This window comes from Lepisma saccharinum, chromosome 18, assembly GCF_977018435.1.
Source record: "Lepisma saccharinum chromosome 18, izLepSacc3.1, whole genome shotgun sequence".
NCBI classification, from domain to species: domain Eukaryota; kingdom Metazoa; phylum Arthropoda; class Insecta; order Zygentoma; family Lepismatidae; genus Lepisma; species Lepisma saccharinum.
The window spans coordinates 18,749,733-18,893,911 of NC_139246.1; the positions used below are offsets into that span (position 1 = coordinate 18,749,733).

Genomic DNA, 144,179 nt, shown 5'->3' on the forward strand with positions numbered 1-144,179 from the left:
GGCAAGAACGAGAATCGATTACGTAATGCCTTCGGCAATCCAAGGGAAGTCCATGCTTCTCAGTGAATATTAGCGAATCTAAACACCCCCTCCTCTTGTTGGTTGTGTTGATCGTGATCATTCAAGGTCTTGTTTAAATCGTGTTCAAGCGATAAGCAGGTGGCCAGTGTGGGTGGAAATGAGGCCTCGGACATGTTTTCTTACTAGAGTCGTTTTCACGTTCAGAAGAGACAACGGGGCTTATGGAGAAACCGCACAGTGTTGCCAATACAGCGCTAGCTCATGTCGCCGGGAACTGATGACCTTCCTTCACAATGAAGGTGTTACATATTTTGTATATATAATGATAATTATATGTAATTATTAACATTAATATTATACTGTAAACGTTACAGTTACCCTTTTTACTATGATCCATTGCGATCACTACACACGCGAGTGTAATGCACGAATATGACACTTCAGAAATCACTTAAAAAAGTAAAAATCACTGAGAGCTCACACAACTGAAAACACTTTTTCGGGAGAGGGAAAAAGTCTAAACAGACCAAAGCAGATCTCTCACTCAAGTAAGGGGACCCTGGCACATGGGTTAGATTCAAGTTGCAACCCAAACAAACAAATGAGTTATGGCCCACGTGAACTGATAAGACGTGAATGACTCAAGCAAGGCATGTCATATTTCTATCTTGAAGCCCCATATTTTGTCACGTGTTGGAAAGCCTTTCAAAGGTTAATATGGTGTCTATTAATTTATGTGAAAGGTGATCTTCATTTCAGCATTAATGTCGACAGTAATGTAAACGAAAACAACATGTATTTGCGACAGCACTAATGTTGCTCACAACAGCAGCATTAGAAATAATTGTCAATTATTAAATTTAAGTAATTTCAATTCTATTATAACAAACTGCATGAAGTTCATATTTTTACTGAATGGAAATAAAATAACAACTGGAAAACTTGGTGGTGATTCGCCGGAATGCTGCGGTGAGTCAGCTCAAGATGGCCAGACAACGTCTCCTTACTTCGCGCGCGGTTCGGGTTAAAAAGAAACTCCAAATGCATGGAAGTAATATTTCTGGGAAACTTTGAGTGGTTATAAAAAATAATTTCATTATTTTCTCCACAACTTTGTCGCTGGAAGTTTTTACTTGGAATTACAGAACAAAAAATGGCCAGCGACGACATTTTCTACTGCACGAATATAAAAAATCTCCACATACTTTATTTGAATATTTTTTAATGCAAATATGCTTTAAAGTATTGATAAATTCTGAGTACCACCGTCACCTATGACAATTAAAAAAGTGTCAATTTTTTTTAATAATGAATGCTTCAATTTTACGGCATGTTTCAACGTTAGGAATGAAAACAATGTAAAAATTGTGTTTTCACAGAAAATTTGCGTTTTTAATTTATCTAAAATTATGTAAGCAAGTTACCAGTTTTTTATGTTCACCATCGTATTCTCTACAAAATTTCCTGCAAAACTGCAGGTACCGATTTTACTTAAGCTAAATTTGTAAATCCAGAAATTTGACAACAGCGCGCTCGTATTTCCCATAAGAAAATCATTGCCCATAAGAGCCCATTGTGTCTTCTGAACGTGAAAACGACTCTAGCCAGGACCGCATTGCGTTGCACGGCATTATCAGATTAGATACAGGACTTCTTTCTGAGGTGACTGTACATTTATTTCAATATCGTCGGAATGGGCTTTTTCCGTTCGTACTGGATGTTTCATATTCCCGAGAGAACAAATAAAAATAATGCTTCCGTAAGCGCAATGAATTTCTCCGGCGCACAACTCCGTTCCGCAGCAGCGTTGCCAAACCTGATACGCATAAAAGAGCTAAATTTCACCTTAAATGGAGTTAAAACTGATTTTCAAGGAGCTAGATTTTCGAAGGCTCGATAAAGTGCCTCCTAAGTTAATGTTAGGTGTGAAAGGGGGTGGGGCTGCTATTGATTGATTGATTTAGTTTATTTTACTTCGTTATTGTGCCACTTTTGATTGATTTGCGAATATGTAGATGAGTGATGATATCGTGAAAATTGATGAATGGACACTCACAAACATCCATGCCCAGGCCGGGATTCGAACCCTGGACCCCTGGCGTCGTAGCGTGATGTGCTAGGGGGCTGCTATTACCGGTAACTTTGAAGTGATGACAATTTATTTCTTATTTTCACCGTCTATAGAGCGTCTCAACCTTAAAAGTCAGTATGGGTTAAATGGAGTGCGGCGTTGCCAGATCAACAAACGGAGGAGCATCGAGTCGCTGTTAATCGCTAATGATTGTGACAAATTTACTTCCTTAATATCTTATAGGAAATCTTCAAAATCTATGTATTTGATGCATTTTGGAAAAGAAAAAAAAAATATAGTTACCTCAAGATTTGCATGTAAATCTTTATATTTCAACGTAACAATTTACTATTTTACATTTGCATTACATGTGTAATACAGGCAACTATTGTTACTTCTTTCGTTGAATGTTGTATCTTTTACATAAACAGGATTAAATAAATACAAAAACAAACATTAAGATATATTTTTTTTACCGGAAAATAAAGCACACTGCACTTTCTACGAACCGGGCCACCTGCCTGCAACTGAATTGTAACCTTGGTGGCGCGCAATGAATTTGACAGCCCGCATAAACAAACTACGATTGCGGAATAAATAACGGTGCTGTGGAGTAACAATGCATTCTAAAAATAACTTCAAACAATTGTCAACACTTTTCTAACTTGGTCTGCACGTGTATCGCGACAAACCAAAAAGTTTCTCGCTAACCAACTTTTTCGTGTTACGGTCTGATGATTTATACAAAATATCCAATGTGTATATATATTATACTGTATATAACTCTCCTCGTAAGCAAATTATTTTACTCTGGCGAAGAATATCATATCTACAAACACCATAGATCCCGTAGAAAAAAAACTGGCGAAGTTGTTTAAGCGGTTTCATATTTATGGCTTTTGAAGTATTTACTAGAAAAAAATTAAGCGTTTTGCAAAATTGCATAATTATGGAAATATCAGATCACATGAATTTATGACAGGTTATATAATGTCGTCTGTAAATAGAGCATAAAAAACTCTACAGGATAATGATTTCACTGTTTGAAATTTATGACTTTTACATATTATAAATTTTGTAACATCTGGCGACGCAGCGGTGGTAGAGAAGGACAGAGCTATTGGCAAAACGCATGTATTAGAGAGAGAGGGAAGTACTCCATTTACTTCCATATTGACTTTTAAGGTTGAGACACTCAATAGAAGTGTCCACTGCGACGCCAAGGGTCCCGGGTTCGAATCCCGGTCGGGCTTGGTTGTTTGTGAATGTCCATTCATCAATTTCGTCATTTCATCACTCATCCCCATCTTCGCAAATTAGCCAAGAGGCACAAAACGCGAAGTAAAATAAACTAAATCAAATCAAATAGAACTATAAAAAAAAGTAGCTTGGGAGGTAAGAAGGGGTTAGGCGACGCAGTCAATATAACAATATCACGGCAAAATTTAATGGCAAAACTTGGTCTATGTGGGCCGGACCCAGTGATGGCACCGTAGTGTGGCAGGTGGCGGGCGCCTCAGTACATAGCCAAACGAGTGCACGAAAAAGCCAGATCTGGCTCCAAAAAAGCTTAGTTGGCAACAGTGCTCGCAGCTGCCGCAGAGGGAAGGACTCGCGGAAACCCTCTCCCATACCTTGTCTACTAAAAAAATCAAACTGTCCTTGCCGCAGCAGTTTTCGAAACCAATAGCCTCTTCTGCTTGTATAGTTTGTAATACAAGCGAGTAAAATGTTTCAAATTATATGGAATTTGAAATTTTTAACCCCGACATGGCTTGGCGAAAAATTTAAAGAAAATTCTGAAGAAGAAGTGACCTTCATTTTCTATTTGCTTTTGAATTTCCTCTCCGGAAATTTCGATGTAGCCTAACGTCTATTTGCATATTCATGGTGACGTAGCTTGAAGGGGCTTAAGGTCAAGGAAGACAAATCGGAGGCGAGAGGATATGATGAACTGACCTTGGTGTAGCTCTTGCGTCATAATCTACACACCTCGTTCTTACCAGTTGGCTTCTGACATATTTAATGGTATTCGTGCTGGAAGATCTTTGAACTTCACGATTTGGAAACACTGCAAGTTATCTGCAACGTGAAGAGATAGCAAGAGGGTTTTGAAATATTGTGTTGACCGTTTGGTCATCTTAGCTCGATTCTTATACCCTGTGAAAGGAGGTAATATACAACAAGCATGTGAGTATATTTCTATTTAGCATGACACTTGATGGGTAGTTTAATTACAAACATGATCATAGCCAGAAATTTTGTAGGGCGGTTAGGCTATTGATAAAACTTGAATGGTAGAAATAATAATAATTACTACCATCGTTATGGTTACTATTAAATAACTATTTTAAGCCAATTATATTGCAAACTTATTATTATTATTATATGAATGCGAGATTTGTATATTCGGTCCATCAGATGAGTGAACATCCAGCAACACAATTGACTTTCATATTCTTCTTCCTCCTCTTGTAGGTTTGTGTAACCAAAGCTCGTTCTGCAACTACAAAAAATGATAATTCCATCGGCGATATGGTCTTTCTAATATTCTTTTCCCTTTTGGTCTGTAATTTTCAAGGCGAACAGCATCCTCAAAACATGCTGATTCCACTTTAACGGATTTTTAAAAAATATCTTCCACCATTGCTTCGACCTTCCATTTATTTGGGATTTCTTCCCTTCTAATTTTGTCTTGTAAGGTTACTCCACTTAAAGACCGAAAACATCTAATTTCTGAACAACTTATTCTATGTAGTTTCTATCATGTTGACGAAGAGTCCAACATAGAAGAGGTGGTTTTGAATGTACGTATCTAATTTGATTTTTTGTCATTTGTTTTCCAAAATCTATTTTAAAATTCCAGTTAATCTATTATATTTTATTATTTTTTTCTCAACATCTTTTTTGTATTCGAACATACTGTTCAATTATTTTATCGTTTGTCACTATTTTCAGTTTTCTTTTTTAACTTGAAATCAACAGCTGGCCGCCTGATAGAGTGGTTAGAACATCGCGCTACGACGCCAGGGGTCCCGGGTTCGAATCCCAGTCTGGGCATGGATGTTTTTGAGTGTCCATTCATAAATTTCATCATATCATCACTCATCCCCATCTTCTCAAATTAGCCAAAAGTGGCAGAAAAAAGAGAAGGGGTGGGTCGACGGACCAGTTCGATCCCACCCCCACTCCCTTTCCCGACGCCAGTGGTTACAAACAATTAGCAATCAGGCAGTGTCCTGCAAAGGTTTTCCTATTTCAAGTTCAGTTCTTTCAGTCGCATCTCTAAATTTCTAGACCATTCGACGTAGGCTGGTACCGAGACAATTGTCAATCTCGTATCCGCTTTGTTTTGAAATTCCAGGAGCGGCCACCACTAAAAATGAACGAAACGAGTACGAACAAACAGACGACTCTAAAATCGAGACACGACTGTTATGGATAGTATCGATAATCTTGTCAAGTCTTTTTGGCTCGTCTCGTTGATTCATCGATCGATCGATTTGGCTTATTTTACCTCGTTTTTCTTCCACTTTTGGCTAATAGTGAAGATTGTTGTTTTAAGTCCACTTTATGCACAGAAAGGCTAATCGGGACTGGTCCTACAGTTTAAAGTGGGATCCGAACCACTGTGCCATCTCCACCGGGTACCGAATCCGGGACCCCTTGATTACAGGGCGGAAGCGTTACCACTACGCCATCGGGGAGGTCAAATTGTGAAGATGAGAATTAGTGATAACATGATGAAATTGATGAAAAGACATTCACAAAGAACCCAGGTTTCAAACCCGGGACTCTTGGTGTCGCAGCGGTGTGTGCTAAACATCCTTCTCTCATCCGAAGCTGTTGTTCTTTGGATTAATTTGTACTATTCAACTTCTCATTTTTATTGACGTTATTCTGTTATTTATTCTAATCAACATTTCTAGATGGTGGCCGACCTGTTAGACCATCTCTTCCCTTGCGGCCGTCTTGGTCCATTATATTACCTAAAATTTTACAATAATTCATTTGATATATTTAGAAATGTGCAAGGTACTTGTACTGGTGAAGGATCCATCTGTACCCTATTTACAATGTTCGTGTTCATCCGGTATACGCAAGATAGATTCCTTATCAAGTGATATGTTTAAGATCACTATATGTGGTAGTTATTCACGTTTATCTTTCTGTGTGCAAATTCAGTGTTGCCATCCGTACTGTGTTCCTTAAGATAACAAAATCGGCCTCCCCAATGGCGTAGTGATAATATCGTAATCAAGGGGTCCCGAGTTAGAAACCCGGTGGTGGAAAATTGTCCAGTCCCGATTAGCCTTTCTGTGCATAAACTCAACCAACCAAGTACATATCATTTGATTGTAGAGTGCACATTTTCAAATTATAACTCGAATATTACTAAGTAAAGAACAGAAAATACACAAATTTCTAAGTCCTACAAAACCTGTTTAGGGAATATACTGAAAAATGAGGGGTTCGGAGCACTAGTGGCACAACTCTATTCACAGTTGGAGAAAATGGTACATTTAAATTCTTTAGTACTATGTTTAGCTGCTGAGGAAGAATTTGAAACTTAGAAGATACTTCATTCTGTATAGGTGTAATTTATGTTTTTAGAGCGATTCTCAGCAACATACATTACATTACATTCTTTAATCCTTGTCCCTAGGTTCAAAACTTGCAGTACCTGAAGTTCTGTGAATGGTAGTTTAGGCAATAGGCAGGTACTTCTTCAAATTATAACTTCACAAATGGCCGCGGTGGCTCAGTCAGTAACGCGCCTGACTACCATGCTAAAGGTCCCGGGTTAGATCACCGGCCGGTTCAAATCCGGGAACTTTTCTAACGTTGGAAGCGGCCCCAGCGTCGAATAACATAGGTACCTGGGGGAAACCCTGGGGGGGGGGGGTAAAGGAGGTCAGGGGCGTGATGCTGATCACATCACCCCAACTCACGACCACACCCCCATTCGTCTTCATGGCCTGGTGCTAAGCACAGTGGAGCACTTTACCTTTTTTATTCATATCTGATTTACATAAGTTAAATCTTGGCCGTTATTCGCAAAATCCGCATTTCAGTGTGCCCTGTCCCCCCCTTGTGTGTTAATGAAAGAATATTATTTTCAGTAATTTTTCTTCCAGTACAAATAAAACATTCTGGATGTAGGGGAAAGTGGGGCACTTTGCAACAAAGGCACGTTGCAACAGTGCTTTTTCTGTTATGTAGGATGGCTCTACTGCGTTGCGCTTACTGTTGTTCCAACACACGTTGGTAGGTGTCTCTGATGAACCGTTCGTTACGCCAGTTTTTCAGATGTTGTCAGAGTGGAGGAAGAAAGACGAATTTTGAGGACGGTGAGTAATTTTTAAGAATCTCTTACAATTTTTAATACGCAATTCCTATAAATGACCACAGCATGCGACATGTGGTCAATTGAAAGCATGTTTATTGAAGGTGTGGAAAGTGATATTGCTATTTATGTTATGCAATTTTTGTGGAGGCAAGAATAGCTTTCTTAATCAAACATGTCGGTGAGGCAAGTTGCAACTGATGTTGCAACTTACCCCACAATGTTGCAAACTGACCCATGACAGACCAGAGGTTTAATAAGATATTGAATGTAATTGTTCACTGTCCCGAATATGATAAATCGAAATACGGTTTATTGTTTACTAATTTTAAAATCTTTTCAAGTAAAAGAAAAATATGATCGCATATATTTAGTCCTATATTCAGTAATCAACACACATTTTGAATTTTCACTTATTTATTCTTATACAAAATTACACGTACGTCAGTACGGCAAGAAAACACTATATTTCACTTAGTAGTGCTAGATAAATACGTAAATTGTGAATTAATTTTAGTTTATAATCATGTGCATGTAATTTCTACTAGCAGCACGAAACATTAATATTGTTATGCTTTCTGATATGGTCTCTTTCGTCTTGCAGATTTATTTTTTAAAAAATGTTCCTTCTTATTATTGTCGAATTGCTGTATAATTGTTGCCGTATTATTATTATTATTATTTCTATTGTTTCAGGTAGCCTGCAAGATGAGGAACTACAAGAGGAAGACCCAAAAGGGGACTACACCGCCTGATGTGATGGATAGAGCAGCAAATTTAGTCCTGGAACACGAAGATGATAAAAATGTCAGGTTAAGACAAGTGGCTGCAGAATTCAACATTCATTATTCAGCCCTCTCAAGATACATACAAAAGAAGAAATTACAAGAAAGTGGTCCTCGTGAGGGACAGAACATAAGTTGTGGTTATGCGAAACCGTGAAAAGTGTTTTCAGAGGAAGAAGAGAATATCTTCTAAATGTACTTGCAGCGTTCCAGTGAGATTATGTTTGAATTAACACCACAGGAAGTGCGAAAATTGGCTCATCTCTGTGCAGTTAAGTTTGATATAAGTGCTCCTTCATCGTGGTCGGTAAATGAATGGTTGGTATTGAATGGTTCAGGGGATTCCTGCAGAGAAACAAAGATCTTTCGGTGCGCTTGCCTGAATCAACTTCTTTAGCACGAATGTCCAGTTTCAACAAAGAAAATGTGCGCATGTTTTTTGACAAAGTTTCCGAAGTTCTGTCCAGAAACAATTATTCATCCTCAAGAATTTGGAACATGGATGAAACTGGTGTCACAACTGTCATGAAACAAAATAAGGTTGTAGCTCGAAAAAGGAACAAAACAGGTTGGCATAGTGAGCAGTGCAGAAAGAGGTGAACTTGTGACAGTTGCAGTGGCAGTTAGTGCTCAAGGGACTTTTATACCTCCAATGCTAATATTTCCACGTAAGAACTTTCGGGACCATTTCATTCGAGATGGCCCAACAGACTGCATTGGAGCAGCTACTGGTTCCGGTTGGATGATTGAGGAAACGTTTGTCCAATTCATTCGACACTTCATTTCTCAGGTGAATCCTAACGAAAACTCCCCTGTGCTTCTTTTCATCGAAAATCACTCTTCCCATCTCAGCTGTGAAGCTTTAGATGAATGCAAAAATAATAATATTACCCTTTTGTCATTTCCTCCACACTGTTCGCATCGACTACAACCGTTAGATGTCAGTCTTTTTGGTCCATTTAAGAAAGTGTGTGGGCGAGCAATTGATTCTTGGCATAAGAATCATGCAGGAAAACTCTTACAATATACGGCATACCACAGATAATTAAAACAGCATTTTTGAATACAGTTACCCCTACCAACATAACATCAGGTTTTGTTCAAACAGGAATATTTCCCTTCAATTCTGAGGTATTCCAAGAAAGGGACTTGCGTCGTGTTTCGTTTCAGATCGACCAAATCCAGCAGGACAGGTAGATAGTAGGCCTCCCGTATCTGATAGTGATGACATAGTCCAAACTGCCAGGTGCGATGCACTGCCAACTAAACCATCTTCAGGTGATGTTCAAAATGAACATTTGCTTTCGCAAATTGAAATGCCGGGTCCAAGTGGCACGCAAATGTCTTCAGTAGTGAGTAGACCTAAAGTTTCCTTCTCTCCTGAAAATGTTCGTCCATACCCAAAGGCTGAACCCAGGAAAACGACGAATCGTAAACGTAAACGAAGTGCCATTCTAACAGACACACCTGAAAAAAAGGCTTTGGAAGATGCAAAAAAGAGTAGTGCAAAGGAAAAGGGCAAGAAGAAAATTGTGTGCAAGAAAACATTATTCCAAAGTTCTTGCAAAGAATATCACTGTTTAGTGTGTGGAGAATCCTACAAAGAATAAGAAGACTGGGTGCAGTGCAACCAATGCAAAATGTGGTCCCATTGGCTGTGCGCGGAGAGAAATCCTTATTATGTGTGCATTGATTGCAAATAGTGTCTTCAGACAACGCATAATCCCTGTTGCAACGTACCCCAAACACTGTTGCAACTTACCCCATGCATGGGGCACATAGCAACACTCGGACCTGCTTTAAATTAACAGACTTTTCTCACTTGAGGTTCAAAATTAAAATTTCATATTTGTTTCTTAACTAGCCAAAAGATGTACCATTTCATAGCATATTTGTAACTTGTTCGAACTGTAACAGTTTTTGAATAAAAAAATTAAACTGAAAAGTGTTGCAAAGTCCTCCACCTTCCCCTACTGTATGATTAAAATATTTTTTACATTTTCTGTAGCTGAATTTTGGTGATTGTTTTAATGATAGTTTGCAAAATATCAGCCGCCATGTTTGTTTATAGTTTAATGATAATAACACTATTTACGGTTTAACACGATTAATATTTTGTATATTATTCTACACCAAATGTTTGTTATTTTTGCCTATAAAATTATTGAATTTTAAATCAAGAGAAATTTAAGTGTGTTTCAAGTAAACATATTACATTTCCTTTCGTATGAGCTTCACTCCACCAGTATGTATATTTTGTTTCCTTTATTTTCCTTTCTTAGAGCCTAATAAATACCATTAAATGATTAAGAGGTTAATGAACTTTCAGCAAAAGTGATTCTGTTATTTATAAAATCCATATGCACATTATTCTATAAATTATTTATTTAAAGTGATTTAAATTAGTGATTTTTTTAAAAAAAATCTTTAAATCAATCTACCTTGCTTCACAGTATAAGTTACACATATACATGCAACTCAATTTTTACGAAAAGTATCTCCTGCTGTGAGATTTTGAACGAAATATCTTCCATCTTAAAATCTCCGTATTTTTCAGATACTATAACCGAAGTTTGAAAATGGCATATCCGAGTTTAAAAGACAAAGTGGTAATAATTACAGGTAAGGAACAACAATACAACTTAATTGTTATATTTATTTCTTCTCTATAGTAGTTTGTGCCAATAGCATCAGTCATGTACATGTACTCAAGGTGTGCGCACTTATGGTGCCATTGCATTTGTCGGTACTTTATTTTTATATTTTGTATTTTTCTTGTATTGCGCCACTTTTCTGCTACTTTATGCTAATCATGACGATGAGCATTATATAATGATGATTGGATGAGATTAATGAAGCGACACTAAGAAACAACAATGGCCACTAGTGGCAATCACCACCAGACCATTATTGCATATAGACGTGTTTAAAATCAGCTATTGGCTTCGTCAGTTTTACTTTGAGCTCAAATTAAGCTTTGTCACTAATATTTACTTTATTTACATTTTTTTACTCTCATAAGTCAACGTTAAGTTCCTGGACTTTAAAGTAATTTTTTAGATTTTTTGAAGATGAGAAATTATTTTCAAACAAGTGACAATATCACCATTTTCTTCATATTTTTTAACCGTTCTTTCCAGTCTGTCATCTAAAGTCATGTAAGCAATCTTTCTTCGTTTACCTTCCATGTTGAGCTTGGCCCTTATTAGCGCACATGCTTCTATATCACTTCCATATCAAGCAACTTCCTACAACCGAAAATAATGAACGACTTCCACACAGACGAAGCACAACTAGAATGCACTAAATAACTATGACCTGAACACTCTGACACTCGGAGCAATACTGAAAGAAAGCGGGGCTAGCGAGCGGCAGTGTTGCCAACCTCCCGATAAGAAAATGCGCTGTTGAACATGTGAAATTACGCTATATGCTTATAAATTGTGCTATGATCCATATAATAACAATAATGAATTATTACTATTATTGATAATTAGTAATTTGTCGTATGAATGTAATTTTAAGTTATGCATCTGCTTTCCGAGATGATTTCAACATTGAACTAAAGAAAGTCTGAGATGATTCGTCGACTACAAAGCGGAACATTTTTTCTTATTTTGTGCTCCACGATTTTCTGTAGATTCCTTGCCATGAAATGTTCCTCGTGAGGTAAACTGGGGAGAATAAAGAAAAGATGAAGAGAAGAGAGAGTGGTTGGGAAAGCATGTCCCTGGACTGAAAATAATAAATGTAATTTCTCAAAATATCGTTCTTTGAAGTGATATTTGGCATGGAAGAGATTTCTTCCTCTTTCTTTGAATTATTTGCTGTTGTTGGTTTTAAGGGATTTATTATATCATTATATATTTAATTGCATAATAATTAGAATGTAAAGACCAATTTCTCTCTCCCAGAGAAGCAAGCTTGCAAATTATGCTAGATTTTCCCATTATGCAAACATGTGCCAACGAAGCTCAAATTGTGCTAGGTTTAGCATTATTATGCTAGGGTTGGTATGGCTGGCGGGCGGAGGGGAAGGTTCTGCGGTCATTGCCTCAGGGGAGGAGACAGTGGATCACGCGCAGCTAATGGACTGGTGGTGATTGTCGCTGGTGGCGAATGACATGTATTGTAGACGACAACCAGAACTCAGAAACCCTATAAGTAGGGACGAAGTTTTCGTTTCAACGATAGCACCGAAAAGTTGAGGAAAGCATAATGAAGTGTTGGAAATGAATTTGGGTAGCTTAAGGAGACAAATTTACTGTGTTTTAGAATTGCAAAATAATGCGAATTATGCCATTCCTCAGAATACCACTGAATTTTGCACTTCAACGCGAAAAATGCTGCGATATATGAAATATAAACTGGGATAACGCTTCTTCTTTCAAGGAGAGTTATCTGAGGCACTATGAGTTCTGTTAATTTTTGCCTAGCTGGTGAAAGTTCGATTTAAAAGGACCACGCTTAAATTATTGCAGTTTAGTTTTCATTCTACATTGTATATCATTTGATGATTATGTACATATTTCAATATTAAATATTAATAATTATAATACAGCGCGTCATATCGAATCCTGATTATAATCATCACATTTTGTCTTTCTTAGGAGCAAGTTCTGGCATAGGTGAAGGAGCAGCAGTGCTCTTTGCAAAATTGGGATCCAGATTAGTTCTCAGTGGACGAAATGTGGATAACTTGAAGAAGGTAGCACAGCAGTGCCAGCAAGCCGGATTAACGCAAGACAAGGTTAGTTTTAGGACGCTTTAGAATTGAATGAGGGGAGGAAATCCAAAGCTAAACATTCTATTTCCAACCGAGAAGATTTGCTCTATCACATAATGACAAGCCGCGATCTTCTCCTCACTGGGCACCTGCGTATAGCTTAGAGTGAGCGTTCATTGCCTTAAGGTATGCTTGGTGTCAAACTAAGGCTATATCTGAAAGATACAAAAGGCGGGTTTGAAGTGACGTCAGCTATTGCAGTTCGAAAGCGCCAATTAATCGAGCAAAGAGCCCTCCGCAAACGAACAGTTTTCGAGATAATTGCGAATGTGTGGTTAGAAGCCGTCACTGATTGCATTTTGTAAACACTGAGTGCTTTACTCCTTGCACGTTCCAAGGTTTGCTCTTTGTTTACAAAACAGAACATTTCCGAGAGGTGGCGTTGTAATCAAACAGGATGGATACAATCAGTACAGAGAATTGTACATGCTTGTGACCAATTCCGAAATGAACCGGGGGTGTTCGAAAGAATTCGAAACTCAATGCGGAATAGTGTACAGTATTGCATCGAGATGCAAGGATGATACTATGAACACCTCCTTTAACAGGTACGAGTGTACAGTAATTGTAATATGTAACATACTAACGTTTATTAAAGTAGGTGGAATGTTCAATAAAAGCAATGGCATCTCCAATGACTTTTCTTACTGTATTATCAGCATTTTACCAACTAGGACGACGTTTACAAACAATGGAAGTCAGTGGCGGCTTGTAACCACACATTCGCAATTATCTCGAAAACGGCTCGTTTGCAGACCCATGTTTAATGAGACTTTTTTTGCTTCTATTATCGTGTACTTTCAACTGTGTCAGTTTGCGCTATTAATTATGATGCACCCTGTGTGTGTGTGTGTGTGTATATATATATATATATATATATATATATATATATATATATATATTTTATGGTTCACTGTTATTACACACGTGTGGTCATTATTAAAATTCCGTGGTGTAAGGGATGAACCTTTTGGAAGGCACCTAATTGTCAACCCCCCTTCCACGCAGTACACTATGGATGCATTTTGCAGACTAACGAGGCTCTGGCGTCTGGATTCACGGCCGATATAATCCTCAATGGGGCTCGGGTTGCGTGCTGTCCTTATGCTTGTGATCGTCCATTCATCCATTTCTTATTATCACCATTCATCGCCATATTCGCCTTTAGCAAATGTGGCATAAAAGTAAAGTAAAATATACCAATGAATCAACTGTTATAATTCCAACCCACGTAGCGAAATTCAGTCGTGTTAGTAATGGCTACAAACTGATTAATTCATTAACATATAAAAAGGAAACTATTGACCTAATCCTTCCTTTAATGGAGTTGTTCACTGTTGAAGAAGCCAATTGTGTATTAACTTTCGTGATAAATACGTAGTGTATAAAATATGGGCGCCTTCTACAAAGAGAAAAGTTAAACAGAGCATCAACAATTACAAGCATCGTCAATGCTAGACAACAGTCATCAATTAATTAAAATGGTGGCCTTTCTAATATATTATTTCAAAAACAAGCCATCGATTTACCCAATCAGACACGCCCACAATCTAGACTTCTAAACCTAACAAAATAATCAATTAACGTTAGAGTAAACAAAGAACCATTTCTCCCACTCCGTCCCGCTCATAGAAAGCAATAAAACCAATAAAAAGCAGTAAATTTTCAATTATAACAAAAGTGAACTGCCAAATAATCTCTTGACCTCTCGATCTAATGCAGAGCCATAAAAGTGTTCCCCTGTGCTTAGCACCACGCCATGAAGGCGTATAGGGGGTGTGGGGGTAACGCCCCACACTTTTTTGATCCGGTCGTGAGTGGGGGTGATGTGATCAGCACCACGCCCCTGGCCGCCTTTACCCCCCAGGGTTTCACCCAGGTACCCATGTTATTCGACGCTGGGTGATCGCCGGGGCCGCTTCCAACGTTAGAAAAGTTCCCGGATTTGAACCGGCCGGGGATCGAACCCGAGAGCCATTCCATGTGAAAATGGACAAACGAGGTTATTTTTTTTTATTGAAAGTACTATTACTTATTACATGTGAAATTAAAGGGAAATCTATATAGAATTTGTAATTATCAATACAAACATTTAGTTTCATGGCTTTAAAATAGCATATTGTTTCAAACCTATTACTTTATATAGTAGAAGTGAGATTTTATGCCTGGTGTTTCCACTTAATTTAGTTTCATTATGATACAATATTATACCATAAGAAAACTAAATTAATTCTAATTTCGTTCTAATTGCCTCGTTTATTGTTTCTATATCTTAAGCTCTGAGGTATCCTATTTCATTTTTGAAACAAACCTTAGTTTGAAGAATCTATTTATGATAATTTTCATAGCCTTTGCATTGTTCCATAATCCTACATGTGCATGATGTCACACCCATCACAGGAAAAAAATGTATATAAAAAAAGCATGTAGTAATATTTTAGAAACTGAAAACAGCTAAATGTCAGTGAGAATAAAATAAAATTGATTCAGTAAATCCATATATTTCAAAGAGTTTTCTGAAAGACTGAGGAAGGTCCTAAAGTAAAGTCTCAGAAGTGTCACAATTACAAAAAATTTATTTTCTGTAGCTGAAAATTGAGATGGGGAGGAAAATTACATGAATTGATAGTTACATATTTGAAGGTGGGAAGATTTTTTTAAAATTAATATAAATTTGTCTGAATGACACACCCGTCACAATGGAATTGTCCTGTAGCAATCTCAAATAACATAAGAGAAAAATGAGACATAAAAAAAAATACATCTATATCTATACACGTCAATTTATGTCAATAACCCGCAGTCCCCGTCGGAGAAAGGTTTAAATCATAACATGTAACTTCAATTAACCATAAGTACTTCAACCTCAGTGAACCTCAGATGCAGGGACGGCGACAGGGGTGGGCACGGGTGGGCAACCGCCCACCCAAAAATTCCTGTGCCCACCCGATTGCCCACCCAATCAAATTCACAAAGTACATATACTTGGGGATATGTGAATGTTTCAATAAATAAGTGTATTCTGGTGTTCATTACATGTATATTTTACTAATGAATATTATCTATACTAGAAAATGTTCACATATCATCATCCCATAAAAAGCTGATTTAACTTTGTTATTAGAAAGCAATAAGGAATTACTGGAGATCTTGAAACAAGATAACTGTGACCAATTGAATACTTCTATGATTAGAAGCAGCTAGTGGGCTTAGGAGGCGCAAAATTATGCAGGGTTTAGGGTGAGCTTGAGGGCTGCAGCTCCGGGCCTTCACTGGGGAAGAAACTCCTTTGAAAAGTACCATATAAAGAAAAAAATTAGGTACTTCGGATGTGATAAAATAAAACGTAGGAATACGTATAACGAACTACCTCGTATAGCTTTGAAACTGTGGAGCGGATTGGGGTGGGGTCTTGGTGTTGTAAGCTCCGGGTCTTCACATATATCAATCCCGGCCTACGTATGATGGAAATAATCTCTAATTAAACAAATAAAAACCTCAGCGTTGCTTCCTCCAGCAACACAGAAAATTATTTCGACTCTTTAATTAGGTCTACATTGAAATTCCAGAAGTATATCTTTCTTCATTTAATTACAATGTTTATATTTATATTTTACATACCTGTCATTTTCAAATAACTACGTACATGGTATACAAAATAAGAACTTTGTATTTGTTGTACTAATAAATACTAATAAGCATCAATCTCAATAGGCACTACAATACCGAGGTAATATTAATTTCGATGTAATAGTTATGTGGGTTTGGAAAAAGCAACGCAATTATTGAATTGATAATGGGTGGCTAATTCTATTTAGAAATCCTAGTTCCACACATAAATTTTGCCTATCAGTTACGTAATCATGCGATTTTTCTTGTGATTAACTTACGTAGAATTAAAAGAAGAAGGGGTTGGAAGGAAAGCTTTGTTTTGAGGGCATCAGAGACCTAATAAATCATGATGAGAATGGTTTAAACTTTAGAAGCATCAGAGGTTTGGCCGAAAAGGTTAACAGAATCTGTAGATGCAGATGAATTAAAGAAAAAAAGGTATGTGACGAAGTATCCATAAGAAAGTTTTGTTTATTTGTTTTTAAGTCGAATTTTATGCTCAGATAGGCTAATCAGAACTAAACCTACAGTTTAAAGTGGAGTCCAAACCAGTGTGCATTGTGCTTCCACCATAGAAACCAACCAATAGAAACCAGAACCTGTTCATTATAAAACGACAACGTTATGCCATTGGAGAAAAAAATATACAGAAAGAACTCACAGGGAACGTGTTATGGTATTTTCACCATAAATGATGCGTTCATTTAAGAGGGTGTATTGCCAGAGACAAATATTTGAGATGCACTTGCAAATTTTCAAACCCGATCCATTGATCAATACAGCCTTCACTACCACCAGCTTTATCAGATTTCGTTCATTTTGAAGGCAGATTCCTGATATAGCAGAGTCTGGAACTCGTAATGCTCACTTTTTCCACTAACATTCTAGCTTCACAAATAAATCTAACTCATTATAAAAAAGCACACTGTTCTTTAAGAAATGATTTCGTAAAGGGCTATCGCGCTTGGGTAAAAAATTCCACGTAAGCTATCTTCGTGTACTATTGTTCCACTCATACAAATAGAGACGTTCTGAGGTGACAAGTTCGAGTCACGTGACAACCAAATTGTGACTTTCACATGTATTTTCCTGCCAAATTCCGTGGACAAAGAAAAGAAAAGAGGGGAGGTGATCTTCAACCCTGGCCACTTGTTTGACAGTTCCAGGAATAGAGCAGCGCTTGAGGCCACATCTGTGTTCGCCAAATGGAGCTTCCAGTTGTCTGACAGAAAATGTTGCAATTGAATGGCAAAGTAGGAAAAAGTAACTAAATTGCCAATAATTTCTTGTTTCCCCCCCAAACACCATTCCCCTCAGGGATAAAATTTATCAAGCAGAAAGGGGGACACAAGTATCCAGAGGGGGGAATGCCCCCTCATCCCCCCTACAAATACCACACTGCATGAAAGTGACGAAGGGGGGGATCAAATACACGGAGACATTGAAAATACAATACCCCCACAAATTATTATTTTGACTGTGGTTCCAGGCGCCAGAGACTCGTTCGCCTCCAAGATTAAAGTTTCCAGGGTATACTGCGCAGGATAGAGGTTGACATTTCAGCGCTTTCGAAAAGATCAAGCAATACACATCAAGTCGTCTGTGAAAAAGAGATGAATTACCGGGTATAGTGATAAATTTCGATGAATTCCTTGTGTGCAAAATCACATTCTACAAAATGTAAACTATTTGTTACCTCAGTGCATGTGTTCATCTAATCATACATGTGTTACTTCTCCCGCATGTGTAACGAAGAATTACTTCAGAAAACGATTAACAACTTAGCTAACAAATTTTTCAATGTTACTTGATTATTTTTTGGGTGATATTTTGTCAAAATAGCCTTTCATAAGCCTGGAGATACTTTATGCAGAATGAACAAAGAATTGGTTTTTCCTTGTGTGTGTGTTTACATTCCCAATAAGATATTAATTTTAATCCAACTATCCAGTGCCACTTGTTGCATCCCCACTGTGGCCTCTTAATGCTAAGACTTTTCTACCAAAAAAGTAAACTCTCCTTGCCCCCAATTTTTGGCCCCCGATAGCCATTACTGGAAACATTCAGATAAATTTGTCAGTTGTAATAACCTTGTAAGCCAATAAAAGTGATCATTAACCCCAAAGTTTCAGTGAAAAACTCATATGATAATAATATCAGGAACATGCATTTAAATTATGAAAAAAATAATTTAATCCTTCACTATTGTCTACCATCACAATTTCTATCAATGTCGCCTGTGGAGTAGGTATGTGCCTTGTATTTTTGCACTTGAAGGACAAAATGTGATCGAACCAATTCACATTTATTTCACTACATTAACATGAAGGAAAGAATTTGATTAGAATGTATGGCTGCGCACACACAAACACTTACCTTGAAATAATTGTGTCTATCGGAGACAAAGAACAAGCTGCGAGAATAGATTAGAAAATGAAGAGGATAGACACCAAAAACACACATACGTACATGTGATGTGTGTGTGCATGGCAGTTAAGAGAAACATTTGAAGAATGGAACGAGAGAAAGCAAAAGGGAGAAAGAGGTGACAAGCTGATAAAGAAAGATTTAAGAGGCATTAGGGAGTAAAGAAGAGAAGATGAAAAAAGAAAGGTAAAATTAAGTGAAGGGAACTCGGGAGTGTAAGAGAGAAGGGGATACATATGTATGTATGTCGTACATATATCTGTCTTACATCCATCTATATATTGTGGACAGAGAGGGAGATCTTGAAGTAGGAATGCAGGTGCGACTTCTGATCGGGCAATGTCATTGCTGAGTAATGGAAACTGGGAGAGACTGGCCGGGAGGAAGTCGTGACTGTTTGGGAGAGTAGCGAGTCCGCATGGTCAAGGTGTTTTAATAAATATTTAAAAAGGAACAAAAGCGAGAGTCTCTACAGTTATGTCCCCGGGCTGCCAATAGGCAGTTCAACAATATATATATATATATATCGCCTTACCTGCCCACCCTAATCTATCAATATACAGCTTCTGCCCACCCGTAGAAAATTTCTGGCGCCGCCCCTGCTCAGATGGCAGTTAAAAAATACATCCGCCCCCTTCCACCCCATTAGCCAACCGCTATAACAAACGTCCTGCGCCGACGTTAGAACTAACAATAAGTTTGAAAAGAAAAGGGTAAAGAAAAAGAGGTAATGCAGCTTACATAAAGAATAATAGAGGTCACACATATCTACAATATCTCTTGCGCCTTAGTTTTCTGTTTCCTCTCGATGCTGAATGCTTTTTAAAAAAGAATATATTCTTCAGATATGATACTACCAAACCAAAGCATCAGCACATGTATAGATATTAGCATACGTCAATACTACCACAGTTGGCAGTAATTCATCACTGTTGTTCTGTTAAAAAAATAGAACTTTCAATATTGATAAGGTAATAAATGTATGTCCTAACATATACCCCTGCTTTGCATTCATTTTGCTCCCATGGTCGTTGTTGATTTCCCCCCCAAGTTTTGATTGTTTAATTTCGACTTTATCACGGTGCACAGACTTTTTTACTTGGTTCGATTTCTAATTGTGTCTCTTAAAACATACCTCAGTGTCTTATTAATGGTTACTGGTGAACAACTTTTCCTTTCCGTATATTCCTGTATGATTCTTTGATTGCGAGCAGCCATTCGTTTTGGATACGGACTGCTGATGCCATCTACTTTACGTGCGTGGGGTGCGAAGGGCTAATTTGTCGCTAAATGCTTTAATTGTTAGGTTAGTTTCCCCCATGGGAAACGAGTCAACCAAAAATTACATATTTCACACATATAATTTAATTTCAGCCACAATAATGTGTGTTAATTATTGCACGAACATGATAAATTCAAATGTAAGCAATGTTTTTTGAGGGATGAACATTATTATTGGGGAAAATATGACATATTGCCCCCCCCCCCGGAAAAAATACCTTCCTTGCCCCTCCCTGGAAAAAATCCTGCGGACGTCCATGATCATAGCTGTTATTTCGCCAAGAGCGGTAGTGTCCCGTTTAGGATTGGAATATGGAAGAGGATTCGAGTATCTGTAAGGAGAAGTTTCAAACCTTGGTGCCTATTAATAAAACCAAGGTGTGTATTATATATGTTTGTGTTTTCTAAAATTATTGTACTTGAGGAATAAATATAATAAAATAAAAGTATATACAGAATATGAATATAAAATATAACAAACAAATCATATGTTTGACCAGTGTTTCGAAAATTTCTAAATTGACTTGTATATGTTAAGGATTTGTTTGGTGCTGATATTCAGCTTTAAAATCATACGGAAATTTATAATGATAAATATAATAAAATACTAACTTGGAATATATGATATTTTCTAGTAAATTTATTGAGTAATATAGGTCCTTAGACCTTAAGCCTCCCAAAGGAACAGGAGTTGCAAGGATCTGGTCTTCCAGAAGTAGGACGTTCCAAAGGCTTCTTCTTATTTTGCTTTCAAGGAATTTAGGCTACCTTCTTCATTAAGAATAAATAATGGATAAGTAATGAAAGAGAAATCTTATATATATTGAATAATTAGAACATAGGCCTACCAAATTATAAGTCTTTAGACCTTCAGCCTCATAAAAGAATCAAATGAAATGGACTTCCATAAGGTTGTGGTCATCTTCTTCATTCTTCTTAATGATTCTTATCATATCAAAATTCACACTATATCAGTTCCCAAATTTCCATTTTTCACTTCGCTTCCATACATAGTCAAATCTTGATAGAACCACACTTAATTCCACACTATCAATCCGTTTTACAGGAACGTCAATGTCCTCACAATCGCTAATTAGTTTCCACCAATTACCCATACGACTTTGCAAGTCACTAGCAAATACTTCAAACATCTGATCGCGTAATATGTGGTTTCGAGCAAAAACATTTGCAAAATCACGTGTCCGAGTCGACCGGAAACTAAGAACGCCTGCTCGAATAAGCTACATTTCAAATCATAATTTCTCCGGTAAATAATACTTAGTAAAAGTTCAAACTGCGGTAATTAGTTTCTTTAAGCTTTGGAACTTACTCTCACAATCGTTTCCAGTATTCTTAAGCACTTCCTAGTACTCCTATAAAACTTGCAAAAAATCATTAAACATTCGGAACAGTTACCAACTGGGATAATGCCGAGACCAGTTTATAGAAATATCATAAAGGCATACTCGATACGTTTTCGCGAACTCTAATAACAAGGCAAAGAAAGCAAGACAACAAATACACACAGAGAGATAGAAAGAATCAGAGTACTCCGCGTGTCCGGTCCACGTCCGTCCAGAAAGGTACTGTGGTGCATCTTCTAGTGGTTCGGTTTTCGGTGCCGACCGCCTGGTCGTTAGGTGAAGCGCACGCAGAGCACCGAAGCCAGTCACTTCCAGCGAATAGATTTAGATTTAGATTTATTTTCTTTTTGTGCGAATCATAGGCTGTACGCACTACATAGTTTTGATTTTTCTACAATATTTTGTTACATTTAGTTTTATTTTAAGCTGTCTCTTACTTTGTCCCCTATATATACATTCTTCCCCTCCCTCGACAGTTCTTCTTCCAGTCTTTCTTCCTTCCTCCTCTCCCCACTTCTCTTTTCCTGCACTCTCACCAAAAACGCCTACATTTTACTTTACACACACTTACACTATAAAGATGGTTCGTCTGGAGCATGATCACTCATTTCGTTGCCTTCTCTAATAGCTTTCCCCCGCCGTTCTCTTACTTCCCCCAGGTATTTCCCCACTTGCTGCCCCGCTTCCTTTATCTTTATTCTGTCGTCTACCGTTTCTATCACCTCCCTCCCTGTTAAGTTTTTCATCCATTTGTCCCTTAGGTCACGTGTAGAAGAGCAGTTCAGTAGGATATGCTTGTCCGTCTCCTCCCCATCGCACAAAGGACATATCGTTTCCCCTGCTTCGTTTATCTTTCTTAGTTGTTTCCATCCCCCTAATTCGAACCATACCAGCGCGCCTCTATTATTTTTTCCCACCACCTGGATATATTTCGCTTTCCCCCATTCTCTTACTCTTAGCTGTTCCCTGATTGAGGTCTTTCTTTGCAGTCTGCTATTATTTCTTGTCTGTCTATGTCCAGTAACCTGTCTCTGATTTGATTTTCTGTTGAGATGCCCCCCTTCCTCCCTCTTCCCATGCCCAACCCATTCCGCAATTATATAAGATATTTTTCACTTCCAGACCCCAGCTGTAAACGTTTTCCTCCCTTGTCTGTATTTCTAAACACGTAATACAACTCTTCAGCTGAAAGGCAAAATCGAGTACATGGGAAGGTTTTGAGGCATTGTACCTACCTTTGCCACTTACCTTACAATCACGATATTCCGACATATTCGTCAAACGGTCCTGGTCCCAGGAGTATACTTCAGAGCTGCTACAATGGACTCATTAGAACGTCAATTTCGAATGAAGATTTCATTTCATTTCCGACTTCTGTGGTTGTTTACCCACTCACTGCCTTTATTTTACCCAATCAACAACAAGCTGTCATGTCACATTAGTTATGTAGCACTTTCAACGAGAAGACACGCTTAAATGGCAGTGTAATAACAAAATGATGAAAACAATATACTTGCATTTAATTTCACAGCATCATGACATTAGAAGCAAGTACAGGATGCATATGGGCCTCCTAACCTAACAACGTAGGCATTATTAGAACTGTAATTGTGAAAATGGTGCATGTTAGTTGATTAGGAGGGTTAAATTTGGTGCTGTCAGCATTTTATGATCACGTGATGCCTCGATCGCGGTGCTGTTCAACGTATGCTGTGCCCCTATGCTAACAGGCATCGCATTAGACAGCACTAACGCTTCACAAACATTGCACACTGAATGTAGAATCCACAAACCTTGCAAACTGGTAGATACTTGCAGAAGCAGACAGACCTCAACATCCAGATTGGAGCAAAATGTCCAAGTGGTGCAGAAGATTTTTGTTCAATGTCCCGTAGTCATCAGCTTACAATGGTAGATCCTGAAGGTCTTAGCTCCCATTGAAGCATGAACACGCACCACCATTTCTGTGCCTGTACCCAAGACCATCTTGGAAACAGTTTTTTAAGAAGTAATACAATTGTAGTTCATATTAACATAGCTAGGTAACAAAATGCTTTCCGTGTAAAAACATTTGCATTTTGTATCTGGATAGATTTACACACTAATATTTCATCGAAGTTCTTGTTACACATCGCACCCTTGTATTTGAATGCACAACATATCTTTCTTTAGCCTCCGATTAGCATAAAGAAGCATAAAGTGGGATAAAATAAGAATGTAAATGTATACATGTATCAACTTTGCCCTGTTGTATAGCTTTCTTTCATTAAGCATATTTTGAAACTGAAAATTTGTGTAAATAATATGAATATTTTATGGAATGCTTGCATAAAATGTGCAACAACAAACTGCCTTGGTAGACACAAACGTAATATTTTAAACGTTCACTAAATCTTGAAAGAAATTAATTTGCAATCACAAGCAATAATCTTAACGTTAACCAATGTTTGTAATTCAGGGTAAATTATTTGATATTTCTAAAAAAATTGTTGACAAAAGATAAAACATGACCACATTTAAGAGTAGGTATATTAGATGCCTATTCCAGACACATGAAATGTTTACATCATGAACTATTACTCTTATTTATTTATGAGTATAAAACCTTTGTTACTTAACTTGTATTTTTTCGTAGGAACCAAATCACATGGAATTGCCCTAAAGATTTCTCATTTTCAGCAACTTCTTGAAGAAATGTGAACGTTACTCTCTTACCTTTTTCATCATAATAGCCTCTGCAATTGTGCACACAACACTTATACACTATACCTCTTGCACATTTAAGCATATTTATACGTCATGTAAACTCGATTACAGTTCTTAAATTTGCATTACAATTCCATATTCACAAAAAAGGTCCAACATTGATTCCGAAGAAGCAAATCAAACATGGCGGCTATCTCGCCTCCAGTTGATGACGCTTAGTCACGTGCACGGAGCAAGCCATGAGGCTTTCAGATAGAGAAGGTAATGCTGTACCACGGACTGTCGCACCTAGTATCGGGATGCTAGATGGGCATGATCCCGCAGTGTCAGACATCGGTTCATTAATGGGCTGCTCTTGTCACTGTAAGGAGAAAGCAGAAATTAGCAATTCAGGGACCACAATGCATTTTATTTCATGTAAATGCGGTGATATTTTCAAAAGTTATAATTATTTTTCAATAGGGAGTTACTTTCTACGGTAGAATCCGTAGAGGATTGTAAACAAATGCATCACCAATTTTCCATCAGACATTATACTTTAGATGCATGGAACATTACATTCGTAATTATTTTTATTATCTTTTAGATTCTCATCACGTACTGAATTTCCTAACACCTCGTATGGTGGAAAATGAACACGTAAAACTCAGAAATGAATACTAATAATAAAAAGAAGGTAATAATGATTTGTATGTCTCGCATAATTACAATAGTCCAAACAAGACAGCTTGTTTTATGTGAACAGGACAGTGTATTTATCAATTTTCTTTGCAGATTCTTATTGTGGTGGCTGAACTGTGCAAGATAGAAGACTGTCAAAAAATTATTGATGACTCTCTGAAAAGGTTTGGTCAGATTGATGTATTGGTAAGTTTCAACAGAATTGTATGTACAGTGGGATCCATGAGTATTACCGTGCAAATTGTCCAGCACCATGTTCGTGCACTTTTTTTGACCCAATTAGAGCTGCAAGGATTAAAAGAAAACTAAAAAAAGCTGTTGACAACTTCTCCACCAGCACACATAAACATCCATAGCTTAAAAACACATAGGATGTAAGAGAAAAATTAATGAAAATAGTCCTGGATAATTTGCACGATAATACTCATGGATCCCACTGTACCTAGTGTATACATAGGATACGTATGTATGTTCTATTCTGTGTGCATTATAAAAACATGTAGATGCTTAACACAGGATTTGATTAGGCGGGGTGAACCTAATACTTAATATCTCTTGTGCAAAAGTTACCGGCAATATTTTTCTTGTGATATGTAGGTCTATCTACTTTTATTTCTGTTCGGTTATTGTGATTTTTTAATTCTTTAGTGTTGAGATGTGTTGAGATGTATCGAGATGATATAAACACTCTTAAATCTATGTTGAGATAATACTAATAAACCCTTGTTCGTGTAGATAATTAATAATTTGAAGCAAAACATTTGCTCCATAAGACTAGTTTTAATGTCAATCCTGCACATTGGATGTTATGTTGTACCAACATATTTTTATACAGTTTACATTTTTTTTTCTTATTTGAGAGGAGCTACAGATCCATCACCCCTCTTGTATGTTCGCCATGGCATTACCTTCAAAACCATCTTGGAAACTGTATTATACTGAAGCAGACATCAGGTAGCTATCCAGGCAGCGATCGTCCACTCCTTGCCCCAATCCACCAGCACCTCAATACGTAGAAGATGGGAGAGGGCCTACATATCGACCATGAATGCAACCACACCTCCAGGCCTGAACAAGGCCACCCAGTAACGCCCCTCATCCCCTATCCTCACTCTCACCACCACCTCTCCCCAACCCCACCACTCACAGTTTTCGACAAGCCTGGCGAAAGAACCACCTATATATTTTTGTGGCACTGTCAACACTTTTTTTTTCGGGACCTGGCACACTGCAGGTCACGCTTACTCTTCCATCTTGTCACCAAGTTCTACAACGTCTCTCTACTCCTGAAGATGTGACATACCATCACGAAAATTTGAAGCTTTTCTGTGTCCGGTGAGTGTTCCTCTCTCCTCTTTCACTTTTTATTTAGCCCTTGTGGCCCTCCTTCCTTTTATCATATATGTATATACAGGGTGACTTTTAATTAGATGTATTCCCTGAAAGGGGTTAAAGTAGAGGCAATTTTCAATAAATTTTACCATATGATACCCCGTCCAAAAATTAGTAGTTTTGGAGATAATCGATTTTTTTAAAAATTACAATTTTCCACATAAATATACGAATTGAAAAAAAACAGCTCATTGTATGGCAATTACTTAGGCGTTTTCTGATAGCTAACAAATAAGCAGTGACGTGCGGTGACGTCGACACTTGGGGTAGCAGTCAGTGGCGTACTCAAGGAGGGGTGCGGTTGGTGGGAGTCACACCCCTCCCCCCTTTAGGACCCAGCATTGCTAAAAAAAAAAAAAAGAATGTCCATAACGGGAAAAGATTGCAAAATGATGTATGATTACAAAAAAAAGTACACGTAAAACCCACCCACATTCGAAAATAAAAAATGATTTGATTTGACTACTAAGCGAATCTCGGCTTGGCCATGGGTATTCCTTGTGTGTGTCACTTCATCAATTTTATCGTACCATCTTCGCGATTAGCCAAAAAGTGGCGGAAAAGCGAAGTAAAATAAACCAAATCAAGCAATCAATCAATGATTTGATTTCAATTTTGTTACTTAGCGTCGCTTTTTTGTCACATTTGGTTAATTGCGAAGATGATAAAAAAAATGAATGAATGAATGAATGAAGGGACAAACACAAAGAACACCATGCTCAGGTAGGGGTTCGAACCCGAAACTCCTGGTATCGTAGCGCGTAACCACTCCCCCACGGTTGGTTGATTTGAAGTACACTTTATGCACAGAAACAAAACAGGTAAGTAGTTGTATTTACGGGGGGATAAACCCGAGAAAGTACGAACCCCCCTCCAGCAGCTTTGCTATACTTAAAACAGGCTCAACATGCCTACATGAGTTTTTTGCTCAAGTGTGGAACTCTTGCCTAATTCAAGATTTTTGTAAAAATGCCCTCATGGATTCCATGAGAAAGTACGAACCCCCCTCAGATTGATTTGTCTACACTTAAAGAAGGCACTTCTGTGAGATTGTTGTCCATAATTCTGTCAAAAATATGTCTCTCCTCATATTTTTTTTGACCACACCTGAAACTACGCCAAACGTATTAACACACACCCACACCCACCCACGCATATCCACTTCCGGTCCACTTCCGGTCCACTTCCGGTCCACTTCCGGTCCACTTCCGGTTCACTTCCGGTTTACTTCCGGTTTGAGTTCAATTGGACACCAGGCTCAACTTGTATATCTAGTATTAAGATAATGTAATTCTTCTAGAATTGCTCCGTGACTCTCTCATTTCTTACATCATAAACATATGATTTTTCTCCTATGAGAATAACACTACATATGGTATCTAATACATATCAGTATTGCCAATTGTAGAAAACAGTAAACAAAATTTGCCTGTTTTAGAGATATTCCAAAAAAATAAGCAACAACAACAGGGGCCATCTATGTGCAAATGTCTGAACTCGGTGAATACTTGGGAACAAGTCAATTATTTTAATATGTCAATATTTTTAACTCTTTTTGCCAACAACAGAGCCATCTATGTGCAAATGCCTGAACTCGGTGAACACTTGGGAACAAGTCCATTTTTTTTCATTATGTCAATATTTTTAACTCTTTTTGCCAGTAATAGGGAATGGTAATAAGCAATAAACAAAGTACTTTGGAGCCGAATATGCCTTTCTTAGACGTCGTATATTACTAAAATATCTTTAATTCACATATTTCTCATACCGCTGTATCTTGTTCTATTAGGTTTGTTCAATAAAATTGCCTCTTCAAGAAAATTGCTCACCAGCAAAAGAGGTACCAATAGGACAAGCATACAATGATATGGGGATATGTGAATTGTTGGTTTCTTCGATTCAGATAAATGGATTGAATTGAAACTGGGATATTTTGCATTTGTTACATTCAGTTTATTTGTTGTAATCTGTTCATATATAAAATCAAGCACCGAGAGGGTATAAGATCAATACTTGAACAATATGTGCGCATGACGGCCCCAAAGCGGTGGGATCGATACTTTCCGCACGGTGCACAGTTCTATTGCACGGTGCACAGTCCTATTTGCCTGCATTGAGTCTTATTAGAGCTCCGGCAGTTTTATTCTGATCGATTAGTTCCAGACAATTCCGCTTCCCCGGCGGTGAGGCATGGCGCTGCGGTATGGATTGCATGTACGCTCAGCAGAAAAACGGGATACACTCAGAAGAAAGTACTTCGGCAAAAATGTTAGAGAATAGCTCATGTTTCTGAATGCACCCCCACAGTGTTTCTATTGGCTCTGTAAAACTATAAAAGCCAGGGCACAGTGCAGATTCTTCACCATTGCTGGATTGGCAATGGAACCCACAAGTGGGGGGGGGGCAGAACCTGAACAGGCTCCACCAAAATATAGGAGACTTGAAGCATATAATTTGGCGGAATAACCCAAATAAAATCATATATACATACACATACAAAGCACAGTGCTGAACCCAACTGATCCAGTATAGAGTTTTGATTTGAACCCCAAGAAATTGTATATAAATACCAAAGCCAAAAATATTAATACACATACACACATACACACACACAAAGCACAGTGCTGAACTCAACTGATATTTTTTATTCAGTATAAAGTTTTGAATTGAATCCCAGGAAATTGTATATAATAAACAACAACAAAAATGCCGAATCAAAAATATTGTAATCAATGCAATAAGAATATATCCAGCCCCAATTGGGCCAAGCATCAAAAAATTTGCAATCCAGACAAATACAGAACTCCCACAATAATTTGCCCCAAATGCCATAGAGAATATAACATGGAATATTTTACATATAAACATAAAGATACTTGCTCTGCATTGCCCCAGCAACCATCCACATCTGCTCTGAAAAGAAGGCACGAAGTACGTCTTAATGCCAGAGCAGCAAAGCAGCCACGCTATGAACCCATCCGTAGCAGTTTTAACGGCCAATTAAGGGATCAACGGTTTGTATCAGAGCCAAGATGCGGCATTGAGAATTTCTTGAACAGTGTAAATCCTAAAGTGCAGGCAATTCTAAATGCACAAAATGGCTCTTATAAGCTCTCCCTCAAATTGTTTGTACAATATAAGAAACCAAATGACACAAAATTTACACACCCTCATGTAACAGAAACTGTACCGGTATATTCAAATGCAAATTTAGACACAATAATAAGCAGTTTGATGGATCAATTGAATATTAAACACTCTGAATTTGCGGCAAAAGAGTCAGGATGGACCCTATGTGGCTCTCCGCACAAGTTATATGTTAATATTTCTGAATTCAGCCCATTAAAAGGTTCTACATATCTGCCATTACCTGCTAATATCAAAAACAAAAGAGCCGTGGTCAATATAAAAAATAATGACGCGAAATGCTTTTTGTGGTGTATATTAGCTGCTTTGTTTCCAGTTTCAAGGCATCCAGAGAGAGTAAGTTATTACAAACAGCATGAACATATTTTTGACGATGCAATGGAGGGTTTGGAATATCCAATGTCTGTTCAGAATATTGATAAATTTGAAAAAAGGGCCAGGCACATCGATGGCAAACAATTATCTATTAATGTATTTACTTGTTCCACTGGCAATTGCTTGATAGCACCTCTCAGAATCAGTACACTTGATGATGAATCTGCTATTCCGATTGATCTGCTCTTGATTGAAGGGGATGATACACACCCTTATACTCTGATACATAATCTTGAAGCTTTGGTGAGAACACAACTAGACAAATATAAAAAAATATTCAAGTTGTGCAGAAGATGTTTAACTGTATTTTATGGTCAAAAAATGGTGAAGGGGGTTCGGGAAGAGAGTGCGGAAATTGCTAAAAACAAGTTAATTGAGCATCTGAAATACTGTGGGAACCATAAACCTGTTCATATGGTGATGCCCAATCCAAGTGAAAATTGCAAATTCAAAAAGTATGAAGCCTTGTTGGAACACCCAGCATATATTGTCTGGGATTCTGAATCAAATCTCAAATCTCTTGCATTCTGCAATCCAGATCCCGAAGAATCTTCAATTACACCATACCAGCTGCATGAACCTTCCAGCTTTTGTTATGTGGTTGTACAGGATGGTGTTGTTAGTAAAGAATTTTCATACATGGGACCAGATGCCATCAAAATATTTGCACATAGAATAGAAAATGAGTGCCGTGACATAGCATATAACATCTTATTAATATCAAAGCCTATGTTGCCTTTAACAGAGGAACAGATTGAGGATTTCAACAATGCAGAAAAATGCCCGGTATGTGATTCTGAATTTTCAGATACAAATATCAAGGTTCATCACCATTCTCATACAGATGGTCGATATAAACAGGCCCTGTGTAATAGCTGTAATATTAAGATCAAGAGACCAAGATTTATCCCCATATTTTGCCATGGAGCATCCAATTATGATTTCCATCATCTGATCAGGTACGAGGGGTTTGAGAAGCAGAATTTAAATATTTTAGCTGAAAATGATGAAAAATATATATCTATTAGCAAGATAATTAAAGTTGATGGTGTTCCTATTCACATAAGATTTCTTGATTCTTACAGATTTTTATCTGCTAGCCTGGCTACACTGGCCACTCAATTATCTGATAATCAATTAAAAATCACACGTGCATTGTTTCCAAATCTGGACCTGAAATTAATTAGGCGGAAGGGTGTATATCCATATGACTATGTCACAGATTTTTCTAAATTTGATGAGTGTTCCCTGCCACCACAAGAAGAGTTTTACAGCAAAATCAGAGGATCTGGAATCACTGATGAAGATTATCACCATGCCCAGTTGATGTGGAACAATTTAAAATGCAAGACATTTGGTGATTATTACATGGCATATTTGAAACTTGATGTCACCCTCTTAGCTGATATACTTCAGGCATTCAGAAAATCTTCCATGCAAAATTATAGACTGGACCCAGTGTATTTTTACAGTGCGCCAGGCCTAGCATGGTCTGCAATGTTTTTAAACACTAAAATGCAATTGGATCTGATCCACGATCAAGACATGTATCTGTTTATGGAGCAATGTATAAGAGGAGGCATGGTGCAATGTTCCCAGAGATATGCCAGAGCAAATAACAAGCATATGCCTGATTATGATCCAGCACGGCCATCAAATTATATACTGTATGTAGATGCAAACAGCCTCTATGGTCATGCCATGATGCAAAAACTGCCATATGCAGGGCTTGAATGGGTCGAAGATGTCAATATTGAAGATCTTAAGAATTTTGATGACAGTGAGTATGGCCTCTTCTTAGAGGTTGATCTGACAATTCCTGATGATTTGCACAAAAAATTTTCTGATCTGCCCCCAATTCCCGAGGTTCAGTGCTCACCTGGTTCTAAACAGAAGAAGCTCATGATGACTCTAGAGCCGAAACAAGGCTATGTTACATATTACAAAAATCTTCAGTTCCTGATGAAACATGGTGTTCAAGTGACCAAAGTTGGCAAAGTTTTGAGGTTCAAGCACTCAGAATGGTTGAAACCATACATTGATACAAATACGGAGCTTCGAACATCTGCAAAGAGCCAATTTGATAAGGGCTTGTTTAAATTGATGGTGAATTCAGTGTATGGCAAAACAATTGAAAATGTCAGAAAACATACCGATGTTAAAATAATTACTGACCCCAGCCGGAGCAAAAAATTGGTTGCAAAGCCTAATTTCAATTACAGAAGAATTTATGATGAGCACATGGCACTTTTCAACATGATGAAAACAAAGATTAAGTTTGATAAACCTATTTATGTAGGGGCTGTGATATTGGAATTGTCCAAATTACATATGTTAACATTGTATTATGATGTGCTGAAACCTTTTTATGGTGATCGTGTAAAATTATTGTACATGGACACAGATAGTTTTATTCTTGATATTCAAACAGAAGATGTTTATCAAGATATGGCACAGCCTGAATTGTTTCAATACTTTGATACCAGTGAACATACAAGAATTCAACCCCACAACAAAAAGGTGCCTGGCAAGTTAAAAGATGAGACATGTGGTGATGTTATTGTAGAATTTGCTGGGTTAAGTGCCAAGGTGTACAGTTTTAAAACATGTAGTGCTGTTGTCAAAAAAGCCAAGGGTATTGGCAGAGTTACTGTGGAAAAAGATCTTGTATTTGAAGATTACAAAAATTGCCTCAAATCATGTAGCACAATCAGAACATCAGAATCCAGAATTCAGAGTGTGGATCACTTGTTGACTACAAATATTGTAAGAAAAGTGGCTCTGGACCCACATGATGATAAGAGATGCATTTTATCATGTGACATACATACTTTACCTTGGGGGCATTGTGATTTGAAAAATGGCAAACAATGCCCAATTACAGAGCATGATTTGAAATAAATAAACATGCCTATGAACTTATTTGGGTTCAAAAAACAGGCTATTATGGATCTGCCAACACCACAACCCTCTCCTGATATGCTGTCTAAACTGAGTGGCTTGTTAATTATTCATCTGAACAGCATACTTACAGATAATGATGATGAAACAGGCAAAACATTGTACATATTTAACAATAATTTAAATCATTACCAATTACCTGTAGGTGGGCAATTACAATTTATTACAACCCCTGAGGGTAATGTCAAGATTTCAGTAGGGAGAAATATTTATAGAATTAAGCACTCAAACATGATTTCTGGCACTGTATATACTGTTTCTGCTGGTGACTGCTTATATATTGAGGTCCCTGGATCCTATGACAAGCTTATACCTTTTTTTATAGAATTAAGAATTAGATATTCAATAATAAATAACCATTAAAACAAAAATGCCTAATGATATATTTGGCCATACAAGACATGAAGATCACAGTGATGAGATTCTGATGCTTGATGTCAGAGTCAAGAAATTGAGAAGTGATTTACAAGCTTTACAGACCACACTCAATGCCAGTCTTCAATTAGAAATTACAAATTTGCAATCACAATGCATGGACCCTCTTCTTAAAATTGATTCTGAACTCAAATTGTTGCTTCAGAAATATACTGACCTGGCCACATTGGATAATTTTCAAAGTTTAGAAGAAGCTGTAGCAGCTCTTCAAGCCAAATTTAAGACCCAGGCCAACAACTCCGAGCAATTGAAACAACAATTAGAAGAGCAGATAAATAATGTCCAGGCACAGCTCCAAACAATTCTCAAAAGCATAAAATCACAGGAAGATTTTGATCTAGTGATTTCCACTCTAAAAGAACAGATTCAGTCACTCCAGATACCTAATCTGGATCCTCTGAACAATGCCATAGCCGAGGTTAAAGAAAAAATTGAGACACTTGAAAATTTTATGAACAACTTGCCATCTTCTGATGCTTTGAATGCAATAACTCGGAGTGTTGCAAACATCAAGCTGCAACTTGAAACATATGAAGATTTTGGAAAAATTCAAAGTTCCATAACCCATCTTGAGGGTACAATAGCAGCAGTGCAAAGTGATTTGGCAAATGTACTAGAATCCAGATTGCCTGGAATTGTAGATACCCTTGTCAGTGTCCAGCAACAGATCACAAAGCTTGAAAACCTCAACACCGAATCTGAGCTATCTCATTTTCATCACTTGATCGATGATATCCAAACAAAACTTGAAATTTTACAACAATCAACACCCTCTCAGGCAGATATAGCCCTGCTCCAAAATGCCATGCAAAATGTGGCTGATGCATCTGAATTAAACAATGTAAAATTGGCACTTGAATTTTTGCAAAATACAGTATCAAATCTTCCCACATCACAGGAACTTAAAAATATTAAGAGGGCAGTGAATAGGATATTGAAATCAGAAGATATCAAGAATATCCAGGCAGAGATCAAACAACTCACACAGACAGTGGCCACTCTACCAACCAATCAACATATTAATGAACTGCATGCCCTGTTTGAGGATATCAGAAGACAGGTCCATGATCTTACTGCTCAAAATTCAAAATTGGCAGTTGTTGAAAATTTGCAACAAATTGTAGCTAATATCAAGCAACAGCTAGGGACCATGGAATCCAATCAAGCAAATGCTCTGTCTGTTTTTGCCACCCAGCTTCAAGAGATTGTGCAACAATACAAGAAACTTGTTGTGGACATAAAGATCAAGCCAGGCCATGATGATGTTGTTAGGACCATCAATGAGCACCTTGAATCTGTAACAAGCAGATTGCTTACAGCAGAAAAAGAAATAACAGGCATAATCGAGAATCCAAAACATACAGTAATTCTTGAATTGTACAGCATCCCCAACAAAGAATATGATTCACCATTTACACCAGGTGGCAAAATATATATGCTGTCCCCTGCACAATTTTATTACCAGTTTTTTGTTGGGGGCACACTGAGACCAATCAAAATCAAATATTGGCTACAACCACAGGCACACCACTACCCTACCTTATCAATAACAAATGCTGACAACAAACCAAAAATCACCAGTGTAGAGTTAGAGGATTTTACAGACCCCAATACATTAGAAACAGCCTATACTGAAGATGATGGATCTCTGGAATTTAAAATACATATTGGAGACAAATTATATTTAGAAAATCCTGTAGTATCAGCTGCTGAATACCCTATAGTTGCAATATTCTTGTTTACATATTATGTCTAGACAAATTATTGTTGATGAATTACACAGACAAGCCAGACATAATTTTAAGAGACTCCCAGTAGTCACAAAGGGCATAGATGATTTATGGCAGAGCGACTTGATTGAGTTGGCAAGTGGGCAGTTGAAAAACTTAGACAAAATCAACAAGGGCTACAAGTATCTACTCACTGTCATAGACACATTTTCAAAATTTGCCTGGGCTGTGCCACTCAAATCCAAGACTGGAAAATGTGTTACAGAAGCCATCAGGACAATCATCAATCATTCAGGAAGATCACCGCGCTATTTGCAAACAGATAATGGCAAAGAATTTTATAATTCTGTGTTCCAACAATTTATTAAAAGCCAGGCAATAAAACATTACTCGAGTTACAGTGACCTCAAGGCCTCAATTGTAGAGAGATTCAACAGAACCTTAAAAAATCTTATGTATAAACAATTTACCCTTCAAGGTAATTATAAATGGCTTAATATTCTTCCAGAACTTCTACATAAATATAACAACTCGGTCCATTCCACAATCAACATGAAACCCTCTGAAGTAACTTCATCTGATGAGCAAAAATTGATCAGGACTGTTTATTATCCTAGATACCAGCCAACAACAAGAAAGGCCAAATACAAGGTGGGTGATCAAGTAAGAATCAGCAAATATAAGCACTTATTCAAAAGAGGCTTTACTAGAAACTGGAGCACCGAATTATTTACAGTGGTTCAAGTTAAACCCGGGACTCTTAACACATATATAATAAAAGACCACCGAGGAGAAATTCTCAAAGGCCGATTCTATGAACAATAGCTCAGCAAAACTAAACAGCCTGACACATATCTCATAGAAAAAATCATCCGCAGAAAAGGCAACAAGTTACTTGTCAAATGGCTGGGTCATCCGGAAAACAGCTGGATCGATGCAGACAAAATTATAATATGAGCACCTGGGATGTTATAAAAAGGCTGCCAGAACCTGAACAACAGAATAAGAGAAATGGCAAATTGCTGCCTGATAATATTAGGTGTCTTATTGTTGGGCCATCTGCTTGTGGTAAAACTACACTAATGGTTGATAATTTTTTATTGGCACCCAACTGGTTAGACTGGAAAAACAGGCACTTGTATGTCTTCTCTAAGAGCTTGGAACAATTAAAATATCAGCAGCTGATGAAGCTATATGATGGATTGGATATTGCCACTTTTGAATTAGATGTTAAGCCACTTCATGAATGTCTCGATAATTCTGTTGTTGTGTTTGATGACATTATACTGGATAATCAAAACAAGGTTAGAAATTTCTTTACACAGGGCCGGCACAAAAACATCGATTGCTTCTACCTGGCACAGACTTTTTCAAAAATACCGAAGCAACTGATCCGAGACAACAGCAATTTTATATGTGTGTTTCATCAAGATCATACCAACCTCAAACACATACATGATGAATATGTAGGTGGGGACCTGAGCTACAATGATTTTTCCAAGTTTTGCAGCAAGTGCTGGAGCCAGGACAGTTATGGGTTTGTTACAATTGATATGACAAGAACACCTAATACTGGAAAATACAGAAATAAAATCAACGATTTTCTAGACGTTGAAACATATATAAATAACCATGAAACGACCAGTCATTGATGATCTTAAGTTAAGAGATTATCTTGTAAAAAGATTTAAGGGGTGGAAATCAGAGAACAGGGGAATTTATGAAAAACACAAACAAACAGAACAGCCTGTAATTGATGCTATTAATAATTTAGGTAAGAATATCAAAACTGTTACAGAGCAAAATCAAGATTTGATCACAGAGCTTGTACCTGTAGCTGCAAGGAACATATTAGATTATCCATTCACCCCACTTTCCAGCATTCATACACCTAGTCCTGTTGCTCCTAGAAGAATTGAAGCTACTCAGGATCCTATTGAATTGGGTCTTCTTGCTCAAAAATATTTAACCACACCTAAAGACAACAAAGATGAGGTGTTTGGCTTATATGCTGACACAGAGCTTGATGGGAGCATCATACATAGAATTGGCAATTTCAGAGTAACTTTTATGGGGGATGATATAATTGTATATTCAGAATCTCGTCTCGGAGAAAAAGGTGCTTTTGTTAAGTACCCCGGAACACCTGGATTGTGGGAACTGATGACTAGGAAGAGACCTGGCAGCTATACAGATCAAGATTATGAACATTACAAAGAAATATTAATAAAATCAGATGCTCTATACCAGAACAATGATCCCACACAAAAAAGAGTCAAGTCTAGCAGTGGGGCAAAATACAATAATTTAATCAAGCCCATATGGTCACAGATCAAGACTGGCAGTGGAATCAAACAATACAACACCCTGCCTAAAGAATTTGTCTGGGTTGATGATGTCAGGAAACTTGTAGATAGGTTATTGGTGATAGCTGGGGAGGAAAATGCTGGCAACCACAATTTTTACAATGAAAAGGTTGGAATTATGGACATGATAAGCACCAAATTGTCTAATTTTATAGTGAATGACCCTAAGGGCATTGGATATCTTATAAAAATTATTAATACTCTACCACCTAAATTTTGGAATGTCTCTGAGGGTCGGGGGCTTGTTAATGACATTATAAACAAGCTGCCATTTGAACTACACATTCCAGGCTATCAGTATTGTGGTCCAGGCACAAAATTGGATCATAGATTAAACAGAGGGGACCCTGGTGTTAATCCCCTAGATGCTGCTTGTAGAGACCATGACATAGCATACAACACACATTCTGATCTTGACAAGAGACATGTTGCAGACAAGAAATTAGAAGAGGCTGCATTTGGTAGATTTGTAAGCAAAAATGCTTCTTTGAGTGAAAAAATAGCAGCATTGGGAACCACCATAGCTATGAGCACCAAACAAAAACTGGGGTGGGGGTTGTGAACATGTATATAATAAACCTACAATGAAGGCCAAGGGTGTTATGTATCAAATACCTTATGCAGGTCTCAAATCTCTTAAAACTATTGATAGTCTCTTGACCAAAAAGCAGCGCAAGAAAAAAAGCTCTTGTATTGCAAAGGGCCATGGTATGAAATTGTTGCTTAGTACCCCCCAATTAAAAAAATTACAGCAATCTAGAAAAAAATCACATGTGGGGGGATTCATATTTACCATCCCTGCCACCTTAGCAGCACTCGGGGCTGTTGGGAGCTTGGCTGGGGGATCAGCTGCCATAGCAAAAACAGTAATAGATGCCAAGAAGAATAGGGCAGAATTAGATGAGCAGAAGCGCCATAACCTGGCCATGGAGAAACAAGGCAAAGGTGTTAAGAGAGCCATGAATAAGTTTAAAAAAAACAAGAGCCGCTTACAAACCAAGATATTGAAGCTTTAATCAAGCCACTGGGCATCAAACATTTTAGAGGTGTGTACATGTCTGATTCTTTACCGGAACAACCACTCAACAAAGAGTGTGGCATTGTTAATTTGGATGAGTACAAAAATCAGGGCACTCACTGGATCTGTTATCTTAAATATTTAAACAATGAGGCATTTGTGTTTGATTCATTTGGAGGTGTTCCACCTGAAAATTTAGTAAAATATCTAAATTCAGCTAATCTTTATTACAATAATGCCCGTGTTCAAAACTTCAAAGATGTTAATTTCGGACATTTGTGTTTATCTGTTCTCAGATATATGTCTCAAATAAATAAACCATCAATTGAAGATTTTCAAAAAGCCTTGTGGTATCTGAAACATCATGGGGGTATTCCATCTCACCAGCCAAAATTCAATATTGAAACTCAAATTGCATGATGACATAGTGTATCCCAAAACAATAGCTCTCAGAGCATTTTACGGCATGTACCTAATCCCTAATATTACACACCACAACAACAAAATTGCAGTAGGGGATCAAAAAATTGTCATCACTCCAGGGCAGTATAATCTGTCCACTCTAAATGCTCAATTACCCAGAGGTATAGTGCTAAGTCAAAATTCTGTCACTCACAGAGTAGAGATTGTATCTGCTACAGAAACAGTGGATCTGGGTACTATAGGAGAGCTGCTAGGCTTTGAGAACAACACAAAACTTGAAGCAGGCATCAAACACACTGCTATGAATATACCTAAATTCTTAGCCATAGAGACTCTGAATATTCACTGTAATGTGGCTGAGGGTATGATCACCAAATCAAATGGCATAGGCACTCACAAACAAACTGGCATCATTGCGACATTCAAACCTAATTCCGAATTCATGGAGCCCATCATCTACAATCCATCCCCAACATTATATTTTCCTGTGTGTCATAATAGAATAGATTATATTGAATTGATGGTCACTAATGAAAAAGAAGAATTAGTTGATTTTGCTGGAGCCACAACAACCGCAATCATAGAAATTAACATTTAAATAAAAATACATACAATGGAAAATATTGAGAGTTATGAGCTACAATCATTCCCTCCAAACAGGAGGACCTTTGCAAATTTAAATCAACCCAACACAGAAATTGAGGTTGATCTTGATGTAGGGGATGGCTTTATACACCCTCACAGAGCAGATCTATACATCAAATTTGATGTTGTAAAGCTCGATGGAACAGATTATCCGGCAAATTCAAACATAAGATTGGTGGACAATTTTGTGCCGCATCTGTTCTCTGAAATTGAGATCAGAAAGCATGGTGTTGTTATAAACAGAATAGATTATCCCGGCATTACCTCCACAGCTTTGGCCACTCTAAAATTATCCAAAACCGAAGCTTCTTACTACAAAATAGGTGGATTTGAAGCTGGTGATAAGATATTATCTAAAAATCACACAGTGCTGTTCCCTATGCGCCTGTTGCCAGGATTCTTCTCGGATTACAAAGAAATCATGTGGAAGGGTGGGTTAAGAATTACATTTAGAAGAGCTGCAAATGATAACAATGCTTTGATGAGGTACAGCACATTAAACTCTACAGGGGAAGCTCTGCCTAATACCTTACCAGATGCAGGCAGATGCATTATTCAGACTATGGAGTTAAGAATCCCGGTTGTTGAATATGAGGCCAGCTATGCTCTTAAATACAAAGCTGATATCCTAAAAAATCCACACATTCCTCTGCAATTTTATACATATCAATGCGTACAGAAGGTTGCCACTGGTACTTATTATGAGTTTGATGCTACAAATTCATTCTCCAGCATACAATATGACATGCCGGATTTTGTAGTGGTATTGTTTCAGACTGGGAGACACAATAATCAGGAAAAAAATTCAAGCAAATTTGATAGCTGCAACATCAAGAACATATATCTTAAAAATGGCAGAAATGAGGTATTCCCTAGAGAAAATTACAATTTAGACATTTCCAAGGATGATTTCCTCAAATTATATGAGGCTTTTTCGGCTTTCAAAAGGGTCACTACTGGCAGTACTGACATGTATTACACACCAGATGAATTCAAAACACAGAGACCCATGTTTGTCATCAACACTTCAAAAAGAAAACAGGTTGTGGTAAATGACAGGACAAACATTAAAATTATCTGTGAATTCCACGAGGCTTTACCCGATGACACCATATGTAGTGTTATTCTCATAGGTGAAAAATCATATGTTTATGATGTAAGAAATGAGAGAGTCACGGAGCAATTCTAGAAGAATTACATTATCTTAATACTAGATATACAAGTTGAGCCTGGTGTCCAATTGAACTCAAACCGGAAGTAAACCGGAAGTGGACCGGAAGTAGACCGGAAGTAAACCGGAAGTGGACCGGAAGTGGACCGGAAGTGGACCGGAAGTGGATATGCGTGGGTGGGTGTGGGTGTGTGTTAATACGTTTGGCGTAGTTTCAGGTGTGGTCAAAAAAAATATGAGGAGAGACATATTTTTGACAGAATTATGGACAACAATCTCACAGAAGTGCCTTCTGTAAGTGTAGACAAATCAATCTGAGGGGGGTTCGTACTTTCTCATGGAATCCATGAGGGCATTTTTACAAAAATCTTGAATTAGGCAAGAGTTCCACACTTGAGCAAAAAACTCATGTAGGCATGTTGAGCCTGTTTTAAGTATAGCAAAGCTGCTGGAGGGGGGTTCGTACTTTCTCGGGTTTATAATAGCATCAATTACACTACTCAGGTAACAAAACACACTTTCTTGTAGTTTCTTCAATAATATTCATTTGGCTTTTTGAGTTCTCAGATACATTTTTCATTCCAAATTATTTCATTATTCACTGCAGAGGACAACACATAGGACAAGAATGCGCGCTCATCACAGGTTCGAATCCTGGCCTGGATTGTTCATATGAGGTCCCTTCATCAATTTCATCATATCATCACTCATCCTCATTTTCGCGATAACCAAATGTGGCAGAAAAGAGAAGTAAAATATGGTAAAATAAACCAAACCAACAACAATATGAACGCGCGTTCTCTTGCCCAAAAAAGTACATCCGTATTTATGACTGTTAGAGGCCAAGAGTAGTATATTTAAATAAAACACTACTAAAACGAGAGTGAGAGAGAGCCCGAGCACATATTTGTAATTTAATCATTATATATTCCTTACTTGAAAAAAGAAAAGAAAGAAAGCATAACATTATTGTCTGCACATAACACGTTCCCGTAGAGAACATAAATACTGCAGAAAATTTTACCCTGAGTTCTTTAGAGGATTTACAAAAAATCTATGAGAAACCAATCCCCTGTCTGTCCTACAGGACATAGACTGGGGGCCTGAAAGCCTGGGCTTTGAACCATTGCAGCGGGGGGGGCGAGGTGGCAAGGGAGGTAGAGGTAAAAATCTTCCTTTTTCTTCGGGTGGCCGTTTCTACCTGGAAACTGGTCAGGCGGAAGAAGAACGAGCTAGGGTATACAGCCAGCTTTGCCCGCGGATCAGACCGATGGACGAGAAGCGCGTGGAAAAGAAAGTGTTGCATATGAATTGTGGCTTTAACAAGACAATAAATATTGTGATTTGAATGTAATTCGAAATGTGAGATTGATTGATCTATCTCTGCTAGACTAGCTACTCCTCAGTGCACGTCACTGCAAATAAGTGGTTCGTTGAAAAAAGTTTGTCCCAAATAACAACTACTTGTAAGTAGCGGGTGGGTTTAAACTTACAAGTGGTGAAAAAAATACACTCTTAGTTTACTTGGCAACGTATTAATAACAAAAATGGTATGATACGAAGCGTACAAATTACTTAAATTACGTCCAACAACTTCCCAACAAGGTATAAATATTGCTAACATTCACATTTGTGTACAAGAAATAATACTTCATTCATTTCCATGTGAATGAAATCCATGAATCCATAATTACAATTAGAGAACATTACACGTCTTGCTCAAAGTGGGAACCGCCGTTACGAATGCAGGCACGCAGATTTTTACGGACATTTGTTCTCGTAACACATAGTGTGATGGTGTCCTTGATGTGTTGAGCAGCTGTTAAGATCCTCTCCCTGAGCTCTTCTTGCGGGTTTACCGGTGTCTTGTAAACTAAGTCTTCATGTGGCCCCAAATGTAGAAGTCGCAAGGTTCAAATCGGGGGATCGCGCCGGCCAGGGAATCGGGCCGCCTCGGCCAATCCATTTATTTGGGTAATTTTCATCCAGCCACTGTTGCACGCCCAGGCAGAAGTGAGCTGGTCAGCCATCATGCTGGTAAATCATGTCACGTCTTATGACTAGAGGCACATCCTCCAACAACATTGGGTCCCGGGTTCGATACCCAGTGGAGACACATCAACCTGTAGGTCCAGTCCCGATTAGCCTTATTGTGCATAAAGTGGACTTAAGACACAAAATTAATCAATCAATCAATCCAACAACATTGCCATCCCGTTCCTCAAAAAATGTTCATAAGTGATGCTATTTAATATTTGGGGCAGGAAAAATGGCCCGATCAAATGATTGTTGATGACGCCCATCCATACATTCAATGAGAATCTCCTCTGACTGGCCTTTTCTTTGACTTATTTCGGGTTCTCGCCCTTTGACGCCCAATAATGCGCATTATGGAAATTGGTTACACCGTTCCGGTCGAACTTTGATTCGTCCGACCATAAAATCTTTCTGAGGCAATCTGGATCTTGACATGTCCTTCCCGGACGTATGAACAGTCTGCTGAAGTACATCATCCCGCCTGATAGATATGAATCTTAAAATAGAAGTTACGAGATTAATGGAAGTTCATGTGATAATTTTTGTGCTGCTGTTACTATGATTTTTAGTGCATTTCGTTATGATGTAAAATGTTGTTCTTAATTGCATAATCAAGATAAATATATTCTGAACCTAAATGTTAACACGTAAGTCCTGAGTTTGTTAATTTACTGCAAATCTTAATGTTTTCCCGTGCCCTGGGAGGTATCACGTGTATACCGATATACAGTGGTTCGTTGAAAAAAGTTTGTCCCAAATAACAACTACTTGTAAGTAGCGGGTGGGTTTAAACTTACAAGTGGTGAAAAAAAATACACTCTTAGTTTACTTGGCAACGTATTAATAACAAAAATGGTATGATACGAAGCGTACAAATTACTTAAATTACGTCCAACAACTTCCCAATTTCATGCTCAATTTGTATTGAGATAAATTTATTCTTATGGATATTAATATGCTATAGTTGAACCTGGCACGACCGTGTCAATAATTTGGCGCACAGAACGTGGGGCCGCGAACAAATTGTGCATTAGTTACGTTAATCTTTGGTAACGTGTTTTAAATTTGCAGTTGACTCAGAACTTTTGATGCGCAACAATGGAAAAGAAAATATTAAGAAGTGGAAGCAAAGCGTTAAATGTTGACGAAAGCACAGTTCATGTGTTTTGCTGTGAGACTACATCAAGGCTTGATGATACGTTTGCTTGCACTGAGTGTCACAATACTTTTCATTTAAATTGTGCAAAGCTAAAGTCACCAAAGGAAAGTAATTCTCCTTGTGAATTAACATGTCTCGCATGCAAAGAAAAACTTGCAGTTCCTGTTGTTCCTGTTACTACTGATTTGCTCGCGTCATTGCAGCGAATGCTGGAGGCAAATTCCAGCAATCTGGAAGCTAAAATGGCTGAAAATACTAGTAATCTAGAATCTAGAATGCGGGAACATTCTGATAGCTTGGAGGCTAAGTTACATGAGAACTCTAGGAGGTTAGAGGATAAACTTCAGGAAAATATGAATATCTTGGAGCACAGTTTACAACTAAGACTAGAAGAAAGTAGTAGAACTCTTGAGTGCCGGCTAGAAGCAAGGATGGAGGAGAAACTGGCCCATAGTTGTTCACAACTCGCTGCGTCCAATTCAGAGATGGGACGGAGGATCGAACAACTGACTCTGCAAATGTCTGAGGGACAGCAGAAATTGAAGGAAAGCCTTGAAATTCAGATGATGAGCTTACGTCAAGCATGTCAGTCAAATTCTCAGCAGCTGGAATCTAAACTCGATGAAACAGTTGTTCTGTTGAGGGAAGAAGCTGAGCAGACCAAGGAGGAGTTCCGAAAGGAAATCAGTGAAACGCAGAGCGGTTTCAGAGAAGAAATGTCCAGAGAGTTGGACAACCAGGTGACCAATATGGCATATCAGCTGAGAGAAAACCTGAATTTGCGAGTTGAAGAGACTGTGGCGGAAAAACTTAAAGGCACAGAGGGTCCTAGAGAGAATGCTGAAGAGTGGAAAAATGATATGGAATCCAAACAAGGGAAGCTTTCTTCAGACATGCGTAATATTTGTGACGAAGTGGCTCAAATTTCAACCACTTTAAGCAAGTTGCCACTCTCCGGTGAACCAGAGTTACCGCGGGTGGACCAGCTGGGCGCGCCTTTTCGAAGGTTACTGTCTCCTAGTCGTTCTGAGGTCTCTTCGGGGCAACGAAACCGTACACATTAAAAAAAAGACGCCACAGAGAGATCGTTTCCAGTTCTTCAGGCAGCGAGTCGACTTTATCGGAAAAGAGAAAAGAAAGAAAATCTCGAACCAATGCTATGCGTGGTGGGATGACTCCCCGGATGGCTGACCTGAATTCCATGCGGAAATTCGACGGAAATATTATAGCCACTTCGGCTGAGATTTATCTCAAAGAATTAGATACCAACCTTGAGATCCTTCAGATCCCGCATAGATACAGGCTGGAGATTATTCCTCGTTTGGTAACGGGCATGGCATATCATTGGTTCTACTCTCATAAGAATGATTTCCAAACATATTCAGATTTCCGTAGAGCGTTTAAGAGGCGTTTTGCGTCTTCAGAGGCAAAAGAAAGGGAGTTGGCATCTGTTAGGGCCAAACGGTACAATAAAAACAATGACAATAGTTTGGAAGAATATGTTTGGTCTGTATACTCTGCTTACAGAAACCTGAGTAGCCACTACACAGAGCAGGAGGTGGTAAACCTCATAATCGGCCAATTGCCTTATAGAGTGAAGCAATTGTGTATGGCCCACGCTCCCGTAACTGTTGATTTGCTTGCACATTTTGTTAAGAGATACGAGCAAGCGGAAGAGCAGGATGCTTGGCGAACTGCGTGGAGGAAGGAGAATCCTACTCACCAGAACAACAGAGATATTCCAGGCAACTCGGCAAACAGAAACCCGAGGGTTCGTATGGTCCAGAGGCAGAATAATTACCGTGAAAATCGCCCTGCAGGCCCATATAGAAACGGCAATCGTTATCGTCAACAAAGCCAAAATAGGCAGAGACGTGAGTATGCTGCTCCCAGATACGAACCTTGTGAGACACCACGAAATGAGAACCGTGTATCTTCACCGGAGCACAGTGAACCTTTGAGGGAAGGTCGTAGCTCTCCACGATTCCAAGCGGTGAGCAGTGGCTTACAAACAGATGCTGCAGTGTCGTACCCTAGTAACGAGCAGCAACAGAGCGTTGAGCTGACCAGAAATTTTTGCTGGGAGAATGGAGCAAATCTCGACCAGGTGCGGGATTTTACCCCACGCCTGGCATAGAAACGTCCCCTTTTGATGTCGGGCGGTCTCGGATAGAACTGGGGCCTGCAGAAAATAATTCCCAGTCTGTAAGTAATGATCTGAAGCTGGTGTTTGTTATTAATCATGAAGAGAGTGAGTTTCTTTACAATTTGTGTCATGCTAGTTAGTCTAAAAATTTTGGAAGAGCGCCTGAGTTCAAGGCACGTGTAGCAAATGTTGATATCACTTGTATAGTGGACACTGCAGCTGAAATATTTGTTCTGAGTCTCGAGATTTGGAAGAAAATAAAGCAAAATTTGCCAGGGGGCATGTTACAAGCTACTCCGGAGGTACGACTTATTGATTTCGCTGGAAAAAGTCGAACTCGAGTTGTGGGAAAACGCAGAATCGTGCTGGAAATTGCTGAGAGCACCATACCTTTAGAAATTTTTGTTGTGAAGGATTTGCCTTCAGACTTATTATTGGATTATTCGTTCCTGCAGAAATATGAAGCAGAGATCAATCTAAAGCATAAGAAGTTGTATCTAATGGTGGATGGAGAGCCAATTGAGCAAGAGCTAGATGAAGATGATTCCGTTGATAAGCAAATGAGCGTCCGGAGGATTGAAGCTAGCTACGATAAATGGGCTATACCGCTAGAGGATATAAGGGAGAAGATTGACTCCAGTGAATTATTGGCTAAGGAACAAAGAGCCGAATTGTTCGAGATATTTATTGCACATAGGAAGGTGTTTTCAGAGAGGCCTGGCACTGCCAAGAACTTAGTCTGTGATATTCATTTGTCCAGTAACGTTCCAGTGAGTCAAAAACCGTACCCGATTCCAGTGGCAAAAAGAGCAAAACTAGAGGCTGAGCTGCAAAAATGGAAAGATTGGGAAATAATTGTGCCTTGTAACTCTCCGTACTTGAACCCGCTCATTGTTGTGGACAAACCGGATGGGTCTGTACGTCCGTGTGTAGATTTTCGGTTGTTGAATAAGTTTGTTATTGTTCCTAGAAGTTCTGTTGAACCAATAGACGAAGCACTTCAGAAATTTAAAGGTGCCAAGTACTTCACTAGTTTTGATTTTGTATCCGGGTATCTGCAGATTCCTGTAAAGCAAGAATGCCAGTCATACACTGCATTTTCTTATAAAGGAAGACAGTGGATGTTTACAAAAATGCCTTTCGGAATAGCTATCGCAGTTTCAGTTTTTGTTTCGGCTATGCATTCTATATTTGGGCCCGAAACTGATTCATTTCTGACCCAGTATATCGACGATTTATTACTGTTCGATTGTGATTTGCACGAACATTTCCGGCACATTAATTATGTTTTGACCAGACTAGAAGAAGTTGGAATGACGGTGAAGTTGAAGAAATGTGACTTAGTTAAGTCGGAAATATTATATTTAGGCCATATTGTTTCTGGGGATTCCATCCGAACTGATCCTAAGAAGAACGACGCCATTTTAAATTTTCCTAGGCCTAGAAATAGAAAAGACGTTAGGAAATTTTTGGGACTTGCCGGTTGGAGGAGAAAGTACATTGAAAATTTTGCAGTAAAAGTGCAACCACTTACTTATCTTTTGTCCAAAAATGTGAAGTTTCAATGGACAGAAGTAGAAAATGAAGCTTTCGAATTGACGAAACTTGATTTGGTTAGTGCACCTGCGCTATCGCAACCAGATTTTACTAAAGAATTTTGTCTACAGTCAGATGCATGTGGAAAAGGGCTTGGTTGCGTTTTGTTCCAGACAGATGGACATGATATTTTCGTTATCCAATATGCTAGCCGAAAGTTACGTAACAATGAACTTCATTTTTCTGTTCATGAACTTGAGTGCCTTGCTATATTATTTGGAATAGAACGCTTTGCAGTCTATCTTAAGGGGCGAAAATTTAAAATTTATACTGATCATAAAGGACTACAGTGGCTGCAAAATAGCAAAAATTGGAATAGTCGATTGACCCGTTGGTCTTTCAAAATCCAATCATATCAGTTCGAAATAGTGTATGTTAGTGGAAAAGAAAACATTATTCCTGATACGCTATCTAGATATCCTGTGAAAGCAGATACTGAGAGCAAACCGGAGTCTGATTGTCTGCATTAGCACATAAATTTTCTGTGGGAAGAAGATGAAGATGAAGAAGTGAGTGATTGGAAAGAAGCCCAGGCTAAAGATTCTTTTTGCAGTGAAATGATTGCTAAACTTCAGCAGCCTACTGAAAACGAAGATGCAGGCATGACCAGGTTACGGAAGTCCTTTAAACTTCATCATGGATTGCTGTTTAGAAGTTACAGTGGGGAGTCTCCACAGTACAAGTTGTGTGTTCCGAATTCCAGACGTCCCGAGCTGCTGAAAAAAGTTCATGATGACGGCGGTCATTTTGGTGTGGGAAAGTGTTATAGGCAATTGCAATCCCGATATTATTGGAAAAAAATGAAACCTGATATTTCTAACTATATCCGTGATTGCCTGATTTGTGCAAAAGTGAAGCCTGACAAGTTAGGTATCATGAAGGAAAAGCTGCACATTAGTGGAAAGGAACCTCATGAGATGCTTTCCATTGACCTTATTGGAAAGTTACCGCCTTTTTCAGGGTACTATTATATTCTCAGCCTTATAGATGTTTTTTCCAGGTTCGTCACAGTTTATCCTGTGCGGAAGGCTAGTACCGTTGAGATAATTCGATTAATGAAGGAGAGATATTTCGCCCATTATCCAGCTGTTAAACTAATTTTGTCGGATAGAGGATCCCAGTTCACTTCCAGGTCATGGCAGAGTTTCATCGAATCCATGGGAATGAAACATGTGTGTACGACGCCCTACCACCCTCAAGGAAACTTAGTAGAGAGAGCAAACCAAGAGATAACTCGTTTACTTAAGGTTTATTGCCAGCACGATCACCAGATTTGATCCAAGCATCTTTATGAAGTTGCCTGGTTAATTAACAATTCTCTTTCTGAAGTTACAGGATATTCACCCATTGAATTGTTTTTCCACCATTCAGTTCCACCACAAGTGCTAAGAGATTTTCCATGGCCTGTGTCAGAAGACGGTGAGAAAGACTGACAGAGTAAGGTTGTTCAAGTGCAGTTAAGGGAACGATATTCTGTGCAGAGGCGGAAACTGAAGCAGAAGTGCCATGCTTTGAAGTTAAAGGAGGATGACCTGGTGCTGCTAAGAAGTCATCGTCCAAGTTCAGCTGTTAACCGAACCATTTCCAAGTTGTTTTATTTGTGGACAGGACCGTTCATAGCTACTCAAGTGAAATTCAACACGGCAGTGTTATTGGACACAAAAACTCGTAAGGAAGTGTGCAAGGCAAATTTCGACAATTTGAAGATTTTTAATTGTTCTCCAGACATGAGGAAAATACTTTTAGAAGGTTGAATCCAAAATCTCCTAGACTGTGAGTGCTTCCACGAGTCGTCGTCGATTTTGTTTCTCAATGGAGGGGGCGATTGACATGTCCTTCCCGGACGTATGAACAGTCTGCTGAAGTGCATCATCCCGCCTGATAGATATGAATCTTAAAATAGAAGTTACGAGATTAATGGAAGTTCATGTGATAATTTTTGTGCTGCTGTTACTATGATTTTTAGTGCATTTCGTTATGATGTAAAATGTTGTTCTTAATTGCATAATCAAGATAAATATATTCTGAACCTAGATGTTAACACGTAAGTCCTGAGTTTGTTAATTTACTGCAAATCTTAATGTTTTCCCGTGCCCTGGGAGGTATCACGTGTATACCGATATACAGTCTCATGTTACTCATGCTCAATTTGTATTGAGATAAATTTATTCTTATGGATATTAATATGCTATAGTTGAACCTGGCACGACCGTGTCAATCTTCGAGATCAGCGTTTATTAGAAAACGATAAAAATCCATTTTCCTGGCAGGGTCTCCCTCCTCCAGAGCATGCACGGGTGTGTAGTGGTATCGATAAAGCCGTGCCGTATGCAAAGTGAACTACACTTTCCACTGACTCATGCCAAGTTGCTTGGCCACAACTCTCGTCGAAGTAGTGCCGTCTCTTTGAAAACACTAAAGTTCAAATCACAAACCCTGAGACCTTCTGTAAACAAAACCACCTGCATGCAGAAAGCATTGCAAACTCATAGAAGTAAAATAATCCACACGAAAATCCAGCGTTGTTACAGGATTCATTACGTAAGGTAAAACAATGGCCAATTTGTAGTATGGGATACGCTGCCGCAAATGACGTCTCACTTTAAACCCAATGCCCTTTCTTTTTTTACTTATTGCTTCACCTTTATGGTTAACTCTTTGCACCAGTAATCATTTCCCATAAATTTGGCTTCTTTCTTGCATGTGAATTGAATATATTTTACTTGCACTTTTTTAGACAAAATGATATAACATGGTAATGTATATTTCTAAGGATGATATAGATAGGAGTGTATTTGAAATTTGTTTGTCGATTTTATGTAAATTGTATCTTATGTAAATAAAATATATAATGGGCATAAACAGCCATATGCATTGCTGTAAGTCCAATATGATGATGATCAAATTCTAAAGCACTTACCAGTTCAAGGGTTCGAAATTCTTGCTGCGATTTATAATTATGTATATCGCAGAGGAAAAATACCACGTGGCTGGACCCAAAATATTGTGATACCTATTTTAAAACCAAACAAACCAACCATGCAAGCCTCTTCATATCGACCTATAGTTTTGATACCAGTTATGGCTAAACTATTCGAACGTACCCTCCAACATAGAATCGTTTGGACACTAGAAAAACGCCAATTTTTCCCATCCACACAATTAGGATTTCGCATCGGTCTTGGTAGTCAGGATGCTATTGCTACACTCACTGTTGCTATTCAAAATAGCCAACTCCTGAGACAATTTTGCTTCAGCTTATTTGTTGACATCGCTAAAGCATATGACTCCGTTGACATTTCAATATTATGCAATCTTCTTGATTCAATAAACATTCACCCGATTGTGGCTAAAATAGCTTGGAATCTATATCAGGAACGTATTCTGGTCTTCTGGTTTCATAATGATGTGAAGGGCCCGAGACTGGTTCGGAGCGGAATACCACAGGGCTCCCCTCTGAGTCCCCTCCTCTTTAACATTTACACCAAATATATACATCAAATACCAAGTGCCACTCACAACATCATTCAATATGCTGACGATTTTTGTTTTTATCAAAGTACATCAGACACCACACAAGGAATTTTAGAATTGCGCAACCTGATTCATACTCTACGTGTTCAATTATTATCTCGCGGTTTATCTTTTTCTGCCGAGAAATCAAAAATTATAATATTTAACCCTTATACATCAAACCGACACCCTAACAATCTGACACATATACTACAGATTCCGGTAGTATCTTCCTGTACTTACCTGGGGGTTTCCTTTGATAGAAAATTAGATTGGAAAGTCCATATTAACAAACTGCTAGCAAAAGGAAAACAAATAATCAATATTCTAAAAGGTTTGGCGAACACGAAATGGGGTGGACACCCCTCCATTATGACTTTGTTCTACAAAAATTGCTTTCGCTCTTTATTCGAGTATTCGGCACCCGTTTATGGTGGGACGATTGATACTTGGGCCGATAAAAATAGACATTTTACAGAGACAGGCACTCCGTGTTTGTCTAGGATTAATGAAATCTAGTCCAAATATTAGTGTCTACAACGAGAGCGCTGAACAGGCCCTTTCATTTAGACGCCAGTATTCTACTACGAAATTTCTATTTAAAATATGGGAAAGACAAAACCATCCTTTCAATAAAGCATTTGCAATACAACGACAACTGGGTGAAACTTTACCCTTGGATAGATCATGTTCTAGATATTATTTTTTGTATTGTTACAACATAGATAGAGAAGCATATCACTTAAGTTACACTATAGAAAATCCCTTGATTTACACTTTGAAGATTCCTACCGAGTCACCTGTCAATGTCAATTATGTTGATTTCGGTCGACATGAATATTATAAAGAAATTTGGCCAGACTATGACTTCATATACACTGACGGATCAAAAGATGACGAACATGTCGGCTGCGCATTCTACGCACCCTGCCAAAACATAGTCAGACAATTCTCCTTACCGCAAGACATGTCCATATTTTCGGCAGAATGTTATGCCATACACCAGGCATTGCTCTATGCCCGTGGAGCGGATTTAAAAAAACTCTAATTCTAACTGACGCAATGAGTGTTTTATTTACACTCGATCGTTGTGGAAAAGATGCATACCGCATGCCCATTCTCCCGTCCCTGATCTTACAAACTACATTAAATCTCCGCCAAAATGATCAACGAGTGCAATTTACGTACGTAAAAGCTCATAGCAATCTTAATATATATCAGGATTTAGTGGACCAATACGCAAAAAAGGCAAAGAACACTCCTTTTCCTACTCCCCTTCGTTTATCCTATAGGTACTGATCTTCTACCCCGAGTTAAAATGAAACTTAATTCCCAATGGGAAGCTCGGGCACTTAATCAAATTGCAAATACGACCACTTATAAATGGTACGCAGAAAAGGTAGTCAGTCGACCCTGGTTTCATAAACTAAAACTTCCTCGTGAAGTGATAACTTTCACACTTCGCCTACGAACGGGACACGTTTGCACAAACGAACACCTAGCAAGACTGCATCAAAATCCCTCCCCTGCTTGTGATTGCGGAGAAAACAAACAAACGCCAGTTCATCTCTTCTTCCATTGCCCGTTAAGAAGCAAATACAGACACGCTCTTTTTAACTGTTTACACAGAGCCAAAATACCATTTCCCATATCCATACCATCCCTATTATCGTCTCCTTCACCGCGTACGATGTGGATATTATATAGTTTTGCCAGACAGAATGGTATTCAATTTTGAAATTTGTGTGTATGTTCAAGCTTCTGATCAGTACTAAAATACAGTGAAGTGTAATATTATAATATCTTTACGACCACAACTTACTATGACTTCGATTCAATGGTACTTCTGCTCACAAGTGTACTACATCGCAGACCTTTGACCAAAACTGCCATATACCCGGCGGTAAGGGTCACGAAGAAGAAGAAGAAGAAGAAGAAGATGATGATGATCAAAACAAGACAAAGAAAGTTCGTAAATTTATTGTGGTTGGAAACTTTGACAAGCATCCTAATAACTATTTTTGTTCCACCAAATATAGTGCACTTCGTAAAATAACTTGGTGACATGGCAAGGCAAGATAAGTGTGAACATTTTGTAGTAATATCCATTGTAACTTTCAATGAGCTTAGATATTTGTGTACATAATGATATTTTATATCATTGGTTATTTTCTAAAAATAATCATGTGAACAGCAAGGAAGTAGTGCAACTTAGTAATATTGCCTGACTTATCCTTAGAAAAATAACATGCCGAGTTCTATGCGTGAGGGAAAGTCTCCGTTTACTCCGAGCTTGTTTTCAAAACACCAGCAAGGACAGCCTTTGAAAAGGGGTGAGAAACAGATTCTACTCAATATTTATGTAACGTTCTGTCAGTGGTATCCTGAGAAACCAGTAAATGAAGTGGTTAAGTTGGTATCCCAGTGCAGTGGTGTGTCAGTGTCTGCAGTTTTAAGGGTTATGAAAGAGAGAATGACCGGGAGAGTAACAATGTATGCTGCTGCATATTCGTCTGATGTTTTGAGAGCGGGTTCTCACATTCAGAGGCTCTTATATAAAATGAATAGGTGCGGCGAACTATGAGTGTAACAGCAGATGATTGCGGTCATGAATCAGCTGACGCGGAGTGATACATCGAATGGGTGAGACCGTTTGTTTACAGAAGGTCTCAGGGTTGGTGATTTACACTATACAGTGTTTCCTCCTCCGCTTCAGGAGCAAACTCGCGAGGTCTGCCTGCATCGAATTGCCGTCGTCGAACCGAACCGGTTTTCCGGATGCGCCGATGTCATACAAAACACTTGTGCGTCTGGTAAACGGCGATTAGGGAAACGACGCTCGTATTCTCTTCGTGCTGTAGCCGCCTCACCATCACAAAACCCGTAACTACAAAATATCAGCGTATTCTTCATTGTCGAATGCAGCCATTGTTGAACAGCACAATAACAACATTAGCATCTATTCTATTACTTATTGATTTCGTTGCGAGGCTACGCAAAGTAGATTTATGTAGATCAGCCACTTTCAACCTTAGATAGGCTCTTAGATACTGCCATCTAGTGAGCTGCATGATTCACATTTGTATAACTTGTTTACGTGATAAGGCAAGTATTGTCCTATAGTGGGCGTACAATGTAACATCTAACAGCCAAAGCGTAACAGCGGCCCAGATATCGCGCTTCTAAGGAAATTAACATGAAAATGAATGAAGTATTATTTCTTGAACACAAATGTGAATGTTAGCAACATTTGTACCTTGTTGGATAGCTGATGGCACAAGGAAGTAACTTAAGTAATTTGTACGCTTCGTATCATACCATTTTTGTTATTAATACGTTGCCAAGTAAACTAAGAGTGCATTTCTTTATCACCACTTGTAAGTTTAGACCCACCCGTTACTTACATGTAATTGTTATTTGGGACAAACCTTTTTTTCAACGAACCACTTTATTTGTTAGCTATCAGAAAACGCTTAAATAAGTGCCATACAATGAGCTGTTTTTCTCAATTCGTATTTTTATGTGGAAAATTGTAATTTAAAAAAATCGATTATCTCCAAAACTACTAATTTTCGGACGGGCTATCATATGGTCAAATTTATTTACAAATTGCCTGTACTTTAACACCTTTGAGGGAATACATCTAATTACAGGTCACCCTGTATATACGTGTACAATATCTAGGTATTCAGTGTGTAGTTTTCTCATTTTATACTAACTGGCTAAATATAAAATCGGAGAGAAGAAGTTAATTTATTTCTTGCTTCTTCCAGGTCAATAACGCAGGAATTCTGAAGCATGGAGGCATAGAAAACACAAGCCTGGAAGATTTTGAAACCGTCCTAGATGTCAATGTCAAGTCTGTTTTCGTCCTGACAAAACTTGCGATCCCACACCTACTAAAAACTAAAGGGAACATTGTGAATGTCTCAAGCTTGTCGGGGATTAGAACTGTAAGTATATATTATTACTGCAGTATGTACTGTACATATACAAGAATTAGGATGATTCAAAAGTGAGAACACTTACAGATCATATTTCTATCTTATTACTGCTACAGGCCCGTAGGGCGGGGTAAGCTGGGGGCGCGGGGAAGGGGGACTGAAACCTAGAGAAATTTACACTTGGCAAGGTAAGGGGAGAAGGAAAACATCCAAGGTGTTACCCCAGCTTTGCTTCCATCGAATATTTTCAAGGGATGAAGTGACCCTAGATACTTCTTTTGAAGGGGTGTCAGGACGTTGAGTTGGTGTTTTAAGTCCACCTTATGCACAGTAAAGCCAATCGGGACTGGACCTACGGTTTAAAGGCCATGTGCCTCCACCGGGTATCGAACCCGGGACCCCTTTACTACAAGGCGACGACGCTACCACTGCGCCATCGGGAAGGCCGTAAGGGTCAGGACATTAAAACAGATGCCACCATTCAACCTGGTACAATTATTATTCTTATCCTCAGTGGCACAACCACAGGGGGGCAGTGAGGGCATTGGGCCCCAACCTTGGACGGGAGATGAGTTCTAGGGCGGGCAAGGGGCCAAGTATACTCGCAGGGGGCAATTCAAGTTCAGAACCGTAGCTAGAGACGGCGGGAGTTGGCCCTAGAAGCCGAACGATCTAAATAAAAGTAAGTTTTAAAATTGATTGATTGATTTGTGGTAACTGAAATATTCTTAAATTTCTTAACCTTATTTCAAATCAGAAATACAAACTACGAATCTTTCGATATAACCTACATATCTTTTTAGTTTTCCTTTGCGTCCTCATTTCAGAATTTGTAGGATGTAAATATCACAAACCGTAGAAGAAGAAAATGTCGAAGGACACACATAAGATGTCGGTGCTTGGTTGGTTGGTGGGGAGGAGGGGGTTTAAGCTACAATGCTGCCTAGGGCGCCAAAATATTTAGCTACGGGGTTTTACTGTTACATAAATGCCAGAACAGCAGTTGCGAAATCCTAATTGAACATGGGGAGATTCCCCCACCAACAATCTTGTCCTGAAAAATCCCCCAACCAAAAGTTCCCGGAGGGAAAAGTATTTGTTATAACAACAAAGATACACAATTAGTTTTGATTTCAAATAATTACACACATAAAAGAGTGAGGGAGGGATAATGTCTGTCTCTGCCTGTGTTTGTGAGTGTGAGTGTTTGTTTCATGCTGCTTCTTCTTCTCTTCTCTTCTCTTCTCTCTCTCTCTCTCTCTCTCTCTCTCTCTCTCTCTTTCTTTTAAGAGACCATTAACAGATCTACACTAATAACAATATATACACGATACAAGTAAAACAAGAATGTAAAGATGTAAGTAACAAATGAATTCCTTTATATATATATATATATATATATATATATATATATATGAATATAAATATTTCGTGATTTATTTTTACATACAATAACCAATAACAATAAAACAATAAATATACATCATACAATAATTCATATATATGTGTGTGTGAATTAAGATATCCTCCTCCTCAGCTACAAGGTTTTTTTAGAATAGTAGTATTCTCCTAGTATTAACCGTCTATCCTTTGCTCGTCTAGTTTCCAGGGATTATTGCGTACACTGTGAGCAAAGCGGCACTGGACCAGTTAACCCAGGCGGTGGCCCTTGAACTGGCCGGGAGGGGAGTCCGGGTGAACTCCGTCAATCCAGCCGTCATCATCACGGACATCCACAGAAGAGCAGGGATGAGTGAGCAGGTGTACCAGGAGGTTAGTTCGATATTATGCCCATAAAGTTGAAATGAAGTCATGCCGTGAGGGCATATAGGTGTGGATAATGCTCCATACATTCTCGACCAGAGCGGTGGTGGTAAGTAGTGCTATATTCACACACCACCAACAGTGGCGGCGCCAGGATTAATCGTCTAAGGGTACTGAGGGGGTGCGGAAAGAAATTTAGGGGGTGCAACGTTGAAAATAAAGAAAACATGAAATATGCATGCATGTTTTAGTCCCTAAATCAAATATCAATCAACTTTAGTAGGCATCTATGATAATATGCTAACGAAACTGAAGAATACTAACCACTTGCTTCATTTTTGCCTGATTTTAACACAAGAACGAAATTTGGAAATTTGAAAAGAACATCTTGTACAAGGGAGGCCAATGACAAATAAGGACAACTGGAGAATTTTTCTATGGAAAGGCAAGCAAGGCAATGCATTTTTCCACGGAGGGGGGTCGAGGCATATTTTTCCTCCAAATAGTGTTGCTTGCTGTCTCTAAAAAAATCATTCAGTTTGAAGTTACCATGTTCCTGCAAAGCTCGTATAATAATTATAATATACCGGGTGTCCCAGAAGTCTTTCCCTGATTACAAACTTCATTCATATCCGCTATATGCAATGTATAGATGTGAAAGTGGTGCCAAAATGTTGGAAAACTAACGAAGTTTTTTGTTCCAGGTTTCAGTAACGTGGCTGTAGTGTAGCAGTGTTAGTGCCCAGGAAACCGAAATGTTCACAAATCAGGAAAAATCTCAGTGTGTCACGACACCCGGTCACCAATAACAGTGCAGAGGAACTTTCAAACAACTTATGGAAAGATGCCGCCCGATGTAGAGAGCATTAAGTTGTTGTATCACAAGTTCAAGACCACAGAATCTGTTGCTGACTTACCGAGAAGTGGCCGAACCATCAACCTCAGCGATATCAAACAACGTAAAACATCAGCCAAAAAGTTATCTTTATGATATCTTACACAAACGTTTATTTTTTCGTGCATGCAAAGTGCAAATTGTACAGGCTTTGTTGCTTATGATACCAGGGGACACACTGAGCTTTTTCCTGATTTGTGAACATTTCCGGTTTCCTGGGCACTGATATTGCTACACTGCAGCCACGTTACTGAAACCTCGGGCCCTCCCCGAAACATATTTCTAGATACGTGCCTGTGTATACCATATGAATATTTTGGGATAGTTTCACATTACATACACAGAGCAACTGAAAGTCGTTTCATTCGTTCAATGTTCTTGTTTTACAGTACCTGGAGAATTCCAAAGCGATACATCCGTTAGGGAGAGTGGGGACGGTTCAGGACGTGGCCAATGCCATAGCCTACTTAGCCTCAGACGACGCATCATTTGTGACTGGAGTCTTGTTGCCTGTCGACGCTGGTCTAGGCATCGCCTGCGTCCGTTAACATCTAAATATACCGAGAAACAAGGTTATTTTTCCGAAGTTCGTTATTTACAGATATACCTGTTCTCATATTTGTGTATTCTTTTTAAAAGTGAGTTTTTTGTATTCATGCAAGAAGAACCCGTGCCAGAACAAAACTTGTGTACATGCTTGATACTACAAATGAATATATGTTGCTTGCATAAAACGTTTGTTATTAAGACCAGGGGCGGCGCGTGTCTTTCCAGGCAGGCAGGGCACATTTCGGGGGGGGGGGGCAGATAACATCTAAATTTTTCTTTAAGGTTTTTGAGAAGAGTTCCTTGACATAGAGTAAGTAAATTGTTCGAACAATGGGTCACTATTTGGAATGAAATGTAACAAATTCCGATCTAATATCAATAACTAACTAGGATTGGGTTGGTGTTTTAAGTCCACTTTATGCACAGTAAGGCTAATCGGGACTGGACCTACAGTTTAAAGTGGGATCCGAACCACTTGTGCCTCCACCGGGTATCGAACCCGGGACCCCTTGATTACAAGGCAATGACGCTACCACTGCGCCATGGGGGAGGCCAACTAACTAGGAAGATGATGCACCGTTAAGTTCAGTTACAACACTTTTCATTGTCCATGTACCCCCAAAAAAGTTCGTTTATACTTACGAAGATAATCTGCATGTCAAGTTGTCTGGAACACAGACACAACCACACAAATAAATACACACGTACAGTAACTATAAACTCTTTCACTCGCGAAAAAAAAAACTAATTATTTCATAAGCGATCAACACGCATACAGATGGAACGCAACGCAAACTCACACACTTCAAATCCAAATCCGTATACAATGGAAAGGAAGGAGGATCTTTTTGAAAATACCGAGGGACTAGTTTGTACAATAAAAAGTGTTGTCAACTTTTCAGGTCGCCGGAACAAGCGCGAAGAAAAGCATTCGAGGGATTTTTTCTAGCTTAATGCTTCTGCATCTTACTGAGGAAGGTGAAAGCACGAAGGCTGGAAGAACGAAATGAAGTGCCTGCCAAGAGTAGGAAACACTGAACGGGGAATAAGGCAAACATGAAAGGGCAGGGCACCTCGTTCACTGCCCAGAGACGGCTACGAATTTTGCGCTTTTCCATTGTGAGGGAGTACCGTCCTTTGCCTATGCTGTAAAGCTTTGGATCAGTTAGTGACGTCACGTCTCAGGGCAGAGTTGAGATCTGACTCTCTCCAACAGGCCGCAGAAATATATTAGCCTCGCACAGGGTGCACACCCTGTACATCTGGTTGCAGTAACGTAGGAGTGGAGGGAAAAAAATAGTTATATACCGATCGTATCTTCAGATGAACTTTTTTATGTTAAAATTGTTGTGGGGCAGTGTCCTAGTTGCCCTTTATCTAGCATCGCCACTGATTAAGACAGTTCAAACTCAAATAGCAATAAAGCATAATTTGGAGGTAGTTTCCTTTATCAGTCATAGTTGCCAGGCTAAGGGTGGCAAGAAGAAACCAAACACTCCATTAATTTAACCACATTTACATTTCTCGACAAATTTTGAAGGAACTAATATAATTTGGAGAGCTTATAAATTCCTAAAAACACACACACATAATACGTGTGTGTGTGTCATATATATATATATATATATTTAACTTCTGCATGATGTGATAACACAAATGATGTGATAAAATTCCCATAATATTTAATAGAAATAGTTTAATTGATCAATGGACACTCACAAACATCCATGTCCAGGTCGGGATTCGAACCCGGAACCCCGGGCATTGTAGCCGGCTAAAGATATATATGTATACGTATGTATGTATGTATGTGAGTGTATAGCTATATATATATATATCCCGACCTGGACATGGATGCAGGGCCGTAGGTAGAGGTGGGCAGGGGGCAACTGCCCCCCCCTTGAGAGCCTGCTCTGCCCCCCTTGTGAAAAATACAGAACACATTCCTACCTGAAATTCTCACTAATGTTTAAAATTGTATCATGTGTTACTCTAGGGATTCCGTATAATGTCGTATCAGGATTGGAGGGATTCCCTTCCAGATTCAGACTTCGGGAAATTATTTCCCAATTTTCAGTATCTAGAACAGTTTGACATTTTGAGTAGTCTTGTATTCATGGTGCCGAATGTGTTCCGATCTTTTTTTTCTTGGATGTGTTGCTATGAACTTGGAACTGCTTCAATTTTTGTTTCCCAAGTCTACCTCTTGGTAATAGTGATTCATGTGGTAGAGGAAGGGAGTGGATATTTGAATCTTATTACTTAGCGTTGCTTTTCTACCACTTCTAGCTAACCGCAATAATGAATGATGACGTGAAATTGATGAAGAGATACTCAGAGATAGTGCCGCAACCACAGGGGGCAGGGTCCATATTCCCCCCCCCTCCCGACCTTGGACGGAAGTTCATTCTAGGGGAAGCAAACATTGAAGTAAAAAAACAAGACTAGGAGAATCTAAGAATAGCAGGAAAATTGGATACTCATGATGGAATTAGTTTTTACGTGTTCCTTGCATTTTTCTTCCAGGCGGCCAAGGGTACTTGCAAGGAGCACAGAGGGGAAGTTGACCTCCCTTCGATTTCAAATTTTATACAAATAAAAATACATTTCGTAAAATTTTCTTGCTCGCTTCGTTCGCAGTGTCTCCTATTCTTATAGTTCAAGTTCAGAGCCATAGTTATATGGGGTGGCGGTAGTCGGCCCTGAGAGCCAAACGATCATATGAAAAAAGAATATTAAGGAGAATGCCATGGCGCCCCCGTAAAATTATTTGCACCCTATTAAAACATTTCTTTCTATGAAACTTAATATCAAATGTTAATAATTGCACTGTAATCCAAGAAGTCATTGATCAATCAAGGGATTCCTATTTGTTTGTCAGGTGTCGAAACATGTATTTCAACTATAATATAATACAATTCACACAATATTTTGCAAAATGGTTAACATAACCAGTAGGCAATCATTGTCTGTAGTGATGCAAGAGTCTCCCCTTTGAAGGAAATAGAGTCCGTGGTGGACTAAGGGACCCATGTTTTAGCAAGGTCAAAAAGGTATTACAATTTTTTACACAAGAAGACTGCTAGTTGCGAAAATCATTAAATCTTTTTTCGAACTCATTTCGCAAGTCAGCTAGTTTTGTAGCGTATTCATCAAGAGGCGAAGAGTTGAAATTAACGAGGCGCTGAAAATGAGTCAAATCTTTTCTTGTGAGTTGTGACTCCCAAAGTTTGAGCTTGGCCACAAAAGCTTTGATGTGATCAAACAGAGCGTGCACCAGTTGATCTTTGGATTGTAGCCAGCTATTTAAGTCATTCGTATGCAACGAGATGTCAGTCACAGAGGCAAAGTCTGCCATCCATTCCGGAACGTTGAATTCCAATAGACTTCCCCTTGCTTTGCATGAATTGCTCTATCTCGGCCCTTAAATCAAACACTCTTTTAAGAACCTTCCCTCTGCTCAACCAATGCACATCACTATAATAAATCACAACGCCGTGATCTGTTTCGCACTCTTGGGTCAAAAACTCTTGGAACTGACGATGATTCAATCCTCGTGACCTAATAAAGTTGACGACCGTCACAATAACTTTCATTACATTTTCAAATCCAATAGTTTTGTACACAAATTCGCCTGGTGGATTAAACAATGGTAAGAGACAAAATCTTTTCCTTCAAGTTCCAGTAGTGTGATTTGACCTATTATAAACTCGAGAAAGTATGAACCCCCCTCATGCAGATTTGACTACACTTAAAACTAGCTCAACATGCCCATATGAGCTTTTTGCTCAAGTGTGGAACCCTGTCTAATCCAAGATTTTTGTAAAAATGCCCTCGGGAATTTCCTGAGAAAGTATGACCCCCCCCTCAGATTGATTTGTCTACACTTACAAAAGGCACTTCTGTGAGATTGTTGTCCATAAACCTGTCAAAAATATGCCCCTCTTGATATTTTTTTTGGCCACACCTAAAACTACGCCAAACGTATTAACACACACACACACACCCACCCACACCCACACACACACACACACCCACACACACATATTTACTTCCGGTTTAAGTTCAATTGGACACCAGCCTCAATTTGTTTATCTAATATTAAAACAATGTAATATGCAGAGACTTTCTAGAATTGCTCTGTGACTCTCTCATTTCTTACATCATAAACATATGATTTTTCACCTATGAGAATAACACTACATATGGTGTCATCAGGGAGTGTATCGTGGAATTCACAGATAATTTTAATGTTTGTCCTGTCATTAACCACAACTTGTTTTCTTTTTGAAGTGTTGATTACAAACATGGGTCTCTGTGCTTTGAATTCATCTGGTGTGTAATACATGTCAGTATTGCCAGTAGTGACCCTTTTGTATGCTGTAAATGCTTCATATAATTTAAGGAAATCATCCTTGGACATGTCTAAATTATAATTTTCTCTCGGAAATACCTCATTTCTGCCATTTTTAAGATATATGTTCTTGATGTTGCAGTTATCAAATCTACTTGAATTTTTTTCCTGATTATTGTGTCTTCCAGTCTGAAACAATACCACCACAAAATCCGGCATGTCATATTGTATACTGGAGAATGAATTTGTAGCATCAAACTCATAATAAGTACCAGCGGCAGGCTTCTGTACACATTGATATGTATAAAATTGTAAAGGAATCTGTGGATTTTTTATTATATCTGCTTTGTATTTAAGAGCATAACTGGCCTCATATTCAACAACTGGGATTCTTAGCTCCATAGTCTGAATAATGCATTTGCCTTCATCAGGTAAGGTATTGGGCAGAGCTTCCCCTGTAGAATTTAATGTACTGTACCTCATCAAAGCATTATTATCATTGGCAGCTCTTCTAAATGTGATTCTTAAACCACTCTTCCACATAATATCTTTGTAATCTGAGAAGAATCCTGGCAACAGGCGCATGGGGAACAGCACTGTGTGGCTCTTGGTTAATATTTTATCACCAGCCTCAAATCCACCTATTTTGTAGTAAGAAGCCTCGGTTTTGGATAATTTTAGTGTGGCCAAAGCTGTGGAGGTAATGCCGGGATAATCCACTCTGTTTATAACAACACCATGCTTTCTGATCTCAATTTCAGAGAACAGATGCGGCACAAAATTGTCCACCAATCTTATGTTTGAATTTGCCGGATAATCTGTTCCATCGAGCTTTACAACATCAAATTTGATGTATAGATCTGCTCTGTGAGGGTGTATAAAGCCATCCCCTACATCAAGATCAACCTCAATTTCTGTGTTGGGTTGATTTAAATTTGCAAATGTCCTCCTGTTTGGGGGGAATGATTGTAGCTCATAACTCTCAATATTTTCCATTTTTTTTGTATGTATTTTTATTTAAATATTAATCTCTATGATTGCAGTTGTTGTGGCTCCAGCAAAATCAACTAATTCTTCTTTTTCATTAGTGACCATCAATTCAATATTATCTATTCTATTATGGCACACAGGAAAATATAATGTTGGGGATGGAGTGTAGATGATTGGCTCCATAAATTCAGAATTAGGTTTAAATGTTGCAATGATGCCAGTTTGTTTGTGAGTGCCTATGCCATTTGATTTGGTGATCATACCCTCGGCCACATTACAGTGAATATTCAGAGTCTCTATGGCTAAGAATTTAGGTATATTAATAGCAGTGTGTTTGATGGACGGTTCAAGTTTTGTGTTGTTCTCAAAGCCTAACAGCTCTCCTATAGTACCCAGATCCACTGTTTCTGTAGCAGATACAATCTCTACTCTGTGAGTGACAGAATTTTGAGTTAATACTATACCTCTGGGTAACTGAGCATTTAGAGTGGACAGATTATACTGCCCTGGAGTGATGACAATTTTTTGATCACCAACTGCAATTTTGTTGTTGTGGTGTGTAATATTAGGGATCAAGTACATGCCATAAAATGCTCTGAGAGCTATTGTTTTGGGATACACTATATCATCATGCAATTTGAGTTTCAATATTGAATTTTGGCTGGTGAGATGAAATACCCCCATGATGTTTCAGATACCACAGAGCTTTTTGAAAATTTTCAATTGATGGTTTATTTATTTGAGACATATATCTAAGAACAGATAAACACAAATGTCCACAATTAACATCTTTGAAATTTTGTACACGGGCATTATTGTAATAAAGATTAGTTGATTTTAGATATTTTACTAAATTTTCAGGTGGAACACCTCCAAATGAATCAAACACAAATGCCTCATTGTTTAAATATTTAAGATAACAGATCCAGTGAGTGTCCTGATTTTTGTACTTATCCAAATTAACAATGCCACACTCTTTGTTGAGTGGTTGTTCTGGTAAAGAATCAGACATGTACACACCTCTAAAATTTTTGATGCCCAGTGGCTTGATTAAAGCTTCAATATCTTGGTTTGTAAGCGGCTCTTGTTTTTTTTAAACTTATTCATGGCTCTCTTAACACCTTTGCCTTGTTTCTCCATGGCCAGGTTATGGCGCTTCAATTCATCTAATTCTGCCTTATTTTTCTTGGCATCTATTACTGTTTTTGCTATGGCAGCTGATCCCCCAGCCAAGCTCCCAACAGCCCCAAGTGCTGCTAAGATGGCCGGGATAGTAAATATGAAACCCCCCACATGTGATTTTTTTCTAGATTGTTGTAATTTTTTTAATTGGGGGGTACTAAGCAACAATTTCATACCATGGCCCTTTGCAAGACAAGAGCTTTTTTTCTTGCGCTGCTTTTTGGTTAACAGACTATCAATAGTTTTAAGAGATTTAAGACCTGCATAAGGTATTTGATACATAACACCCTTGGCCTTCATTCTAGGTTTATTATATATATATATTCACAGCCCCCACCCCAGTTTTTGTTTGGTGTTCATAGCTATGGTGGTCCCCAATGCTGCTATTCTCTCACTCAAAGAAGCATCTTTGCTTACAAATCTACCAAATGCAGCCTCTTCTAATTTCTTGTCTGCAACATGTCTCTTGTCAAGATCAGAATCTGTGTTGTATGCTATGTCATGGTCTCTACAAGCAGCATCTAGGGGATTAACACCAGGATCCCCTCTGTTTAATCTATGGTCCAATTTTGTGCCTGGACCACAATACTGATAGCCTGGAATGTGTAGTTCAAATGGCAGCTTGTTTATAATGTCATTAACCAACCCCCGACCCTCAGAAATATTCCAAAATTTAGGTGGTAGAGTATTAATAATTTTTATAAGATATCCAATCCCCTTAGTGTCATTCACTATAAAATTAGACAATTTGGTGCTTATCATGTCCATAATTCCAACCTTTTCATTGTAAAAATTGTGGTTGCCAGCATTTTCCTCCCCAGCTATCACCAATAACATATCTACAAGTTTCCTGACATCATCAACCCACACAAATTCTTTAGGCAGGGTGTTGTATTGTTTGATTCCACTGCCTGTCTTGATCTGTGACCATATGGGCTTGATTAAATTGTTGTATTTTGCTCCACTGCTAGACTTGACTCTTTTTTGTGTGGGATCATTGTTCTGGTATAGAGCATCTGATTTTATTAATATTTCTTTGTAGTGCTCATAGTCTTGATCTGTATAGCTGCCAGGCCTTTTCCGAGTCATCAGTTCCCACAATCCAGGTGTGCCGGGATATTTAACAAAACCACCTTTTTCTCCAAGATGAGATTCTGAATATACAATAAGATCATCTCCCATAAATGTTACTCTGAAATTGCCAATTCTATGTATGATGCTACCATCACGCTCTGTGTCAGCATATAAGCCAAAGACCTCATCTTTGTTGTCTTTAGGTGTGCTTAAATATTTTTGAGCAAGAAGACCCAATTCAATAGGATCCTGAGTAGCTTCAATTCTTCGAGGAGCAACAGGACTAGGTGTATGAATACTGGAAAGTGGGGTGATTGGATAATCTAATATGTTCCTTGCAGCTACAGGTACAAGCTCTGTGATCAAATTTTGATTTTGCTCTGTAACAGTTTTGATATTTTTACCTAATTCACTAATAGCATCAATAATAGGCTGTTCTGTTTGTTTGTGTTGTTCATAAATTCCTCGGTTCTGTGATTTCCATGCCTTAAATCTTTTTACAAGATAATCTCTTAATTTAAGATCATCAATGATTGGCCTTTTCATGGTTATTTATATATGTTTCAATGTCTAGAAAATTGTTGATTTTATTTCTGTATTTGCCACTATTGGGTTTTCTTGTCATATCAATTGTGACAAACCCATAACTGTCTTGATTCCAGCACCCACTGCAAAACTTGGAAAAATTATTGTAGCTCAAGTCCCCACCTACATATTCATCATGTATGTGTTTGAGGTTGGTATGATCTTGATGAAACACACATATAAAATTGCTGTTGTCTCGGATCAGCTGCTTCGGTATTTTTGAAAAAGTCTGTGCCAGGTAGAAGCAATCAATGTTTTTGTGTCGGCCCTGTGTAAAGAAATTTCTAACCTTGTTTTGATTATCCAGTATAATGTCATCAAACACAACAACAGAATTATCGAGACATTCATGGAGTGGCTTAACATCTGATTCAAAAGTGGCAATATCCAATCCATCATATAGCTTCATCAGCTGCTGATATTTTAATTGTTCCAAGCTCTTAGAGAAGACATACAAGTGCCTGTTTTTCCAGTCTAACCAGTTGGGTGCCAATAAAAAATTATCAATCATTAGTGTAGTTTTACCACAAGCCGATGGCCCAACAATAAGACATCTAATATTTTCAGGCAGCAACTTGCCATTTCTTTTAATCTGCTGTTCAGGTTCTGGCAGCCTTTTTATAACATCCCAGGTGCTCATATTATCACTTTGTCTGCATCGATCCAGCTGTGTTCTGGAAGTCCTAGCCATTTGACAAATAACTTGTTGCCTTTTCTGCGGATGATTTTTTCTATGAGATATGTGTCAGGCTGCTTAGTTTTGTTGAGTTCTTCTTCATAGAACCGGTCTTTGAGAATTTCTCCTCGGTGGTCTTTTATTATATATGTGTTAAGGGTCCCAGGTTTAACTTGAACCACTGTAAATAATTCAGTGCTCCAGTTTCTTGTAAAGCCTCTTTTGAATAAGTGCTTATATTTGCTGATTCTTACTTGATCACCCACCTTGTATTTGGCCTTTCTTGTTGTTGGCTGGTATCTAGGATAATAAACAGTCCTGATCAATTTTTGCTCATCAGATGAAGTTACTTCAGAGGGTTTCATGTTGATTGTGGAATGGACCGAGTTGTTATATTTATGTAGAAGTTCTGGAAGAATATTAAGCCATTTATAATTACCTTGAAGTCACGACCGGATCAAGGAAGTGTGGAGCGTTACCCCCACACCCCCTATACGCCTTCATGGCGTAGTGCTATGCACAGGGGAGCACTTTACCTTTTTTACATAAGATTTTTTAGAGTTTTGTTGAATCTCTCTACAATTGAGGCCTTGAGATCACTGTAACTTGAATAATGTTGTATTGACTGGCTTTTAATAAATTGTTGGAACACAGAATTATAAAATTCTTTGCCATTATCTGTTTGCAAATAGCGCGGTGATCTTCCACTCTGATTGATGATTGTTCTGATGGCTTCTGTAACACATTTTCCAGTCTTGGATTTGAGTGGCACAGCCCAGGCAAATTTTGAAAATGTGTCTATTACAGTGAGTAGATACTTGTAGCCCTTGTTGATTTTGTCTAAGTTTCTCAGCTGTCCACTTGCCATCTCAATCAAGTCGCTCTGCCATAAATCATCTATGCCTTTTGTGACTACTGGCAGTCTCTTATAATTATGTCTGGCTTGTCTGTGTAATTCATCAACAATAATTTGTCTAGACATAATATGAAAACAAGAATATTGCAACTATGGGGTGTTCAGCAGCTGATACTACAGGATTTTCTAAATATAATTTGTCTCCTATTTGTATATGGAATTCCAGAGAGCCATCATCTTCAGCATAAGATGTTTCTAATGTATTGGGATCTGTAAAATCCTCTAACTCTACACTGGTGATTTTTGGTTTGTTGTCAGCATTTGTTATTGATAAGGTGCGGTAGTGGTTTGCCTGTGGTTGTAGCCAATATTTGATCTTGATTGGTCTCAGTGTGCCCCCAACAAAAAATTGGTAATAAAATTGTGCAGGGGACAGCATATATATTTTGCCACCTGGTGTAAATGGTGAATCATATTCTTTGTTGGGGATGCTGTACAATTCAAGAATTACTGTATGTTTTGGATTCTCGATTATGCCTGTTATTTATTTTTCTGCTGTAAGCAATCTGCTTGTTACAGATTCAAGGTGCTCATTGATGGTCCTAACAACATCATCATGGCCTGGCTTGATTTTTATGTCCACAACAAGTTTCTTGTATTGTTGCACAATCTCTTGAAGCTGGGTGGCAAAAACAGACAGAGCATTTGCTTGATTGGATTCCATGGTCCCTAGCTGTTGCTTGATATTAGCTACAATTTGTTGCAAATTTTCAATAACTGCCAATTTTGAATTTTGAGCAGTAAGATCATGGACCTGTCTTCTGATATCCTCAAACAGGGCATGCAGTTCATTAATATGTTGATTAGTTGGTAGAGTGGCCACTGTCTGAGTAAGTTGTTTGATCTCTGTCTGGATATTCTTGATATCTTCTGATTTCAATATGCGATTCACAGCTCTCTTAATATTTTTAAGTTCCTGTGATGTAGGCAGATTTGTTACAGTATTTTGCAAAGATTCACGTGCCAATTTCGCATTATTTAATTCAGAAGCATCAGCCACATTTTGCATAGCATTTTGGAGCAGGGCTATATCTGCCTGAGTGGGTGTTGATTGTTGTAAAATTTCAAGTTTTGTTTGGATATCATCGATCAAGTGATGAAAATGAGATAGCTCAGATTCAGTGTTGAGGTTTTCAAGCTTTGTGATCTGTTGCTGGACACTGACAAGTGTGTCTACAATACCAGGCAGGCGAGATTCTAGAGATTCTTGTACACTTGTCAAATCACTTTGCACTGCTGCTATTGTACCCTCAAGATGGGTTATGGTACTTTGAATTTTTCCAAAATCTTCATATGTTTCAAGTTGCAGCTTGATGTTGGCAACACTCCGAGTTATTGCACTCAAGGCATCAGAAGATGGCAAGTTGTTCATAAAATTTTCAAGTGTCTCAATTCTTTCTTTAACCTCGGCTATGGCATTGTTCAAGGGGTCCAGATTAGGTATTTGGAGTGATTGAATCTGTTCCTTTAGAGTGGAAATCACTAGATCAAAATCTTCTTGTGATTTTATGCTTTTGACAATTGTTTGGAGCTGTGCCTGGATATTATTTATCTGCTCTTCCAATTGCTGTTTCAATTGCTCAGAGTTGGTGGCCTGGGTCTTAAATTTGGCTTGAAGAGCTGCTACAGCCTCTTCTAAACTTTGAAAATTATCTAATGTGGCCAAGTCAGTATATTTTTGAAGCAACAATTTGAGTTCTGAGTCTATTTTAAGAAGAGGGTCCATGCATTGTGATTGTAAATTTGTAATTTCTAGTTGAAGACTGGCATTGAGTGTGGTTTGTAAAGCTTGTAAATCACTTCTTAATTTCTTGACTCTGACATCAAGCATCAGAATCTCATCACTGTGATCTTCATGCCTTGTATGGCCAAATATATCATTAGGCATTTTGTTTTAGTGGTTATTTATTATTGAATATCTGATTCTTAATTCTATAAAAAAAGGTATAAGCTTGTCATATGATCCCGGGACCTCAATATATAAGCAGTCACCAGCAGAAACAGTATATACAGTGCCAGAAATCATGTTTGAGTGCTTAATTCTATAAATATTTCTCCCCACTGAAATCTTGACATTACCCTCAGGGGTTGTAATAAATTGCAATTGACCACCTACAAGTAATTGGTAATGATTTAAATTATTGTTAAATATGTACAATATATTACCTGTTTCATCATCAACATCTGTAAGTATGCTGTTCAGATGAATAATTAACAAAGCACTTAGTTTAGATATTATATCAGAAGAGGGTTGTGGTGTTGGCAGGTCCATAATAGCCTGTTTTTTGAACCCAAATAAGTTCATAAGCATGTTTATTTATTTCAAATCATGCTCTGTAATTGGGCATTGATTACCACTTTTCAAATCACAATGACCCCATGGTAAAGTATGTATGCCACATGACAAAATGCATCTCTTATCATCATGTGGGTCCAGAGCCACTTTTCTTACAATATTTGTAGTCAACAAATGATCCACACTCTGAATTCTGGATTCTGATGTTCTGATTGTGCTACATGATTTGAGGCAATTTTTGTAATCTTCAAATTCAAGCTCTTTGTCTACAGTCACTCTGCCAATGCCCTTGGCCTTTTTGGCAACAGCGCCACTACATGTTTCAAAACTGTACATCTTGGCCCTTAACCCAGCAAATGCCACAATAACATCACCAAGTGTCTCATCTTTTAACTTGTCAGGCACCTTTTTGTTGTGGTGTTGAATCTCTGTATGTTCAGTGGTATCAAAATATTTAAACAATTCAGGCTGTGCTATATCTTGATAAACATCTTCTGTTTGAATATCAAGAACAAAACTATCTGTGTCCATGTACATCAGTTTTACACGATCCTTATAAATAGGCTTCAACACATCATAATACAATTTTAACATGTGTAATTTGGCCAATTCCAATATCACAGCCCCTACATAAATAGGCTTATCAAACTTGATCTTTGTTTTTTTCATGTTGGAAAGTGCCATATTCTCATCATAAATTCTTCTGTAATTGAAGTTGGGCTTTGCAATCAATTTTTTGCTCCGGCTGGGGTCAGTAATTATTTTAACATCAATATGTTTTCTGACATTTTCAATTGTTTTGCCATACACTGAATTGACCATCAATTTAAACAAGGTCTTATCAAATTGGCTCATTGCAGATGTTCGAAGCTCTGTGTTTGTATCAATATATGGTTTCAACCATCTTGAGTGCCTGAACCTCAAAACTTTTCCAACTTTGGTCACTTGAACACCATGTTTCATCAGGAACTGGAGGTTTTTGTAATATATGACATAATTCTGTTTCGGCTCCAGAGTCATCATCAATTTCTTCTGTTTAGAGCCAGGTGAACACTTAACCTCAGGAATTGGGGGCAGATCAGAAAATGTGTTGTGTAAATCATCAGGAATTGTCAGATCAACCTCTAAGAACAGGTCATAGTTACTGTCATCAAAATCATGAAGATCTTCAATGTTGAAATCTTCAACCCACTCAAGCCCTGCATATGGCAGTTTTTTCATCATGGCATAACCATAGAGGCTGTTGGCATCTACATACAGTATATAATTTGATGGCAGTGCTGGATCATAATCAGGAATATATTTGTTATTTGCTCTGGCATATCTCTGAGAACATTGCACCATGCCTCCTCTTATACATTGTTCCATAAACAGATACATATCTTGATCCTGGATCAGATCCAATTGCATTTTAGTGTTTAAAAACATTGCAGACCATGCTAGGCCCGGAGCACTGTAAAAATACATTGGATCCAGTTTATAATTTTGCATGGAAGATTTTCTGAATGCCTGCAGTATATCAGCTAAGAGGGTCACATCAAGTTTTAAATATGCCTTGTGATAATCACCAAATGTCTGGCATTTTAAATTGTTCCACATCAACTGGGCATGGTGATAATCATCATCAGTGATTCCAGATCCTCTGATTTTGCTGTAAAACTCTTGTTGAGGTGGCAGAGAACACTCATCAAATTTAGAAAAATCTGTAACATAATCATATGGATATACACCCTTCCGCCTAATTAATTTCAGGTCCTGATTTGGAAACAAAGCACATGTGATTTTGAATTGATCATCAGATAATTGAGTGGGCAGTGTAGCCAGGCTAGCCGATAAAATTCTGTATGAATCAAGAAATCTTAAGTGAATAGGAACACCATTAACTTTAATTATTTTGCTAATGGCAATATATTTTTCTTTATTTTCAGCTAAAATATTTAAATTCTGCTTGTCAAACCTCTCGTACCTGATCAGATGATGAAAATCATAATTGGATGCACCATGGCAAAATATAGGGACAAATTTTGGTCTCTGGATCTTAATATTACAGCTATTACACAGGGCCATTAAGAATTTACCATCTGTATGAGAATGGTGATGAACCTTGATATTTGTATCTGAAAATTCAGAATCACATACCGGGCATTTTTCTGCATTGTTGAAATCTTCAATCTGATCCTCTGGTAAAGCCAACATAGGTTTTGATTTTAATAAGACATTAGATGCTATGTTATGGCACTCATTTTCTATTCTTTGTGCAAATTCTTTGATGGCATCTGCTCCCATGTATAAATCTTCTTTACTAACAACCCCATCCTGTACACAACATAACAAAAACTAGAAGGTTCATGTACCTGGTATGATGTAATTGAAGGTTCATCAGGATCTGGGCTACAGAATGCAAGGAGTGTGAGGTTTGATTCAAAATCACAGACTATATATGCTGGGTGTTCCAACAAGGCTTCAAATTTTTTGAATTTGGCATTTTCACTTGGATTAGGCATCACCATATGAACAGGTTTATGGTTGCCACAGTATTTCAGATGCTCAATTAACTTGTTTTTAGCAATTTCTGCATTCTTTTCACAAACACCATTCACCATTTTTCTACCATCAAATACAGACAAACATCTTCTACACAACTTGAATATTGTATTGGATTTGTCTAGTTGTGTTCTTACTAAAGCTTCAAGATTATGTATCAGAGTGTAATGATATGTGCCATCCACTTCAATTAAGAGCAGATCAATCGGAACAGCAGAATCATCATCAAGTGTACTGATTCTGAGAGGATCTATCAAGCAATTTCCACGGCCAGTAGAACAAGTAAATACATTAATAGATAATTGTTTACCATTAATATCCCTGGCCTTTTTTTCAAATTTATCAATATTCTGAACAGACATTGGATATTCTAAACCCTCCATTGCTTCATCAAAATTGTGTTCATATTGTTTATAATAAGTTATTCTCTCAGGATTCCTTGAAACTGGAAACAAAGCAGCTAAAATACACCACAAAAAGCATTTCTGGTCGGTATTTTCTATATTAACCACGGCTCTTTTGTTTTTAATATTGGCAGGTAATGGCAGATATGTAGAACCTTGTAATGGACTGAATTCAGAAATATTAATATATAACTTGTGTGGAGAACCACATAGGCTCCATCCAGACTCTTTTGCTGCAAATTCAGAGTGTTTAATATTCAATTGATCTATCAAACTGCTTATTATTTTGTCTGAATTTGCATTTGAATATACCGGTACAGTTTCTGTTATGTGGGGCTGTGTAAATTTTGTGCCATTTGGCTTCTTATATTGTGTAAACAATTTGAGGGACAGCTTATAAGAGCCATTTTGTGCATTTAGAATTGCCTGCACATTTGGATTTATACTGTTCAAAAAATTCTTAATGTCACATTTTGGCTCTGATACAAAACGGTGATCTCTTAATTGGCCATTAAAACTGCTATGGATAGGTGCATAATGTGGCTGCTTTGCTGCTCTAGCATTAACAGGTGCTTCATGCTTCCTTTTCAGACCAGATGTAAATGGTTGTGGGGGCAATGTTGATGACTGTGCAGAGCAAGTACCTTTATGTTTATATGTGAAATATTCCAGATTATATTTTCTATGGCATTTAGGGCATATTTTTGTGGGAGTTCTGCATTTGTCTGGATTACAATTCCTTTGATGCTTAGCCCAATTGGGGCTGGATATATTCTTTTTGCATTGATTACAATGTTTTTGATTTGGCATTTTTGTTGTTGGTTTATTATATAAAATTTCTTGGGGTCCAAATCAAAATTCTATGCTTAATAAAAAAATATCAGTTGGGTTCAGCAGTGTGATTTTTGTGTGTGTGTGTGTGTGTGTGTGTGTGTGTGTGTGTGTGTGTGTGTGTGTGTGTGTGTGTGTGTGTTAATATTTTTGGCTTTGGTATTTATATAAAATTTCTTGGGGTTCAAATCAAAACTCTATACTTAATAAACCTATGACAGGTTGTCAAAAATTCTGTATATTAAATCAAATAGATTTGTAATTCAATTTATACAAATCTGCAATATTTTTGTGTTTAAAAAATATGAGCAGCACTGCAACAACACACCCTTACTCTTCAACAACTCTCACAATACTGGCTGATATGCAATGCAAAATCTCTTTATATACCCTAAGCACGGACCGCATTGAAAATATCTGAAACAATAAGCCAATCAGAATATAACACATCATCACTTTATGTCATAACCAACCAATCAGAAAACAACACATGCCTAAAGCATAATATTGGGTAATAATTTGTTGCAAAACATGATGCAATATAAATAAACCAGAAATAGGCCACAAGTGGACCGGAAGTAAATATGTGTGGGTGGGTGTGGGTGTGTGTGGGTGTGTATGTGGGTGGGTGTGGGTGTGTGTGTGTGTGTGTGTGTGTGTGTATGTGGGTGGGTGTGGGTGTGTATGTGGGTGGGTGTGGGTGTGTATGTGGGTGGGTGTGGTCAAGGTCAAGGTCAAGGTCATGTCAAGGTCAAGGTCAAAATAATCGAAAAAATAATCGAAAAAATAGTCAAGGTCAAGGTCATCTCAAGGTCAAGGTCAGTGTGTGTGTGTGTGTATGTGTGTGGGTGTGGGTGTGTGTGTGTGTGGGTGTGTGTATGTGTGTGTTAATACGTTTGGCGTAGTTTTAGGTGTGGCCAAAAAAAATATCAAGAGGGGCATATTTTTGACAGGTTTATTGACAACAATCTCACAGAAGTGCCTTTTGTAAGTGTAGACAAATCAATCTGAGGGGGGTCATACTTTCTCAGGAAATTCCCGAGGGCATTTTTACAAAAATCTTGGATTAGACAGGGTTCCACACTTGAGCAAAAAGCTCATATGGGCATGTTGAGCTAGTTTTAAGTGTAGTCAAATCTGCATGAGGGGGGTTCATACTTTCTCGAGTTTATAATAGGTCAAATCACACTACTAGTTCCGGCTCTTTGCGTAGCAGAGCTACGAAACCTTTCTTTCTTCCCACCATGGCAGGGTCACCATCCGTTACCACACCCTGTAGGTTGGTTAAGCTGAGATCGAAACGACGGAGCGTTTTCTTGACGGCTTCAAGAATATCAGTAGTGTTTGTCGTTCCCTTCATAGGTACCAGCGCTAGCAGTTCCTCAGTCAGACAGAATTGTCGGTCTATGCCACGGATAAAGATAGACAGTTGTGCTGTATCTTTCACATCTGTGCTCACGTCTAAAGCAAGTGAATATGACGTAATTTCCGACGGCCGTGTTTTTAACGTCCCTTCAATATCAATAGCAAGTTCTTCAACACGTCGTGCAACAGTTACCCCCCGACAAACTCTGTTTCTTAAACACTTCTTTATTATTTGGGCACAGTATTTCCCCGGCAGCAATGAGACACTCTATCACGAACTCGCCTTCCACGAATGCTTTTGACTTTTTAGCAGTCTTTTCCGAATACAGGTGTACAGAAATAGGGTGGGCTGGGACGTGAAATTCAGAGCCGTCTTTTAACTTAATACGATGCGTAGGATTTGTGGCACAACCAATGTCCTGCTCAGACCATGACAACACATCTACATACGTCTCTAATAATTGTGTAAGTTGCAACTTCTGATCGGGTTCTAGTGCCGGGTTGATATCAAATGTTGTAATGTTGTGCACTGTTGTTGTCATAGTGCCAGTTTCCTTGGTCACCATAACGATAGGTCCTTCGCCATCTGCAGTATGACTCGAGGCTGGGACTGGATTTTGCCATGCCTCTGCAGTACCTAAGCGTGCACCTTTCCTAATCTTAATTTTGTAAGAATTTGGGTTGGTAATCCAAATTAAAAATTACTCAGTATTTACAATGGCTTGGGGTACCATTAAGCCCGTGTCCATTTGAAACTGTAAATCTGGTTCTAAATAAGTTAAGTTCTGATTCCTAGAATTTGTCAATTTGAGAGGAATACACAAATGAGACCTAGGTTTAATTCTAATTTGTCTGGAAGTTACAAATAAATCCCTGATCAGACTAGCAAGTTTTATTGATACGTCAAAGGTTTTCCTGTGTTCCGTCCTTAACTGGTTCCGCGGAGGCGTTCCAAATCTCCTCAACGTGAGTCGATTCTGTTCAAAATCCAAATTTGCTTTATGAGCTCTTAAAAAATCATTACCCAAGATTGTCCCATGTTCAAAATTTGGAATCAACCGAAAAGGGTGGGTAAAATTGCGGCCGTTTATTGCAAATGTTAACAGGACAATCTCTTTAATTTCAATTTGTTCCTTTGCTACTTCCCTTATGGCCGTATGAATTTTAAAACGTTTGGCAGTTGAAGGAATACCTCGATCACTAGTAACTGATACTTGGCTCCCGGAATCCACAAGAAACCTCTGACGTTGTCCCCCTATAGGTGTATTAATATATATAAGTTCCTCATATGGGAAAGTAGAGACTGAAATTTGTTTCCCTACAAAATCTGCACATACGTCTCTTCTATGGGCAGTCACCGCTTGTTTAAAGCCTCCTTGTTCTGAAAACAAGTGGCTGCGGAGTGATTGGGATAATTACAAATATAGCAGCGTGGTCTTTCCCGTTGCTCTTCTCTACTTTCCTGGCCTCGCCCTGCTGAGGATGAGGAACCATCGAGTTCTGTCCGCGGAAGTTTCCACGTCCTCGCCATTGTTCGGCATTGCCATATCGCCTATTGCGATCTGAATTATCATTAGGACGTGCATTTCTATACTCCCTATTGTACTGCGGTCGTCTATTATTCCCTCGGTAGGAACCTCTAAAATTATTTCCTGACTGGTAATTGCCTCTATAATACGGTTCTCTAAATTGCCTCTGTCCGGATGAGTTGGTGCTAAGGTTCTGCTTTTGATTATCAATGCTATCTAGTCTAAAAGTAAGACTATCTAACCTACCGTCCAGACCGGTTACTTTGAGAGTTGTTAGCCAATTTCAATTGTTCGACCTCCTTCTGCAAGGCATTAAATCTTGCATCAATATCTGAAGTTGGTCGCAGCTGTGTAGACTCAGTAGTAGCCAGATTGTTGTTATGTAATAAAATCTGCTGCTGTTGCGAGAGTGTTGGTGCGCTGTTCAAAGGAAGGAATAAACTATCCCTTTGATCTTCGCACCTTAGCTCTTTCAACTTGCGCTGGCTCATCAAAAACTGAAGCTTTTCAAATGACTTTAAGTCCTTGAGCAACCCATGCACTGACTCATATTCCTTATGATGAATATCTTTCATATAATCCACTTGTAATCCCAAAATGATTTGTTTAATCTTTTGTTGGACTCCCATTTTAGTATCTGCTTTAAGTAATAATAATTGCTTGTCCCTAACATAGTTTGTAACCGACTCAGTTTCTTTATGTAATCTATACTGTGTTTGTTTCTCGATCTGGAGTTGATCTAAGGACCCTGCAAATTCATCCTTAATTTTTTGCCTTAAGTTCTCATAAGAACTGTCTTGATTCTCTTGTACATCTCTCCAAGCTTGAAACTATCGCAAGGCTGGCCCTGCTAAAAGAGCTGGGAACATTTGCTGCTTTTTGGTATTATTCCAGCCATTTAAAATGGCAAGGCAGTCTACCTTATCTAAAAATTTTGACATGTCTTCCCCGGCTATCCCTTGAAATGAGATACCCTCTAAAATCGTTGAGGGAACAAACTGAGACTAAGCCATAGCTGCAAACTGTGTTGGGCCTAAATCTCTAAAATCCTGAAATTGTTGCTCTAATTGTCTTTCCTCTACTTGCTTTTCATGTTCCTGTTTCTCTAATAATTGTCGCTGAAGGCGTCTAGTTAAAATTGGGCTACGTTTAAACTTGGGGGTTGAACTTGCAGTTGGACCGCTAACATCTAAATTAATACTCGCATCCCCTCGACCTATGTCTAACAACTGATCCAACGTTTCATCGAGTTCATCAGCAAGGTGAAAGCTCGACATTTATCATGGCATATATAAAAATGTTCTCCCCCCATTAATATTAAAAAAACAACTTTAAACCTTATGTATTCTCAAAATATTTGTTGCAATGACATACTAATAATAAAAAAACTAGACAAGTTAGCAAAAATTTTGGGGTGGGGTTAATTTAAAACTGGTTAATAATTTTCCATCTCATTTCCGTAAAAATTAATGAAAGCCCTAAGCATCTCCATCCACATATCATTACGGAGATAGACGAAAATTCCAATGCTAACAATAAACTGCAACTCTTTTCATTTCCGAAAAAAAAAATTAAAAGGCCCGCATCACCACCACGTATCATTCTACAAAATGATGAGGATCAAAACCAGACACTCCCACAATTAATCAATGGGTGATCTACCTTATTCATCATTCATCCTCAATGATGAGAACACTCGTCATTAACATGACAAGTCAAATGCTTGGCAGTGCGAAAGGTACAACTAAAACTAAAGAGCTTAACAATTAGAAAAAACAATGGTCACTCATTGGGTTTTATGAACATTCGAACCTGAATCATGGCTGGGTTAGGATAATTACCTGTCTATCTGAAGAGTGATGATAAATTCGAAGAATAAAATAAACTAAGACCTCTCTAAGCTTCGTTGCTCGTTGACCAGGACTCGCCTCACTTTCCCTCAACTCCTTTCTCTAAACTCCTCACTCTCCTCAATCCAAATCAAAAGTCAGTCCCTTCTCAGTCTGTCTCACCTCTATATCACCCAAGCCATGGAGACCTTCCTCCATGCCGAATCGTGATTTTTACTACCTCTATTGCAAACTGCTGACTCCATAAGCTGATGGAACTTCCTATATCCTGAATACCTCAGGAAGTTTGCATAGCACAACACCGTGCATTATTTACATATCACAGAGGTTGAGACAACTGATATAAACAAGTGAATGCCCTGGTCAACATGAAGCATCCAGAGAGAGTTAAATAAAAATATACTCTTATGGATTAATACGATATTCACACACCACCAACAGTGGCGGCGCCAGGATCAATCGTCTAAGGGTGCTAAGGGGGTGCGGAAAGAAATTTAGGGGGTGCAACGTTGAAAATAAAGAAAACATGAAATATGCATGCATGTTTTAGTCCCTAAATCAAATATCAATCAACTTTAGTAGGCATTTATGATAATATGCTAATGAAACTGAAGAATACTAGCGACTTGCTTCATTCTTGCCTGAATTTAGCATAACGACAACGTTTGGAAATTTGAAAAGAACATCTTGTACAAGGGAGGCCAATGACAAATAAGGACGACTGGAGGATTTTTCCATGGAAAGGCAAGCAAGGCAATGCATTTTTCTACGGAGAGGGGTCGCGGCATATTTTTCCTCCAAATAGTGTTGCTTGCTCTCCCTAAAAAAAATCATTCAGTTTGAAGTTACCATGTTCCTGCAACGCTCTTATAATAATTATAATATATAATATAAGACTTACTAATTACAAAAATTAAATAATCAAAATAATGAAATAATAAAACAACTAAAATTAGAAATAATAAAAATATACAAGGATAGCAAGGATTATTTTGTAATCATACTACTTTGAATGACAGTGGCAAAGTAGATTTATAAAAGATTTATTACTACTTACAACGTAACATTCATAAAGTATCACCAGGAACTTTACTTTTCGTCAAATGGATCTAATAACCTTTCTTTTATATTTAATAAATATTCAATTCTTTAACTATTTGACATAAATTTTCCTTAAACACGGCAGGGTTTCTTGTACAATTTTTGCCGACCTTAACTACACGTAAGATAAATAATGAACTCGTGCTGTATATCACTATTCTTATACCGTCCTTTTACCTATTTATGCAATAAAAATATAATATTAATTAATTTGAATATTTTAATTAATACTATTTTAATTAATATAATATGATAATTATTTTTGTATAAACATTATTATTATTATTATTATTATTATTATTATTATTATTATTATTATTATTATACAGTTGGTTCGGACCCTCCCCGAAACATATTTCTACATACGTGCCTTTGTATACCATATGAATATTTTGGGATAGTTTCACATTACATACACAAAACAACTGAAAGTCGTTTCATTCGTTCAATGTTCTTGTTTTACAGTACCTGGAGAAGTCCAAAGCGACACATCCGTTAGGGAGAGTGGGGACCGTTCAGGACGTGGCCAATGCCATAGCTTACTTAGCCTCAGACGACGCATCATTTGTGACTGGAGTCTTGTTGCCTGTCGACGCTGGTCGAAGCATCGCCTGCGTCCGTTAACATCTAAATATACCGAGAAGCAAGGTTCTTTTTCCGAAGTTCGTTATTTACAGATATATCAGGTCTCATATTTGTGTATTCTTTTTGAAAGTGAGTTTTCTATATTCATGCAAGAAGAACCCGTGCCAGAACAAAACTTGTGTACATGCTTCATACTACAAATGAATATATGTTGCTTGCATAAAATGTTTGTTATTAAGACAGTTCAAACTCAAATAGCAATAAAGCATACTTTGGAGGTAGTTTCCTTTATCAGTCATAGTTGCCAGGCTAAGTGTGGCAAGAAGAAACCAAACAATCCATTAATTTAACCACATTTGCATTTCTCGACATATTTTGAAGGAACTAATAAAATTTGGAGAGCCTATAAATTCCTAAAAACACACACACATAATACGTTTTTTGTGTGTGTATATATATATACATATATACAGAGCATTCCCTGACATTCGCTACGAGACTCAGCTGCAAGCGGCCCGGCGTCAGTGCTTGTCATTCCCGGTAAACGGAATCCGCGACAATCGCACATTACAGTTTTTTTTTGTTTTTTTCGCTCTCCCTGCTTTCGCTCTCTTTCCCTTTCTGTTGACGTTGCAGACTGACGCCAGCATAATCCTCCCTCGGAAGTTGTGTTGTGTCGTGTCCGTGTGTTGAAGATTGTGGCTTAATATGGCACCACAAAAGTTTACATTACAACAAAAGATTTATCTTATCGAGTCTTACTTCGGAAAGAGGAATTGTGGAGAAGTGCGACGACGTTTTGCAACGAAATTTCCTGGTGTTCCCGTTCCACATAGGGCCACTATATTAAACCTCGTAAGAAGGTTTAGAGTAACAGGGTCAGTTCTGAATGAAAGTGGAAAGCAAACTGCGGAAATCTAAAAAATAAAGTATACAAAGACAATCTGCACACCATCCGTGAGTTAAAAGAGAGTATTGTACGAGAAATCGGGATAATTACAGTAGACGAACTTGCACTTGTAAATGCAAATTTCCATCGGAGATGCCAGGATTGTGTTGCAGCAGAGGGACATCATTTTCAACACCTTCTGTAGTCAAGGTTAGTACACAATATGAAAACTGTAATTTTAATAGCCGACTCTAGCCGACTGTCGCGAAACCCGTTCACCGGGAAAGACAAACGCTGATGCCGGGCCGCTTGCCCCCGAGTCAGGGAATACTGGGACGAATACTATCACAGATAGAGAGGCGGTTCCAAGGGAATCATCAAGGAATCGTATGTGCTCAGTCCGGAAGTCACTATGAAAAGTTCACTGCACGCATGCGCAATGGAGTCCTCAAAGGAATTGGGGATTTCCAGCAAGAACAATGCATGGAAAGGGTATGTAACGCAGCAAGAAGGACCGTGACAATGAGAAATGCGTTAAAGACTACACATCCCGACCTCAAACATCAAAACATGAACACGGAACACAAAATCCGAAAAGTTGAGCACGGTTTCATACCCCAGTTACACGCGAGGAATGAACGAAATATGTCATGTGGCATACGAGCAGTGGCGCAGGAACGGGGGGTACAGGGGTACATTGTACCCCCCTAAATTTTTGAAGGGGGTACTGTACCCCCTAAATCCGTAAATCGAGTTGTACCCCCTGTAACCCTCTTGGTAATTTGATAGCAGACGCAAGGTACTACTGTTAAAATAACCTATTTTCAGTTCGCCCAATAAAAAAAGTGTATATTGTTTATAACTTATAAACATTATCTTCCTTACCACAAAAATTCAAACCATTCTAAACTTATTCTACTACTGAGCGACTACAAGGAAAAAACCTTCGACGAAAAGTCCCCGCGCAGCTTTCCCTTCTTCCATTCAGCTCGGGCCATAAGAAAGCATGGTCCACTCTCCCCCGCCCCTGGTCGCGAGAATACGCTGCATAGGAGTAGCGGGTCTGCGCAGGTTTTTATTGCTTGTGGTTCCACTATACATTGTGGTTGCTACTAGTTAGTTCATTGACCTAAGTTCTTGGAAACCTCTTTAAGGAGATGAAAATTGTTTAAGATGTGTGTGGAACGATGGAATCAGATTTGCTCTCAGAAAATCACGCTGCAGACGAATGCTGCTTTGCGTAAAGGGGGTGGGGTGGGGTACACTTTTCTAAAGAAATGGTCGCGTCAATTCGAAGATAAGATACAAATCTTAATCAGAAGGGTATATGACTGACCCCATTTTCTTTTGAATATTTAAAATGGAATTTTCCAAAATGAAATACTTACACGAACGAGACGAGATACTACACACAAACTTGGGGGGGGGGGGTACAATGTACTGCTGTACCTCACCCATATCATTCATAACTTTGTAAGGGGGTGTTCGGAAAACTATAATTAAACCTAAATATTAAGAGATTTTGAAAATAGAGTCCCGATTAGTCTATCTGAGCATGAAGTGAATCTAGAATAAGTTTTAAGAACTTCAGAATGGAAACCGAAACAAAAATTAACACAAACAAGAACAAGAAGGACCTCGCCACACAGGAGACGAAATAAGGCTGTGACAATTTTCGACTCATCGCATCGCGATATCCTTCCTAGGTGAAATGAAATTTTTCCTAGACATTTAAACAAGGTGCAATTTGCGATATTATCAGAGGGGGGGGGTTATTTTTTCCTATGTATTAGATATACTTATAATTGGACATTAATTACTTAAAATGTAATTTTGGTATCGAATGCAACACAAACACAACGCCATTTTAAGTTAAACCCTAATCTGTCAAGAAAATCAGTCAATCTGTAAGAAAATTACATTAGTCAGATGAATGCACGAGATAAATTAAACTCACAGCAGGTTCTATTGGTAGATTTTGGTTTGGATTCGCAAGGTCTTTGAGTGAGATGGGAATGTTTGATTGATTTATTTGGTTTATTTTACTTCGCATTTCTGCCACTTTTGGCTAATCGCAAATATGAGGATGGGCGATGATATCATGAAATTGATGAACACTCACGTGCCCAACCTGGGACCTCTGGCGTCAAAGCACTCTAAGCTAGCCCCTTCGCCACGGAGGCCTGTGAGGTGGGAATCTGTTTTGGATTTTCTTTGTAGATGCGAAAATCTTTAATTGTGACGCGCACATGCTTTTGTTTACATTAAAGTTTACCTTTTATGTTAAACGAGAAACACTTAAACTTAAACACACGCAAGTATCTGCATTTAATACCACTACATACGAAAGGAAACCTTGGGCGGTTCATATTGTCCACCAAAAATTGAAACGAAAAAAAAACAAAAACATTTTGAGCGTATGCCTTTCCTTGCTTCCTCTGACATCTGAAGGATTTCGGTTTTGTATATGTAATGATAGTACTTTCAGTGTTGGAAGAGTGTCATTAGGTACAGTGGGATCCATGAGTATTACCGTGCAAATTGTCCATCACCATGTTCGTGCACTTTATTTGACCCAATAGGAGCTTCAAGAATTTAGAGAAAACTCTAAACAAGCTGTTGAAAACTTCTGCAACAGCATACATAAAAGTCCATCGTTTAAAAATACACAGAATGTAAGAGAAAAATTAAAGAAAATAGTCATGGACAATTTGCACGATAATACTCATGGATCCCACTGTACAGCTAATTACGTATATAACAATTAAATGCTTTGTCAAATGTTTCACAAATATTTCAAAGTTAGACTTCTTATGAGTTGGTCGGGAACCATATCAACTCAGTTTTTTTGTTGTTTTTTTTAATACAACGCCCTACAGATGTCTGAGTATATACCAAATACGTGGCTTCTAAAAGGCATTTATGTGGTACACATCTGCCATAAATTGTTTAAACATATTGTTATGCGTAGCTATGAGAATTTAAAATTAGAATGAACTGAACTGAAGTGGAACTCTATATACGTATGATATATTCATAATGTGGTTTCTATATCCAGTGGGTGGGAGATTATTATTCCTAGTTGGGGTGGCTCAAGTTCTTCCTCACCCCCTTTAATCTCAACCTGCATTAAAATGAATAGATGTATCTTTGTTCGCAATTTTCACATTTCGAACTCCTGATTTTCCCTTCCGTTAAATTCAAATAAGGTCAGAATGAAGTCCAGAGCTTTATATGTTTCAGAATTGTTATCTGGTTTTAAAATCTGTTTAAAAAAAAAACATGAATTGTAAGAAAAACAAAGAAAAAATAGTTATGCAAATTTTGCATTAAATAACAGGGCATAGAATATTTCTCATGGCGTCACATTATATCTAAGTATCAAGGACGTATTTAGAAGGTGGGTCTGGACACTCCCCCGAAAGACTTACCAAGAAGTAAAAGTAAATAATCAAAATATAATTGTTTAGCATTTGTTATAATATCGATGGTTATTTCCGCTGAACTTATTGGAAAGCAAGGAATTTGGCTCATACGGCTTTGAAGGATTCCAAAAGATTTATGCACACAACTAATGATAATATCCATAAAATATTAATCAGAAACTTTATTTTTTGTTAATTGGATCTAACTCATTGTTTGTTATTCAATAAATATTCAATTATTTTTCTATTTGACATTAAATTCCTTGCCAGGGCAGTTGTTTTTATGCAAATCTTGGCGATTTTAACTACCCGTAAGCTAATGAATATATGCTTTTATATCTCTGTTCTTTTACTATCTTTTACCTATTCATGAAATAACAATACAATATTAATTAACTTGCATATTTAATTAATATTTTAATTTAATTACATATAATTATTATAATTATAATTATCATTATTATCATTATTATTATTATTATTATTATTATTGCAACACTTGGTTGGACCCCCAAAATGTATTTCTAGGTGCAGTAGTATGTGTGTTTATATATCTGGGAGGCTGAATTTTGTACCCCCCCAAATGAAAAACGTTCCTGCGCCACTGCATACGAGAGACACATTACTCCACCAGGAGGAGGGAAAGAAAAACACAATATCAGATGATTGCGACAACGTGTATTTTTACACGCGACAACTACGTAATATCCCCCCCACACACACACAACAAACAACAAACGCTACAATGTCTTACGCACAGACAGTGCGTGTCACTGTACACCAACTGAAGATGTCACTTTCACCACACAAAGGGGGTGGGGAGCAAGATCTCCAGTTATGATTAATGGAGTCTTGAATGAACTAATCATAGACCTTAAATGCTTCACTGCAATTTTTTGCTATGTATAGGAAGATGGTATATAGATCGAGATAACAGTAATTTTATTCAAAATTTGCACTTGTATTCCCACTACTTCCGCCCGATATTCTCGAAGAATCACTAAATTGGTATTAAATGATATGGGTTGGAATGCCAGACTTTCATGTACAAATATACCCACTCCTTTTCCGCCTTTTTGATTAAGTACTGCGTGATAATTTTTTATTTCAATTGAAACTCTTCCATCCCCCATACATCACACACACATATAATGAGAGGTTAATGCTCTTCTATCAGTTTCATGAGTTCAAGTTTTCTTGAAGGAAACGAGCATAAATTCCATTGCACAAACAAAAACATATTTTGCATGTGATAACTTACTGATCATTATATTTAATGTTGAGCATCTTCATATGATTCAAGCTCTTCAATTAGTTTCAATAACTGTGAAGTAATATTTGCACAATCGACTAGAATGTTTTTAATTCTCTGAAGATTATCATCCACAGTTATGTTCGACGTTAGTTTCGCCATAACTTGTAATAAACTAATCAATATTTGCTTTTGAGAGTCACATTGTGGGATGCTAGTCCTTAATTTTCGTTTTTCCGTTGTTGTCATTGACGTTGGACTGTTTTGGGAATTTAGTAAAATATAATCTGGTCTTTCTTGTTCGTTTTGGGTTTTAGATTTGTCACACGACTTCAGATTTTGCATACATTTATTTATCATAACTTCTTTAATTTTAAATATCTTACCAAGTCTTCGATCAGCATAACTATTCTTCATGTTGTAAAGTTGAATTTGAGAAGATTTCCAAGAATGTAAGTTTCTTGATGTTCCTGATTCCTCATCTCTTAGAGTGTCCAGCACCTCATATCTGTTACCTGTTGTAATTGCTGAACTTGGATCTTGTACAAATGAAGACTCTGTTTTAGTTGTTTTTAACACTGGGAAATCGTAGTATGTTTGCATAAGAATAATCATCTCTTTCGGTCATAAATGAACTACTAGAACTAACTTTTCTCTTTGCTTCTTGATATGAACAGCCCTCATATGCTATCACCTTCTGAATTTCTCTTTCCTCTTCCTACTTACTGCACGACCTCTCAGTTGCAAGATGATTTCCTGAGCAATTTATGCATTTAGGTACTGCAGCACATATATCATCATGTTCATAATCACCGCACCTCGGACATATCGCTTTGGACTTACAAACATCCTTTGTATGAGAGAAACGGAAACAATTCCTGCCCTGCATCACAGATTTTATTTTAGGTTGTACCTGAAATATGTTACTGAGTAGCTTTACATGCGAGGGCAACCTTTGTGATTGAAACGTTACGCTGATCAATTTGGTCGGTTTGAACTCAAATTCCCCATTTTCTTGATAAATCTTCTTCTTCATTCGTTCCATTTTGATTATTGGAATATTTCTCTCAGCCTCTGCTTCATCTTGTACTTATTCTAAATTTATATGTAACGGTAACCCATATATTAATCCCATTCTGTGTAAAAGACTCTTCGGGATTTTGACATTTACCTTATACTTCTTCTGAAACTCTTTGTTCAAGTAAAAGTCATTTGCATCATTGGATGTTGAAAAGAAAACCTTCGCACGATTAGGACCCGATGCCTTAACAAAATTCACCTTAATTCTAGCTTCTCTTAAGCGACTACCTAACATAAAGCTACCAACATTGTGTTCCACGCCTTCAACAAGAACAATATATGGGCCATCGTGCCCAGGATAGAATAAGTCATTTTTATTCACATTATCCTTTGATTGCATTGTACGCTCTAATACGTTTGCTTTGAAAATTTTTAGAGCATTTATAGATTCCTCCTTTCCACTAATTTTTGCTCGATTTCGTTTTGTGCTCTGAATTTTTGGTTGCTTAGCAACCAATTCAACATACATATTTTCTCCGTCTTTATTTAAAGACGTATCCTTTTTTACTTCCACTATTTCATTCATCTCCATTTGGACGTCCTCTCTGTTTTGATTAATAATTTCCTCACTGGAATGAAATTTGTTGAATTTCTTACAAGCAGGAAACTTTATCTGGATGGCCCATGCCTTCCATGCTACCTAGATTTTAACACTGATTTATCTTATTTAATATTAACTTACGTTTCAATAAATGTACTGTCTTGTAATGACACAGAACACTTTTTACAATAAAAACGATCATGAAATCCACAATTTAAGCTTGAATTTGTCTGTAACTATATATTACGCAACTAGCTAATATTTCACCACAGCTAGTTATCAAGGTCTGGGATATCTCACTATGTCACGTAGTCCTAGGCTATGAATAGAAATCAAGTTGCCAACTCATAAGAAATCAGGTTGCCAACTCATAAGAAATCAGGTTGCCAACTCATAGGAAATCAGGTTGCCAACTCATAGGAAATCAGGTTGCCAACTACAGAATCAGCATCATCATCTCACTTATATGAATAATATTTATTTACAATTTGTGATAGATTTTTCTCCTGTATTTTGTTCTCTAGACTTCAGGCTTCGCAGATCGCCTAGCTAGACTAGAATATACGCTCCTGTGTAATATATTGGAATGTTACTAAATAATTTAAGGCTTATACGAAATATTATTTGTTAATCTGTTATATTTAAGCAGTTGTACGTTCAAGAGGTATTCAAAATGATAAATCACAATAACTGCAATTTTTTATTTTATTCTTGTGCATGACTTGCTCGGAAGCTAATATACAGTAGTTGTTTTCAATACGTTAATACAAATGGATGTCTTGTATTCGAATGAAAAGTTTCGATGGCTTAGATGTGTTATTACCTTTGAATCAATGTGTCCTGAATTCGATTCAAAGGTTTACATCCTAATTTAAGCTGCAAGTCGAATACCGATTAACTATGGAAGAAAGAGGTGAACTTAAAAGCATAAGAAGTTGTTATTCAAAAATTACGGAATCGATTGGGAAGCGAGTTTCATTTATATGCTTTATTTAAAATTCATTTAATGCACAATGACCTTGTTAATATTTTGCGAATAGACTCATCATACAAAACGTCAAAAAGACACTTTATTAGCGTCCACTTTGTTGGCGTCAGCCAATGGTCCAGCTTACCCTTAAGTGCTTCTCTAACATATAACCTATCCCCCCATAACTTAAAAGTTATTAACTTTGTCAAAAGGTGTAAGGAAAACTTTGCTTATTGGCCGATTTTGTTGCAATTAGAGATGGTAAGGAGATGAGAGAAATGTTTTTTTTTGTTTTGTTTTTTTGTCCCGTCTCTAATTTTGAGACTAGTTGCGGTCAACTTTTACAACTTGAGACGAAAATGAGATCAAACCTTTCCAGAGTTTTTGAGACGGGATCGAAGAGATTCCCTCTCTCTCCCTCGTAGCTAAGTGGAGTCAATGCTGTTCGCATTTCCTGTGAACACATGTTTACGGACATAATGGAAGGTGAACAAGTCTTATTTAAAGAAGGCCTTTCTTGACCCTGCATTCGATTTTAAAATCATCTTAGGCACTAGGACGTTTAGATTCCGCCACTTGTGTACGCAGACGGGAACTGATGGGGCTACAGTCCCTTCCGAAATTTTGATTGATTGATTTCGTTTATTTTACTTCGCTTTTCTGCCACTTTTGGCTAATTGCGAAGATGTAGATGAGTCATGATATGATGAAATTGATGAATGGACACACACAAGCAACCATGCCTAGAACCCTGTACTAGGGATGGCCAAACGGATCCGGTTCCGAGAGTTTCGTATCTCAATCACATTATAATATTACCATACCTTAAAAGGTATTATGATCTTCGATTACAAAGAAATTTTTCATTAGTTAGTCCTATAAGATTTTTTTCAAGTGTCGTTCCTAAAATACTTTGCTACGCATTGGCTAACACACTCGTGCACAAAAATAATCTTACTTGTTGAACATAAAATGTCAGAGGTGATTTTGTAAATGCCATTGAAACGAATATGTATTCATTTGAATGTATTGGAAATGGAAACACACATAAATGTGAGACATTCCATTCCAGAATGAAACCTTTAACACATTTAACAAGATAGAAATGTTATACAAAAATTATACAATTGTTCTACAGTTACAGTTTTAAAAATTAAAATAAAACATTATAATATATGCAGTGTTATATAATTACAAAGTGTAAGACTAACAAGGAAGGTTATCTAAGCGTCAATTTGTCTTCATCTTGACATTTGAGGGGGGTTTTGCCCTCTAAAACCGTTTTTTTAGGTGAAACAAAACACGTATTTCTTCCTTTGGGTCCCTTTATACACCTGCCAAGTTTCATGGAAATTGGAGGGGGACACTTAGATCACCATTAATTACAAATCGTGAATGCGCGCGCACACACTATATGTATGTATGTATGTACGTACCTATGTATGTATATTAGCAGATAACAATATGTTATTAACACATTCTTACTTTCCAAAGAAGCACTCATGTGGGATGGCCAAACGGGTCCGGATCCGAAAAATTTTAGGATCCAGATCTGGCCATTCCTACCCTGGACCCCTGATGTCATAGCATGATGTGCTAACCACATCGGCCGGCTCCAAAATTTTGAGAATATTAAAGAAAAACAAAGTGATAAATGCAAAGACCCCTAAAAATGACACCAGATAACCAACCATTCTTGTCTTTGAACAACTTTTTAAAATAAATATTTTATTGTTGTATCCTGCCTCCTAGAATTACACCTTTACCCAGCCCTTCCGAAAAAATCCTGCTTATGCTAGTAGATTCCGCACATAGTCTTCTGCATTGAAATATAAACTATGCGCATTTTTGCATGTTTTATATTGCTAGGTCCTCCTCCGTGGGCGTGCAGTCTAAGGAGCTGCTTTGGACTCAGACTGTGGAACGGCATGGGTATGAGTCTGCCTGGGTTTTCGGCCTTTATAAAATACCGGTGGCAACCCACCATCGCGAGGAAGTTGGGGAGCTACGAGTGAGTAGTGTAACCCAGTCTCAGATATCTCCTATAACGGCTGAGGGTTCGACATGCTGACCCCACCTCAACCCATTACCAGTTGAAGATCTACACACCTCTAGGTAGGATTGTGGAGGGAGACTGACAGCCGGGAGATAGGCCAAGGCCCTTCGAGGGCTGTCATGCCATAGGTTATTAAACATTATTATTTATATTGCCAGCATCTTTACGCTTGCAAGCACGAATTCACTGGTCACAAAGGAGACGAATCCTTTGGAATATTACTGTACGAAATGTTTTTTGTTTGTATCTTTGGACCTCAACAGCAGAAACTATATAGTAGTACGTATTATAATTTAACCATTTACATACTATCAAAACAGCTTAGTATATTCATAAGCACAATACAACTTTTCTCATAAGCAAAACGAGCTTCATATAGAATATACTGCTTGAATACTGTAAAAAAATCACATATACTTTTATAATTCAGATGAATCACAATTTTGATAGTCTCATATGTTGAAAGAAATAAATTAAACGCTCTTTTATGATACAAACAGAAAATAAGTAAAAACATTAATAACGTATTTCCTCGGTTGAAAGATTTAAGGCATCATTCTTTTTTGAGAAATGATGAGGTTTTAATTTCACAATTACGTAATGCTATAATTTTTGACAATTCAATATTGATCATTTCATAATGCACTGTACTCACTAATTACATGATATAAATTATTAATAAATTATCATGTAATTATTTCTCCCAGTTTTCACTAAACAAACACATATTTACATTTTTCGAATTAAGTTAATCATAAGATATTTCCTGAAAATATCATGTTATGCTATACAATTAAAGTGACGAAGATAATCAGAATCAGCAAAACAAAATAAGAAAAAAAATGCTACCGATTCGATCTTACAACCTTCAGATTGTGAAGGAAGAACAATACCGCTGGACTAATTTGTCACGACAATGTTCGTGAGTTATGAATCGAATATATACTTTCTATTGTTTTTTAGGTTTGAACTATGAATCGAAATATACTCCATTAACAAGTTATAACTGCTTTTCAGTTCAAAAACTTGCCGTTGCATGTTATTTTGTTTAACGTTTAACACTAATTATGTAAAAAGAGTGTCATAAAACATCCATTGTGGAGATCTGAAATGCTGAAGCGTGGCCTCAGACTGTACACTATATAGCTTGCATTTCTATCTGAAAATAAGCAATTTCAACCCCCTTGAAGTGAAAACCTCTTTAGTAATTACAAACAATAAATTAACTGTCACATCAAGATATAAGCATTTCTGTGCTCCATTTCAAGTTTTCCCTTTGTGCTCTTTTTTTGATATGTGGATAATGCAACACTTTTTTGTGAACTTTTGGGGGTTAGATTCACTTGATCCCACCATTCATCATCAGATCCTATGCATTTTGAGTAAACAAGCTTACGATCCAACCTTATATTAATTCTAATAACCTTGCAAGGAACAGTACAGGATGCTATGTATGACCAAGAACAGTTTACCTTGCGACACTCAAGATTTAAAACAACAGAAGATCGCCAAGCAACACTACAAATTTCCAAGGGAATGGTGACGGAGGCCACTGAAATTAAAGAGCATCATCAAAACCAGTTTCGCAGATAAGCGAGTACTTCATTTGTGTGTTAATTTATTGTCTTACCTTAACTTCCCATAAAGATGAATACTTTTATATAGGGCTGACCCAATACCATCATTTCACAATATCAATACCCTGACCAATACTTTCAATGATAATTTCAGTTTAACAAGGGTAGTTAGCGAATCATACGAATTCATCACACCACAATCGTTTAACAGCATTAAAAAACTCCGTAATTATTATCATGTAGCAAACACTTGGTAGCTTTTCTTTGTAAACTTCTCTCTAAACCAAGAGAACTCGCAAAAAAAAAATATATGTTGCAAGACTTTTTACATAAAAAAAAATGACTGGATTGTATATAGTATTCTTCAATTTCAACAGTATTCTTGTCATTTGGGTTAACCCAGAGAGGGAGAAAAGCAACATAAAAATATATACAAACAGAGTTATTAAAATAACAGTCATCTGGCTGGCTCTGTTTATGCCCTGCTGTAAATTATTGTCACTTGCAAGAAACACAAGTCACCGTGGTATTGGTATCAGCAGTCGCTTAAAGACTTGAGCAGAAGGGAAGAACAGAAGAACTTGTTGAATCCACAATCTTCCCTCCCTGCTTGAATATACATAAACCAAAGCGAATTCCACATTGAGCATCATCCCTCTTTCCCAAGAACTCCGCAATCACCTCGCCTAGAATCAGCATGGTGTGATAGCAATGCTGGTTTAAAAACGTCCACCTTTCTTGCACCATGAGTTTGCGAGCAAGAATTGGCAATGAATGGTTTATTTCATCCTTTACAAGGCAGTCGCACACCTTCAAGCTCAAGTTTGGGTGCAGCTTTCACTTTACCCATGCCTTTGATCTTGTCATCTGCTTCCCAGGAGGGTGGTGGTTTATCAAGCATTTCTTGGAAATCTACAACCTGTGTGACAATGAAGTTCGACCAGTCACAAATATAGGAGTGCGTTGTGAAAGAAGGAGAACACATGCATATGCTGAACATATTTTATTCAGCAGGCTACATGGAACAAAGGAAAACATAAATTTCCGCTGCAACGCAGCAATGTAAGGTGTCCACACAAAATAAAACATTTTCGTCCATCTACACGTGACATTGAAGTTCGACCACTGTTAGAGGGGATCCTGTTTACCATGGTGTGACGCCGCCCCGTCGGCGAATAACTGTGGCAATGCATCGGGGCATGCTGCGGACGAGTCGTTCAAGGTATTCCACATCGATGTGGTGCCATTCCTCCTGCAGGCAGGCGATAAGAGCAGCCACTGTCGTGGGTCCCCTCTGTTGCATACGTCGCTTAAGAACACGCCACACATTCTCAATGGGCGAGAGGTCGGGACTCGATGGTGGCCATGGCAGAGTTCACACGTGATGGCGAGTCAACCATTCTCTTGTCAGCTGCGCTATATGAGGCCTGGCATTGTCGTGTTGAAAGATGAGACACCGCCTGTGGAACAGGTGCCTTCGCACTGTGGGAAGATGCCGCTCCAGTATGCGTGTATAGGCGTGTGCATTCACAATGCCCTCACAGACGTGTAGTGGGCAAACCCCAGATGCCGTCATGCATCCCCATACCATCACTGACGCAGGTTTCTGTACCCGACGTGCATAACATTTTGCTTCATTCTGTTCCTCCTTCCGACAAATGACTGTTTTCCGTATTTTCCCGTACACAACATTGAAAATGGATTCGTCCGTCCACAAAACCCTGTTCCACTGCCGAAATGTCCATCCCCTGTACATTCATGCCCACCGTAGTTGATTGCCTTTGTTCAACATGGAAAGGAAGGGTTTACGTTTCGCCTTGTACACTCGGAAACCGCATCGCTGTAGGTAACGGCGAATGGTTCTGGTTGACACTTCAATGTGAGAGCGTTCTAGAGTCCACAGTCGTAATTCGGCCACAGAAACATGATTGTTGGTCTGGATATAGCGCCTAAATATCCGTAGGTCACGCACGCTCAGCAGGCGTTTTCGACCGGGGGCCTTACCTGGCTCTGTAGTACCCGTATTTTGGTGGTGTTTGATGATGCAGTGGACGGTTGACTTGGGTAAGTTCAGTTGGCACCCTATTTCCCGTTCACTGAGTTCATCCCGTTGCAACTCCACCACTCTTCTCCTCACGGTGTTGTCAATAGGTTTGCCCCTGGCCATGGTGATGATGCACTGCGGTTCCTCGGTGCACAGCACGCGCTTATATACGGCGGACTCCGTTATCGTGTCCGTGACGTCATGCTTCCGTCGAATGCGCCACTATCTGGAATTTTTCCGTATGGGTCTGGTGCCTGGTCGAAGTTCAATGTCACGCGTATAGTTCCCCGTTTTCGTTCTTTACGTGACCTTGGGTGCAACATGCTGGGATCACGAATCTTGCCTGCTCACATGCCTCCTCTTACACACATGCGTCACTTCTGCGGGTCACCCATTCCACCGCCTATACCTCTGTGCATTTAATCACGTATTCCTTTCTGGTCGAACTTCATCGTCACCAAGGTTGTACATGGAACTTCTTGTGCTGGCCTTCTAACCTGTCACAAAGGAGTGTGAACGGACCATTGGAAATGACAAATGTTGACAAACGAGTTGTTGCTCTTGGCCAGACTTCTAGCAACTCAAAAACAATAGTATTGGTATCGGGTTAGTGTTACTTTTACATTAATATTCGTAAATAATCTGATCTGAAATAATAAATTGTTACAATGTTGAAGCACTTGCACCAAATTCGGTGTATTGGTAACAGTCCCACCCTCGTTGTAGTGTAATTTGTTCCATCACAATGATTTGTTAACTCATGATAAGATAAACAACAGGTAAGGAAGTAAGTCTTGAAACTTTCCTGGCGATGAATGATGAAAAGATTATCTCAGGCTATCGATCAGGTGAGTTGTGTAAAAGATTCCAAGCTCTCATCTTCTACGTTAGCTCTCGAAAGCTTGGAATCTTTTCAACAGGTAAGGACTTCAATTATTATTATTTTTCTAGAAGACTTACCTTTTCTAGAATATTTAAGGGAAACCCTTGTGCTTAGACATGTGCTGATACGAGGGCTGCTGGAAAAGTTTCTGCAATCAGTATGAAAAAACACAAGTGAATTCTGGAAATGGCTTTATTGTTTTTCAAAGTATTCACCCTTAAGATCAATACACTTTTGCATACACTCAAACCAATTTTGAAAGCATTTTTTCCACTCTGAAGCCGATACCTCAGAAACCGCTGTTCGGAATGCGTCAACAGCTTCTTTCTGGAGACAGAAATCACTCACCACGCATCTTATTTTTCATGTGCGGCAACAAAAAGAAGTCATTATGTGATAAATTAGGTGAGTACGGACAATGAGTCATTAATTCGACACTTTTAATGGACAAAATATTAAGAGTTTGGTGTGCTGATTGGGGACTGGTGTTGTCGTGGTGAAGAATAATGTGACTATTTGAGTTTGTTTTACGCAATTCATTGATGACCTCTGGCAAACAAATTGTTCTATACCACTCGGCATTTAAAATCCTTCGATCTTCTAAACCTATTGTTGCCACATGTCCGGTATAACCGAAGAAACAAGCAATCATTTGCTTGGCAGCACTCCTCGAACGAATAACTTTTGTTGGTTTCGGCTCTCTTTGAAACACCCAAACAGTGGATTGTTGTTTAGTTTCGGGTTTGTATGAATAGATCCAAGTTTCGTCCCCTGTAACAATGTAGTACACCAAATTTGACTTGCCTTGGTCAAATTTTTTGAGCATTCCTTTACACCAATTTAAATGAGTCTTGTTTTTGAGCTTCGGGCAAGTTGTGTGGGATCCAATGGCTTGAAAGTTTCTGTACGTTCAGATGAGCATGCAAAATCGTATGCATTGCTTTCTTGTCAATGTTCAAGGATGCCTGAATCTCACGGCATGTCACATGCCGATTTCTCTCAATCATTCCACGCACAGCATCAACATTACTGGCAACAACAGACGTGGATGGACGACCTACACGAAATTCATCACTGAGAAATGTGCGACCAGGCTGGAATTCGGAAAACCAATTGTACAGTCCTATTAGATGATGCTTCTTCCCCAAAAGCCAAATCAAGTCGCTCGATGCATTGTGTCGGTGTTAACTACATTTGAAATCATTAAAAATCATTGCCCGAAAGTGTTCACGTGAGATTTCAATTTCTCACACGAAACTACTACTTCAAACTGCTGTGAAAAATAAACGAATAGGCTTAAACAGACAATCAAAAATAATTTAAACATAAAAAAGGTACATTCTTCCAATTTTTATAATAGCGCCACTGTTTGTGGTAGTTTGCAGAAACTTTTCCAGCAGACCTCGTACATGTAGAATTATGTAAGAGAGGGCTTACAGTTTCACACTGTACAACTTTTATTACTATTGAAGATAATAACTTCTAATGACTCTGAGTTGGCCATTACTTTGTTGTTATATATTATAATTTAACGAATATTAGTATATTATGGCTAGTATATTCTTATGTTTATTATAGTTGCACTTATTTTACAGTTAATAATTCATATATATGTTCATAAATATTATATTAATGTTTTCAACTAAATTTCCCAATATGGCCACCTTTATCATCGTTAACTTTATACACCGACATATCTAGAATTATATATAGCAGCAAGTTTTATATATACAACAGCAATAGTTCGATTAGGTTTTAAACGTTGTCAAGATTGTTGTAAGTTTCAGTAGTGGTATTGACTGTATTACCAGGACGAGAAAGTATGAACTCTCATCAAGCAGATTTGGCTACACTTAAAACTAGCTCAACATGCCCATATGAGCTTTTTGCTCAAGTGTGGAACCCTGCCTAATCCAAGATTTTTGTAAAAATGCCCTCAAATATTTCCTGAGAAAGTATGAACTCTCCTCAAGCAGATTTGCCCATACTTAAAACTTGTTCAACATGGCCATATGAGTTTTTTGCTCAAGTGTGGAACCCTATCTAATCCAAGATTTTTGTAAAAATGCTCTTCGGAAAGTATGAACCCCCCTCAAGCAGATTTGGCCATACTTACAAAAATTGCATCAGCCGGATTTTTGTCCATAAACTTGTCAAAAATTGATATTTTTTGGCTATACCTGAAATTAAGCTAAAACCCATACCTACCCACACATATTTACTTCAGGTTTAAGTTCAATTGGATGCCAGGTTCAATTTTTTTATCTATATGCAGAGCCCCTCTAGAATGGCAATAACCTTGTTATGTATTGATTTTTGCTTCCCGAGTAATGAAGCTTTGTGTGCAAACAATTGCATCAACCACTATTGTGAGAGTGGTTGAGAAAAACAGATGTATTGTTACAGTGCTTCTCATACTTACAGGACTGTTTGTTTTAATATCATATTTCTGGTATGTTGAACAATATTTTGCCTGATATTTGTTACATCCAGCTTGTTTGTTGTAATCCACTCATATTTAGGGTCAGGCTTATATCTGTCCCAGCCTGTTATACAAAAATCAATACATAACAAGGTTATTGCCATTCTAGACATGCATGTCCGTGCAGGTATTTGTACTAGGTCAGTGTGAATGAATATTTATTCTTTTTTCTACTTGTAGGCTATTGGCTTTACAACCTGTCATAAGATAAGCATAGAGTTTTTGATTTGGACCCCAAGAAATTTTATATAAATACCAAAGCCAAAAATATTCACACACATACACATACATACACACACACACACACACACACACACACACAAAATATACAAAGCACAGTGCTGAACCCAGCTGATATTTTTTATCCAGCATAGAGTTTTGATTTGAATCCCAGGAAATTGTATATAATAAACAACAACAAAAATGCCAAGTCAAAAATATTGTAATCAATGCAATAAAAATATATCCAGCCCCAATTGGGCCAAGCATCAAAAGATTTGTAATCCAGACAAATGCAGAACTCCCACAAAAATTTGCCCTAAATGCCATAGAAAATATAGCATGGAATATTTCACATATAAACATAAAGATACTTGCTCTGCACAGTCATCAACATTGCCCTCACAACCATCTACATCTGCTCTGAAAAGGAAGCATGAAACACCTCCTAATGCTGGACCGGCAAAGCAGCCATGCTATGCACCCATCCATAGCAGTTTTAACGGCCAATTAAGAGATTATCGGTTTGTATCAGAGCCAAGATGTGACATTAAGAATTTTTTGAACAGTATAAATCCAGATGTGCAGGCAATTCTAAATGCACAAAATGGCTCTTATAAGCTGTCCCTCAAATTGTTTACACAATATAAGAAACCAAATGGCACAAAATTTACACAGCCCCACATAACAGAAACTGTACCGGTATATTCAAATGCAAATTCGGACAAAATAATAAGCAGTTTGATAGATCAATTGAATATTAAACACTCTGAATTTGCAGCAAAAGAGTCTGGATGGAGCCTATGCAGATCTCCACACAAGTTATGTGTTAATATTTCTGAATTCAGCCCATTACAAGGATCTACATATTTGCTATTACCTGCCAATATCAAAAACAAACAAGCCGTGGTTAATATAAAAAATAATGATGAGAAATGCTTTTTGTGGTGTATTTTAGCTGCTTTGTATCCAGTTTCAAGGCATCCTGAGCGAATAAGTTATTATAAACAACATGAAAATGATTTTGATGAGGCAATGGAGGGTTTAGAATATCCAATGTCTGTTCAGAATATTGATAAATTTGAAAAAAAGGCCAGGAATATCAATGGCAAACAATTATCTATTAATGTTTTTATTTGTTCCACTGGTCGTGGCAATTGCTTGATAGCACCTCTCAGAATCAGTACACTTGATGATGATTCTGCTGTTCCGATTGATCTGCTCTTAATTGAAGGGGATGGCACATATCATTACACTCTGATACATAATCTTGAAGCTTTAGTGAGAACACAACTAGACAAATCCAATACAATATTCAAGTTGTGCAGAAGATGCTTAACTGTATTTTATGGTCAAAAAATGGTAAAAGGGGTTCGTGAAGAGAGTGCAGAAATTGCAAAAAATAAGTTAATTGAGCATTTAAAATACTGTAAAAATCATAAACCTGTTCATATGGTGATGCCTAATCCAAGTGAAAATGCAAAATTCAAAAAGTTTGAAGCCTTGTTGGAACACCTAGCATATATTGTCTGTGATTTTGAATCAAACCTCAAACCTCTTGCATTCTGCAATCCAGATCCTGAAGAATCTTCAATTACACCATACCAGCTACATGAACCTTCCAGTTTTTGTTATATAGTTATACGGGATGGTGTAGCTAGTGAGCCACACTTATACATGGGACCAAATGCCATCAAAGAATTTGCAGATAGAATAGAAAATGAGTGCCGTGACATAGCATCTAACATCTTATTAAAATCAAAACCCATGTTGCCTTTAACAGAGGAACAGATTGAAGATTTCAACAATGCAGAAAAATGCCCGGTATGTGATTCTGAATTTTCAGATACAAATATCAAGGTGAAACACCATTCCCATACAGATGGTAAATTCAAAATGGCCCTGTGTAATAGCTGCAATATTAAGATCAAGAGACCAAAATTTGTCCCCATATTTTGCCATGGAGCATCCAATTATGATTTCCATCATCTGATCAGGTACGAGGGGTTTGACAAGCAGAATTTAAATATTTTAGCTGAAAATGATGAGAAATATATATCTATTAGCAAAATAATTAAAGTTAATAGTGTTCCTATTCACATAAGATTTCTTGATTCTTACAGAATTTTATCGGCTAGCCTGGCTACACTGGCCACTCAATTATCTGATGATCAATTCAAAATCACAAGTGCCTTGTTTCCAAATCAGGACCTGAAATTAATTAGGCGGAAGGGTGTATATCCATATGACTATGTTACAGATTTTTCTAAATTTGATGAGTGTTCCCTGCCACCACAAGAAGAGTTTTACAGCAAAATCAGAGGATCTGGAATCACTGATGAAGATTATCACCATGCCCAATTGATGTGGAACAATTTAAATTGCCAGACATTTGTGATTATCACATGGCATATTTAAAACTTGATGTCACCCTCTTAGCTGATATATTGCAGGCATTCAGAAAATCTTCTATGCAAAATTATAAACTGGATCCAATATATTTTTTCAGTGCCCCGGGCCTAGCATGGGCCGCAATGTTTTTCAATACCAAAAAGCCATTGGATCTGATCCAAGATCAAGATACGTATCTGTTTATGGAGAAATGTATAAGAGGAGGGATGGTGCAATGTTCCCAGAGATATGCCAGAGCAAATAACAAATATATGCCTGATTATGATCCAGCACGGCCATCAAATTATATAGTGTATGTAGATGCAAACAGCCTCTATGGTCATGCCATGATGCAAAAACTGCCATATGCAGGGCTTGAATGGGTTGAAGATTTCAATATTGAAGATCTTCAGGACTTTGATGACAGTAATTATGGCCTATTCTTAGAGGTTGATCTGACAATTCCTGATGATTTACACAATAAATTTTCTGATCTGCCCCCAATTCCCGAGGTTCAGTGCTCACCTGGCTCTAAACAGAAGAAGCTCATGATGACTCTGGAGCCGAAACAGGATTATGTCATATATTACAAAAACCTCCAGTTCCTGATGAAACATGGTGTTCAAGTGACCAAAATTGGAAAAGTTTTGAGGTTCAGGCACTCAGAATGGTTGAAACCATACATTGATACAAATACAGAGCTTCGAACATCTGCAAAAAGCCAATTTGATAAGGGCTTGTTTAAATTGATGGTTAATTCTGTGTATGGCAAAACTATTGAAAATGTCAGAAAACATACCGATGTTAAAATAATTACTGACCCCAGCCTGAGCAAAAAATTGGTTGCAAAGCCTAATTTCAATTACAGAAGAATTTATGATGAAAATATGGCACTTTTCAACATGAAAAAAACAAAGATTAAGTTTGATAAACCTATTTATGTAGGGGCTGTGATATTGGAATTGGCCAAATTACATATGTTAACATTGTATTATGATGTGTTGAAACCTTTTTATGGTGATAATATAAAATTGATGTACATGGACACGGATAGTTTTATTCTTGATATTAAAACAGAAGATGTTTATCAAGATATATCACAGCCTGAATTGTTTAAATATTTTGATACCAGTGAACATACAATAATTCAACCCCACAACAAAAAGGTGCCTGGCAAATTAAAAGATGAAACACTTGGTGATGTTATTGTGGAATTTGCTGGGTTAAGTGCCAAGATGTATACTTTTAAAACATGTAGTGGCGCTGTTGCCAAAAAGGCCAAGGGCATTGGCAGAGTGACTGTAGACAAAGAGCTTGTATTTGAAGATTATAAAAATTGCCTCAAATCCCAGAATTTAATCAAAACATCAGAATCCAGAATTCAGAGTGTGGATCACTTATTGACTTCAAATATTGTAAGAAAAGTGGCCCTGGACCCACATGATGATAAGAGATGCATTTTATCATGTGGCATACATACTTTACCATGGGGTCATTGTGATTTGAAAAATGGCAATCAATGCCCAATTACAGAGCATGATTTGAAATAAATAAACATGCCTATGAACTTATTTGGGTTCAAAAAACAGGCTATTATGGAGCTGCCAACACCACAACCCTCTTCTGATATGATATCTAAACTGAGTGGTTTCTTAATTATTCATCTGAACAGCATACTTACAGATGTTGATGATGAAACAGGCAAAATATTGTACATATTTAACAATAATTTAAATCATTACCAATTACCTGTAGGTGGGCAATTGCAATTTATTACAACCCCTGAGGGTGATGTCAAGATTTCAGTAGGGAGAAATATTTATAGAATTAAGCACTCAAACATGATTTCTGGCACTGTATATACTGTTTCTGCTGGTGACTGCTTATATATTGAGGTCCCTGGATCCTATGACAAGCTTATACCCTTTTTTATAGAATTAAGAATCAGATACTCTATAATAAATAACCACTAAAACAAAAATGCCTAATGATATATTTGGCCATACAAGACATGAAGATCACAGTGATGAGATTCTGATGCTTGATGTCAGAGTCAAGAAATTAAGAAGTGATTTACAAGCTTTACAAACCACACTCAATGCCAGTCTTCAATTAGAAATTACAAATTTACAATCACAATGCATGGACCCTCTTCTTAAAATTGATTCTGAACTCAAAGTGCTGCTTCAGAAATATACTGACCTGGCAACATTAGATAATTTTCAAAGTTTAGAAGAAGCTGTAGCAGCTCTTCAAGCCAAATTTAAGACCCAGGCTACCAACTCTGAGCAATTGAAACAACAATTAGAAGAGCAGATAAATGATGTCCAGACACAACTCCAAACAATTGTCAAAAGCATAAAATCACAAGAAGATTTTGATCTAGTGATTTCCACTCTAAAAGAACAGATTCAGTCACTCCAAATACCTAATCTGGACCCCTTGAACAATGCCATAGCCGAGGTTAAAGAAAAAATTGAGACACTTGAAAATTTTATGAACAATTTGCCATCTTCTGATGCTTTGAGTGCAATAACTCGGAGTGTTGCCAACATTAAGCTGCAACTTGAAACATATGAAGATTTTGGAAAAATTCAAAGTACCATAACCCATCTTGAAGGTACAATAGCAGCAGTGCAAAGTGATTTGACAAATGTACAAGAATCCCGATTGCCTGGGATTGTAGATACACTTGTCAGTGTCCAGCAACAGATCACAAAGCTTGAAAACCTCAACACTGAATCTGAACTATCTCATTTTCATCACTTGATAGATGATATCCAAACAAAACTTGAAATTTTACAACAATCAACACCCTCTCAGGCAGATATAGCCCTGCTCCAAAATGCTATGCAAAATGTGGCTGATGCTTCTGAATTAAACAATGTGAAATTGGCACTTGAATCTTTGCAAAATACTGTATCAAATCTGCCCACATCACAGGAACTTAAAAATATTAAGAGGGCAGTGAATCGCATATTGAAATCAGAAGATATCAAGAATATCCAGACAGAGATCAAACAACTTACTCAGACAGTGGCCACTCTACCAACTAATCAACATATTAATGAACTGCATGCCCTGTTTGAGGATATCAGAAGACAGGTCCATGATCTTACTGCTCAAAATTCAAAATTGGCAGTTGTTGAAAATTTGCAACAAATTGTAGCTAATATCAAGCAACAGCTAGGGACCATGGAATCCAATCAAGCAAATGCTCTGTCTGTTTTTGCCACCCAGCTTCAAGAAATTGTGCAACAATACAAGAAACTTGTTGTGGACATAAAGATCAAGCCAGGCCATGATGATGTTGTTAGAACCATCAATGAGCACCTTGAATCTGTAACAAGTAGATTGCTTACAGCAGAAAAAGAAATAACCGGCATAATCGAGAATCCAAAACATACAGTAATTCTTGAATTGTACAGCATCCCCAACAAAGAATATGATTCACCATTTACACCAGGTGGCAAAATATATATGCTGTCCCCTGCACAATTTTATTACCAGTTTTTTGTTGGAGGCACACTTAGACCAATCAAGATCAAATATTGGCTTCAACCACAGGCACACCACTACCCCACCTTATCAATAACAAATGCTGATAACAAAGTGAAAATCACCAGTGTAGAGTTAGAGGATTTTACAGACCCCAATACATTAGAAACAGCCTATACTGAAGATGATGGCTCTCTGGAATTTCATATACAAATAGGAGACAAATTATATTTAGAAAATCCTGTAGTATCAGCTGCTGAACACCCCATAGTTGCAATATTCTTGTTTTCATATTATGTCTAGACAAATTATTGTTGATGAATTACACAAACAAGCCAGACATAATTTTAAGAGACTCCCAGTAGTCACAAAGGGCATAGATGATTTATGGCAGAGCCACTTGATTGAAATGGCAAGTGGGCAGTTGAAAAACTTAGACAAAATCAACAAGGGCTACAAGTATCTACTCACTGTAATAGACACATTTTCAAAATTTGCCTGGGCTGTGCCACTCAAATCCAAGACTGGAAAATGTGTTACAGAAGCCTTCAGGACAATCATCAATCAGAGTGGAAGATCACCGCGCTATTTGCAAACAGATAATGGCAAAGAGTTTTATAATTCTGTGTTCCAACAATTTATTAAAAGCCAGGCAATAAAACATTACTCGAGTTACAGTGACCTCAAAGCCTCAATTGTAGAGAGATTCAACAAAACCCTAAAAAATCTTATGTATAAACAATTTACCCTCCAAGGTAATTATAAATGGATTAATATTCTTCCAGAACTTCTACATAAATATAACAACTCGGTCCATTCCACAATCAACATGAAACCCTCTGAGGTAACTTCATCTGATGAGCAAAAATTGATCAGCACTGTTTATTATCCTAGATACCAGCCAACAAGAAGAAAGGCCAAATACAGGGTGGGTGATCAAGTAAGAATCAGCAAATATAAGCACTTATTCAAAAGAGGCTTTACAAGAAACTGGAGCACTGAATTATTTACAGTGGTTCAAGTTAAACCCGGGACCCTTAACACATATATAATAAAAGACCACCGAGGAGAAATTCTCAAAGGCAGGTTCTATGAACAAGAGCTCAGCAAAACTAAACAGCCTGACACATATCTCATAGAAAAAATTATCCGCAGAAAAGGCAACAAGTTATTTGTCAAATGGCTAGGACTTCCAGAACACAGCTGGATCGATGCAAACAAAATAATAATATGAGCACCTGGGATGTTATAAAAAGGCTGCCAGAACCTGAACAGCAGATTAAGAGAAATGGCAAGTTGCTGCCTGAAAATATTAGGTGTCTTATTGTTGGGCCATCTGCTTGTGGTAAAACTACACTAATGGTTGATAATTTTTTATTGGCACCCAACTGGTTAGACTGGAAAAACAGGCACTTGTATATCTTCTCTAAGAGCTTGGAACAATTAAAATATCAGCAGCTGATGAAGCTATATGATGGATTGGATATAGCCACTTTTGAACCAGATGTTAAGCCACTTCATGAATGTCTCGATAATTCTGTTGTTGTGTTTGATGACATTATACTGGATAATCAAAACAAGGTTAGAAATTTCTTTACACAGGGCCGGCACAAAAACATTGATTGCTTCTACCTGGCACAGACTTTTTCAAAAATACCGAAGCAGCTGATCCGAGACAACAGCAATTTTATATGTGTGTTTCATCAAGACCATACCAACCTCAAACACATACATGATGAATATGTAGGTGGGGACTTGAGCTACAATGATTTTTCCAAGTTTTGCAGCAGGTGCTGGAACCAGGACTGTTATGGGTTTGTCACAATTGATATGACAAGAAAACCCAATAGCGGCAAATACAGAAATAAAATCAACAATTTTCTAGACATTGAAATATAAATAAATAAACATGAAAAGGCCAATCATTGATGATCTTAAATTAAGAGATTATCTTGTAAAAAGATTTAAGGGATGGAAATCAGAGAACCGAGGAATTTATGAACAACACAAACAAACAGAACAGCCTATCATTGATGCTATTAGTGAATTAGGTAAGAATATCAAAACTGTTACAGAGCAAAATCAAAATTTGATCACAGAGCTTGTACCTGTAGCTGCAAGGAACATATTAGATTATCCAATCACCCCACTTTCCAGTATTCATACACCTAGTCCTATTGCTCCTAGAAGAATTGAAGCTACTCAGGATCCTATTGAATTGGGTCTTCTTGCTCAAAAATATTTAACCACACCTAAAGACAACAAAGATGAGGTGTTTGGCTTATATGCTGACACAGAGCTTGATGGCAGTATCATACATAGAATTGGCAATTTCAGAGTAACATTTATGGGAGATGATATAATTGTTTATTCAGAATCTCGTCTCGGAGAAAAAGGTGCTTTTGTTAAGTACCCCGGAACACCTGGATTGTGGGAACTGATGACTAGGAAGAGGCCTGGCAGCTATACAGATCAAGATTATGATTATTACAAAGAAATATTAATAAAATCAGATGCTCTATACCAGAACAATGATCCCACACAAAAAAGAGTCAAGTCTAGCAGTGGGGCAAAATACAATAATTTAATCAAGCCCATATGGTCACAGATCAAGACTGGCAGTGGAATCAAACAATACAACACCCTGCCTAAAGAATTTGTGTGGGTTGATGATGTCAGGAAACTTGTAGATAGGTTATTGGTGATAGCTGGGGAGGAAAATGCTGGCAACCACAATTTTTACAATGAAAAAGTTGGAATTATGGACATGATAAGCACTAAATTGTCTAATTTTATAGTGAATGACACTAAGGGGATTGGATATCTTATAAAAATTATTAATACTCTACCACCTAAATTTTGGAATATTTCTGAGGGTCGGGGCCTGGTTAATGACATTATAAACAAGCTGCCATTTGAACTACATATTCCAGGCTATCAGTATTGTGGTCCAGGCACAAAACTAGATCATAGATTAAACAGAGGTGACCCTGGTGTTAATCCTCTAGATGCTGCTTGTAGAGACCATGACATAGCATACAACACACATTCTGATCTTGACAAGAGACATGTTGCAGACAAGAAATTAGAAGAGGCTGCATTTGGTAGATTTGTAAGCAAAGATGCTTCTTTGAGTGAAAGAATAGCAGCATTGGGAACCACCATAGCTATGAGCACCAAACAAAAACTGGGGTGGGGGTTGTGAATATGTATATAATAAACCTACAATGAAGGCCAAGGGTGTTATGTATCAAATACCTTATGCAGGTCTTAAATCTCTTAAAACTATTGATAGTCTTTTAACCAAAAAGCAGCGCAAGAAAAAAAGCTCTTGTCTTGCAAAGGGCCATGGTATGAAATTGTTGCTTAGTACCCCCCAATTAAAAAAATTACAGCAATCAAGAAAAAAATCACATGTAGGGGGATTCATATTTACCATTCCTGCCATCTTAGCTGCTCTCGGGGCTGTTGGGAGCTTGGCTGGGGGATCAGCTGCCATAGCAAAAACAGTAATAGATGCCAAGAAAAATAGGGCAGAATTAGATGAATTGAAGCGCCATAACCTGGCCATTGAGAAACAAGGGAAAGGTGTTAAGAGAGCCATGAATAAGTTTTAAAAAAACAAGAGCCGCTTACAAACCAAGATATTGAAGCTTTAATCAAGGCACTGGGCATCAAAAATTTTAGAGGTGTGTACATGTCTGATTCTTTGCCAGAACAACCACTCAACAAAGAGTGTGGCATTGTTAATTTGGATAAGTACAAAAATCAGGGCACTCACTGGATTTGTTATCTTAAATATTTAAAAAATGAGGCATTTGTGTTTGATTCATTTGGAGGTGTTCCACCTGAAAATTTAATAAAATATCTAAAATCAGCTAATCTTTATCACAATAATGCCCGTGTTCAAAACTTCAAAGATGTTAATTGCGGACATTTGTGTTTATCTGTTCTCAGATATATGTCTCAAATAAATAAACCATCAATTGAAGATTTTCAAAAAGCCTTGTGGTATCTGAAACATCATGGGGGTATTCCATCTCACCAGCCAAAATTCAATATTGAAACTCAAATTACATGATGATATAGTATATCCCAAAACAATAGCTCTCAGAGCATTTTACGGCATGTACTTGATCCCTAATATTACACACCACAACAACAAAATTGCAGTTGGGGATCAAAAAATTGTCATCACTCCAGGGCAGTATAATCTATCCACTCTAAATGCTCAATTACCCAGAGGTGTAGTGTTAAGTCAAAATTCTGTCACTCACAGAGTAGAGATTGTATCTGCTACAGAGACAGTGGATCTGGGTACTATAGGAGAGCTGTTAGGCTTTGAGAACAACACAAAACTTGAAGCAGGCATCAAACACACTACTATGAATATACCTAAATTCTTAGCCATAGAGACTCTGAATATTCACTGTAATGTGGCTGAGGGTATGATCACCAAATCAAATGGTATAGGCACTCACCAATATTCACTGTAATGTGGCTGAGGGTATGATCACCAAATCAAATGGTATAGGCACTCACCAACAAACTGGCATCATTGCAACATTCAAACCTAATTCCGAATTCATGGAGCCAATCATCTACAATCCATCCCCAACATTATATTTTCCTGTGTGCCATAATAGAATGGATTACATTGAGTTGATGGTCACTAATGAAAAAGAAGAATTAGTTGATTTTGCTGGAGCCACAACAACTGCTATCATAGAGATTAATATTTAAATAAAAATACATACAAGAAGAAAATGGAAAATATTGAGAGTTATGAGCTACAATCATTCTCCCCAAACAGGAGGACATTTGCAAATTTAAATCAACCCAACACAGAAATTGAAGTTGATCTTGATGTAGGGGATGGATTTATACACCCCCACAGAGCAGATCTATACATCAAATTTGATGTTGTAAAGCTCGATGGAACAGATTATCCGGCAAATTCAAATATAAGATTAGTAGATAATTTTGTGCCGCATCTGTTCTCTGAAATCGAGATCAGAAAACATGGTGTTGTTATAAACAGAGTGGATTATCCCGGCATTACCTCCACAGCTTTGGCCACATTAAAATTATCCAAAACCGAGGCTTCTTACTACAAAATAGGTGGATTTGAGGCTGGTGATAAAATATTATCCAAAAGCCACACAGTGCTGTTCCCCATGCGCCTGTTGCCAGGATTCTTCTCAGATTACAAAGATATTATGTGGAAGGGTGGTTTAAGAATTACATTTAGAAGAGCTGCCAATGATAATAATGCTTTGATGAGGTACAGCACATTAAACCCTACAGGAGAAGCTCTGCCTAATACCCTACCTGATGCAGGCAAATGCATTATTCAGACTATGGAGCTAAGAATCCCTGTTGTTGAATATGAGGCCAGTTATGCTCTTAAATACAAAGCTGATATAATAAAAAATCCACAGATTCCTCTGCAATTTTATACATATCAATGTGTACAGAAGCCCGCATCTGGTTCTTATTATGAGTTTGATGCTACAAATTCATTCTCCAGTATTCAATATGACATGCCTGATTTTGTGGTGGTACTGTTTCAGACTGGGAGACACAATAATCAGGAAAAAAATTCAAGTAGATTTGATAATTGCAACATCAAGAACATATATCTTAAAAATGGCAGAAATGAGGTATTCCCTAGAGAAAATTACAATTTAGACATGTCCAAGAATGATTTCCTCAAATTATATGAGGCATTTACGGCATTCAAAAGGGTCACTACTGGCAATACTGACATGTATTACACACCAGATGAATTCAAAGCACAGAGACCCATGTTTGTAATCAACACTTCAAAAAGGAAACAAGTTGTGGTGAATGACAGGACAAACATTAAAATTATCTGTGAATTCCACGAGGCATTACCTGATGACACCATATGTAGTGTTATTCTCATAGGTGAAAAATCATATGTTTATGATGTAAGAAATGAGAGTGTCACAGAACAATTCTAGAAGATATTTGCTTCTATTATGCTGTTATACAACACACAAACCTCAACTGTATTATCAGCTAGCAGTAAATATCTTATGTGTGGGCAGTTGTATATATTTCAATCTTATATCAGGACTCGAACCCAAAGCCCCTGATTACAATGCAACAATATTAACACTTCTCAATATGGAATATGCCCACATTTTACTGGGTTCTGAGACCTTAATACAGACAAAATTGGATTTTGAACTGCCATAATATTTTCTAAGTCTTTGCCTAGGCTCATATTATCAGAATAGAATTGCTTTCAGCATGAAAAACAGTTCATTGCCACTATGCCAGAAGATATGTATTTTTATCTCAATAATCTTTGTTACACTTTTACATGTCGCACAGAAAGATTAATGACCTCTTCAGTGAATCGCACAGAAAAATCATTAATGCTCCCTTCTAGCTGTATAGATTATCTCTTGCGTGCCGGCAAAACATGCAAACAATTAATTATGTTTGCCCGCTTTTCCCCTATTGTATGGCTGAGCGGGTGGTTCCCAATAGAGAATAATTTTGCTCTGTTGAACAACACTTTTTACCAGGTTTCAGATCTGGGAGTTGTATATCAACTAGGAATAATTATTCTCAAAATCTCACGTATGGAGATATTATTTTGCAACATGTATTTCAATCTTATAAATTTTATCAGGACTCAAACCCGAGCCTCTTGTTTACAAAGCAACAATATTAACATTTTGCCATCAGGGGAGGCTTTACATTTTTACCAGGATTCAAACCCGAGCCTTTATTACAAGGCAATAAAAACCATGCACCACACTCTACTGGGTCTCTGAACCCAGTAGATATGAGCTTTATATCAATTCAAGATTCCTGGGATTTTGACAGAAAAACACACTATAAACAATAAAATCATATGGGAACTTGGCATTGTTTTAAGTATGGCCAAATCTGCTTGAGGGGGGTTCATACTTTCCGAAGAGCATTTTTACAAAAATCTTGGATTAGATAGGGTTCCACACTTGAGCAAAAAACTCATATGGCCATGTTGAACAAGTTTTAAGTATGGGCAAATCTGCTTGAGGAGAGTTCATACTTTCTCAGGAAATATTAGAGGGCATTTTTACAAAAATCTTGGATTAGGCAGGGTTCCACACTTGAGCAAAAAGCTCATATGGGCATGTTGAGCTAGTTTTAAGTGTAGCCAAATCTGCTTGATGAGAGTTCATACTTTCTCGTCCTGGTAATACAGTCAATACCACTACTAGTTTCATTTCAATCAGTTTAGTGAAGCCAAAGTTATTAATTTTTGAGTTAAATTTCTTATATTTATTCGTAGTTTCATGTTTTCAGGCAGATGCCTTTCTTTCCTGTCGTTATTTCGAAAGCCATTGTTTATTTGTTTAAATTTTTGTGGAGTAGAAGATTACGCATTGCAGTTTGCATTGTTGCCATCACTTATGAAAATTCACTGTGGCAGATGAATGTACTTTTCAAACATATACATTATATTTATCCACTTTCTGGTATTGAAATATTATAGTAGCTGGTACCACTGAGTCAGTGGAGAGAAGTAACGTTTTTTTTTCTTCCTGAGAGCCGTTGGTAAATCTTTCGGTAAGACGCTCGGGAGAAAGTTGTACTTCGCGTAGCAGAAAATTAGGCTTATGCATCTCTCGGTGTAAACGGTCTAAACTGTTTAATTTTTACTTTGTCTTAAGTTATATACACACGTGCGTTAGTCTAATAAATTATAATTAGAACATATCCCAGTTTTTCATTTAAACTGAAATACGAGTTAAAATACCAGAATCGCATGTGAACAAACACGTGCACCTCAACGGACTTCACAGATGGACAAAAGGGGAAGGAACCACGTATCTCTGCCCGAACCTTGGGATATTACCATCATCTTCTGCTGAGCTAGCAAGGTAAGCTGCACCAGTGTCCCCATGTCGTTGGTGACTAGTGCAGCGCTACGAGGACAGTAGCAAACTTTACCCAGTAAAGTAGCTACCTTGAAAATAGTACAAAAAGTATGGTTCAGAGGGAGGAGGGAGATATTTATACAGTTGTAAATTCAGAACCTCAAGTATACTATGACTACTATACATAAATGAAAACACTTGGAATTATTGTTATTTTATAAACACGAAATGAAATAAACAGTTTCTTTGGACAGCACTTTTATATTATAAATAACACAAAACTGGAATCAGACTGTACATGTGTGTGTATTTGTGTGTGTATATATATAATATATATATCTATGTAAAAGGATCTAGCCTGGAAAAGAAAAGTGTTTTCACAAATGTGTGCATTTTCAGTGCTGTAATGAATTGACAATTCTTTTTGTTAAAAGTTGAAAATATTTTTTTTTTCAGTGATCTGAAAATGGGGCTCACAGGACATTCACACTGACAATGGGTAAATGCTCTCCTCGTTTTGTTTTTTTACAAAAATCTTTTAAAAAAAATTACAACGAAACCCTACAAAAGAAATAACATGTCCAAATAAGTTATCTGCACTGGATACACCCTCTGTCAAAGTCCACAATGAAAAAAGGAGGGAGAAACACTTCTTACCAGTTCTTTTCAAATCTAAAAAAAACATATTTTGAAATGCAAGGTGATAAAGAAAAACCAGACAACAGCAATCTCACTTCACTAGCCTTCACCAATCACTACAGTATATACTAACTGCTTGAAATACTGAAAAAATTATGCTTGAAATGCAAGGTTTTCCCCTTTTAACACTTATTGTAGTTTAACTTGTACTCTGTTCACACCTGGTATGAAAGCAAATTGTTTACATCAAATACTTGTGATTCATGCTAAAAAAAAAAATGCTTTTCGTTACCATTCTTGTACTTGGAACACTGAATATTAACTATTATAGTTACAATATACCACAAATTAATAATCTTTCTTCCTTTGCATCAATGCCAAGTTAAAACAATGTAATGCCTGCCAAATTTAGATATTAACATCTAAATACAGGAGACACTTACATAAAATCCTACATGATTTTGTGCAAGGGAAGGAAAAAACAAATGAACGTTGTGAAACACTACCTACAAAAATTACTACAGGGTAAGTCTGTCAAGAATGCTCCTCAGTTTACATGTTCAATATGCAAAAACAACTTGCATACTACCTATGTAATATGCTGATTAAGTATGATTGCTATTCTGCTACTTCTTGCGCAGTTTTTCTCCCATTCTACTACCATTTTATTACTCCCAGCAAAATAAAACACAAGCCTGATTTGAAGATGGTCCTCATAATTATGTAAAACAAATATGATAATGTTAATCCTGCAACGAAAACAAATCGAATCAAACACTAAACATGCGTATGTATATGTATGTAAAAAAAAAGAAAATCCAGTACAGCTTATGTTACACATTTTTTTCCACATTGTTCACATACAGCACCATGATGACTGGAAAGTTTGAAGTCCATTTTTATTAATTTTTTTAACGCCTTTTTGTTGCCACACGAGCAAATAACACTACATAAAATACACATGAATCCCAATACTGCTTCTGATTTAACACTTTGGCTCTGCCTGGTCATGACAATCCAATTCGTATACACTTATAAGTGTTCACTGTGGATTGAATTCAGCTCTTCCCTCGCACTAACACAGTACTTTCATCACCACTAAGTTCACAAAACTTGATGATATAAGAAGGCTTCAACTACTTCCTCTCACAATGAATTTAGTTATCTCCTTCCTGCACTTCACACTTGGTCCATGCAACCTGTAACAAAAGTTTACTTTTTTAATTTTCTTATTTCAAGTCATGATTCTACCTCTTTAGGTTAGGATTGGGCATTTCTTTGTTGTGGTTTACTTAATTATATATTTAACGTTGCGCAGATGGAAGGGAATAGGTCTAATTGCCAGGTGTAACCCCTCTCGGGAAGATTGCATTAACTGTCTTCCAGCACCACACGTCAGCAATGAATGTCATTTTTTTCAAAACCATACATGATATTTCAGTTTTGCCTATTTTCTTCATTTGTACACATATGAAGGTATGGCACACTCAAATTACAAAACAATATATCTATTGTTAGCATCATTAACAAGAGGAGTTTGAAAAAAATGCCTTGTTTCCCTCACCACATTATTGTTGATTTGTATACATATGAAGATATGATACTTGAATTGCTTTGTAATTGCACTACACTGAACTAATTTTAATTCAACTCCAAGGACACATGAAAAAATTCAAATTAAACAAAAAAAAATGTAACATTAAAGATGACTTAAAGGGGAACAAAATTCTGTTTGAATTACAGAGTAATTTGAATTATTCAAATTCAAAAGAAGTTCTTTTTGTCTCCCTCCGAGTATCATGGGATAGATCTTATAAAATAGGCTGTAACTCCCCCAACCAATGCTTTCTGCTCATATATCACTTTTACATGAAATAATGAAAACAAAATAACATTTTAACAATGTACGACAATTATGGGTCCTTTTTTTTATTATTGGGGGATGGGCATTGCATTACATATCCTCAGAGTGGTCCTCTGACGTGCTTCCCTCCAAATTTGGTCCATCCAGCATTCATAGCATGCTAGAAGCGAAATTCCAGATTTTTTCTGTAAGCTGGAAACACTGCCACTCTTATACACAGATATTATTTTCCTAAGAAGTATCAGCCTATTTTCACAATTATGGTTTACATACAGTTCTAGTATTTTATGACCTCTGTCACTAACAAGGAATATTTCATTAATTAGTGAAAATATTCCTGCAAATCATGGATCGAATTTCCCAAATACGAATCATGGATTTAGTTACTTATGAGGGAAAAAAATCTAGTCAACAACAAGATGGTCATCTATATCTGTCTATATACAATAACATACAACAAGTAAGAGAATGTTTTATGCAACCCTTGGCATAAAAAGACTAAGTGGAAAATCACAATTCAATATTGTACAGTGCATCCTCAGAAATATAAAAATCTATTTCCCTGACCAAGTGCATCAAAAATCAATCCCTAACCTCACACAAATACCTTTGAGTTTTTCAACAAATGTGCCACCATATATAATTGTGATTTTTTTTTATTTATTTAAAAAAGAAAACTCTCTAAGTCAATAGGGTTTTTATTGATGGAGTGATCAAGCAGATGATTAAATTTATCATTATTTTTAACCCACCATCTCACACCTTTTTCATGTTATACTCAAACCAACAAATAGTTTCTAGAATAGTACACACTGACTATTGGACTGATGTACTATATTTATAGTAATATTGTTTGACTTTTCTATAAATAAGTTTAGAGTAGGAATAATATACAATACTGCTTTCACTTCAGCACAAATTATTCCACAGTCATAGTAGCAAGATTAGACAGCCAAGATTACTCAGTCCAAAATACTTCATGGCATATACTGTTAAAGAACACTATCATAAAATTTACACACACATTTGCTCTTCAAATGTGATATCTTCACCAGCAATGTTGCCTCATGCAACTCAAGTTCCTCCTTACTTTTCTACCGTTTTTGTTCTAATTCTTGTAACCTAACTTAAATCAACTGGTAGAAAATAAGTGGTTTCATTAGTAGAAAGGGGGGAGGTTATTGGCTGTCTCCAATATCAAGTGCAAGTGTGCTGAATGATGAAGATAACACTCCCAGGTGGCAGGTTAAAACTGACTGCATTTTTGCTAATTGATTTAAATTTCCCTGAATTTAGTCTTTTTCCTAACCAATATTCATTTCCCAGACTTTTCACGTTGGGGACACCCTGTTGTAATATTTCAGATGTACCAACCTCAATCTTAATTCTGATTGGTCCAAATAGATGTCTCAGAATGTTTCTTCATCTGTTTTCTCTGAATCTGTCGACAATGCGTCAACAATAGGCCGCACACAGCTATTTGGTATTAGTGTACCTGGAAAGAATAGTACTAGTTTAACACAACTATCTAAAACACACATAAAAAGCTTACAATGACTTCCAACAAATATTTATTTATTTATCCCAAGTTTCAGATACAGCACTTGAAAGGCCATTTTACACTGAAAACTAATAAATCAACAAGAACAAGTCAAGATGGTTTTAGGTAAAAACAAAAAAAAAAAGTATATGATAAGACAAACAGGAAACAAACTAAATATTTACATATTCATTCTTAGAGAAGATCGGAAAATACTTTCAGGGGCAAAAATGTTGATGTTTGTGGGTAGTTTGTTATAGAACTGGGGCAGCCTGTGAAACAGAGAGCGCTGTATAAGGGAAAGCCTAGTGGTAGAGTTGTGGAACAATTCGGGTCGATCGAGAGGGAACTTTGAAATTGAATTCTGTAAGTAGAAATTCTGATCTTAGTTTTCCATTGATGATTTTATAGAAGAATTTCATATCGGCCATATCGCGTCGAGTCTTCAGGAACTGAATGTTCAAAGTAGTCAGGATGTCAGGTTTCTGAAGATGCAGCAGAGAAGGAATTCTATAACGAACAATGGCGGTAAAGAAGCTGAGGATGGAATCCATGCTGGAAAGATTAGTATTGGAAGCCATGGTCCAGACTGGAGAGCAGTATTCAAGAATCGGAGAAATGAATTACTTGAAAAATAGGCTAAGAGAAGTTGGAGTATCAATTTCAGTGAATCTGTAGAGGAGGCCTAAGAGGCGCATTGCAATTTTAGTTGAAGCTGTGATGTGTTCTTTAAAATTCAGTAAAATGCAGCTGTAACCAGTTTAACAAAAATTCTTAAAAAACACATCTGAAATACCTGAATACAATAATCTGTATGTAGTTTATTGACATTGAGAATCTTCGAGTTTACATCCACTTTATGCAAGGTTCCGTATTAATGAAATTGCAGCAGCCTATTGGTAGAGGCACGTATATTTCGTTTTTGACAAAAACACAAAATTTGAAATAACACATTGTAATGTTAATATTTCAGGTTTCTGAAAGGTGTGAGGTGCATTTTTGTACCATTTTGTCACATAATAATGCGAAATGAACTGCAAATTGCGAAATAGACTCTTAAACATGAAATTTAGAGTTTATTTACCGACATGACACTTTCTGAAGTCAGAATTATCCTGCGAGTTATGCAATTCATGGAAAATTGATTAATTCTGCTGTAAATATTTGAGAAGCAATATTCTGGTAACGATATAAATGTGCTATTATTAGAAGGGATATGTTTATTTTGAGTAGTAAGTGCAGTTTTTAAATCAAATTTGGGATTACATTCACATTTTTAAAACCAAAATGTCATTTTATATACAGCTTTTTCACTGCTATAACAGCAAAATTTTAATTTATTTACAGCTTTTGAACCTGAAATTGGAAGTTTTTGTACCGAAATTTTGCTTTTTTATTTACCAGAAATATGTGCCTCTACCTATTGGTGTTTTCAGTTTCATCTTGTGTGAAGGATTTGCAACACTGCCAGGTGACACTTTTGCCAAATCTAATTACATAAATTATACAAAAAGTTATTAATTCTGCACCAATGTAGGGTGGCAAAAGTGAATTTCATAACCAAATGATAGCTGTTTGTGTATTTCAATTATCTGTTATGTAATGTAGCGAACATTTTAAAGGTAAACTCTGTTGCACTGAAATGTAAATTTAGAATGCAAGTTTTATTTGTTAGAATGTTTAAGCATCGCATTGGTATCTATATCGGCTAAGCCATAGTTAAAACATGTTTTAACTTGAAAATACATCTTCTTTATGTATCCAAAGTATGTATTGGGACATTGGTCACAGTCAATGTTATGATGGTGATGCCCAGGGAACGGATTTATATGTAGTAAAAATGTGCTATATATGTAAATACATATTTAGTTATTTTCCCCAAAATATGGAGTTAAGTATGGACTTAAAATTGGAAAAAAATTACCTTCTTAGTAATACAAGACACTACACGAGTTACATAAAATACAATAAACTTACATTGAAATTAATTGTAAAACACAAAATGTGTTTACATTTTCTGTTTCCAAAACAATGAATAACTAAATTTTGTTAAATACGGAGAAACTAGTACTCACTTTTATCCGCGAAGCTGTTTTTTCTTCTTTTTCGATTAATTTCAGTGGCCACTGCCACCATCCTCGTTGGAACTTGCTGCGCTGTTGCTGCAAGCAAGCAACAGCCAAGCTGTTTTTTCTTCTTTTTCGATTAATTTCAGTGGCCACTGCCACCATCCTCGTTGGAACTTGCTGCGCTGTTGCTGCAAGCAAGCAACAGCCAAGTAACAGCGCAGCAAGTTCCAACGAGGATGGTGGCAGTGGCCACTGAAATTAATCGAAAAAGAAGAAAAAACAGCTTCGCGGATAAAAGTGAGTACTAGTTTCTCCGTATTTATATACTACCGCGTCTCTCTTTTCCCAATCATGAATAAATTTTGTTGTAAGTGTTCGAACGTGAATTTCCTTCTGTTGTTTCTTAAGATGGATTTATATTGACTAAAACTGCATTCAATATCGCAAGAAGTAATGGGAGTGTATTTCAAATTTGTCATTATTTCCAAGAAATTCTCCCAATTATTGCACGAATATGGAATATACATATGTTGATAAATGTTCTGAAATATCGAAACAATATGTAAAAATAACTTAAAATATGAGCCAAGACCTAGAATATGTACAAATATGGAAAATAAAAGCTGATTTTTTTCGAGTCTACGTGCCATAATGCGCAAATATAATACAAAATATAACTGATTTCAGCTTCATACATAAATATGTATTTACACATAAATACGTTCCCTGGTGATGACACATGGTGTGATACAGAATCTTTATTATTATTATTATTATTATTATTATTATTATATATCTGGCCAACAGCTAATTTCCCAACTTCTGGGTTTCATATCAAGTCATGCAAAAGATGTCAATTTCACTTACCTACAATCTTGGTTGCATCCTCGGTTTTTAGTCTCACCACCTGCATTTTGGAATTCTGCCCTGTTGTTTGAGCCAGCACTCCCTCCACACGTGTCCACACACTCAGAACAGATCCAGAAAGCACGTTGTAAGTCCTACGGCGCAGCCCAACTTCACAGTCTAAGCCTGCTGAAACGTTTTTGCAGTTTCCACGCCTGAAATGTAGAGATTTAAATTTTCAATTATCATTATTGACAGCAGGACAAACATGAAATTGGACCACAAACCATAATGTGTAATAACTTATTATGATTATTCCAGTCTAAAACTTATTATAAGTCTATTTTATGCTAAGATATGTTAATCGGGCATGGAACAACAGTTTAAAGTGCAAACTGACCCACTGCACAGATACCTAAACCAGAAATGCAACCCTTTGATTACAAGACTAAATAATGATTCACTACACTTATAAGGGATTCCTGAAGGTCCATGAAGTATTTGAAGCAAGGAGGATGTAAAAAGAACAATTTTGGTAAATAAAATTAGTTTCGCCATGTATGTATGTAACAAATAAATATGAAACATTTGCATGTAGAAATTGGAGTGAAAAATGCAGGCTCAACCGGAACTTGAACCTGGATCTTTGGCATACTGGGCCATTGCTCTACCAAATGAGCTACCGAGGCGGCGCTGGTTTCGTCTGGTTTTTTGCTCTTGCTGTTTTACCTGCATGGAATTGTCTCTGTCAGTGCAAATGCAACGGGATCTGTTGCATTTGGAACACTTTTGACGTCAACTCCCAGCTTTGAGTTGAAAATTACTTTACTATTTTGGACACAGGGTCTGTATTTTAAATTTACAATGAAATATCACTTCGTTCCCCGAAAAACAAAATTGAGGTTCTACTGTAATCAATACTTAAGATCTAAAATCAAGATAAGCATCAAATATCCAGATATCAGATTTGGTAATTCATATGCAGTGAAACCCCGATATTACGTTCCCGCATTATATGTTTTCCTGCTTAATACGTTCATCCAGTCAGGCCCCGGCAAAAGGCCATGTTAAATAATAGGACGTTCACTTCGATTTTATGTTTGCTGTAACTCCCGTTTCCAGCTTTATACGTTTTCCGAGCCGCGGCGATGTCTTAAAATTTGGCAGAAAACTGTTCTGTTGACTGCGCGACTTCTCCCTCCTATTTCTTGCTTTTGCAGCTGTTTCATTCACGACACAACCTTGAACTTCCAGATGTTTCGTGCGAGAGGAGGGAGCGAAGAGGCATCATCAGTGGAAGGCATCAGCGAGGGGGGAGGGGGGAGGCAGGGTACAACTTGCATTTGTCACACCTCCCTTGAGGGACAGGAAGGGAAAATGGCACTTTTTTGCATTCCCCATGGAGATGAAATGTGCTGATCCTTCTGCCGCAGGTTCAGACAACAAGCGCACTGTTGCCAAACCGATTCTCTGTAAGTTCTGCCTTCCCTAAAGTTTGGACACAATGTGTTTGACTGAGGTGTCTTTGTTCGCCCTTCTCCTCCACTAAAACGCAAGTGGAAAATTGACGAGACTCGATCACCATTCGCTTCTTTGCCCACACATTTACTGAATCCTTCCTAGTTGACGGGAACGTAAAAAAGACGGGGGACTTTGCATGGTGCAAAGTGCTTGGGAAACTTTATCTTCACCTTTTTCTCATTTGCAGGGGGGGGGGCGTTTGCTTTCTCATGCACCACTAGTAGTGTTGGGCAATATATATCGTCGAGATGATATATCGTGATATTGAAAAAATATCGTCCAGGCGATATCAACTAGACTATATATTGTCACGATATTTTGGAGATATATATCGTGTCTGCGATATATCATCATGATGTTTGGCGATTTAAACCTTGTCAGCGATATATCATCATATTTGGTGATATATCGTCACGATATTTGGCGATATATATCGTGATATCAAATTTCCAATATTGTCCATCCCAAATCACTAGCCTTGTAACTACTGAAAACTGCCAAGCATTTCTGCCTTGATTTTCTTGCTCATGTGGAAGTGAGCACCCTTGCATGAGACATCTTAACCAATTAACATAAAGGCGAAAAGACTTTCCTCTGGCATCTAAAATTACGCAGTTGCTCTTCAACCTGAATACGCGCATTCAACGAACATAGCATACTGCAAGTGAAAAATAAAAGATGCCCATCTTCCCCCACATGAGCTCATTACTCCGGCACTGTGCAGAGCTATGCAGTAATTGAAGGATTCAGCCCCTTTATCATTCTTAAATGCCCCGCACCAGAAATCTTGCTCATATCATGTTCGAAGCTTTGACATGACAACATGGGAGAGTTTCAAGCAGTGATCCTTCTCCCCTCCCCTCCTTTCTTTCTGCAACTTGGCCGAGAATAAGCACACCCACCACCTGTTTGTCGGGTCTCCCCCTTCCCCTCCCTTCCAATACAAACTGGTGGGAGGGGTGTCTGCGAACAACCGGCAGCTGGCGCCAAATGTTTCGTCAGAGGTATGACTCATCCACTCTGAAGGGAAGAAAACAGCATTGTTTTGAATCTCCTCTCTGAAGGTTGTTTTGTTTTGACGATTAGGAAACACGAGTATGACACAAAGCGAGGAGTTAGAAAAAGAAAAGCTATTTTTATTTATTTTGTTCTGCCTTCCGATATACACCTTGAACACACAGAGCAGTGCAGGAAGGAAATGCACATGATGCTAAGAATAATATAATCGCCGCTTTTCTTTGGAACCATTCACGTACTGATAATAAATCACGCATTATTAAACGTTGCCGGGAAAAAAAAAAACAGTGTTATTTACGTTTCCACTATTAGTGGAAGGGGTGTTTGCCCTCCGCAAGACTTCCTAATCCAATAATACATCGTCAATTAACATGGATGTAAATAACAATCAGTGGCGTGCCCAAAGAGGGGTGATGGGGGTCATAAGTCAGTATTTCTAAAAAAAAAAAAAAAAAAAGAAGAAATGTCAAAGCCAGGAAAAGATGGCAAAGTGAGGGCCGAGTATTATAAAAAGTATACATAACCTCAGTCCCCCTTCCGAAAATCCTGCACGTGTCACTGATAATTTATTGTGACGTCTAAAAATGCTTAAGTGTGACAAAGCTGGTTTTGTTCACTTCATTCTGTTGTGCTGATCGGGACTGGATACATATGCAGCTCAAAGTGGAATTTGAACCATTCTGCACATCTTCAGGACACTTTGATTACAGTATATAAAGATGCTTGGCGTCCAGCTATAAATGAACACCCCCCCCCCCCTTTCCAATTACCCAGCTAAAAATAGCAACTAATTTCCAATTTACAGAGTAAACTGAGATCTCATAGGTTCAGATGCATAAACTGAACCTAATAGGTGGCAGTTAGAAGCAGTCATCCACCGTTCCTACCTTCAAAAGTGGATCCCGTTAATACGTAATTGACTTTCACAGCATGTCTTGCTTTTGTCCTTAGCCATTCATTGTCATACTTATTTCCCGTTGTTAAATAATTTTTGACACAATATACCCCTAAAAAGTCGATTTTGTAGTCCTTTCTTACCGACACTTGAGTTTCACTCCTCCCTTATGTTTTCCCGCCCCTGAAAAACGTAAAAATGGGGTTTGACTAACATATATCACTAAAACTGTGAATGATTTTTCAAGCCTCTTACAATGATTTCCCCAAACTTACCATTCTATGAATGTTTTCCTCTCTTTACCCATGTAGCATGTAAAATTCGCATAACAAACTATTTGAATTTCTAGTTATGATCAAAATTTACAGAAAAAAAATAATTAACTTACCAGTAAGCATGAGAACAAGTGGAAGATGAAGATTGATACTGTTCAGTCCAGTGGGTTTCGGCTTCTTCAAGTTTAACTTTTTTGTACTTTTTCTTCAGCTCTGCAAAACTCTCCTGCCGTAACTGCAAGCAAACAATCAATTGTCACTTCAAACTAATGCAAATAAGTCAAATAAGAAAAGAAAAAAAGGTACCCTGAGTTAAACCAAATACACAATTAGAAACATACAGGAAGAGGTAATATTGCTTTTCAAGTGTTTAGCATGAAATGGGAGATTGTTTTCTATGGAAGAAATGGTAGAAGATTTTCCCACTGAATCTCAATCTCCACTGTGTCTGATTTGGATTCTGCAAAATATTATTTTTCATATTAAGGCCAAGTCCATAATATTTTTTTAATTTAAATTTATTCTGAATAGTTAACCCAAAAAAAATAGTATTTGAAAAAATAAATATTTCTTGCCACACCCAGTTCCAAATTTTGCATACCTTTGGGTAGCTACTCAATGTTTGAGAAAAAATAGGCACTATAATGTTAATTTTCAGTCATTTCAGAACTGCACTGCCTTAAATTTTGCAATGAAATGAAACAAAATTATCTGCACAATAAACTCTTCAGCATGGCATTTGCATTATATTTGTCAACACAAAACTTTCGTAAGTCTATATTATCCTGTGACATATGCAACATCTCAGAATCCTGATTGTATCTACAGCTAAAATTGTCATGAGACATCCTAATTAAAAGGAATGAAACTTATCATATTCCACTGCAAGGGTGAAAATGTTTATTTTGTGTAAGAAGTGTCAAGTTTCCAAATCAATTTCAGACTTTAAATCTTTGCAATTGTCCGAGTGGCCAGACACTTTCACCTTAAGATTAATATTACTAAGAACTTTTGTTCCTTCTATCGGCGAAATTCTTTAATTTTCTCAACCTCTCGGCACTGTCTTGTTAAAATATTGTTGGAGATTATCTTCTGTTACAGATATTACATATTAATGTATTCTTGGCTCTTGAAAATATGACTAAATGTTGAGCAAATTAAGAATTTCAGCCACGAACAAAATTAAAGTTCTTATTAATGTTAATTTCTCTCCAAAATCAAATCCAAGAATTCATTCACCTTGATATTTGAACCCAAAATTCAATCTGTATAAATTTGATTTTCTTTTTTTACCACAAATTAGGGCTAGGACTATGACCAATACCTGAATGTTGTAGCAATGCAAAGTTTTTCCATATTTATGTTAATACAGAACTTTTTTTTAACCTACAAGTTAAATTTTAGATAAACAAAATTTTAATGGAAACTGTACATTTCTAGCTACTGCAAGATATGCAGATTCCTATACTTCTGATTAACTCAAACTGAAACTTTCCAATGATGGTACATCTATATCAGTTAAGCACTACAGGTAACGTGTGTACTTATAGAATATATCACCGGGAATAAAATTTTGAGCTTTTTTTTTTTCTGTGACACAAAAATGGATTTCCACTTACTTGAAGTCCTGTATTTGGCCTATAAACAGTGAACATCTGCTCCTTCTTTTCGCTGTCACCTTTCTTTCCTTTGGCATTGCTTTCCAATATGGCCAGAATTGCATTCTGCTTGTTATTCCTCACCTGCAGAAAAAGACACATGGATTAGTAGAAACTAGGGATGGGCCGATATGAAATTTTGGCCGATACCGATAAAGTACCGGTATAAAATTTACTGATACCGATAACCGATATTCTACCGATCCGATATAAAATTAGAAATGGTCCTTGAAGAACCTGAAATGTTCATTGATCTCCTTAATAAATGTATGTTTTGAGGTGACTGCAATGCAAAAGAAGCTAAATATTTAGACATTTACTTTTTAGAAAGAAGAGCATAGAAGCTTTACGCTGCATTGGTTAGCATTATCAAGGACTAAATAGGGAAAGAAAGGTCCTGCTGTATAAAAGGTACAAATACCATATCCAACTAAATAGCAACAATGTATTAGTATGGTTATAGATCTTTGCAACTGATAAAAACATTCTATCTAGCACATCGTTTCTCAATCTATGGGGCACGGCCCACTGCTGGATTTCAAGGTGTCATTTGGTGGGTTGCGAAGTAAAGCTCGAAAATGTACTTACTGTGTCTTAAAAACTTATTATATTTAAATTACTAAGATATATATTGTATTAACAATTTAAATTCATCCCATGTTGTACGTAATTTGAACTCCACATTTTTCTTATTCGCACTGCACCATTCCTTATACCGGCATGTCTCTGATGTTTAACTCAAGGGAATATAATATCTGTTATTTTCGTTTCAGTCGCAGCAATAAGTTTTCAATTATCTGTGTGTCACATGCATGCCGACTTAAGGTATCACTTGGCATTTGTCGAGGGGTTTGTCATTATTTCACATTGCTACTGAGACTGCTTGAATTACAAAATGAACCCCACAAAGTATGTTTTGAATTTCAGCATATGTGTTTAGTTAGATGTCAGACTCGAATAAATTAGTATTTTAAAATTACATATTTACTTTTCCAGAATGAAGTATCTGTAATTTGTTTAAATAAGCGTAAAAGAGGGCTTCTTAAAGAACTCAACGTTAGCACAAATATGACTATAAACTGGATGCACACCCCTATAAGTAATGCTGCCATGCTTATGGGTCCCATGAAGTGTAATATCCTTCAAGGTGGGTCCCAGACTAAAAAAGGTTGAGAACCACTTATCTAGCAGTATCTTGACCCTGCTGACAATGTGTCGCCCAATGGCCGACCTTGGCCCTCAAAGTGCTGTTGCAACACGAAGTGTCTAATGAGTGGTGTTACAAGATATTTGAATACATATAAAGGGACAAACCTACATCATTATCCAAGAGATAAACATCACGTCTCCTCATATCACCAAAAAACTTAAAACATGAATACTTTAAATGCGAAATACCTGATAGGAAAGGTAAAAGCCTTCGTCATCACCAACAAGCTCTTCTGACTTATCTTTTGCTTCTTGCCAGCTCATCCCTCTCTCGACATGTACAATGTGGAGTTCCGTCACTGCCTTTCCTGTAGCATGCTTTCTTAGGAATGTGTACAACTTCACACGACGAACATTTTCTCCTGCGGTGCCCAAGTCTACAAAGAAGAAAAATCATTGAAAATCAAACCTTACTTGTATATCACTCAGTATAAATTAATATATTTATTCTAAGGATAATGTTAAATCCGTAAATTTCACAATTCTCAAATTTCCAGAACTAGAAAAAAACCTGGATTATTTGCATGGGTTAGCCACTATCGCTTTGTCCCCACATCTCTAGCCAGTATCTGCAGGCCCTGAGAACAATGCATAAACATTGTAAAAAATGAATAATATATTGCCACAACCGTGCCAACCCTAACACAATAATAATTCTATTCAACTAATTTTGCTTTACTCACTTTATTTGCGAAACTGATTTTTCTTCTTTGTTCTATTAATTTCAGTGGCCACTGCCACCATCCTTGTTGGAACTAGCTGTACTGTTGTTCAGAGAGTTCCAACGAGGATGGTGACAGTAGCCACTGAAATTAATAGAACAAAGAAGGAAAAAGAGTTTCGCGGATAAAGTGAGTACTAGTTTCTCCATATTTATATACTACCACGTCTCTTTTCCCAATTATGAATAACGAACTATTTTTCATGAAAATGTATTTACAAATTTGCGTAACAGTTTATTTTATTAGATTAATTTTGGTAACCATGGTCACCACCTACCTCAGAACTCAAAGATGCCATTGAAAAAAAACTTCTTCAATGGCATCAACTGGACATTGCTTTAAGATTACAAGCTATTCATACTATGGGAATGAGAGAGGTGGTAATAGATAGGGGCATGCATATTTCGTTTTTGACAAAAAAACGAAATTTGAAAAAACACATTGTAGTGTTAATTTTCCATGTTTTTGAATGGTGTGAGATGCATTTTGTGACCATGTTTTGTCACGAAATAATGCGAAATGAACTGCAAAAAGCTAAATTAACTCTTAAACACGAAATTCAGGGTTTATTCACAGACGCGACACCTTCTGAGGTCTGAATTATCCTGAGAGTTATGCAATTCCCGGAAAATTTATTAATTCTGCTGTTAATATTGAAGAAGCAAAAATGGACTCTCTTACACAGAAAAAAACTTAATACTCTGATAACTACATAAATGTGCTATTAGAAGTGAAATGTTAGTTCTGTGGAATAAGTGTTGTATTAAAATCAAATTTAGGATTATATTCACAATTTTAAAACCAAAATGTAATTTTATATAGCACTTTTGACGTGATTATTCACCGCTATAACACCGATATTTTATTTTATTTACCGCTTTTGAACCCGAAATTGACTCAGTTTTTGTACTGAAACTTTGCTTTTTTATTTGCCAAAAATATGTGCCTCTAGTAATAGATAATTAAGGTACTCACGTTTTAACAAACGAGCGTCAGTTGGACATAAAATTCCTAAAAGCTTGCAAACAGTGCGATGTTTTCTTAAAGTTTATCCAGTGGAAATTGCATGTGAACAACTATAAAATTAAAAATGTGATCCATAATGCACAAAAACGTGCTCTATCAGCCGTTATACCTGACAAACATACAGAAATTCGCCAACTATCACACACATTTGAACAACAAAGGAACAGGCTAAAATCCGTACTACCACCCGCAAGGTGGGAACATGCAAACAGAAAATATTAAGTACATGCTACAAACTGTGCAAAAATAAAAAATCAGTGCTCTCAGCAACAAACTCCACTTCCTAGGAGGAAAGTGCGACCAACCCAGATGGCGGACAAAGCAAAAACATCGTTAATCTAACCAATCTCAACATCCGCAACAGTTTCAAGGATCTCCTCACCTTCGGCGACAAATTTAATGTGCATAAAAAAAAAAAAAAACACCCTCGACCTTATATGTTCAGCCGAAAAAGCAGCCTGTTTCCCTCCCAAACATCAGGATTCTGACAGCGTTCGAACAAGAACAGCCGGTATTTTGCAACAAGTGACCACCAATAGCAAAACAAGAAAACCCAACCCAGTGCATCAGAAAATTAAGTCTGTTCTATCAGATTTTAGCAAGTGGCTTAACGCTAATGATTGCTGGTGCCTAAAATCGGACAAAACAAAGCAATTTGTAATAATGCAAAAGGGCGACTACACAAAAAAAAGTGATGGAAAAACTAAACAGTGACTCCTACAGTACCATCGCAAAGGACCCCACAGACAGATACAGCAAAATAGTGAAACGTGCAGTGAAAAGCATGTGCCTCATAATAGCTGGCTTCAACCACCCTACCATATATCTTTCCAACTGGCTCAAAAATAAAATATCTCAATTCAACCACAAGCTCTCATATGTATTTTGCAACGGTGCCGATGCCAAAAACCTGATAACATCCATAGTGCAAGCAGATAGTGCTAAAAATACCCATAAACCTAGCCCTAACATCAGTTGAAAGGTGGCTAAACATAAACAAAGGCCCTGCACTGGAAGTAGCCGAAACTGCCAATTTGCTAGAAGTGTGCTTAAGACACAATTATCAATTTTGTGACATTTTTCCTGCGCGATTTATACTAAGGAAGTATTACGTCATATTTCGCGTAGGAAAGCCCTCACATTTCCTCCTTCGTAGTACGCCTTGCGTCATGCTTGCTTTGTTGGTTGTGCCAGTCGCCGCTAGGTGTCTCCACCTATCTTTGCCCTGAGCTGCATTCACGAACGTGTAGGCTGAATCAGTTCCGATCAGACCGACTACCACGTAACAGCCAAGTCCTCGCAGGGAAACGAGCGAGAAAAAGAAGGAGGATGACGTGCGATTAGCGTGGGAACGGTGTCTCGCTGGACGAGACTTGCCTTTTTTTTGGATCCTAATTGCACCTGCTCGTTTTAGACTATATCTCCGTACTTTGTATAATTACCCGAAAGTGGATTGTACTCGCAAACTTCGTATCTTGAAGTTAAGTAGTGGAAAGATTACATTTCTTGTGAGGAATCAAATACGCGTGTTCCGAGTCCAGTTTGACGTGTGCACAGACTGTTTGTCGTATTATACATGACACACGTTACCACTACTTCTATGGAACGTCTACATGGAAACCTGATTGTGAGGAAAGTTGAGTTTCGTAATACCAATGTGAGGGAAAACATGACCATATGAGAAAGAAGCCAAATCCTATTAGATTCTTCAGTTGCAGAGTTCGATTGACCAGATGGAATGGTTTTGAGTGGAGTATTGAGGTATGTACTGTGTCAAATCCTTCCTTTTGCGCCATATCAAAGATAGTGAAGTGCGTCGGGTTGAAATACTTTGAATCTCCAATTCAAATAATTGGGAGTAACAAGATATAAGTGTCGGGTTGTGGGAACTATGCAAAATGGAATTAATCATGTAACTGTTCGGACAGGTGCGTCGTCGTTACTATTCGTCGCATACAAAAAGTAAAGGAGAATTTCTAATTTTCTTAATCAAATTGAGCAAGGCGTACGTTAGTGTAATTTGTTATTGCGTCTAAAGGAGTGACGGAATGCAATGAGAGATAATGTTTGGCTGGCACGAAAATAATAGTATAAAGTAAGGAGAGAGCATCAAAGTAAAATAAGGGGATAAATTGTTACAAGAAGGAATAAGAACCTTTTTTATTGCGAGATGTTGTTGAGAAATTTAACTTGTTAAAGATATTGGATATTACCTGATTCTATGGTTTGGTTGGATATATTCTTGTTCGTTGTCGTAATTGTAACGACCTAATGTAAGAAACTATGGAGTAAACGGGAGGGAGAAATAATTGTTGAACCTATTTTGGAAATAATCTTGTGCTATTTAAAAGACGGGTTTCCCGTTAATAATTGCTTTGATGTACATGTTTTCTTGTTGGGACGTTAATCATTCTTCGTTGCGAGATTAACGCAATAAATTCTGACTTAAGGTCACAAATGAACTTTACTCTCTCTCTTTTTTTTTTTCATTTTTTTTGTTTTTGGAACCTTGCTTGTTAATAAAGAACGAGAGATTACTAGTGTTAAATGAAAAGATGAATTGATTGATCAGAGTGGTACGCATATATCTTTTTGTGACGTTCCGTGTACACACCCGTACATGAATATACGCATGTATATATATATATGTATTGAAAGGTCGACATAGTGTGAAATTTTCCACGATATTCTGTGACTCTATATATTTATTATATATTTTGTTTTGCTTAGAGTTTTGGGAGGGTCTCATATATTTAAACAAGTGCACCCCCCCCCCTTTTATTCATTGGTTCTCAAAAGAGACTGAGGCGGTAGCGATAAACGCTGGCCATTCACCTCAACACTTTTGTGACTTTCGTAACTGGTTTGTTGTTATTCGTTTCTACGAACGTACGATAATTGATCCCGGACCTTTTGCACGTTTCCTTAAATAACTTACGCTATCTTTTCTTACGTACGCAACAACCACGTTACAATTTCAAAATAATTTCTATGAGCAATCTGAAGGCCTTGCCTTGGGAAACCCACTATCGGCTCCCATAGCAAACATAGTATTGCATTTGGCTGAAAAAAGCATACTCCAAACTCCGGAACTCTAATTCATCAGATATGGGCGATACACTGATGACACCATAGTCATATACAAAAAAAAAAAACGAAGAGATCAACCTGTTGTTGGAAAAACTAGATAGTATTCACCCCAGGCTAAAATTCACCTTAGAACATGAAAAGCAGGGCAAAATCAATTTCTTGGACCTCATCAGCCGCAAGGGAAACAAATTCACAAGCACAGTTTTCAGAAAACCAGATGCAGGCAACCATCCACCCAAGCAAAAGGCCAACGTATGGCCAAACTTCTTCTGAAGAGCCTTCTACTGTTCCAGAGAAGAAGACCTGAGGGACGAGATAGCAACCATCACGGAACTTGCACTAAAACATGGATATACTGAATGTCAACTCTCCACATGGTGTAGCAAAGCTGAAATCCAAGTCAGACAACCTGCACCATCAACACAACCCGCTCCACCATCGCAACCAGATCCCGGTAACAAAACCAAGTGGTTTGCCTTTCCCTACTATCCTACCCCACCCAACCACCTTACCAAAGCCCTCCGCCCCTACAACATCCAAATAGCACACAAACCAACCTCCAAAATAGCTGACCAACTAAACAAACATAAACATAAACGGTACTTCCTCTCCCCCCTCAACAATCTAGACATCTATGATGCTGAATGCGAGTGCAAGGCTCATTAAATCAGCAGATCCATCAGGCCCATCAGTGAGAGAATTCAGCAGCACCTATCAAATGCAAAAACTGCACAACCCACCACCAGACTTGCCAAGCATATCAAATTCCACAACCATAAAATTGAGAAAGTACATATCAAATACAAAGCACACACCCTCATATACACAAAAATTAAAGAAACACACACCATCATGCACTACAACCATGAACTGAACATAGATAGTGGTCAGGCACACCACGCCTGGCTTCCGTTACTGCAGCAATTAACACCGGTGAACAGCAGACGACATATACTCAGACATACAGGTGATAGCAGCACACCTAGCAGTGATTTAGGAAAAAACAACAGGAACGTGCCAAGTAACAATACAACAAATACCAACAAGATGGTGGCAGTGGCTACCGAAATTAATAGAAAATAATGTAAAACAGCTTCGCGGAAAACGTGAGTTCCTTAATTACAAGCTAGTTGAGAAAAGATTAAATACTGTATGATAAACTTACCTAATATACCCATATCGAATCGCCCTGTTTTCTTAGCTTGCATTACAATGGCATTTAATGTATCTGTAAAATACTGGAATAGTCTATTTTGGAGATCCACTGGCATTCCCAATATCCTGAAAGGAAACACAAATGGAATTACAGTTCACGATGGTTATTTCGTAATTTCACACATAAGGGGACGGTTTGTTAAATTTAGCTTTGAGTGTTCACTATTGATCACCTTTGCATAACTTAAAGAAGAGTACCAAAAATATACAAAAAATTGTTAATACATTTAGTAAAGAGATACCCAGGGTCATGTCATTGTCCCCAAAATTTGCATTTTCAAAAACAAAGTGTTTTAAAAACCCTTCTAAAAACTTTTAAAGTAATACAGTCAACTCTCGATTCAACGACCTTTCACAGTTCCCGGGAAAAGGGTCGTTATTTCGAAGGGGTCGTTATTGGAATTTGCACCAATTTGCAGCTTAAAGGGAGCTCAAATGGACACAAAGATGCCTAGGAGATGGTAACACCATTTATTCTGGTAGTTAAACAACCTGTTATGCACAGGATGCATGTTGTGAGAAGGAAAATACAACATCAAAAAGTTTTCACAAAAGAGAATTTAAAATAATGTTACTTTATTTCAATTGTGCACAGTCGTTACTTTTCCAGGCAATGGAAAGGAAAACAATCTCTCGCTTATTGCAAGCGAAACTCGAAGAATTTTGACACCAGTCAGACTGGTGCCAGCAAAAGTCTTGAGATAATCGGGCAGAATGAATGTTGGATTTTATACGGGTTGTTTACTGGAGCATTGTCTGGAGCATTGTCTGTTACAAGATTAACTGGTAAGATTAGATTTCTCGGGAGAAACAACACAACCTCTCTAGGTACCAGACAAAAAAAAATAAAGGCAGGGCTGTAATTTTCGTTCTGGTTCGGCTGTGTAAAATACATCGTAAAAAAAAAGTCACTTTTCTTTGCTTCAACCAACTTCATTCGCCCTCCTTCCCCATTCAAGGGAGCAGTCAAAACCCCTTCCTTGACTTGCATTGTAATCCAGCGTGAAAAAGGAAACGCGCAACTTGCGATCTGTTTTCACCCAATGCATATTCTACAGCGTGGCAGTCGATAATCATTCGGGTTTGGAATTAAATTTCACTTTACACTGTATATTTAGTCCCGATTAGCTCATCAGCATAAAATGAACTGAAAACAAGCTTCATGAAACTGCGCATTTTCACATATCAAAATGGTAGATCGTTATTTACTGGCACGTTAATCGACCACGATTTAATGTTGGATTTAGGAGTATTCTCGATGTCAAACACCCACCCTTCCAAACGTTTTCCCCTTGAATAATGTCTTTTTTTTAAAATCAGTCTCAGCGACCATTCCTACATTGAACACACTTTTTTTTCCTCCACATGAATGGTTATGAAGAAAAGCCGATGCAAATTAAATTTACAGATTTGCTTATCAGAATTCCTTTCTGGAGATCGAATTTCATTATCCTCAAATCAAATCAGCTTTGCGTGCCCTGGATGAGTCATCGCTGTTATCGGCAAGCAAGAGCTTTGCAGACGCTAGACAAAACACTGGCCCCAGGTGCAGCGTAAAAACAAGGAGACTGGCTGGAAGTTCGAGCAACAGGTGGCGGAAGAGAAAAGTCCCAGCATTTTAAAGATAACGCAACTGTCAAAGACGGAACTTTTAACAGCAGTGAACTTTTAACAGCAGTGTAAAGAAGAAAGAAATGACCCTTGCTTTAAATTTTACCATGCAACAGACAATGATACGGGCAATATTTCCTATGCAGACATCAGCATTAAAAAATAATAATAAATAAATAAATAAATAAAAACTGAAATCTGCAATTATCAACATTGCCGTGCACACCAGTGGCGGAGAATGAGCTGGGGAAAGGGTAGAGGGTTACTTTTTTTTTTACTTGTTCTATGGTTTTTGTTAGTTTTCAAGAATATAACCAGAACTGGTTGGCCCATTTTAGACGTCAAAGGAAAGGAAGAGGGGTGGTTCCTTTTCCACCCTCGCCTGTAATCAGCCCGCATCAGCAACAAAATCCTGGCTGAAACAATCTGCATTGCCCCCCCCCCCCCCCCCCTACGTTTGCTGACAGGAAAAGAGGGAGAAGTCAGTCGTTTAACGGAACACTTTTTTGGCAGATATTACGACATCGACACAATTAGGAAAACGTATGAAGTGGGAAACGGGACTTATGATGCACATAAGATCGAAGTAAACTTTTGTGCAAACCTGGATGACAACGCATTAAGCAGGTTGACGATCTTTAGTTCACCTATGTGGTTTTGATTATCTCTAACAGTTTTGCTTTTTTATGAAGTGTTGCAGGGAACAAAGAACACGTTTTGAATGAAAGCGGTTACCGGAAGTTGTCGGCTACTAGGCCGAAAGTTGCTCACTCACGGGAACCTGCTGAACTCTAGGTCAGAGCTGGACAGATGGGCCAGACTTCCAGGCATCTGTATTTTCGAACATTCCTGCGATCTTATCTCTCAAGGTGGTGTATTTATCAATGAAAGAGCTTGACCTGCCATACACATTGGCAAAGACTGCAAGTCCAGCAGTCATTTCGGGCTGCTCCCACCCTCCCTCGCGAGTTTTCAGCAGCTTTTAGGACAAGGAAACAAGTCAAGTCGATTTAAAATAACATCCAAGCACATTCGATCTTCTCTTCTCGCGTATCCAAGAGCAAGCGTGGAAAAACAAGCCTGGCACGTTGGGTAGCAGCAGTCGGGTGTGGGGTAACATTGGCGCACCTGAGGGAGGGGAGGGCAGAAGTCAAGTGCTATTGGATATCACTCAAGCATGGTGTGGTGGTGTCTATTTTTAGTTCAGACCTAACTGTGAGCGGTAGAGCGCTCGTAAAGGGAATGAGTGGAGGAAAAAACAACGCATTTTCGGCCGATTTCCTTCAATTTTTCAACTTTTTTTTTCCAAAATTTTCTAAATTTTTCACGGTTCCCGGGAAAAGGGTCGTTACTTCGAGAGGGTCGTTATACCCGGGGTCGTAGAATCGAGAGTTGACTGTATGTTTATTACAACGAAATATTGTTTGTTACACAGATGAAACCTTAAAATTAATATCTGATGTGGTTTGGTTCATCGTCAGATCTCCAGCTGGGCATCATTCAAGTCCACACACTTGCAATCTTCGTTTACATCTGAGAATTGCATTCTGACAGTGCTCGTCAGGAATGTTGCGAATCACATCACGTAACCTTAAACTTTTCGTACAATCTCTGGATACTTGTCTCTGATGGGAGTTGCTTTCCAAACATTCTTTGGAACCCTCTCAGCACCAAAACACAAGATTTTAACGCGGCAAGCCGTAACACGCAATGAGCTTTTTCCTGCATCGATGCCATCTTGGAATCACCTGCACACATGTCATTCAGCAGTGTGGGCACAACAAAATTTTAAATTTTTCTCTGTGTAAAAAAACAATATTTCATTGAAATAAACCTATTACTTTAAAGTTATAGCTTTCTAGAACCCTGCAGGACTTGTAAAGCATACTGTATAACCTTCCGCAAGAAACGTGTGAAATTTTGCCCTGTCTCTACAAGATTAACCTTTAGTGGGCGGGAGCCTCTTACCCCGATTCCCAGGGTAGGACTATTTTCAAGCTCATGCTTCTTGAACTTACTGCAATGCACAAAAAACATTGTACCAAATCACACTAGAGAGATGAAATTTATACATTCTACCTCCCAATAACGAGTTAGAAAAATAAGAAAATTAAAAATTTACGTAAAAATCCATATTCAGTCTTACATCTTCACAAAAGTAATGTGTTGTGGTTAATGCCAACTTACCTATTTAGAAATTTACTCATATTATTGTAGTCCTTATCCAACATAAGAACTCCAGGCATATTCTCACTATTAATTATAAGGCCAACTCCAACTAAAGCATCGGCAACATCTGGAAAAAGGAAATATTATCTTAAATTTTCCGACAATAGATTTCCAGTGCTGCAAATTTTATTTCAAATATCTGGGCAACAACAAAAGCACTTCACACAGCAATTGTGCTCAATGATATTTCTAAACAAATATAATTTTTCCAAGATATGAGCTATTTCAAGATAAAACTTTTGATTGGTTCATACTAAGTCAAACAAATGTGACATTTACAAACAAAATTGCATTACATTAAAATTTGGTATTAAAAACGGATAAAATCACAACTCTTGCATTCTTTTGTTTGAATTTTCATACAGATTCCGATTCTTCCTCAGGGTTGGGATGAAGGAATGAGCATTGCTCTACCAACTTAGCTATCAAATCTGCATTTGCTTAAATTTCTATGTAGTATATCTCCTGTGCGTTCAAATCATAAGGTAAAAAAAAAAAATACAGTTCAAAACTGGAAGATACTATTGCATATTTTACTTCATTTTGTTGGCTCTTTTGGCTAATCACGAAAATCAGCATTTCAAATAATAATTATGACTAAAATGGAAAAATGCAGTTAACAAACATCTAAAATGATAAAATAATAATAATAATAAAATAAAACCAATATATTTGGTTTTAAGTGAAGGGAAACCAACTACTATGTTTAGAATTGGCAAGATAAAAGCTTGCCATCTTCAATAGGTTTCTATTCCAACACAACTTAATGAAATGGACAATGAGTTGACATTGGCAAGATAACACTTTTCTGATTACTAGAGGCACATATTTTTGGTATATAAAATAAAATTTTGCTGTTATAGCAGTGAAAAAGCAGAATATACACACATCAAAAAAGTTTGGAAACACCCCAGTTGACAAGTGAAACAGTGAAATATGGAACGGTGCCTGGCATGTAACTCATGGTAGATGTCAGTCGAGATATTACCAGCAGAGCAGACAGAAATAGCAGCACCACCGTGTGGCGTGGGTGGGAATAGTGCAACTCGCAACCACTCCGAGCTGTCAGTACGGTAAGACGCATTGTGTTTCCCTGTGTTGCAGTGAGTGAAACGCACCTGCCTGGGTAGAAAAATGCCTCCAGTAACGATATCAGAATACAATCATGTTCGAATTGTCATCTTAGTGGAGCAAGGTTATTCTTATTGTCAAGTTGCCCAACGAGTGGGTGAGAGTGTATCTGCCGTGTCCAAAACATGGAAATGGTATGTGGAGACTGGAGGCGTCGTCGATCGTCCTCGCAGTGGTCGTCCCCTGTTCGTCCACCCTAGCACAGTACCGCTATGTCCAAATTCTTGCCCGGAGAAACCCCGAACGCACTGTTGCAGACCTCAGAAATGACAAGTTCGGAGCTACAGGTGTACACGTTGTGCCACAAACCATTCTTAATCGGTTCCATAATGCACGTTTGCATGCACGACGTCCCTGGAGAGTGCCCCTGTTAACCATGACATGCCGTATTGTGTGATATCGGTGGGCTTAACAACACCACGACTGGGAAATTCAGCGATGATCCAGTGTTCTCTTTACTGATGAATTCCACCTGTGTTTGCAACCTGATAATGGCCGAATACGTGTGTGGCGAGTGTCAGGTAGCATTACTTGAGCTCGGTATGTGGTGGAGCGGCATCATCAGTCATGTTTTGAGGGTGGTATCACGATAGGATGTCGCACACCACTGGTTGCTGTCCAAGGGTCTATGCATGCTGTCACATATCGGGACTGTATTTTGGAATGTTTGTTGCGCCTTTTCGTGCTGCTTTGGGAGATGCTTTCGTGTTGCAGGATAACAATGCTCGTTGTCACAGGGCACGGATTGTAGGAGCGTTCATCAACAATGCAGGTATCAGTCGAATTGACTGACCCCCATTTTCTCCAGACATGAACCCCATCAAACATGTATGGGACAAGCTGAAAAGGGCTGTTTGGAAGCGTGTACCACCTCCCTCAACACTGAATGACCTCCGACGAGTGGGATAGGATGGACCAAGAGTTCATTGACAGCCACATCAATGGTATGCCACGACGTGCGAATGACCCGAGACGTGTACGAGGAGGCGTTACTCGCTTCTGAGATGGACCATGTGCTTTGCAGAGATCATGTCATGTGATGTATCCTTTTGTTCCATTTTCGCCATAATGGCATACTTTGTTTTTTCGTCTGTCACTTGACTGGGATTGTCATGTCGTTTCACTGTACTGTCCTCATTTTCTTTCTCTAATACCCGGTACTGTGGGTGTTTCCAAACTTTTTTTGATGTGTGTAAAATGACATTTTGGTTTCAAAAAATGTGAATCTAGTGCTAAATTTGATTTAAAACCTGCACTTACTACTGATTACTACAGGCAGAGCATCATGTTACTGTAACAACAGGTATATTTTTTCCAGCTAACCAGAGATTGATTTTGGAACAGCCCTCAAACCAGGAGGTTCTTCAAAATGAGGATATATTTAAAAAAAAGAAAAATTGTAACTGATACAACACAGTCCGCCTTGAAACAACATACTGAGCAAGAGAGTACATGTGTGAGTAAAATCAGTGTACCTTTAAAGAAATCTCCTTTGTAGTCTTTGGGAGCTGGTACTAGAGGTGCCTCGTAGCCCATTATAGTCTTCATTGTAGCTTCTAAAGCAGATCGACCATACTTGTTGTCAATGTTAAACCTTGACAAATCACGTGATTCGGTTGCTCTTCTATCTCCATGAGTGAGGGCACCCTAAGGAGTTGATATAAAAAAAATATTAGGTTGCAGTAAACAAGAAAATAAATCTAAATTAAGTCTAAAAGGGTTACTTTCGATTATGAATTAAACTAAAAGTTTCCATCAGCATTTAATATTAGCATTCACAAGTTTGTAAAATTAGAACTGAGCCCTACACTGTTAACAACGTATTAGTTTGAATCTCATCATGGATAGCAGCCAAACATTTTTTTTAATCCCTCAAGCAAGATAATGAACTTTCTTGGAATTGGAGTCCATATCCATTTGAGTTAAATGAGGTTTTATGTCATTAACAACATTTAAAAAAACACTAATTTCAATGCTGATACTCACCAAACTTTCCAGTCGCTTAGCTACAATGGACGCGAACCTTCTCTCTCCAGCCAAGTCTGAGATCAAAAAGATATATTCAGGAGCATTAACCTGATTACTTCTGTGTGTCCTACCTGCAATACAATGAAGCAAAGTAAAAATAGTGAAAATTGTGAGTGCAACTCCCGATATTCGCATTGCTTGATTACGATCGGTTTCAATCTGGGGTGTCAGATTATGTTTATCATACAAAGAAAATTAATATTTTTGCTACGGCTAACCCATTTATTTATTTTTTTATTGGTAAATGTACTGCATCTTCTGGTCAAGTCTTAAATCCCCTCTTCTTTCTTTGATCATGTAGGAGTGCAATTTCAGACCTTTCCAGATTTCCAATAAAAAGGTCTTCAATTCCTTTGAAGTGTTGATTTTGTTGGGTCTTGAACAGGGGGGATAAAAACCATGATTCTTATTTTTAAAAAAACACTTAAAATTGCACCATACAAATAGATATGTGTTTTTCTATAGAAAGGCTTTTTCTGGTAAACAGCCCTGTAAAATATTTGAACACTTTGGTTAAAGCAAATAAAAAATTATATGTATATATACATTTTTATACTGTATATGAACCTACTATGTAAATGTTTGTTGTGTGTTAATGAAACTATAATAATTTCAGTAACTTTTGTTCCAGTGAAAATAAAATATCTTTGTGGCCGAATTTTGGCAATTTTTTATAATGATAGTTTGCAAAATATCAGCTGCCATGTTTATTTATAGTTTAATGATAATGGCACTAGTACTAATTACAGAATTTTGTATATTCTACACAAAATGTTTGCTATTTTTGCCTATAAAAATTATTGAATTTTAAATCTAGAGAAATTTAAGTATGTTTAAAGTTAACATATTACATTTCCTTCACCTTATCAGTACATATACATATTTTGTATCCTTTTTTTTCAGCCTAATAAACATCATTGAAAGATTACACGATTAATGTACTTTCACTAAAAGTGATTCTGGTATCTACAAAATCCCTAACGTACATTATTCTTCAATCAACCCATCTTGGTGTTGAAGGATCTGTTTCAATTACATCTGAACAGAGCGTGGATGGTCTTATAACTCTAAATTGCTTTGCTTTGCATGACATCATTTCAGGGGTGAAGTCCATGAAGAGAATTGACAAAGAAAGCGGAAATGGATTTTTACTTTTCTATACACTTAGATACAATATTTCCTAGTAAAAGTTTTTATGTACGTGATGGGTGGGGGTTAAATAAGTAAACTTCTCTCTTCGCTTTCAATATTGAACTAAATTACACTCGTAGTTTGGAAAACATGAAAACAACATACCAAATTGCTGAATTGCTCGATCAGCACTCCAGGGTAATTCTAGCGTTATATGAACTCTTCTACGTTGATTGCGTGCTCGCCTATCACTCTGCAATGATATACCACTACTTGCTGCTTCAGATATAATGGCTACATCTTTTTCACCATCCATAAACCTTTGCTTCTCTGTAAAGAAAAAAGGAACAATGCTAAGCAGTTGATTTCAATTTATTATGCCAATTTAAAACCTGCACTTTGCTCTATGAAAATTTTAAAATTTTAATAACCATATTTATGCATGTATAATGCACATGCATGCACAATGTGCACTCTGGTTTTTGATGGGGAATAGCAACAAATAATTATATCTTGTATATAATGTGCAGTACAATTAGTTACAAGAAATGGCTTTCTTAGTTGTAGACAATGTCACCAACCCATGCCACCTCTACCCCTCTCCCTCCAATGTGTTTAATATCCCAAAGCTTTTACATCTGTAACCGGCTTGTTTACTCTGTAGTAGAAGAAAGCAAGATCAAAATTACGTTCTGGATTTGTAGTGCTCACGAAGTTATTTTCTATTATTTCTCACCCGTATCGGAAGCAATATATATATATTATATTGCTGTTTACAACATGTACTAATTTAATCCTGGATTTCTGAAATCACAGCACTTTTCTCCCCGTATCGGAAGCAATATATATATTATTGACAAAAACAATTTATTCCTTATAAGTAGGGGCATGCATATTTCGTTTTTGACGAAAAAACGAAATGTGAAAAAACACATTGTAGTGTTAATTTTTCATGTTTTTGAAAGGTGTGAGATGCATTTTGTGACCATGTTTTGTCACGAAATAATGCGAAATGAACTGCAAAAAGCGAAATTAACTCTTAAACACGAAATTTACCGTTTATATACCGACGCAACACTTTCTGAAGTCTGAAGTATCCTGTGAGTTATGCAATTCACGGAAAATTTATTAATTCTGCTGTAAATATTTGAGAAGCAAAAATAAACCCCTTTACACAGGAATAAACTTAATATTCTGGTAACTTCATAAATGTGCTATTAGAAGGGATAAGTTTATTTTGTGTAATAAAGTGGAGTTTTTAAATCAAACTTAGGATTATATTCACAATTTTAAAACCAAAATGTCATTTTATATAGCACTTTTCATGTGATTATTCACCGCTATAACACCGAAATTTCATTTTATTTACCGCTTTTGAACCCGAAATCGACTCTGTTTTTGTACCGAAATTTTGCTTTTTTAATTACCAAAAATATGTGCCTCTACTTATAAGATCCAATAAGGAAAATAAATTGATATTAATGGAGAAAAGAACATACAGGGAGAAGTTGGAAGAATGTTTTACTAATAGTGACTTTGAAGTAATTGAACGAAACCTAATTAGTAAAATAAGAAATGAAACTAGGAAAGGGATTGAGACAAGTCCGGCCCTCTCAAGATCGGATAAGAAGAAACTTATTGAAGAATGTAAAAAGGGTGAAATTCCTATCGCTTTTGGCACCCCAAAAATGCATAAAGAAAGGACCCCGATGAGACCACTTATACCCATGTACACAAACACCCAGGGTATAGATTAGAAAAAAACTTTAGTATCGAGATTAAGGAAAATTGGGGGGAAGACTGAATACAGTGTTGAGAACTCTTGGGACGTGAGGAAAGGATTAGACGAAATAAACATAAACGAGGAGGATGAAATTTGTAGCTTTGGTGTCATTAACTTATATCCCAGTGTTCCCCGAGATATAGCTGCGGACTGTCTTCAACGTTGGGTTATGGATAAGGGGATTGATGTTGTTACGGCCTGGGAGTTTGTTAGATGGTTCCAACTTGTTTCGGGATACAATTGTTTTAGTTTCAATGGGAAAATATACAGACAGAAAGAAGGATTAGCTATGGGTAACCCTGTGTCAGGAATAGTTTCCAGTATATTCTTACATTTCATTGAGAAGGATGCATTAGATGAAGTTAATAATGACATTAAATACTTTTGTAGGTATGTCGATGACATTTTGATTCTGTCAGTGCTGTTTGTGTGTTATTTTAGTGTTTTAACAAATATGTTGCCAGCACGTGACGTAAGAAGTTTTCTACAGTCATATGACATTTTGATAATCTGGAAAATAGAAATTTTGGATCATACTTTTGAAATTTTTGGATAGTAGAATAAAATTCACAAGTGAGAAGGAGAAAGATGGTGAAATCAATTTTTTGGATCTAAGGATCGAACGAGTTAAAGATGGAGTTCTAACCGGGGTTTATCACAAAGTATTGGCAGGGTACAGATATATACCAAAGATTCTGAACATGCAAACAAAATTAAGAATAATCTTTTTATGAATTTTTACATACGAGCTGGTAGACTTTGTAACTGTAGGGAAGAAAAGGAGAAAGAAGAAAATTGGATAATGAAGGTGGGTATGAAAAATGGTTATAAAACCGAGGAAATGAAAAGAATAAAGAAGGGGGCCCACAAGGTTTTGAATAAGGATAGAAATTAAGAAGGCGAAATCAAAGAAAAAGGGGATGAAGAATACAAATACATGGGGATTCTGTATGTAAAAGGGGATGTCGGAAAAGTTCGATAGAATCCTAAAAGACTTCAGACTAAGAGGGGGAATGAGAGCACCCCGAAATATTGAGAAGTATTTTACTGAATACAAAAAGGATGGAAAGGGATGTAACGAGGACAGGGATGAGAAGGGTGTATATAGGATAATTTGTTCTTGTAATAAAGAATACATCGGGCAAACTGGGAGGAACATTGGAATACGCTGGGATGAGCATGACAAGGATATTAAAGAACTGGTACCGAAAACGGGGCTATCCGAGCATGTTATAGAAATGAAACAAAATTAGAAATAGAGAAGTGGCAACGAGAGATTTTAAACAGCCCGATAGAAACATTCATGAGGCAGCATGCATTTGTATAGACAGCGGGAAAAAATTAAATAGGGACGACGGCAACCTGGATGAAAAATTGATCAAAATGTTTAAACGATGGGGTAAAAACGATGACGAGTCTGTGAAACTCCATGTCACGCCGGAAGTGACTCACGCCACTTCAGAAAAACTATAAGAGTTCTCATTGGAAGGAATGTAACACACGTACGTAACAGCAGTTACGTCAGCCATGTAGGTAGGATGGGAACACAGCTCCTTTAGAAGTATTGTCAAGTCCTTGGCTTTTTTTAACAGTTAAGTAATTTTACGTCTTTTAATCCAAAACCTTTTAACCCAATCCTGGATTTGGCCACAAGCAGAGCGTAGCTCTGCAAAACGTCGCTTACAAGATTGTATTTACAACGATACTCACTCACGTAAGTGTTTATTTTATATTTTTTCTTTAATTATATGTGTTACACAGTGACATAGTCAAAACATGCATGGATTCATGTTGGCTGTCCGAATTACTCCGTGCATAATACATGAGTAAATATGGTATATTTCACACAAATTCTAAAATCAATTGTGAAAATTCTGCATTAGAAATATACTAGTATTATCTTACCAGTCAGGTTAAGTGTTTCCAAAGGCACATCTGCTTCTGATCTGGATTCATACTGGATTTGACCATCTTCTGTCTGAATTACACGTCCTTTCCTGCCAGTCATCTATCAAGACAAAATAAGAAAAAAGGCTAAGGTTAATGTGGAAAGGAACAGTTCACATTGTTTCTGAGTTATATTAATTCTCTATCAATAGGAGGTCTGCACTAGCATCCAACAACAATATTTGAAACTGAACCACTCCACTTAGCTGCCAGTTGCCTGCTAATGCAACAAACCTAGTTGCCAAAGTTGAAAATTAAGTTGCCAAATAAAAAATTACACCTCTATGCATACCAAACATCGATGCATGAAAAGCGTAATATATTATAACTAGAGAGACAGACATATTTCTTTTGACAAAAACTCGAAATGGAAAACAACATGTGATGTTCATTTTTACAATTTTGAAAGGTGAGAGGAACATATTTCCACCAGGTTTCGTTGAAATTATGCGTAATGAACAGAAAAAATGCTATATAAACTGTTAAAACGTGACATTTAGTTTATTTACCAACACACCAATTTCTTAAGTCTGAATTATCCTCTGAGTTATGCAAAATCACAGAAAATTGATTATTTCTGTAAAAATTTGAGATGTAAAAATGTACTGCTTTACACAGGAATAATCTTAATACCCAGATAATTACATAAATGTGCTATTATAAGGCAAATTTTTATTTTGTGTACTAAGTATAATTCTCAAATTAAATTTGGGATTGTATTTAACATTTTAACACTGAAATGCAACTTAATATACTGTTTTTGATCCTGAAATGTGCCTAGTTTCTGTACTGAAACCTTGACATAATTATAAGTTTGTTTTAGGTCCACTTTATGCTCAGATATGTTAATCGGGACTGTAAATATAGTAGGGAAGGACCAATAAGAAATATTG

At 37.6% G+C, this 144,179-nt stretch overlaps 2 protein-coding genes across 4 annotated transcripts in view; one reads left to right on the forward strand and one right to left on the reverse strand.

The window, feature by feature from the left end:
• The first annotated feature begins 4,146 nt into the window (after positions 1 to 4,146).
• LOC146001889 (3-oxoacyl-[acyl-carrier-protein] reductase FabG-like) lies at positions 4,147 to 80,910 on the forward strand. 3 transcript variants are annotated; one of them, XM_083139599.1, is made up of 8 exons: positions 4,149 to 4,282; positions 10,782 to 10,846; positions 12,835 to 12,974; positions 25,175 to 25,267; positions 54,969 to 55,148; positions 56,742 to 56,912; positions 58,188 to 58,370; positions 80,510 to 80,638. In XM_083139599.1, exons 2-7 carry the CDS (start codon positions 10,804 to 10,806, stop codon positions 58,344 to 58,346), a joined length of 786 nt encoding a protein of 261 aa, XP_082995725.1. In that variant the 5' UTR covers positions 4,149 to 4,282; positions 10,782 to 10,803; the 3' UTR covers positions 58,347 to 58,370; positions 80,510 to 80,638. The 3 variants fall into 3 exon arrangements, with proteins under 3 accessions (XP_082995726.1, XP_082995725.1, XP_082995724.1); XM_083139600.1 differs by lacking the exon at positions 58,188 to 58,370 and having other exon boundaries at positions 4,147 to 4,282; positions 80,510 to 80,910; XM_083139598.1 differs by lacking the exon at positions 80,510 to 80,638 and having other exon boundaries at positions 58,188 to 58,374.
• A 32,353-nt stretch (positions 80,911 to 113,263) lies between these two features.
• The window catches only part of sno (Protein strawberry notch), a 97,712-nt gene continuing 66,796 nt past the window's right edge, over positions 113,264 to 144,179 (reverse strand). Inside the window, exons 17-28 of the mRNA XM_083140255.1 lie at positions 143,245 to 143,347; positions 139,722 to 139,886; positions 138,384 to 138,496; positions 137,873 to 138,044; positions 135,225 to 135,333; positions 131,377 to 131,492; positions 125,563 to 125,750; positions 124,126 to 124,248; positions 122,620 to 122,741; positions 118,820 to 119,013; positions 115,718 to 115,838; positions 113,264 to 113,678 (exon numbers count right to left, since the gene is read on the reverse strand). Of these exons, the coding sequence (XP_082996381.1) occupies positions 115,753 to 115,838; positions 118,820 to 119,013; positions 122,620 to 122,741; positions 124,126 to 124,248; positions 125,563 to 125,750; positions 131,377 to 131,492; positions 135,225 to 135,333; positions 137,873 to 138,044; positions 138,384 to 138,496; positions 139,722 to 139,886; positions 143,245 to 143,347 (1,491 nt within the window). The 3' untranslated portion in view covers positions 113,264 to 113,678; positions 115,718 to 115,752. The remainder of the gene's footprint in view (positions 113,679 to 115,717; positions 115,839 to 118,819; positions 119,014 to 122,619; positions 122,742 to 124,125; positions 124,249 to 125,562; positions 125,751 to 131,376; positions 131,493 to 135,224; positions 135,334 to 137,872; positions 138,045 to 138,383; positions 138,497 to 139,721; positions 139,887 to 143,244; positions 143,348 to 144,179) is intronic.

Bases quoted from the DNA above. Each gene is read 5' to 3' on its own strand.
- LOC146001889 (XM_083139600.1), top strand. From the start codon at position 10,804: ATGGCATATCCGAGTTTAAAAGACAAAGTGGTAATAATTACAG. The intron at 25,268-54,968 runs GTAAGTTTCAAC...TGCTTCTTCCAG, and splicing joins TTGGTCAGATTGATGTATTG to GTCAATAACGCAGGAATTCT. The intron at 55,149-56,741 runs GTAAGTATATAT...TTGCTCGTCTAG, and splicing joins GCTTGTCGGGGATTAGAACT to TTTCCAGGGATTATTGCGTA.